Source organism: Aphelocoma coerulescens (assembly GCF_041296385.1).
Source record: "Aphelocoma coerulescens isolate FSJ_1873_10779 chromosome W unlocalized genomic scaffold, UR_Acoe_1.0 ChrW_unloc_scaf_2, whole genome shotgun sequence".
Lineage (NCBI taxonomy): Eukaryota > Metazoa > Chordata > Aves > Passeriformes > Corvidae > Aphelocoma > Aphelocoma coerulescens.
This window is the reverse complement of record NW_027184081.1, coordinates 8,925,599-9,069,777: the sequence shown is the minus strand read 5'-3', so window position 1 is coordinate 9,069,777 and position 144,179 is coordinate 8,925,599. Positions and strand designations below refer to the sequence as shown.

Sequence of the window (144,179 nt, the reverse complement as noted above, 5' to 3'; positions counted from 1 at the left end):
ACGATGTTTTGGTGTGTGCGCCCACGCAGCAGTACCTGGACTGGACTCCGGGGGAGGTAATCAGGGCTTTAGAGGCAGATGGATTTGAAATCCATCCCGAAAAGGTCCAGAAGACCTCACCTTTTAAATATCTAGGACTAAAAATAGAGGAGCAGACGGTGGTGCCCCAACCGTTAAAAATCAACGATAACCCCAAGACTCTGCAGGAACTCCATCAACTCTGTGGATCCATCAACTGGGTGAGGCAGCTCCTGGGACTGACGACTGAGGACCTTGCCCCTCTGTTCAACCTGCTTCATGGGAACAAGGATCTCAAATCCCCGAGGCAGTTGACAGAAGAGGCAAGAAACTCCCTCATCAAGGTCCAAGAGGCGCTGTCATCTCGCCAAGCCCATCGTTATGCCCCAGGTCTGCCCTTTCAGTTTATAGTGTTGGGGAAAGTGCCATACCTCCATGGGCTGGTTTTCCAGTGGGACAAGGTGCAGAGGGATCCCCTTCTGATTACTGACTGGGTTTTTCTCTTGCACCAGCCATCCAAAAGTATTACCACGCCACAGGAGCTCATGGCTCAGTTGGTAATAAAGGCTAGGTCTCGCCTCCGTACCCTTGCAGGGTGTTATTTCACATGTGTTTACCTGCCACTAACCACCAATGCACTGGACCATCTCCTTCAAAACAACAATCATCTCCAGTTTGCCTTTGATAGTTATTCGGGACAAATATCGGCTCACAACCTGAAACACAAATTGTTCAATTCAGCCTTTAAATTAATTCCAAAAGAAATTCAGAGTCGTGAACCCCTCAATGCCCTGACGATCTTTATGGATGGTTCTGGAGCATCCAACAAGTCTGTCATCGCTTGGAGGGATCCTTGCACTCAGAAGTGGCAGTCTGATGTGCAGGTGGTCAAAGGATCACCTCGGGTTGCAGAGCTTGCCGCAGTGGTCAGAGCATTTGAGCGGTTCAACGAACCTTTTAATTTGGCAACAGATTCCGCATATGTAGCAGGAGTGGTGTCCAGAGCAGAAAGAGCATAGCTCAGAGAGGTGGCAAATCCAAAAATCTATAACTTGCTTTCGAAGCTAATCCAAATTGTCTCCCACCGAAAGCAACCCTTTTACATAATGCATGTGAGGTCACACACTGACCTGCCAGGATTTATTGCCGAAGGGAACAGGAGAGCAGATGCCCTAGCTATGCCCATCAAGTTAGTGAATATGCCTAACAGATTCCAGCAAGCCCAGCTGAGCCATGCAATGTTCCATCAAAATGCTCCAGCTCTCATCCGAATGTTCCACCTCACTAGAGACCAGGCGAAAGCCATTGTGGCGACATGCCCCAACTGCCAGAAAAAACCAGCTCCCATCATTAGGTCAAGGGGTTAACCCCCGAGGCCTAGGCAGTTGTGAGGTATGGCAAACAGATGTCACCTACTTCCCCCAATTTGGCCGCCAGAAATATATTCATGTTTCTGTGGATACCTTTCCTGGTGCGACCTTTGCCTCAGCCCACTGTGGAGAGAGGGCCAAAGATGTCATCAACCACCTGGTACAGGCCTTTGCTGAGTTGGGGACACCAAAGAAAATAAAAACTGACAATGGCCCAGCATACACCTCTGCAGAGTTAAAAACATTCATGAGTGAGTGGGGTGTGGATCACATCACTGGCATCCCTCACTCGCCCACAGGCCAAGCCATCATGGAGAGGAAACATCAAACACTAAAAAGACTGTTAGAACAACAAAAGGTGGCAATGAGATCGCTGCCCCCATCATAAGACTTTCCAAAGCATTGTTCACTTTGAACTTTTTAAACTGTTCCTATGAGGAACCTGATCCTCCCATCCTGAGACACTTCACAAACTCTGCCAAACATAAACTGACTGAGAGACCTGATCTCCTAATAAAAGGCCCTGATACTTTACAAATACGTGGCCCGTACCCCCTAGTCACCTTGGGTAGAGGCTACAGGTGTGTTTCCACCCCAGAGGGTCCAAGATGGATCCCTGGGAAGTGGATCAAACCCTTTTTGAGACCACCTGCGGATGCCAGGCAAAGGAAAGAAGCTGCCACAGCCTGTAAAAGAAGACAAACCAAGCCACCTGGAAAAAAGACTCCTCCTCCAGGCCTGAAAAACAAACCTTCCACCTCTCAGTCTCCTTAAAATGTGTCTCCCTTCCCAAAATGACTCCTCAGTTTTGTTTTGAAAGAGGGGGAGTCCAAGGCAGCCATTGTTATTTAAGTTAATTGTATTTGTATTAATTTTATTTATGTTACACTGTCCCTAAAGTTATCTCCCATGACTGCGTGATGACATCCTACATGCTGCTGTCCCACCTGCTGCTGCAGCTCCTCCTGTACACTGGGAGCTCCAGCGGCCAGATTCCTTCCATTATCAAGGACATTGTATGGGGTTTCTTTATGGAGTTAATTTTATTAGCCCTTCCCATTGTTAAGTGTTTGGTTTTGAAATCCCTTAAGCCTTTCCCCTCATTTCAATGTAATAAAAAAAGGATGTTGGGGTGGCTCAGCCTGCTCTCGGGCTGAAACCATCGTATGTCAGTGTCATAGGTTAGCAAGCATAGTCCCGGAAGGGATATCCTTGCTGAGGGGTGCTTACAGCTTCCTCTGGGACCTGATAGAACCTATCAGCTGGCCAGTTTGAATATGGACAATTCTTTAGGCCACTTAAAGTTGTGACCGCCTCTGTGATACACACTTAAGAATAGACAAATTCCCCCCCCCCCCCCCAAGCTCTCTCTCGTTTCCGGTGCTGGGACAGGTGGCTGCAGGCCCCGTGCGGGAGCCAGCAGGCCCGGCCAGGCCCTGCTTGGGCCAGGCCGGGCCGGGCCACGGCCACCCTGGAGCCATGGGCCTGTTCCAGCCATGGAACCCCCCCCTCACTGCCTTGCCTTGGGCAGCCGGAGCAGCTTGGCTTCCCCCCGCTCTCCACTGCGGCCAACATTTCAGCAAAGCGGCACCTCTGTTCGGCAGAGGTCAGGTGACCAACAGCGATAAGCCACACAGCTGCAAGGCCGAGGTGAGATTAACCCTTTTATTGCTGTGAAGAGCTGAAAACCTGAGGGAAGAGAGAGAGGAGATGCTTAAAGCTGAAAGTCTGTTGTGAAGCTATGATATATCAGAGTATCCCGTTGTAATTTCATGAAGATATGGGGGGTGGAGTGTTCAACTTGTAAGCAATAGGCAGATGCTGCCGCAGCTGTAATTTCATGAGAAGTTTGGACAGAGAGAGAGATGAACCAGATGAACCAGATGAGGACTTTTGCTCCAAATGGGAAAGGAGAAAAACCTCAATTCCTAGAGATGCGCCCAGAGATAGTTCTAACGATGAAGATGAGGAAGACCCTTTGCTCCCAGGGAAGGAGAAGGGCCTCTGGTTTTTTGTTTCTAAACGGCTCAACCTTAAAATTGTACCCCAAAAAACTTCAAGAGTGGACCCTCGAAAGCAGTTGCGGGAAAAGCTGCAAGTCGGGGGAAGGGACTCACATTGCGAGCAGAGAGACTCCTCTTCCTAAATGGACTGAACAATATTTGGAAGTGGGTGGCTGTCTCATTGTGATACTGTTTTCATAGCACGAGCAAAAAGAGACTTCTCTTTCTAAATGGACTGAACAAGGTTATTACGGAAGTGGTAAACAGACTGAACATCTTAAGGGTTGTCTTTTTACATTGTCAGTGGGAGAAGGGAGGAAGGTGGTGGGAGGAGGAGAGTTCTGAAGGTGGTATAATTTTTTTTTTTTCCTTTTCTTCTTTTAGGTCTGTTAATAAACTTCTTTATATTCTTTCAAGTTGGTGCCTGCTTTGCGTTTCTCCTAATTCTTATCTCACAGAAGATAAACAGTAATGAGTATTTTAGACCAAACCGAAACACTAAATTGGTGTTTCCGCCCGGTTACAAACCCAACCCGCGACAGTCAGTCAAACCAGGGCCAGCCACTGGGTGGATTTCCCCACCCAGGACAGTGGATCGGAAGGCGGACCAGAAGAATTCACTGAGATCTAGGTTAGAGATCTAGGTGTGAGATCTAGGGGAGGCCCCCTGGGTGGCTCCCAATCAAATTACCTCCCCCTGTTCCAGAAAGTTCTCTCTTTCTTATTTATTAATTGGTTCCCTGTTTGTGACTCCTGCCTCCCTGTTTTCCCCATTTGTTCTGAAATATTGTATTCTCCCCTCTGCTTGTACCCCACTGGTTGTTTTCCCTTTCCCCGCCTTGCTCCACCCCACCATAAAAGGGTGTGCCCGCTTCTTCTCAGGGCTTTTTCTGGTTCCTGGACCCTCCTGCAAATAAACCTGTTGGAACCCATACTAGAGGCTCCTCCCGCCTTCTTTGCTTTCCGGACTAATGAGGGCCTAATCCATCGGCCACCCGACATGCTTCCTCTGAGGAGGAGCCAGCGCATGCATCTATCTCACGCCTATTCCACTGAGCCGTCCAGCGAGGACGTTGTGGAGGCTAACGCTGCATCGCCTCTGCCTGAGGGCACGCCGAGGCTTGTGATTACAAGCCCCCGGTTGCGTTAGATGGACATGTTTTGAAAGTGGCCATTTGTCTAGTGGTAAACCAACCAAACATGTTGAAAATGGTTTCATTGGCCTTGAATGAGTTAGACAGATGGTGTCTAGGCCTGATGCATTGGCCAGAGTCTCCCAGACATTTTCTTTTGGTTGTTTTACTGGGAAAGCTGCATTGCTTAAGGCAATCAGTGAGATGATAAGGCACAAGTGATTGAGCTTCATGCTCAACAGCTTTATCTTACACTGGAATATGTGATCTGCAACACAACTTGTACCACACTCTTACATACAGAATTTACACCATTAACTTTCCCACACTTTTGCATAAGACTCAGTCCACTGTTCTTGCACAGAAAGATAACTGATGTCTGTGGCATCGACAGCAGTGTTGACGCTGATTCACGTCTGTGTGTTTGCCTCCTTGTTCCCGCAGTCGATTCCTGCTTGTTTCTGGACTTGATAAGGTTTCACATTTTTTGCTGGAATCCACCTCGTTCCTGCACCTGTTGAGACACAAGCATACCCTTTGCCCCAAGTTATTAGTTGAAATGGACCCTCGATCTTTCCGGTCTCTAAATCTTTGATCAGGACTAAAGGATTTTCACTCAATTTTGCCTGAGTACTATTTGAAAAATGCCTGATAATTGGTGGAATAGGTTCTGCAAAGGAGCTATTTGAGAAATTTAAAACATACAAAGCTTTGTTCAAGCACATCTGAGGTGTATTCTCTGCTTCCCCCCTTTTTTGTTTATCCAAAAGGGATTTTGCATTTTGGTGTGTTCTTTCTATGATGGCTTGGCCCATAGAAGAATTAGGAATGCTAAATTTGTGACGAACACCCCAATTTTTCAAAAATGTGTCAAGGGTTCATCCTCTGTAAGCTGGACCATTTTCTGTTTTAATTTCTTGAGGAATGCCTAATGATGCAAATGCTTGCAGAAAGTGCTGACATGCATGTTTCGTTGTTTCGCCTATATGCAAGGAAGCAAAGACTGCACCTGAAAAGGTGTCCACAGAAACATGAACATTTTTAAATCTCCCAAAAGGGTGGGTACTTTGTGATATCTGTCTGCCATAATTGCAGGCTTTGCAATCCTCTCTGATTGACTGCTCCTGTGGATACAGGGGGTTGCACAAGCTGACAGTCTGGACAAGCACTTATGATGGCCTTCACTTGATCTTTAGAAATGTGAAATGTCCTCTTCAGTGCTTGTGCTTTCTGATGAAAAAATGCATGACAGTTTTGCTTGTTCAAAAATGTTCGGCGAAGTGTTTGAAATGACCATGGTCAATTTATCTGATTGTGCATTTCCTTCTGCCAAAAATCCCAGAAGAGAAGAGTGTGCTCTGATGTGGGAAACAAAATATTTGTGTCCTCTCTGATCTAATAGTATTTTCATACACAAAAGATAATAATACTGATTCTCGTTATCAACTTCTTTCAAAAGTGATCCCTCTATTCCTCTGACTATATTTGCTACGTAAGCTGAATCTTCACTTCTCTGGAGTTACTTTGTTGTAGATCTTAACGAAGTGCTGCTAGAGTTTTTGAAAATCTTTCATCTTGCGCTTGAAGAATTTTTCCGATTTCTTGTCCCAAAATGCTTGCTTGGATTGTTGCAATATGCTGAGGTGTGCCCACCTTACTGCATGCCTCTATCATTTCAGCTATGGTCGGGTGACCAGTCATGGCACTGATTATACATTTGCACTCTGCATTAGCATTTGCAAAAGCAAGACCTCGTAGCAGATGTGGTTTTGCTGCTTCATCACTGACTTGTCTGTCCACAGCTTGCTTTAGACGATGGACGCATGAGGTAAAGGTTTCAGCAAGAGCTTGCTTTATTTCTGTGTAAATGCCTTCTGGGGTTCCAGTTGGTGGAATTTGTAAAATTGCCTTTTGTGCTGCTTCTTTGATGTCCACAAGCACATTTCAAGGCAAAAGTACTGACTGATCTTCTGGCCTATCGTGAGGTTCATCACCAGCTAATTGCTCTAATGTGAGAATCACATGCGGTCCTCTGGCATATTTTTGTCTCAGCGCACGAAGTGCTCTTCTCCATCTTGCATCCCATAGCAGGAGCTGGGCATCTGTAAAAATTGTTGAGGCGACGCTTCTACAGTCAAAAGGTACCATGTCATAATTGTTGAATGTGCCTCTCAAAAGCTGTTTGAAGTATGGACTTCCTAATCCATGAGTTTTCACTGCTTCCATTACATCTTTGATGACTTGATGATCCATAGGTCGCCATGCAGGAGGGTTTTGATTTTGTCTGGAATATGTACCTGGCATTACAATGCTATCTGTTTCTGCCATATTAAAGTTTCTCTCTTTGAGTCCTTTTTTCCTAATGCTTGACCAGTCTGTTGTAGCGGACGTATCTTTTGAAACGTATTTGTCAGATGAAACCAAGTCCATACCAGCATTCTGTGGACTTGTAGTTTTCCAGGATGCAGGTCCTTCTTGACCGAAGAATCCATGCATTCCATCTCCCCCTCCCCCTCCTGTTTGAGGAATAGGGAAGGGTATCCATGGCTGTGCCCTTTGAGGTAATAAGGGAGGAATGGCTGAGGCTGCCATCGCAGGTGGCAATGATATAGACACAGAAGGAATATTTACAGTGGATGTGGGTGGGATCCTGCCACCATGTGGGATGGGTGAAGGCTGGGGACTCAGTGCTCCAACCTGTTGAGGTAGATAGTCCCTTGCACATTCCCTAAGTCAGAAAAAAAGATGACGTACTAAGTCATCTGGAAGCTGAAAACGAAGTTGATGTGACGAGTGACCAGAGGGTTGCTGTTGCTGTAAGTGAATCTCTGAAGCAGGCATTCGAAAAGCTGGAGTTATACTGCTCGTGGTAGAAAAACAAGATGAAGCTTGAGAAGATATAGGAATGCCTTCTGAAGCTGTGATGGTCACCATATTCTCGCCACTGAGATTTTGAGCAGGCACTTGAGGTTGCAAAAGTCCCTTAATATCAGCTAAATGTCCCTGAGAAGTTTGAGGAGAATGTGCTTGAAAAGATATGTCTCGCTCTGAGACTTCCCTTTTAATAGGGATGATATGCGTTTGATCTTGTTGTGCTGGAAGAGGAGTTAAAATACATTTTAAAAAGTCTTTCGTTTCTTGTGGAGATAGGATAGATTTTGTTCTGCTGGTGCTGTATATGAGATATTGCTTAACGTCATGCAGTTGTTGTGCTGATCCACTGAGTGATGCTGTCAGTGGGATGGTGGAGGCTAGACGTGAGGCTGATACAGTGGCTGCTGAAATGTCCTGACCATATGCCGTCGCTTGTGGCCGTGATGTAGGCATAGACAGAGCCGATGCAGGGCTGGTGGCTGCCGCAGCAGCTGAGGGCATGCTCGGTGGAGCAGCAGTGGCCGATGGAATTGTAATGCTGGCTGGGGATGCCGCGCCGATCGGCAAAGCAGGCACAGCAGCTGAGGCTTCCGCCTCTAGCAGCCGGGCAGGGGGAGCAGCTGGGGCCAGGGCTGGGGCTAGAAATGATGGGGCCGGGGACCGGGGGTGCGGCTTGGCCGGAGCCAGGGATGTGGCCGGCGTCCTGGCTAGGGCTGGAGCCAGGGCTGGGGGGTGGCTTGCTCTGTGCCACGCGCCGTGGAATACACGAAAGACCCGGTAGTCGCAAGCGCCGAAAAGCGGCTACGGTCAGAGCCGACCGCCGTTGCCGGGGTAACCGCGGCATCTGATGATGGGGAGGGTTATGCCGCGCCCCGCAGGCGTGGAAGCGAGGTGTTCCAAACGCGGAAGAAGAGCGGGATCAGCGGTGGAGGGGGCGATGACGTCAGAAGCAGGCGCTGCTGCCGCCTCCTGCTGCGCCGGGCCGCGCGATTCAAACGCAGAAGTGAACGCGATTCCCAGCCGCCTAGGGGTAGCAGGAGGGATGGATAATGGCTCCGGGACCACCCCTGGCGGCAAGCACGGTTTGTCTGATGGGAGGACCCAGATTCGGGAGGTACGGGTTGCCTCTCAGCTTGGATAGTAACTGGTGGTTCGGGCGCGATCGAAACCACGCCCTCGGGGGCAAATTCTGCTCCTCGGGAGGTGGCAGAGGCTTCCCCTTCCCCCCTTTGTACATGCGCGGGTGGGAAAAACTAAAAAAACCCGCTTTGTCATCTTCCTGCCTCGGACAAATCAAAAGCTTTAACTTTGGGTCCGGCAAAAAACATTTTTCTGGATTCCCGATGGCTGCGCCCTCCCCCCCCCCCCCTCCCGCCGCTTAAGATGCTGGCAGGGACGAATAATGGCCTTTGCTAGGAATCTCGGAAGGTTTTGAGCGAATATCAGATCTTGTGCCCGTCCCTGGGGCTGCCACGGCTGCGAGCACGGTTTTAAAACCCTCCGTCGTCGGCACGGGTTTCTGTGCACTCTCAGCGGCAGTTTTAGAGCTCCCAGATCCTAATGTTACAAAAAGGAAAGGATATTGGATTTTAGAAGTAGTAAGGCTAAGGCTCTGCTAGGCTGTAAGGCCTCAGGTGTAGAAATAGTTCTCTTGGGAAACAGGAATGGAATGTGCTGGGTGGGGAAGTTAGGAGTAGTGAATTAGCTGGGCATGGAGAACATGTCTAAAAGTAAATAGTCCTGGGTCGATATATGTTGCATGCAAGGGGGATTTCAGTGGTGGGAGTTCGTTGAGCATTATCTAAGACTAGACAACCATGAAGATATATGGCTTAGAGTATGATTATCAATTGTTAATCCTTGTGATGTATGTTTTACTTTGAAAATTAAATTTTGTATGTGTGCCAATGTTTGAAACTGTATAAAGAGCTGAGTGAAACGATAGGCCTTCGGGAAGCCTGATTTGGGACACCAGTCCCCAGGTCCCTGGGCCCTGAATAAAGCACCGCATAAACTGACTCTCTGTTGGTTTGTGTTTGTGGTCGGTGGGCAACAGTTTTCTGGCGACCCAGGTGGGACTCCGGGGGTCGTAGGGGCGGTTCGTGGGGTGATCTGCTCTGTGCCAGCACCAGGTGATTTCTGGGGAGACATCAGCCCGTGCCCGACCTCGCGTCCGACGGACAACCGTGAGGTAAGCCCACAAGGTGCTTTATTCCTTTTAAACCGGTGGTGGTAGCCTGCCCGGTAAGACGAGTCTCTACTCGCAGGGTTGGGGCATTGATTTGGGATTATAAAGCCTAGGCGCTGGCCGTCAGACAGAGCGAAAGCTTTGCAGAGACAGCCCTTGCTTCTCGCGGCGACGAGATAAGCAAGGAGGGAATTGGATATTGTGGTAATTGGTATTGGTATTAGTCTGTGTGTTAATTAGTTGTGTGCGTTATTGTGTGGTTGCATACCTCTGGAATGATGCCGTTGCGGGTGTTTCGGGCTTTGTCAAGTTCAGATAAGGATATTCCGGAGGATTCTCCCCTCGGGTGTTTGCTAAGTCATTGGAAGGAGGGTAAATTGGGACGGGAGCTGCGGAAAAGAGAATTGATTGATTATTGTAATAAGGTATGGCCTGAATATGAAACTGGGGGGATGCAGTGGCCGTGGAATGGCACTATTAATTCTGAAATTATAACCCCCATGATGCGGTATTTACGGGAAAATGAGAAGTGGGATGAGATACCCTATTTGGATTTGTTTTATCAGCTAATAGGAAAAAAGGACTGGCAGAGGAAATGTGGAATGATGGTGTTAGAAACGGAACCAGAGGAATGCGCGGGTTGTAAAGAGTGAAGGGTACGGTTTTCTGAGCCTGAGGAGGATGTGTCTTTGTTGGTATCACCATCCGACCCAGTCAACCTCCCCCTCCCGGACTCAGATTCTTCGGAAGAGGAATCTGACTCCGAGGAAGGAGAGAGGGAACGATCCCGAACTCCCGAGCCCAGGGAGAGAGGGAGGGAACAATCCCGAACTCCGCTCTCCCAGCGTACTCGCAGAGGGCGTCTGGACAGGGGAAAAAGCGCTTCTCGAGCACATTTAATGGCCCCATTGCGAGAAGCAGTTGGACCAACAGGGGATCGGGTCAGAGTGAAAGTTCCGTTTTCCCCCAATGATTTAATAATTTGGAAGCAATCTGCAGGAGCTTATAGAGAAAATCCTGAAAAAGTGGCTCGGGTGGTGAAAATGGTAATAAAGACACAGAATCCGGACTGGAATGACCTACAGGTGTTGCTAGACTCGATAATGGATTCTACAGAAAAGGAGATGGTATTTAAAGCTATGTCTAATCGGGCAAGGGATATGATTCAGTTGCGAGCACCAGCACTACAAGGAATAGGAAATGTGAATGAAATAGTACCAAGGGAAGATCCAGAATGGAACCCTAATTCAGCAGAAGAGTATCATAGGTTGCAGGTTTATCAGGAGCTGTTGGTGGAAGGAATTCAGAGGGGAATTCCAAAGACTTTAAATTGGTCTAAGTTGTATGCGGTAAGACAGGATACGGTAGAGTCACCATCTGCGTTCTTGGAGAGGCTGAAAGAAATAGCGCGGAGGTATACAGACTTAGACGTGGAATCGGAGGCAGGAAAACTGCAAATGGCCTTGATATTTATGGGACAGTCACAGGAGGATATTAGGAGGAAGCTACAAAAGCTAGAAGGGAATGATACTCGGGACTTGGAGAAAATGCTTGAAGTAGCGTGGAAAGTGTACAATAATAGAGAGAAAGAGGCAGTGAAGAAGCAACAAGCAAGCATGTTGGCAGTGTTACAACAGGCAAGTCAGATGAATGTGAGAGGCTGGGGGAGGGGACAAGGCAGAGGAAACGGGGGAGGCAGAGGAAACGGGGGCATGGGAAGAGGTGGTTTCGGAGGTTTTGTGAATCAGAATGTAGGGAACCAGATGATGGGTAGGGGTAGAGGTAAATTGGGGCCCAATCAATGCGCCCGATGCTTCGCCGAAGGTCATTGGAAGAATGAGTGCCCCCTCAATTTGGGGATGGGGACACCGATGAGTAACTTTCCAGGAGGGAATCCCATGAATCAGGGAATGAATGCGAATGATGGGTTAAACCCTTTCGCGCCAGGACCACAAGGTGTCGCTCAAGCCTTTATGATGGGGAGCTATCAAAATCAGAGCTGACTAGATAAAGATCTAAAAGTGGTCCTGGAAGTTGACGGGGGGCCCAGGGAATTTAGGGTAGATACAGGAGCCACTTTCTCTGCAATCAATGAACAAATAGGACCGTTAAGTGATTCAGTTGTGAAAGTAGTAGGGGTGTCGGGGGAGGTGGTGGAGAGGTCATTCTTGCGGCCACTGGAAATCAAATTTGGAAACAAAGAATTGGATCACCAGTTTTTATATATGCCAAGCAGCCCGGAATGCTTGTTGGGGTGAGATTTATTATCGGCACTGGATGCAAAAATCATATTTGAGAAAGGGCGTGCTAAACTAGAAATCCCGGAGGGGAATCTGGCAAAACTTTTTGTGATTAAAGAGACAAAGACAGAGGAGATACCCCAGGAAATAGAACAGGCAGTAGTCCCGTGGGTATGGGAAACAGGGACCCCGGGCAGATCCAAGGTAGCCGTTCCTGTGAAAATTGAATTAAAGGAAGGGGCACACCCGGTAAGAGTTCGACAGTACCCTATCAGTTTGGAAGCCAGGAAAGGAATTGCCCCAATGATCACGCAATTTATAGCATTAGGGATTTTACAAGAATGCGAATCGGAATTTAATACTCCAATCTTTCCGGTAAGGAAACCAAATGGGAAATACAGGTTGGTGCAGGACCTGAGAGCAGTAAATGCAATTGCCAAAGATATACACCCGGTGGTGGCCAATCCATATACATTGTTAACATCGATTTCTGAGAATTTTCAGTGGTTCACAGTGATTGATCTAAAAGACGCCTTCTTCTGCATCCCACTGGCCCCCGAGAGTCGACACATTTTCGCCTTTGAATGGGAAAGCCCAGACACTCGCCGCAAGCGACAGTTAACATGGACCAGGTTGCCACAAGGATTTAAGTGTTCACCCACCATTTTTGGAAACCAGCTAGCAAAGGAGTTAGAGGAATGGAAAACTACCAAGGTAAAAGATTCTCCTTTTTCTTATGTTGTTTTACAATATGTGGATGACATACTCCTGGGAACAGAGAAGCGGGGACTGTGCTCAAAGTTAACAATTGAACTATTAAACATGTTGGGTCAGGCAGGATACCGAGTATCCAAGGAAAAAGCGCAGCTGGTGCAACGGAAGGTGATTTATCTGGGATGTGAAATATCACAAGGAGTCAGGAGAATAGGGGTGAACCGCATTCAAGCCATCTGTGCAATCCCTGTACCACGAAATAATCAGGAACTAAGATCTTTTCTAGGAATGGTCGGCTGGTGTCGCCTGTGGATTCCGAACTTCGGACTTATGGCCAAACCACTATATGAAACAATCAAGGAACCCGAATTCAAGTGGGGTAAGACACAGCACAAGGCCTTTCAGGAATTGAAGCAAGCACTCAAAGAGGCCCCCGCTCTGGGTCTGCCTGACCTGACAAAAGACTTTCAATTGTATGTGCATGAAAGGCAGAGATTAGCTTTAGGAGTACTCACACAGCGATTGGGGTCATGGAAGAGGCCCGTGGGGTACTTCTCGAAACAGCTGGACATGGTGAACGGAGGGTGGCCAGGGTGTTTGCGAGCAGTGGCTGCTACGGTAATCCTAATTCAGGAGGCACGGAAACTGACACTGGGAAAACACATCACGGTATATGTACCTCACATGGTCATAGCCGTCTTGGAACAAAAAGGGGGGCATTGGCTCTCCTCCAGCAGAATGATGCAGTACCAGGCTCAGTTGCGGGAACAAGATGATGTTGAATTGAAAATAACCAACCATCTCAATCCAGCAGAATTCCTTAGGTCCACCCAAGAGGAAGGAGAACTGGAGCATGACTGCGTGGAGGTGATCGAACAAGTGTATGCCAGCCATGAAGATCTGAAAGATGTCCCGATGGCAGATCCCGATGTGGAGCTGTTTACGGACGGATCCAGTTTCATGGAGCATGGAACCAGGTATGCAGGGTATGCTGTGGTGACACTCCAGGAAATAGTGGAAGCTAAAGCACTGCCTCCGGAAACTTCAGCGCAAAAAGCAGAAGTATGGGCGTTGGTAAGGGCATTGGTCCTTAGTAGAGACAGGAAAGTGAACATTTGGACTGATTCAAAGTATGCATTTGGTGTAGTTCACATCCATGGGGCTCTGTGGAAAGAAAGAGGACTTTTGACCTCCCAAGGCTCACAGATCAAACATAAGGAAGTAATAATTCAGTTGTTGGAAGCTGTACACTTACCTAAAGCAGTAGCGATCATGCATGTCCGAGGTCATCAAGCAGACTGCGGGAAGGAATTTCAGGGGAATCGGATGGCAGATGAAGCTGCGAAAAAGGCAGCCAGATTGGTCTGGACTCAAATGGCTCTGATACCGACAAGAGAAAATCCCGCTGCACCTTATTTGGAAGAGAAACTGTGCTACTCTCCGGAGGATGAACGGTTGGCACAATTCACTGGAGCAAGAAGGAATGTTGTAGGATGGTAACACCGGTCGGACAAGTTATACTGCCAGTGGGATTAATGAAAGTAGTCATGGAAACTGAGCATAACAAACTCCACTGTGGTGCAGAAGCATTGGTAGAACATCTAAAGAAAATAGTACTCTCTAATTCGATGATAACAATGGCCAAAAGAATAAATGCCACCTGCCCGATTTGCATTAAAAATAACCCGTTGGTTAGAAGACAGGTCCAAATGGGGAAAATACGTGTAGGGCCACAACCAGGGGATTACTGGCAAATAGATTTTTCCGAGTTACCAAAATCTCAGGCATACAAGTACTTACTAGTTTATGTGTGCACCTTTTCAGGATGGCCCGAAGCTTTCCCTTGCAGAACGAACCAGGCCAAGGAGGTAGTGAAAACCCTTCTCAAGGAAATTATTCCGAGGTTTGGGGTTCCTTTAGGAATATCATCAGATAGAGGACCACATTTTACTGCAGGAATCATGCAGGAAGTTTCTACTATTCTGGGAATTCAGTGGCACTTACACACTCCCTGGAGACCTCAATCTAGTGGTCAGGCGGAACGAATGAATCAAACTCTGAAAAATCAAATTAAAAAGATTTGTCAAGAAGCTAAAATACAGTGGCCCCAAGCATTGCCTCTAGCCCTTCTGAGGATTAGGATTAAACCACGAGAAAGGATAGGGGTAAGTCCGTATGAAATTTTGTACGGCAAACCATATCATGCTGTAACCTATCAAGGGGACCCACATGTAATTGGGGATCAGATGATTGTAAATTATGTTTTGTCTTTAAATAAGACCCTTGCAGCACTGAGATCCACGCTGGAGTGGAATCGACCGTTACCTCTGGACACTCCTGCTCACGACATTCACCCAGGAGACCAAGTTTATGTGAAGAACTGGTCGGTGGAGCCTCTGAAGGAAACATGGGACGGCCCCCATCAAGTGATAATGACAACTTACACCGCCGTCAAGGTCGACGGGATCAACAGCTGGATCCATTACACACGGGTCAAAAAGGTCCCCTCCCGATGGTCGGTGGAACCCCTATCTCCCACAAGAATGGTGTTCAAAGCCAAAAATTAATGCTGTTGTTGTTACTCTTGAGTAAAATAATAATTGTTGAAACCTTTGTTAAAATCACAATACCTGAATCAAGGGTGTGGGTACCGGAGAATTCAAATGTAAATCTCACATGTTTGTTTGTCGATGACCAGGGAGCTGGATGGGACAGAGTCAGGGCACGATGGAAATGGATCACCAAGGATCAAATTCAAGATAAAGGAGTAGAAACGGTCTGGGATGAGAAGCAGCAAAAAGGTAGGACTACCCTGCAGATATCCAATGTAACAAAGGCCAGAACAGGAAAATATGCTTGTATAGTTTGGATAAAAGTGAGTTATGATTATGGATTCGTAAATCTTGACATTTTAAATATCTCCCAAACAGAACCGGAAAATAAGGTCCAGGTGACTCTCCCAAATGGGAAAGTAGATATGTGGGACAGACCTCCCCTCAGAATAAAATGTACTCATAAATTTGAGACAGGGTGTCAGAAACAGATTGGAATGAAATGGTGGAAATGGAACACGACACAGGAAATGTGGAATCCACAGGTACAAGGGACAAGTTGGTGGACGCAGGGAAATGAAAGCAGAGGATGGTTGAATATAGCGAACTCAGAGATTGGTAGATCGGAGGGTAAATACCTTTGTGTTCTCGTTTGTGGTAATAGGGGAGGTTATGGGGTCAGGAAGGTAGAAGTGGTATTACAACAGGATCGAGGAATCGAGCCTGAACAGGAAATATATAACGCAAAGGAAGGGCAGGATTTGGTTTTAAGATGTAGGATACCAACTGAAAGCTACACTGAGTATGAATGGTGGTTTGGAGGACAGAACTTGGTGGCTCAAGGGAAATATCAAATTAGAAGAAAACCCCAAGAAATAGTGTTAGTAATTAAAGAGGTCCTGGAACAGCAAGATAATGGACAATACTGGTGTTGGGTTGCTCGAGATGACTGGTGGGCAACCGGGATGATTAGTGTTTATGTTGAAAGAACAAGGGTGACTCGGCAGGTACCAGAGGATGAAATTCGAACCAAACCAGAGAATCTGATTGTGGGTTTAATTAGGGATTTTGGGCAAACACAAAATGTATCAGCAATCACTGCATGTCTGCCTTTGCCCCATGCGGCAGGAGATCCTATACCATGGGGAATTATACCAGCTCCAGACATGCCTGCATCTAATCGAACAGTTACCTTAAGTTGTACCCAGGAGACTAGGATCCGAACTAAATTGGTTAATCGGACAAATGTGATAAGGAAACACTGGAAAACCCCGGGGAACCGAGCAGATTGTTACAAGCTTCCGAATGCTGTATTTACCAAAATCGGAAGATTCCATGGAGTAGGATGGTGTGAATACGATGAGAGGCAAACGCTAGAAGTCCCGGCAACTGAACAATATTTTGAAATAATATGCCAGAATGTTACAAACACAACTACCATGGAGCAATGGCAGACAATCTGGGGACCTAGTTTGTTAGAAACCTATAGTTACATAGGAACAGTTCAATGGTGTATTTATTGGAAGGGACGGAAAAATCAAACTTACTCAAAGACCTATCAAGGACAGGGTAGTTGGAGAAAAGATGCACCTGGAATGACCGATTGGAATTGCACTAAGGTCTTCACTTGTGACAGCCCAAGTGAGTCTGTGAGTCTACTGCCTGTAAAGGTACTTTTGAGATTTGGCTGTGAATGTAGGGGATATAACCACACGATAAAAGACAAAAATACAGAAGGAGAGTTAAACTGTAAAACTACATCAATCCGAGCTCCAGGAAATTTAGTTTGGGTAATGGGTCACGGACATTGGACCACTCATATGCCGGTAGATGGTCCAACTACACAAATTACTTTAGGAGTTCCAACTCTTTGTCCTTTTTGGAAATCGACAAAATTGACGGCCTCAGAAATACAAATGAGACATAAGCGAGATATAAGTCAGGAAATTGGGGACATAGGGTTAGAAGAAGGGGAAGATTGGCATGAACCTTCTTCAGGAGTTAAATTTGGGTGGGTATTAGAATCTCTCTTTGCACCAATATCATCATATCGAAACAGGGAAATGTTGTACAAATTGTTGGGGCAAACAGAAAGGTTGGCGGCTGTGACCAAGAAGGGATTCAAGGACTTAAATCTGCAGTTACAAGCTACGTCTAGGATGACAATTCAAAATCGGATGGCTTTAGATATGATATTGTTGAAGGAGCATGGCATATGTGGATATCTGCACGGTAGAGATGATCATTGCTGCATTCACATCCCGAATGTTACACAGGAAGTAGAAAAGGATATAAGTCAATGAGAACAGATTGAAGGAAAGGTGAATGATATTCAGAAAGAGGCAGAACATAATTGGGTTGGAGAACTGTTCAGCTCCCTGGGAATTCGGATGTCCGGGTGGATATCCTCAATTGTACAGTATGGAATCATGATTGTTATAATCATTTTAGTTGCCTTAATAGTATATAAGTGTCTTTTAGGAATGATTGTCAAGGAAGGTCAACACTCTCGGCGAATAATGAAGGCGATAATGCGAAGAGAAGTTCTGGCAGAACCAGCCACTCCACCTCCTGCTTATCGCGAAACGGCGACATGAATTGTTGAGCATCCTTGCGAACCCAGAAGAAGCTCGAAGGATGCTCAAAAGGGGGGACTTGTTACAAAAAGGATAGGATATTGGATTTTAGAAGTAGTAAGGCTAAGGCTCTGCTAGGCTGTAAGGCCTCAGGTGTAGAAATAGTTCTCTTGGGAAACAGGAATGGAATGTGCTGGGTGGGGAAGTTAGGAGTAGTGAATTAGCTGGGCATGGAGAACATGTCTAAAAGTAAATAGTTCTGGGTTGATATATGTTGCATGCAAGGGGGATTTCAGTGGTGGGAGTTCGTTGAGCATTATCTAAGACTAGACAACCATGCAGATATATGGCTTAGAGTATGATTATCAATTGTTAATCCTTGTGATGTATGTTTTACTTTGAAAATTAAATTTTGTATGTGTGCCAATGTTTGAAACTGTATAAAGAGCTGAGTGAAACGATAGGCCTTCGGGAAGCCTGATTTGGGACACCAGTCCCCAGGTCCCTGGGCCCTGAATAAAGCACCGCATAAACTGACTCTCTGTTGGTTTGTGTTTGTGGTCGGTGGGCAACACACTTGTGCCCATAAGGTCCCAAACCCGAAGCAACCAGCTTGTATAAGCCTCATGCCCCTGCCGCACAATGTCTTTTCGCATACCACAGAGACTGTCTTACAACAGGGACTCAGTGATGATTTCTTGCTCTGGCTCTCCTGCTGGTTGTGAGGGCCCTGGTTCCCCATCATCATTAACTGGTCGTACTGATTTGGTCTTATACTTCCTCCTTTGCACAGGGGTGACCGCTGCTGGCTGTGGTTGTCCTTGTGGTTCAGCTGAAACCTGGATGGTTGTAACATCCGTGGGTTCCACTGCTGCACCATCGGACTCACCCTCTTTGGGGCAGGGAGAGGTTTTTTCACTAGCTGAGGAGGTGTATTGCCTTAGCACTTGGCATATCCCCTGGCGCACCTGGCCCATCTCCTGGCATATCTCCTGGCGCATCTCCTGCATCCCCTTCACCAGTACCCCCACCCAGTTCAGGTAGCCCATTTCTGAGGTGGGCTGTTGGGCGGTATCAGGCTGTGGGGTAGGGTCAGGCTGTGGGGCAGGATCTCTAGTGTCTGGGGCCATGTCAGGTTCTGGGGCAGGATCAGGCTCTGGGGCCGGATCTCTAGTCTCTGGGGCCAGTGTCTGGGTAGTTATCCAAGCCAATCTCAACTTATCCCTGAGTGCTAAATAGAGTAGGCCTACCAGCACCAGTTGGTTAGTACTCAGAGGGAATCTAAACCCTTCGAAATTTGGTGGGGTGGGCCCAAGGAACTGGTTGAGGGGCTGGGAGAAAACTTCCCCTGGTGTCATTTCCTCACAGAAGGTACCATTTTTAACATAACCCCAAAAACATGCCCTTAGTGTGTGATAGCTCTTTATCCATGTGCCCACATTCCGGAGGAAGTTAAAAACCCATGAATTCCTCACCTTCTCGACCCATAGCGCAAGCTGGATAACAGCAATGGCAGCCTTAGTCAGGGGACCCATGTTTAGGTAAGGAGCTGCAAAGGGGAAGAATATAGCCACGACCACGTGCCACCCAAACCAGGGTAAAGTAGACCACATAGTGCTGCCTAGCAAGGTTCCTATATCCAGCAAACAAAATTAAGTTATCCAGGAACTGTTATTCCTTTTTCACCTCTCTCTCTTAATGCCCTCAGGTGCCACTGTTGGGCGCCAAGATCTGTCTTGGTTTGAAAGACAGGTGTCTGCTAAGGAAGGCAGGAGCCCCCCTTGGAATGGCAGATGCAACCCCCTTCCCTCCGAGGTATTATAATTTTGAAATCAAGGGGCTTTCAAGCAAAGATGTGGGAAATAGGAATAACAGTTCTTTGCTATATATATCTATATGTGTATAACCAGTCAAACAAACAACAATAACTATGGCAGTAACAGCAATCACAAACCCAGTGCCAGCCTTCTCGGCTGTCAGGCCCTTTCCCCTTGGGTGCAGTTCTGCTCGCAGCCGGCAGGGGCGCTAGCGGCTCCCGATGAGCAGGGCAGGTACGATGGCTCCCCCGTGGCTGCAGGGGGTGTTCCGGAGAGAGCACTGGTGCCCTGGGATCCCAGGAAGGGATGGGACAAAGAAGCTTCACAAACCGCTGGGCAGCCAATCCTGGTGTCCGGCCGGACCCTCAGGAACAGAAGGCTGGAATGGCAGGGACAAGCACAAATCCTGGATGGCAGACGAGGTGTATCCAAATGGAGAACCCCCCCCCCCCGGAGGTCTGGGCAGGCAGGGCGAGCAGGGCTACAACGTAGCAAAGGCTCGAAGAAATGGCGGGGCAGGGCAGCCACAGCCCGGCTCCAAGCGGGACAGGGAAGGCGGGCGTGGGATCCCGGGGCTTCTCCAGCAGAAGGAAAAGCGGCCGAAGAAAGCAGCCTCCCTCTCTGAACCCAGAGACCGACTGCCCGCACACCCAGGTGAAACAAAAAGAGAAGCCAGGTCTTTTGTTTTTCTTAAGTACCCAGCCATTTGTTCCCCTAGCAAGATGTATGGGGGGAAAATTCCTTTAACAGAAAAAAAAAAACAAACCCACCAGGAGAGCTCCTAAAACCCCAACATCCAGGATCATTGAAACAAAATAAAGACAAGATAAGAGATGTTACTCCAAATTACAAGATATATAGAAATGCAACATCTTGGTGCAATTCAACAGTAAAGATGAGCACATCGTTCAACCAGGATCCATTACAATTGCCACAAGGGATGTTTCTCATTTGTGGGGACAGAATTTGGCCTGCAATCCCCTCAAATGTCAAAGGCGGTCCATGTAGCTTTGGAAAGCTTTCTTTGCCTAACACAAAAATGATAAGAGAACATAAGGGTAGGGAGAAAAGATTTGTTGAGCAATATACACCTGATTGTAATGACAAATTTGCAGCTTGGAATTTTGGACAAAGGTTTACTGCAGCTCTCCTTTTACCTGGTGCTGCTGCAGGAGCAGCTTTAAGACAATTGGATCAATTAGGCTGTTGGCTAAGTAAGAACTCTCATGCTGTCTCTCTTGCACTGAGTGATATGTTAACTGATATTCAGAGTGTGAGACAAGCGAGTCTGCAAAACAGAGCAGCAATTGATTATCTTCTATTAGTGCATGGACATGGATGTGAAGAATTTGAAGGTATGTGTTTGTATGAATTTGTGAGATCATTCGAAATCCATCCATGAAAGTATACGGCAATTAGAGGATGGAATAGCTAAACTTGGAGAAGAAAGTGGATCTTTGTTGAACAATGTGTTCAATTGGTTTGACCTTACACCCTTATGGAGAAAAAATTTGAAGATAGGTTTGTATGTCTTAATTGTTGTTGTTATTCTTTTAGTATGTGTGCCATGTATACTTCACTGTGCTAGACGAGCCACGGACAAAGCTGTCAAGGAAGTGGTTTTGGTTCAAACAGGAGGGGGAGATGTAGGAACCCAGAGTGCAGAGAATATTTCTCTGCCTGTTTTGAAGGGTTTTACCCCCCTGAACAACACTGTTTTTGGCCTTCGTCCTTGGAAAAAACTGCCTACTCTTAGAGAAGAATCAGAAACTACACTGGTGTAAATTAGGTGATAGACTACTATGTAAGATTATCACAGGGTGAAAAATTCAGAGGTTTTGGGTTTGTTAATGTAGTAAATAGATAAAAGCAAAAACCATCAAAATGGAGGATTGTCGTTGTTCTCCAGACTTTCTTCTTCTTCTACTACTCCATATTCTGCAGTAGAAGTAGTTTGGGATGATTGGACAAAGAATTCTGCAGTTCCTGGCTGGGTTAATAATAATTGGTAGAAAAGTAAAAATAATGTATGTTTTTAGTGACTATTGGTTAATTTACCTTTTAAAAGGCCGTGTAATCTTGATAATTTGGCTTTCTCCTGCATTCTCTTCTTTGTGCTGTGTCTGGGTCACGCTAGTGACTCTGTTTCTCTGATAAGACTTAATAAACAACTATCTAGAAGCAGCGAAGGCTGAGAGCCCCGTTTGTCTCTCGAACTCCTGGCAAGGACTTTAAAAGATCTCTCCCATCAGGAGAGGCATAATTACGGCACAGTTAGTGTCACCTTAGTGTTGCCCACCGACCACAAACACAAACCAACAGAGAGTCAGTTTATGCGGTGCTTTATTCAGGGCCCAGGGACCTGGGGACTGGTGTCCCAAATCAGGCTTCCCAAAGGCCTATCGTTTCACTCAGCTCTTTATACAGTTTCAAACATTGGCACACATACAAAATTTAATTTTCAAAGTAAAACATACATCACAAGGATTAACAATTGATAATCATACCCTAAGCCATATATCTGCATGGTTGTCTAGTCTTAGATAATGCTCAACGAACTCCCACCACTGAAATCCCCCTTGCATGCAACATATATCAACCCAGAACTATTTACTTTTAGACATGTTCTCCATGCCCAGCTAATTCACTACTCCTAACTTCCCCACCCAGCACATTCCATTCCTGTTTCCCAAGAGAACTATTTCTACACCTGAGGCCTTACAGCCTAGCAGAGCCTTAGCCTTACTACTTCTAAAATCCAATATCCTATCCTTTTTGTAACAAGTGTGCAACTGGATAGTGGTGAAGCAAGGTATCTGGGATCGTTGACCCAGCACCCAGGTGTGGACCAGATATTTGTGAGGAAGCCAGGGCCCCTTTCTCTCTGGGAGAGGCTCTTAATGAGTGTGAGAGAAAGGTTCATTCGCAAAGAGAGAATGCAGGAGTACCATCACAGAATGCAGTGGAAGACACTCGAGGTGATGCCTTTTCCTGATCTTAAAATCAAGAGTCGTACACGGTTAGAAGGGGAAAAGGGATTTTACCTTGGTATTTATTTTAAGGATCCTTAGGTGCGCACGTCCAGGTCATATGCATCGAGATGCACCCCACCGAGTCTGTCTGTCTCCCCCCAGTATCGGGTATAACATTATAAGTTTTACTAATTAGCATATCTATCAAAGATTCCCCAATGAGAGGCTCAAGTGAGCCCCCCTCCCCAAGGAACCTTCCCCTGGATGGTTCTATCTTGGTTTACAGAATGTGTTCTGGAGAGGACCTTGGGGTCTGGGGCACACTGATCTCTAGCTATGAAGCTTCTAAAATGTTTAGTCTCTTTGCTTGACAAACAAGTCCAAGAACGTAGGCAAAAAGCACTAGGAATACAGAAGTTGTAAAAAGGTATAACAGGGGTATAAAAGAAAAGGCAAAATATCTTCATGGCATCATTTCCCCCCTTTTAGAGACTAACAAAACTCTATCTTGTCTACTCTCTACTCTATTCTTTACCCGCAGAACCGGTTTACACAACCGGATGCTCCACAGGAAATTACACAGATAATAACTACAATTACAGCTATGATGAATATTTCTTTTACCGAGGCCCAGTTTGGTAACCATGAGGTGAGGGTATCAAAAATATGATCAAATTTCAAGGTGTTATTTCTAGAAGCTACTTCAGGTAGAATTTGAGTTCTTTTCTGAATTTCATCTAAATCTTTCTTAATTCTTCCATTAAAATGCTAATCAATGGCCAGTGACCCTTCCCACCTCAGGGCGGTAACTGAGTACAGATCCAGCAATTGTTCTTATTAAGAATTTTGGACACATTTTGGACCACAATCTTATGCAAATCATGGGGTGAACCCTGAATCATGGTTACCAGTTGGGCAAACAGCAAACATGTAAAAAACAGTTTAAACTGCATCTTTGAGATTTGTATCAGTCTCCGTCTTCTTGGTGATTTTGGGAGCAGAAGACTTCTTCATCCTGGAGTAGTGAATCCATGGTCCCTTGCCAGCAAACTTGAACGCAGTAAAAGTGGTCAGCAAAACTTGGAATGGTCCCTTCCACTTGGCTTGCAAGGGGTCGCTGTCCCACCACTTGATGTAGACCCTGTCTTCAGGCTGGAACAGATGAGCAGGTGTGTCCAATCTTATTGGTTTGGATAACACGACGAATCTCAGAAGCTTCTGCAAAGTGGAACTCAGAGCCATTAAATATTTCTGCAAATCATTTTTACCTCTCATATGAATTTCCCCCGGGATGTGTGGAACCTGGTATGGCCTGCCATATAATATTTCATAGGGACTGATGTTGTCCCTTTGCCTTGGCTGTATGCGGACTCTCAGCAAGGTGTACTAGTTTGAAAACAAACCAGTGGGAGGCACCAAGTCAGAATAACAATTTAATGGAAATTAAAGAAAGGGAAAAGAAAGTAAAAGAAAACACTGACAGAGTCAAGATACAACCTGAGTCCCTATTAGGCAGGGTAGTGGTAGCAGTCTGGTGGAATGGTGGCTGCAATCCTCTGAAGTGGTGATCCTGTAGTAGAAGGGATCTGCTCTTCCTCAGAAAGTCCAGCGGTGGCTGTGTAGCTCCTGTCCTCTGGAAATCCAGTGGAGCCAGTGTCTTTGGTGCTCAGAGTCCCAGATTATATCCACGATGGGATGCTTGGTTCCTCCCTCTGGGTGGAGCATCTCACAATGGGGTAATGAGTCATGAGGCCAAGTGTTGATTAGGCTCGTTAACAGAAGATAGTCCGGAGGGAGTTCTCTCTGAGTCATGCAGCAGGACAATGATGGGCCGTTAAGAGAAAGATAGTCTGGGGGGAGGAGGCAAGGAAACACTGCCCCACCTGATTTCAACAGCTCATGAAGATGGTAATAGAATACACCTCAACCCAGGACATTATCCACCCCTTATTCTATTACCATCTACATCATCCCAAATCAATACCTTCTTAAACTCTAAACACACATACATATATATATATATATATATACAATGAAACCCTACACACCGTTCTCACCTAAGATTAGGTCTCCCTGTGGTACACAACGGGTTTCCCCATCTTTTTGCATTACCCACCAAGTGCAACCAGGTCCTTGAGCAAAGACAATCCCACGGATGGGTTTGCCTTTGCCTGAGGTAGGATTAATCCAAACAGTCTTTCCTAAAATACCTCTCAGGTGTACCACAGGGACTCCATCTCCATCCACTGTGTGCAAGGGTTCAGACTTGGCAGGACCAGCTCGATTGATGGACCCTCGGGTATTGACCATCCAGGTGGCCTTCGCTAAGTTCACTTCCCAATTTTTGAAGGTCCCCCCACCAAGTGCCTTTAGGGTGGTTTTAAGTAGTCCATTGCAGCGTTCAACTTTTCCGGCAGCTGGTGCATGATAAGGAATGTGATATATCCATTTGATACCGTGTTCTCTGGCCCAGGTGTTGATGAGGCTGTTCTTAAAATGAGTCCCGTTGTCTGACTTGATCCTGTCGGGGGTGCCATGTCTCCACAGGACTTGCTTTTCCAGGCCCAAGATGGTGTTCCGGGCTGTAGCATGAGGCACAGGGTAGGTCTCCAGCCATCCAGTGGTTGCTTCAACCATGGTCAACACGTAGCGCTTGCCTTGGCGGGTTTGGGGAAGGGTGATGTAATCAACTTGCCAGGCTTCCCCATACCTGTACTTTGACCATCGTCCACCGTACCACAGAGGCTTCACCCGCTTGGCCTGTTTGATTGCAGCACAGGTCTCACAACTCTGGATGACCTGTGAAATGCTGTCCATGGTAAGGTCCACCCCTCGGTCACGGGCCCATCGGTATGTTGCATCTCTCCCCTGATGACCAGAGGCATCATGGGCCCAACGAGCTAGGAATAGTTCTCCCTTGTGCTGCCAGTCCAGATCCACCTGTGATACTTTCACCTTGGCAGCTCGGTCCACCTGCTCGTTGTTGCGATGTTCTTCATTAGCCTGACTCTTGGGTACGTGCGCATCCACGTGTCGAACCTTCAGAGTCAGCTTCTCTACTCGGGCGGCGATGTCCTGCCAAATCTCAGCGGCCCAGATGGGTTTCCCTCTGCGCTGCCAGTTGGCTTTTCTCCAGCAAACCAGCCATCCCCACAGAGCATTAGCTACCATCCACGAGTCGGTGTAGAGATAGAGCCTCGGCCACTTCTCTCGTTCAGCAATATCCAAAGCCAGCTGGACGGCTTTAAGCTCTGCAACCTGACTCGATCCACCTTGTCCCTCGGTAGCTTGTGCAACTTGCCGTGTGGGGCTCCATACTGCAGCTTTCCACTTCCTGTTAGTGCCTACAATTCGGCAGGAACCATCAGTGAAGAGGGCATAACGTCTTTCAGTCTCCGGTAGCTCATTATATGCTGGGGCTTCCTCAGCACGAGTCACTTGCTCTTCCTCTTCTTCAGAAGATAATCCAAAAGTCTCACCTTCAGACCAGTTTGTTATAATTTCCGGAATCCCAGGGCGATTCGGGTTTCCAATACGGGCACGCTGTGTGATGAGAGCAATCCATTTGCTCCATGTGGTGTCGGTGGCGTGATGCGTGGAAGGAACCTTTCCCTTGAACATCCACCCCAGCACTGGTAGTCGGGGTGCCAGGAGGAGTTGTGCCTCTGTGCCGATTACTTCTGAGGCAGCTTGGACTCCTTCATAGGCGGCCAAGATTTCCTTCTCTGTGGGAGTGTAGTTAGCTTCAGATCCTCTGTAGCTTCGGCTCCAGAATCCCAGTGGTCGGCCACGAGTCTCACCAGGCACCTTCTGCCAGAGGCTCGAGGACAGACCATGGCTCCCGGCTGCAGAGTAGAGCACGTTCTTCACTTTGGGTCCTGTCCTGACTGGGCCAAGGGCTACCGCATGAGCGATTTCCTGTTTGATCTGGGCGAAGGCTTGCTGCTGTTCAGGGCCCCAGTGGAAATCGTTCTTCTTTCGGGTAACCAGGTAGAGAGGGCTCACAATCTAGCTGTACTCAGGAATGTGCATTCTCCAAAAACCTATGGCGCATAGGAAAGCTTGTGTTTCCTTCTTGCTGGTCGGTGGAGACATCGCAGTGATCTTGTTGCCCACCTCGGTGGGAATCTGACGTCGTCCATCTTGCCACTTTACTCCCAGGAACTGGATCTCTTGGGCCGGTCCCTTGACTTTGCTCCTTTTGATGGCAAAGCCAGCTTCCAGGAGAATCTGGATGATTTTCTCTCCTTTCTCAAATACTTCCTTTGCTGTGTTTCCCCACACGATGATGTCGTCGATGTATTGCAGATGTTCTGGGGCCTCACCCTTTTCCAGTGCAGTCTGGATCAGTCCATGGCAAATGGTGGGACTGTGCTTCCACCCCTGGGGCAGTCGGTTCCAGGTGTATTGCACACCCTTCCAAGTGAAAGCAAACTGGGGCCTGCATTCTGCTGCCAAAGGAATGGAGAAGAAGGCATTGGCAATGTCAATAGTGGAGTACCACTTCGCTGCTTTGGATTCCAGCTCGTACTGAAGTTCCAACATGTCCGGCACAGCAGCACTCAATAGTGGTGTGACTTCATTCAGGCCACGGTAATCCACCGTCCGTCTCCATTCTCCGTTGGACTTACGCACTGGCCATATAGGGCTGTTGAAAGGTGAACGGGCCTTGCTGACCACCCCTTGGCTCTCCAGTTTACGAATCATCTCATGGACGGGAACCACAGAGTCTCTGTCTGTGCGGTATAGCCGACGGTGTACTGTTGCTGTGGCGATTGGTACCTGTTGTTCTTCAACTCTTAGCAGTCCCACGGCAGACGGGTCATCTGAGAGGCCAGGCAATGTACTCAGTTGTCTGATATCGTCTGTCTCCACAGCAGCTATCCCAAAAGCCCAACGATGTCCTTTTGGGTCCTTGAAATATCCATTTCTGAGATAGTCTATGCCGAGAATGCACGGGGCCTCCGGGCCAGTCACGATGGGGTGTTTCTGCCACTCGTTCCCAGTTAAACTCACTTCAGCTTCCAGTACAGTCAGCTGCTGGGATCCTCCTGTCACCCCATAAATGGAAATGGGTTCTGCTCCCACATACCTTGATGGCATCAGAGTACATTGAGCGCCTGTGTCAACCAAAGCCGTGTATTTTTGTGGGTCAGCTGTGCCAGGCCATCGGACCCACACAGTCCAAAAGACCCGATTATCCCTTTCCTCTACCTGGCTAGAGGCAGGGCCCCTCTATTCCTGGTTCTGGTGCATGTTGCTCCCTTCCGGTGAATATGTTCCTGAGGTCCCTTCAAGAGGATCAGTCATACTATCATTCTGGTATCGTCTGGAGTTCTGTGTGCGAGAGACCGGAGCAATGTTGACTCTAGATGCGCTTCTTGTGGTAGTTGTCCCTCTTTTTAGTTCCCGTACCCTGGCTGCTAAGGAGGAGGTGGGTTTTCCATGCCACTTACTCATGTCTTCTCCATGTTCCTGAAGGAAAAACCAGAGATTACCTCGTGGGGTGTATCCTCTCTCCCTGGTTGGGGGACGCCGGCTCCTAATGGCAGAGACTCTTGTTGGTTCTGGCGAGATCTGGTAAATCTCTTCCTTAAGTTCCTTTTTCAATTTCTGATGGCCTTCTTCAATCAAGCTCCGGACTTGCTCAGCTGAAAGACTTGTTTCCACGGATGAGACATGGGTGCGAAACGGGGCTGTGACGGTGTCCTCGTAAATCCTCAGTTTGTTTACCAAGACGCCCACCCTGTCCTCACCTTCCCTCCATTGCAGCGTTGCCAGGTAACGGGAGTATATCTCTGGTCCAAGGCGTGCGAACCTCAACCACATCTGTGACGTGCACTGGACACCATCTGGGCTCTTAGGAAATCTCTCGTCTTCTGAGAAAATGATCTCCAGCACAGCCAATTCCCTCAGGCACTGGATACCTTGTTCCATTGTGCTCCATTTCCCTTGGTGCACCTGGAGGTCTTCTTTACAAAGGTACCTGTCCCTGGCACTTGTAAGCAGTCGCTGCCAGAGGCTGAGAGTTTCTTGGGTTCTCCCGATCCCCTGGTCAATGACCACATCCCGGGACAGAGATCCCAGCTGCCTGGCCTCACTTCCATCCAGAATGGTGTAATTGGCTGCAGGGTCCCAAATGCGGAGCAGCCAGGTCAGGATGGACTCGTTCGTCTGGCGCGTGAATTCCCTCCGCAGGTCACGCAGCTCACCCAGGGATAGTGACCGAGTGATGATCTCTGGCTCTGCCTCTTCTGCTGGATGTGAAGGTCCTGCTGCATCCTCATCAGTCACTATGCGGACTGACTTGCTTTTTGATTTCTTCTTCTGCACGGGGGCAACTGCAATCGGTTTGGGCTGTTCTGGTTCAGTGGTGGTTTGCATGGGGACACTGACAGTGCTTTTGGTTCCTTTCTTCTCTGAGTCAGTCTGCATAGTCATGGACGCTGTCGTTTTGTATTTGGTTCCTTTCTCCTCTGTGATAGTCTGTGTAGAGATGGATGCTGTTGCTTTGCATTTGGTTTCTTTCTCCTCTGTGTCAGTCTGTGTAGAGATGGATGCGGTTGCTTTGCATTTGGTTTCTTTCTCCTCTGTGTCAGTCTGCGTAGAGATGGATGCGGTTGCTTTGCATTTGGATTCTTTCTCCTCTGTGTCAGTCTGCGTAGAGATGGATGCGGTTGCTTTGCTTTTGCTTCCTTTCTCCTTTGTGACAGTCTGCGTAGAGATAGGTGCGGTTGCTTTGCTTTTGGTTCCTTTCTGTGTGGCAGTCTGTGTAGACATGGTATTTGCTGCTTTGCTCCTTTTTACCTCCTCCTCAAGCAGACGTTGCACCACACTAAGTAGCGTTCTGTTTCTAAGCATGGTGTACACAATGCAGGCCATAGAGAAAAAAGAGAATAGAGCGGACAAGAAGATTATACCATCCTTAACATCCAGAGGGAACTCAATATTTTCAAAAACTGCTGTGCCTGGCCTGAAAGGCTGGAAGAAACCACTCTCTACTCCTCCCACCAGGGGCTGGGTGCGATTGTTGAAGAGATCCCAGACAGAGGAGCCCAGACTAGGACAGCCAAACAAAATTGAGTATATATTCCGAATGGTATTCATCGCCTCGCAGGTTATTATGCTATAGACATAATAAACCAATAAAGCAATTCTCATACCAGTCCCTGGTTTTAACAGGAGTAACACAACAGGCAGGTAGTTCCCCATGTGAGGAAAAATATAGAGAGCAAGATACAGAACCCATGCAGATAAGCTGAGCACCATGGTGAATCGGTTTCTGTTAATACAAGATTGTAATTCTGACTTTCTCTCAGGGCAGGCCCCACACTGGGCGCCAAATTATGTACTAGTTTGAAAACAAACCAGTGAGAGGCACCAAGTCAGAATAACAATTTAATGGAAATTAAAGAAAGGGAAAAGAAAGTAAAAGAAAACACTGACAGAGTCAAGATACAACCTGAGTCCCTATTAGGCAGGGTAGTGGTAGCAGTCTGGTGGAATGGTGGCTGCAATCCTCTGAAGTGGTGATCCTGTAGTAGAAGGGGTCTGCTCTTCCTCAGAAAGTCCAGCGGTGGCTGTGTAGCTCCTGTCCTCTGGAAATCCAGTGGAGCCAGTGTCTTTGGTGCTCAGAGTCCCAGATTATATCCACGATGGGATGCTTGGTTCCTCCCTCTGGGTGGAGCATCTCACAATGGGGTAATGAGTCATGAGGCCAAGTGTTGATTAGGCTCGTTAACAGAAGATAGTCCGGAGGGAGTTCTCTCTGAGTCATGCAGCAGGACAATGATGGGCCGTTAAGAGAAAGATAGTCTGGGGGGAGGAGGCAAGGAAACACTGCCCCACCTGATTTCAACAGCTCATGAGGATGGTAATAGAATACACCTCAACCCAGGACAAAAGGCTATGGGCAGGGCTTGAACCCATGTCATGGATGTCCCTTGACAAATCTTGCAAATCTGGGTTTTGAGGGTCCCATTCATGCGTTCAACTTTGCGGCTTGCCTGGGGCCTGTATGGTGTGTGCAGGTCCCAGGTAAGTCCTAAAATCCTGCTAACTTCCCCAACCACCATTGCAACAAAATATGGGGTCCCCTATCTGATGACATTCCCAAAGAAACCCCAAATCTTGGTATTATATGATTGAGCAAAGCTTTCACTACTTCTTTTGCTGTGTTGGTGCGACAGGGGAAAGCCTCAGGCCATCCACGGAAGGTGTCAACCAGTACCAGTATATACCTGCATCCCTCTTTGCGTGGCATCTCAGCAAAATCTATTTGCCAATAATCTCCCAGGACATCTCCTGTCTTTATCACTCCTAACACAAATCTCTTACTTGCGTCAGGGCTGTTTTTACAGCAGGTTTCACACTTGCTAGTTACAGATTGTACAATATCAGTCATTCCTCTCCCTATCACTACTTTCCTCAGATATTTTAAAAGATTTTCTGTTCCCCAAGGGGCACTTTCAGGCTCTCGTTGGGGTATTTCCCAAAAGATCAGGGATGGAACTACGACTTGTCCTACCGGGGTGACAGCCCACCCACCTTCTTTGATTTCAGCCTTAAGGAACTTAATTAATTTGTGATCCCTCTGATCGTATTTTGGGGTAAATGATGACAAATCTATCTCTTTCTGTGGTACCACTGCAAAAATGCCTTTTTCTGCAATCCCCCTGGCTGTTTCGTCAGCAAAACGATTTCCCAGTTCGGGGGCTGTTTTCCCTTTTTGATGACCCTTGCAGTGCATGATAGCCACTTCTGTAGGCTTCCAAATGCTCTGTAAAAGTGCAAGAATTTGTTTAGCATGCTTAACCTCATTACCTTGAGCAGTCAGCAGGCCACGTTCCTTCCAAATAGCTCCGTGGGCATGAACAACACTGAAGGCATATTTGGAATCAGTCCATATGTTCACCACCTTCTTCTCACTCAGTTCTAGAGCTCTCATTAGTGCAATGAGTTCAGCTTTCTGTGATGATACATCTGGAGGCAAGGCTTTTTCCTCGGTGATTTTATCTGAGGTGGTTACAGCATAACCGGTCATCCTCCTACCGTTTCTCATGAAGCTGCTCCCATCAGTGTACAATTCCCAGTCTGGATCTTTCTAAGGAACATCTTTCAGGTCTGGTCTGCTGGAATAAGTTTCTTCTATTGTCTGCAAACAATCATACTCAGGCACGCTGTTAAGTAACGTGGATGATAAAAACATCACAGGGTTTATCACAGAAGTTGTCTTTAGAGTAACATCATCCTGTTCTAATAACACAGATTGGTATTTGAGCATCCTGCTAGGGGAGAGCCAGTGTCTCCCCTTTTGTTCCAGCACATTTATCACTGCATGGGGTACATACACGACAATGTGTTGCCCAAGGATGAATTTACGGGCCTCCTGTATCAGAAGGACTGTTGCTGCCACAGCTTTCAAGCATCCATGCCAACCCTGGGCTACACTGTCTAGTTGTTTTGAAAAATAGGCCATAGCTCTTCGCTGGTCTCCAAGGTGCTGTGCCAGTAACCCCAGAGCAACATTCTGTCGCTCATGTGTAAAGAGTTCAAAAGGTTTAGTCAAGTCCGGCAGCCCCAGAGCTGGGGCTGACATCAAGGAATGTTTCAGCTGTTTAAATGCAGCCCTGGCATTCTCTGTCCACATAATTGTCCCTTTTTCAGCTGCTTTAAGGACCTCATATAAAGGTCTCACCAATATACCGTAGTTTGATATCCAAAGGTGACACCAACCTACCATTCCCAGGAAGGCCTGCATCTCCCTTACGGTATGGGGCTCTGGAAGTTGACAGATGGCTTCCTTCCTTTCTCAGCTGAGTTGTCGATGTCTACGGAAAATTTCCAGGCCCAGGTATACTACTGTTTCCCTGGCAACCTGTGCCTTCTCTTTCGAGACCCGATACCCACTTTGGCCCAAAAAGTTCAACAGGCTTACCGTGAGCTCGATGCAGTCATCTCGTGTCTTGGCTGCTATCAAGATGACATCAACATACTGAAGAACTGCTCTTCCTGGTTCTTGCTTCTTCCAGTCCTCAAGCTCCTTTGCCAGCTGGTTTCTGAATATGGTCCGGCTGTTTTTGAATCCCTGTGGTAAAACTGTCCAGGTGAGCTGGGTCTTCCTCCCTGTTTCTGGATTCTCCCACTCAAAAGCAAAAGCAAAGAGTTCTTGTCTATTCTTATGCACAGGAATGCAGAAAAAGGCATCCTTGAGATCTAAAGCAGTGAACCACCCTAATTCATTTGTTAGCATTGTCAAAAGTGTGTAAGGATTCGCTACCACTGGGTGTATGTCCTCTGTTATCTTGTTAATTTTCCTCAAATCCTGTACCAACCTGTAGCTTTTGCCATCAGCTTTCTTTACTGGCAAGATTGGTGTGTTGTACCTGGATTCACACTCCACTAACAACCCCAATTTGAGAAACTTTTCAATCACAGGTACTAATCCCTTGAGAGCTTCTAATTTCAGATGATATTGTCTTTGCCTTACTGGTGTAGCCCCTGCTTTGAGTGTGATACTCACAGGTTCAGCTTTTTTGGATCTCCCAGGAGAATCATTGGCCCACACTATTTGAATGACCGCTTCTTCAACTTCTTTGGGAATTTTTCCATGGCATTCCTGTACAAGTATAGCAGCTGCTTCAATAATTTTAGATTCTGGGATTATAACTTTCACTCCCCCTTCCTTGGAAAACTTAATTTCTGCTTCCAATTTTTCCAATAAATCTCTGCTTAACAATGGCATTGGGGAATTTGGCATATACAGGAACTGGTGAGTGACCCAGTGTTTTCCCAATTTAAATTTTAAAGGTTGGAGAAAAGGCCTTGTTTCACTTACCCCTGTAGCTCCAATCACATCCACAGTGTCTTGACTCAGTTTACCTTTTAAAGTATTTAACACAGAATATGTTATTAACCCAACAACCACCTATTTCTGGTATCGCTTCAGCTTTTCCATCTGTTCTGGGACATTGGGATCCCAGCCAGGGTTTGCTAGGGCATAGATGTCATTAACTGACTCTTGGAGACTGCCAGTTGCAATTTGAGTTTCTATAGCAGATATAGCGGCTCTGTTGACCATTTCTCTCTCTGTTTTATCCAATAATTCATCTAGCCTAACATTTAGATCACCCCAATCTGGGTTTTGGGATTTTATGGCCATTTCTACATGCATAGCTACTCTCTCTGGGTTGTCCCTGTACTTCCCAATTGAGTTTTTCCACTGCTGTAATTCTCCGCGGGAAAATGGTGTCTTTATATAAATGACTCCTTCATTTCCCACAGCCTGTCTCAGAGGTGCTTCTAATGCAAGTTCTTCCTTCCTCCCTTTTACCTGCTTTGGACCTTGTGTGTTTAGCGACGGGACTGACTGCTTTCATAGCTTCTCGGGCTATCCTGCCCCTTCTTCTGCCACCCTCCCCGTGTGAACCATCTGTATCAAAATCATCCCATTCGCTTTTAATTGAAATTGGTTCACTGGTTTTAAAAATTGTTCCAGGCGAATCTTGATCAGGAACTGCCTCACTCTTTGAGACAGTGGAGGGGTAGGGAGGCAGGGGCTGCAAGCAGCTTCTGCCGTCCCTAGCTCTGCAAGAGCCGCCTGGGTCTAGGCCATCCCATCTGCCCTCAGCTTTAACATTGGCCGTGCCGCAGGGTGGGGAGAGCGAGCAGCTCCTCCTGTCTCTGGCTCGGAAACTTGCGGTTCTCTGTATTGGGGAATGCCGCCGCAATTGCCCGTGTCCATTTCTGCCTTCAGTTCCGTGTTCAGGGTACTCGGGGAAAGGTGGTCAGCCTGCCCCTTCTCCTCCCCCTTCCCTGTCTCTGCCTCTGGAAAAGTCGGGGGCAGTGGCATACCTGCCCCTTCTCCGCCTCTGGGGCGGTCAGGGTGGTGGCATACCTGCATCTCTCCCACCTCCGTGCCCGCCCTCCGCCCCTGACGAGGTTGGGGGCGGGGAGGCCCCGTGCCGCTCATCTGGCTTGGAGCTGACCGCTCGCCCCCTCCCCTGCCCCCGCTCGTACAGCAGCGGCGGCAGGGGTGGCAGAGACGCCCCCACCCCCACCTGTGCGGGCTGCCCCGGAGGCAGAGGCGGAGGCGACGGCGGCGGAGCCACCGCTCCCCCATCCCCCGCCCCCACCTGTGCGGGCTGCCCCGGCGGCTGAACGGGGTGGGGAGACCCCCCTCCATTGCGCAAAGCTGGTGCTACCATATCTGTATGTCATATTGATTTCTCTGTCCGTATTAGTATGCGAGTCAGCTTGCTTTGGATTTTACTTTCCTTTTCTCCTCCTCAAAGTCATTTCCATATTACTTTTGTCTATCACATATGCTTCTTCCCTATTCAGATACATAGTAAAAAGTTCTGCATATCTTAATTCATCAAACCTACGTAATGATCTCAATTCTACCATCAGGTCAGTAATGATGTTACTTTCCAAACTCCCATAGCGAGGCCAATTTCCTTGACTTAATTTTAAAGTCGGCCAAACCCGTGTGGACAGTCTGATAAATTCTCGGGTGTCCAAAGTAGTTTTTCGCCCTGTCAGCCATCTCCAGTGTTTTATTATCAGCTCTAATGGGCTGTTAGGAGGGATTTTTTCATTCACACCACCCATGTTTTCTCACAGACAGGAAAACTCTGCCAGAGGGAAGCTCTTAACTCCGGAATTCAGCCTGCAATCTGGCCTTGAAATTTCGATTTCCCAGGCAGTTTATCTAGGTTACTACACAAACACTTCAAAACAGTACTTTAAAATACTAAAAAGTGTCGCGGCCCTCGCCGGGTCACCCCCCGTCCGTTTCTCGCGCTTCACGTGTCGGAGGAAAATAACTTTTCAGGGATGGGACTGTGCAACTACACGAATTTATTGTTTAAAATAACAAACGCATCAGTCGAGGCGTGAGCTTTTACAACACCTCCGAGTAATGGCGACTAGTCACAAGATTTAGGGTTACATCGTAATTTATAACTTCCTAATCCAATAGATACTTAAAACGACACTTTGTTTTAGATTAATGACCTATCACCTGTGGCACTTCTCACTGCAATGCAGCTTATGTTTTGACCAATAACTTCTCATGTCACGTACACACAGATGTCTCTCTTATACCATCTAAATTCTTAACTTAAACTATATAAAATCACACTATTATATTTTAAAACCCTTCACCAAAACACCCAGTGTACAATTTTACTTATAATGATAGGAACACAAGTTTGTAATCCTTTTGCTTAAAGTCCACAAATCTTTGTCAATTAAGCCAGACCTAGTCTCTTCCAAGGTTGTAAATCAAAGCCTCCTTTAATTGCAGGAGTTTCTACTCCTCTGTCTCCCACATCTCCCCCTCCTTTCTGCACCAAAAAAATTCCTTTGATGGATTTATCAATCATTCGCTGTACACATTGAAACAGACACGGCACCATTATGAGAACTATTACTATAACTGCCAAAATATATAGGCCTGTTGTAAGACACTTTTTTACCCACGATGCTAAACCCCATCCACTAAACAAATTATCCAGCCACGTTCCATCATCGATTCTTATTTTCGACACACCCTCTTTAAGTTGTTGTATGCTCTTGTAAATAGACTCTGAGTGGTCAGACAGATTCATACAGCACATCCCCTCAAAGTCTTTGCATCCATGTCCATGGGCTAGTAAAAGAAAATCAATGGCTGCTCTATTTTGCAAAGTGGCATGCCTCACATTTTTGACATCTGCTAAAAGGCCACTTAATGCAAGGGATGTAGCGTTAGATTGTTTGCTCAGCCAACATCCCAACCGATCCAACTGCTTTAACGCAACTACTGAGGCAACTGGTGGCATAAGAAGAGATGTTACAAGCCTTTTTCCATAGCCCCATGGGGTAAAATCATCTTTGCACTCTGGTCCATATTGATGCGGAGTAGATCTTTTTTGTCTGTGTCTCACATTGGCAATTGTCTTCATATTAGGAGTAAATAACGTAAGCTCTCCCAAAGTACACGGACCACCCTTAATGTTTGAAGGGATAGCTGGCCATGCTCTGTCTCCACATACAAAAAACATTCCTCTTGGTAATTGCAGAGGAATAGAGCTAGGTGCAGATGAAACTACAAAAGTATTATTACACCAAAAGGAGTGGTTCTTATACACAGGGTGATATGGAGAAACATCTCTCATCAGTGATTGATTCATGTTTGTAGAATAGAACTCAACACAGAATTTCACTTTTACAGAACCAAGGATTTCCAATTCTTCAGGTTCATCAGAGATTTTAGGAAGATAGGGAGTCCACCATTCCCATGTATTTACTGGAGTATAGTGTTCCCAAACTTCTGATCCTGCAAAGATACCTCGTAAGGCCCTGTCAATTTTCTCTGGGATTGGCCAATTCTCTATTGGAACATTGACTAGACAAGTTGAAAATGGATTTTCTGGAGTTGTGGTAGACAGACATAGAGTATCCAATCCTGAAGCATTAGCTAAAGTCACCCAAACATTGGTCTTAGGTTGATCGACCGGCAAAGCTACTCCACCGAAAGTAAACAAGACAAACAAAGCAAAAAACAAACTTAACATTTGATTAGATTTCATGTTTCTTGAAAGTTCTCTTGGCAAAAGACTCCTTCTCAAATCTCAATCTCTAAACTAATTTGTAAGAATATTTTTGTATTTCCCAATTTAATTTCACTTCATTTAATGATGAGGATTATTTGCCAAAAGATCTTTGCAACACATTTGCTTATACACGCTTACATCAATCTAAAACCTAAAATTTACAGCTTTAACAATAAAACAAAAGATTGCAGGTATGGGCTGTAGTCTCTGCGAAGTTCACGTCTGCGTACTCTCTTCTGTACTCGTAGAGTTGTCAGCTTCTTTCTGCGTGTGATATGGTTTCACATTCTTCGCAGGAAGCCACCTAGGTCCCGTACCTGTAGAAACACAAGCAAACCCTTTGCCCCAGGTTATTAATGGGAACGGACCTTCTATTTGTCCTGTTTCTGGATTTCTAATCAGAACCAAAGGATTTTCTCTTAACTTTGCATGTGTGCTATTAGAGAAATGCCTAAATATTGGAGGATCAGGCTCTATAGAAGAACTATTCAAAAAGTTATAAACATACAAAGCTTTACTTAATCGCATCTGTGGTGTTGCTTGTGCTAGATCTCCCTTTTGCTGATCTAAAATACGTTTCAAGGAATGATGTGTCCTTTCTACAATTGCCTGACTCGTGGGCGAATAAGGAATGCCGAAAGTATGGCGAACACCCCAATTCATCAAAAATGTGGCTACTTTCTGAGCTGTATAAGCAGGACCATTATCTGTTTTTATTTCTTGAGGCACCCCCAAGGAAGCGAAAGCTTGCAAAAAATGCTGACACACATGATTTGCTGTCTCTCCTGTGTGTACAGAAGCAAAAACTGCATTGGAAAATGTATCCACTGATAGATGGATATTTTTATATTTTCCAAAGGACGGATATTTAGTGATATCCGTTTGCCACAATTGCAAACTCTGTAGCCCTAGAGGGTTTACTGCTCCCATGGAGACAGGAGGCTGCACCAGTTGGCAATCTGGGCAGGTATTTACAATTGCTCTAGCCTGGTCTCTGGAAAGATGAAACATTCTCATAAGAGCTTGTGCATTCTGATGAAAAAAGGCATGACTCAACTTTGCTTGTTCAAGAGTATTTGGCAAGGTGTTCACTATAGCAACTGTTAACTTATCAGCCCTGGAGTTGCCCTCCGCCAGGAATCCTGGGAGTGAAGAATGAGCTCTAATATGGGAGACAAAATATTGATTAGTTCTATTTTGCACAAGGGTATAAAGACAGTTAAGATGACGATACAGAGCATCATTGCTAACATCCTTCAGAACTGATCCTTCTATTCTCTTAACTATATTAGCAACATAAGCGGAATCTGTAATCAAATTAAAAGGCTCTGGGAAAAGCTGAAATGCCCTAACTACTGCGGCAAGTTCTACTACCTGGGTTGAACCTTCTACTATTTGAATATTCTGTTTCCATGTTTTAGTTTCTGAGTCTTGCCACGTAACGACCGAGCGATGGGTCTTCCCTGACCCATCACTAAAAATTGTCACAGCATCCAAAGGCACTTCACTTAACAGTGGTCTTTCTCTAAAGCTTAATTTTGCCTGAAATAGTTTATGACTAGGGAAATGAATAGAACAAGTACCTGGATAATTCAATAATGCAATCTGAAGTTCTTCTGAGTTTAGTAATGCCCAATCAAAATATTGCTTCTTCAGAGGCAAATAAATTATCGCAAACTCCTTGCCTGCCATAGTTAACAACCTTGACCTGCCTCTGATTATAATCTCAGCTAACATTTCCATTGTTGTGAAGATTGTTTTTGGAGATCTATAAGGCAAAAAAACCCATTCTATTATCAATAAGGGATTTTTGGCAGAAGCATCCCATTGAAATATAAGACCATACAATTGCATTTTTTCCCCCAGTACTGCAAGGAAAAATGGTTGTGAATCTACACAACGATGTGCTTGTCTTTTCTGTAAAGCCTCTGTTACTCTGTCAAGTGCCTTTAGAGCTTCAGGTGTGAGGGTTCTTGGGGAAGTAATGTCACAATCTCCCTTTAACAAATCAAAAACTGGAGCAAGTTCATCATTAGTAATCCCTAAAGTAACTCTAATCCAATTTATCTCTCCCAAAAGCTGCTGCAAATCTTGTAAAGTATGAACTTTAATTCGAAGCTGTAATTTCTGTGGCCTAATTGACTGTTCTGTCATTTTCCATCCCAAATATTTCCACGGTGGAGTTTCTTGTATTTTTGACGTAGAAATCTCAAGTCCAGCCCTTTTAATCTCTGTTACAACGCTGTCACGAGCTTCCTCCATCTCCTTCTGTGTGGGTGCTGAAATTAACAGATCATCCATGTAATGTAGAATCTTCGCTTTAGGGTGTTTTCGCCTAGCTGGAGACAAGGCTTTTGCCACAAACCATTGACATATAGTAGGTGAATTTTTCATCCCTTGGGGAAGCACAACCCAGTGGTACCTCATCAATGGTTCTTGTCGATTAATACTTGGAACGGAGAATGCGAAACGCGGGGCATCTTCTGGATGAAGTGGAATATTGAAAAAACAGTCCTTTAAATCAATGATAACTAAAGGCCAGTCTCGGGGAATCATAGAGAGCGAAGGAAGTCCAGGTTGGAGGGGTCCCATATCTTCTATTACTTCGTTGATCCTTCTAAGGTCTTGAAGCAGTCTCCAGGTATTAGAGGTCTTCTTGTGTATAACAAACACTGGTGAATTCCAAGGACTAGTTGTTTCTATGATATGTCCTTCTTGCAATTGTTCCTGCACTAATTTCTTAAGGGCACTCAATCTTTCCTCTTCTAGGGGCCATTGATTAACCCAGATGGCTTCATCGGTTCTCCATGAAAGCTTAGGGGTGATGAGTGCCTGCATGGCCCCTACTAAAAATCCACTTCCAACTTGACTCCCCACTGAGATAACAAATCTCTTCCCCAGACTGTAATAGGCTTTTTCACAATAAAAGGACGAACAATTGCTGTTTTTCCTTCAGGTCCTCTGACTGTAATCGCAGATTCACTTTGTAAGCATAAAGTGGCGCCCCCTATTCCTGTGAGGGTATCCAGGGGAGTTACCAACTTCCAGTCTTTTGGCCAAAACAAGTGAGAAATAATAGTAACATCTGCTCCTGTATCTAGTAGGCCTTGAACCATGATTGTTTTATTGTTATGCATTAAACTGCAAGTCAGTAAAGGCCTGTCACGTCCAATATGCTCTGTCCAGAAAATCTCTGGTCCTAAGTTTGAATTTTCTGTTATAGGTGGCCGCCCTTCCATCTCTATCGCTCTGCGTACAGCTGTAGTAGGCACTGCAACAGCAGTGGCTAATTGCGTTCCTGCAGGAACAACTAAAGGAGGTTGTAATGCTTGAGCCAAAATTGTAAGCTCTTCATGATAATTTGCTGAAACAATTGTTGGATAAACCACGAGACCTATAATACGACACGCATCTTTTCCCATAATTAAAAAGTCCTGCTTTTCTTCAGATGTCCCAGTAACTCCTGTGGGTATCAGGTAGTGGGAACTATTCATAAAACATATCAATTTGGAGGCTGCCAAGGTACAGAATGCTCCAGGGGGCAAGAGGTTTGAGTCGCTCGGGAGATGTTTGACCATTCTGCTAACTGTGTGCGACTTTGGTTTCCATAGGATTGAAGCTCTGGGTAATGAACTGCTGCTATTTGTTTCGTCACGCGGCGAGGCATCGCGCTCAAAAATTCGTTTCCCGGCAAGAGATTCCCATCTACATCATATCTAGAGTGACATCTGTTAGCATAATGTCTTCCCTTTCTACATCTCGGACAACGTAATGGTTTTGTTGAAATCTCTCCAAGCCCTGGACAATTTTTCATTAAATGTCCAGGCTCACCACATCGAAAGCACACTCTTTCATCTATATTAGCTCGTGGCATTGCTCGAGAATTGCTTACAGCAAGAGCATTAAGTGCTGTTACAAGTCTTTTATCCAACATCTCAGCTTGAGCAGAAAGCCTCTTATCCATCATCTCAGCTTGACTGGTAATAGCTCTTTCCAGTTTTTCTCCTAATGAATCAGTTTGAATAACAGCCGTATGCTGTGCATTACCAACTTTACTACATGCTTCAAGCATATCTGAAATACTTGGTTGTACCCCTGGTAAAGCTCTAATAGTTCGCTGACACTCTTCATTAGCATTAACATAAGCAAGATTTCGTAATAAAATCGGACGAGCAACATCATCCTCACACTGTCTCTCCAAAGCCTGGGTCAGCCGATCAATGAAGGAGGAAAAGGTCTCGGTCGGACCCTGCTTAATTTGTGTATAGGCACCTTGTGGAGAACCCACAGGCTCAATTTGCAAAAGTGCCCTTTTAGCTGCTTCTTTGAGGTCAGCAAGGACTGCCCTTGCCAGATCTGCTTGATCTTCTGGCCTGTCATGAGGTGGATCTCCTGCCAGTTGTGCAAGTGTCAAAGCTGCATTAGGACCTCCTGCATAATTCTCTATCAGTTTTCCAAGAAGTCTACGCCACTTTAAATCCCACAACAAATACTGCGAGTCAGTCAAAAGCATGGAGGCAATGTTCTTACAGTCAAAAGGTGTTAAGTCCACATGATCTAAAGTTGCTTTTAATAGCTGCTTAAAGTAGGGAGATCCCAAACCACTCTCCTTTATAGCTCTCCTTAAATCCTTAATGTCATCATGTGCCAGGGCTTCCCATCTCGGGTTTGCTCCTCCTCTCCCATACCTCACCGGCAATGCTAACAGTGATTTACGAGCTGGGACAAGATCATCCTCTTTAGATACCTCCCGATGTATAACATCCCAATTTGTTAAAACAGGCTTTTCCCTTAGATTTATTTCTCTCTGCTTATCGGCAGAGGAGAGCCTATTCATATCTTGAAGGCTTAAATTAGATTCATTCACCGATGGTAAACACTCATCCTGAGTTTGCACATCTGCTGTGCTACCGGCAACCCTCCGAGTTGTCATGGGGGCATCCATCTTTGCTTTCATCACTTCCGAAGATGTCATTTCCGGAGATGTAATTTCCGGGGCCTCCCGCCCTCCGGCACCATACATCACTTCCGAGGGCTCCCCCCTCTTCTCTCCACCACCCCCCCCTTCGGGTGCAATTTTAGAAGCGGCCGGAGGGGGCGACTGCGAGGGAGCCCGTGGCGCAGTTAAAATTTCGGAGCCGCCATTAATCACCGAGCTGTTCAACAATTCTATCACCACCCGGCAAGCAGGGATTAACATAGCTGCCGCCTTATCGCGTTTCGAAGCGAGATCGTAAAGTCTAGTCGCAATATCATCCCAAACTGATTTAGTAAGAAGAAGTTCAAAGTCAACATCAGGGCAATTACGGAAAACCCAAAGCAATAAATCTTTCACTTCTTTGCTGGGAAGAGGCTCAGAATGCAACTTCAGCAAGGCATCTAACTTATTATAAACATCCCTCTGTTCTTTTGAAATATTTTCACCCATCTCTCTACCTACACGGCCCCTGCCTTCACTCAATCGTTGAAGACAGATTTCCTACCGGCGTGCTGGGGAGAAATCGACCTGCGACTCTCCGTCAAGCTTCCTTTCAGCTTAAGCTCTCGCCGGATCACCCTTCCTTTCAGGGTACGGATAACTCACGTTGACCGAGGGAATCCTCTTCATCCTACTCCGACCTCTGCGCCGTAAATCCGCCACACACCGGGCACCACTTGTCTAGGCCCTCGCCGGGTCACCCCCCGTCCGTTTCTCGCGCTTCACGTGTCGGAGGAAAATAACTTTTCAGGGATGGGACTGTGCAACTACACGAATTTATTGTTTAAAATAACAAACGCATCAGTCGAGGCGTGAGCTTTTACAACACCTCCGAGTAATGGCGACTAGTCACAAGATTTAGGGTTACATCGTAATTTATAACTTCCTAATCCAATAGATACTTAAAACGACACTTTGTTTTAGATTAATGACCTATCACCTGTGGCACTTCTCACTGCAATGCAGCTTATGTTTTGACCAATAACTTCTCATGTCACGTACACACAGATGTCTCTCTTATACCATCTAAATTCTTAACTTAAACTATATAAAATCACACTATTATATTTTAAAACCCTTCACCAAAACACCCAGTGTACAATTTTACTTATAATGATAGGAACACAAGTTTGTAATCCTTTTGCTTAAAGTCCACAAATCTTTGTCAATTAAGCCAGACCTAGTCTCTTCCAAGGTTGTAAATCAAAGCCTCCTTTAATTGCAGGAGTTTCTACTCCTCTGTCTCCCACAAAAAAAGCAACTAAAGGGCAAAGCAAGATGTGTTCCAACCCAAGACTGCGAGTTTAAGGTCTTTAGGGTCCCTTCATGGTCTCCAGCAACTGATGCCTTTTCCTGGTCTTAAAATCAAGAGTCGTACACGGTTAGAAGGGGAAAAGGGATTTTACCTTGATATTTATTTTAAGGATCCTTAGGTGCACATGTCCAGGTCATATGCATCGAGATGCACCCCGCCAAATGCCTCCCCCAAAAGATCGGGTATAACATTATAGGTCTTACTAATTAGCATATCTATAAAGATTCCCCAATGAGAGGCTCAAGTGAGCCCCCCTCCCCAAGGAACCTTCCCATGGATGGTTCTATCGTGGTTTACAGAATGTGTTCTGGAGAGGACCTTGGGGTCTGGGGCACACTGATCCCTAGCTACGAAGCTTCTAAAATGTTTAGTCTCTTAGCTTGACAGACAAGTCCAAGAACGTAGGCAAAAAGCACTAGGAATACAGAAGTTGTAAAAAGGTATAACAGGGGTATAAAAGAAAAGGCAAAAATCTTCATGGCATCAGAAGAAGGGATCCAGCAGCTACGAGAGGTGGCAGTATTTGAGGTACTCTTTGGGAGGGATGGACAGCATGATAATGACCCCGATAAGGTCAGGTGCACAGGACAGATGATGTGGAACCTGGCAAAGCTAGGGCCACACCAATACACCACCTTCATTGCAACGATTGATGCTGACAATAACCGAGAAACAGTGGGCTCTGTCACCAACAAGCTCAGAAATTATGACAGTATGGTCAATGGCCCGCTGAAAGCTCATGTCTCTGCTGTGATTAAGGACCTCAAAGAGGAGATGAGGGAGATGAGGGAGGAGATGAGGAAGATCAGTGTGGCACCAGTGCGAATCACAGGCTCCCAAGTCAGAGCCCGTCGTCCCCCACCTAGAGAGAGAGGGTACACCCCACGAGCTGAGCTATGGTTTTTCCTGTGTGAGCATGGGGAAGACATGAGAAGGTGGGATGGGAAATCCACTTCTGTCCTGGCAGCACGGGTGCATGAACTCAAGGAGGGAGGCACTAACCGAGGGGGTTCCGCTAAGGTGAAAGTAGCCTCAGCCTCCAGTGACCGAGCTGCCAGGTATTACAGAAGGGAGGATGATATGTCAGATCCCCTTGAAGGGACCTCTAGCATGTATGCCCAGGGAAAGAATGATAACCAGGGCTAGAGGGGCCCTGCCTCTAGCCAGGAAGAGGCACGGTGTAGGAGCTTGGGTGGGTTGGACGGTCGGGACGGACGGAGATGAGAGATCTCTGAAGTCAGATCTTGGAACACGCGGTTTATTGCAAAGGGCGTGGGTACAGGGGCACTGCTTAGAGCTGCCAGCCGCAGCTCGGAGCAGGCCCAAGAGAGCAAGAATGTAAAAGTAAGAGCAAGTAGGTAAGAGCAGAGTAAGAGTGAGCGAAGAGGAAGTAAGTAAGGGAGGGGGCGAGAGCCCGAAGTCCTCGTTACAATACAATAAATCATCTTCTGTATTGAATATTCTAATTCTCACTAGCCAATCTAGTACAAGATACAAATCCTATAGCATTTACATACAGCCTATAAGAGTTATTACATTACCATAGAGTGTTACATTTTAACTCCTAAAAACTACTCTTTGGACCCCTTCTGCTGAGCTAGTAGGGTCTGCTCGGACCCTTGGACCGGTCTGCAAGCAGAGGGTATTGTTCAATCAAGAGGGGATTACCTTCAGTCGGCCATACCATTGTTTTCCAGTTGTTCAGTAACTAAGACTTGGTATCTCAAAGGTGGCCTTCATTTCGATGTCGCTTATAGTTTTCATGTTCTCAAAATCTTTTGTCAGGCAATCATATTTATAAGGCTTTCCTGTTTCATCTTCCCCAACATCTCCCCCATTCTGATGAACAACTAAGATATTAGACACAGTCCTACTCGCTATTTTTTGCACACACTGAAGTATACAAGGTACTGCTACTAAAACTATAATTATTGCTACTAGGATAATCAAGCCTATTTTACAGAGTTCCTTTAGCCAAGGTGCAAAGCTCCAACCATCAAACAAACGGTCTAGCCAAGACGGGTCATCTGTTGTAATCTGGTTAGCTAGGTCCTTTAGGTTTTGTAGCTGTTTGTGAATGGAAACAGAATGATCGGATAAGTTCATACAGCATAATCCTTCAAAATCTTCACAGCCATGCCCGTGTGCTAATAAAAGATAATCAATGGCAGCTCTATTTTATAAAGTGGCATGTCTGACTGCCTCTTCATCGGTTAACAAATCACTGATCATAGTAGAGGTGGCATTTACCTCCTTGCTGAGCCAACATCCCAACTTGTTTAACTGTTTTAATGAAATTGAGGGACTCAACTGAGGTAGAAAAATGCTTGCAACAATTGATTTTTCAGAGTTCCAAGGGTGAAAGTCACTATCACAGTCACTCTCATACTGATGTCCCCAGGAAGATCTAATCCTTCTGCTTTTCTCTTTGATTACCTCTTTGACACTGGGAGCAATAATTGTAAGTTGTCCCAGAGCACAAGGGCCACCATCTATTTTTGAAGGTATACCTTGCCAGGCCCTGTCTCCACAGATGAGCCAAATTCCCCTAGGGAATCGAATAGGAAGTTTGTTAAAGCAATCTGCATGAGGTTCGTCATATATAAGAAGCTTAGCTTGATTACACCAAGAAGTTACATTGCTATAATCTGGGTGATATGGGGTAACGTTTAAATGAGGACCGTTTTCTCCTAGAAAGTGAAAGAAATAGCAGGTATCTATAGTTAACGAGCCTAGGATTTCTAGCTCTTGAAGGTCAGATTTATCAATTTTAGAATTATCAATATAAGTTTGGTGTCTATGGCTGGGAGTTGGAGATACATGATGATCGTCATATGGCCAATACTTATCAAGAGTAACATTATCAAAACCTTCTGGAAAAGGTATTCCAACTAAACCGGTTGAAAAAGTTTTGTCAGGGCTTGTGTCAGATAGACAGATGGTATTGGAGCCTGCAGATTTGGCTAAAGCAACCCAGACATTTGTCTTTGGATGATTTACAGGTAAAGCTTCACTACAAAGACTAAAACAAAAGAATAAAAGCAACATGCATGCGTGCAAATGAGAAAACTCCATTCTTTTCTTGAGCTGATTTTGGCAGATCACTTTCTTCTGGTGATTCTGCCCAGTTCAGGTCTGGGTGCTTGCTTCCTGGCTTCCACTTGCAGGGTCACTGGCTGGTGTGGAGGCGTTGGCAGGCTTTGATGCGTGGTATGGCTTCACGTTTTTTGCTGGAATCCACTTCATTTCTTCACCTGTGGAAACACACGCAAACCCCTTCCCCCACATTATAAGATTGTATGGTCCTTCTATTTTTCCTGATTCTAGATTTTTAATCAAAACTGGGGGGTGCTCTTTCAGTTTTGCTTTTTTGTTGTTTAAGAAATGTCTATAGATGGGGGGGTGAGGCTCTTCTGCAGAGCTATTCAAAAAATTGTAAACATACAAAGCCTTGTTCAACCTCCTTTGAGGTGTGTCCTGGGCTTCTCCCCCTTTCTGTTGATCTAAAATGCGTTTTAGGGTTTGATGTGTTCCTTTTAGGGTACTTTTTAGCAGTTGTTTAAGATACGGTGAGCAAATACCACTATCTCTTACAGCCCTTCTTAGTTCTTTAATTTCGTGAGTGGGGATGGGAACCCATGTTTTAGGACATCTAGGCTGTTGGCTAGCGATCACAGGCTTAGCTAATAGACTAAGACTTTCATCTTTACAGATTTGACGTCTGACTTCATGCCAGTCTGTTAACTGAGAAATATTAAAACATTTTTGGGAGTTTTCTACTTTTGGGATTAATGCGGGCGAATTTTCAGGGTTTAGTGTCTCATTTTGGGTTGAGAAATCTGTCCCAAACACTGGGGGGATTCCGGAGCTGTTTGGGAACAGACTTAGTTCTTTTTCGGAATTGTTTTGTGTTGGGATTAAGGGGTTGGCATTTGCAGGGGCAAAATAGTTCTCAGTCTGTCCTGTATTTATTAAAGCAGGCGTCATATTCCACCCTCCCCCTCCTCGTTGCACGGTTTGTGTGCCTGGCTCTGGCTGTGCGGACGATTGGTGATACAAAGTAGTCCCATCCGGTGCCAGGAGCGCGGAGGGCGATAGCGCGGCTGGGTGTTCGAGGGGATGCAGGTGTGATTCGGTGCTGCTTGGGTTGGCTCCGGGATGCGGCGGCGGAGGCAGGGAGGCAGGCGGCGGAGGGACAGGGCAAGGCGATGCGGGATACGGCTGCGGTGGTGCTGTGTATAAATTCGGCGGCGGCGGAGGCAGCGGAGGGAGTGCGGGTGGCTGTATTAAAGGCGAGGTGAAAGCCGTAGGGGGTGGCGGCGGGGCTGCGGGAAGATAACTGCTGTGTGCGGCTGGTCCCGGGAGTAGTGCTGTGGTTGGAGGAGTGTGAGCGAAGTGATATCGCTGGTCCGGGGGTTGCAGCAATTGCGCATGCGTGGGTGGCGTCATCAGGTCAACGTGGCGGGCTGTGATGGTGGCTGTCTGTGTGGCGGGCGGTTCGGGGAGAGCGGGAGGTGGCAGGGCTGCGGAACCAGGGGCTGGGGCTGGGGCCGCGGTCGAGGAAGGGGGCAACGGGACGGTCATGGATGCCGGTGGCGGTGGGACCGCGCTATTCAGCAGCTGAAAAGCAGGAGACTGCGGTGGAGACGGCACGGCCCGGCCTGGGGCCACGGAGGCAGGCGGCGGCGGCAGGGCTGCCCCGTCAGCAGGGGATGATCCCGGGGCGGCAGGAGGCAGGAGGGCCGGCGTGGAGGCGGCGGGAGTATGTTGCGGTGGGGCCATGGTCAGCAGCTGGACCGCGGCGTGCTGCCGCTGGGAGCTTGTAGGCTGGGCTGGGGTGGCTGCTGGTGCGGCGGGCAGGAACAGCACTGCCTGAGCGGCGGTGCCGGGAGACGGGGCTGGAGCAGCGGCAGGCACGGAAGAGGCTGCAGCCATCCGTGCAGATGCTGCGGCGCCGGCACCAGGTGGCTCCCGGGGCTGGGGCGCTCCGTGTCCCAGCGCGAGCGATGGTGTGCCGGGATTGGAGAATTGCGCAGGAACGCCAGCAGGGAAGGGAGTAGACATAGGCATCTGTGCTGCAGCGGGGCCGGGGAATAGCTCGGAGCGTGCTGTGTGCTCTTGAACGGTAGGGCAAGGGGGCAGGGTTCCCGCGGCAACATGCACAGGAGGAGCTGGAGAAGCCAGCGTGGCCGTGACAGGCGCTGTCGGCACCAGTGGTTTGGGAGTGGCAGGAGAATGCGAAGACACAGCAGCAACGGACGAAACGTTGGCCACCACGGGCGCCGTGTCGGTGGCGGCGAGGGGGACCTGGGGGGCTGGAAGAAGGGTCGCCGCCTGGCTTTGCGGGGGGCCGGCTATAGTGGCAGCCACGGCCATAACAGGCGCGGCTGGGGGAGCGATAGCACCCGTAGGTAGCAGGGGGGTAGCTGCCGGCCCCGCAGGGGTATTGGCGGGGGGCGGGGCCACCATGATGCCAGTAGCGGGGGGTGAGGTAACAATGACGGCAGCAGTGGGGGGTGGAGCCGCGATGACGGAAACAGTGGGGGGGGACACGTCAGGGCAAGGGGCGGGGCCGCGATGACGCTGGCGGACGGGGTGGTAGAAGCGAAGACGCTGGAACCAAGGGTGGGGACCGTGGGAGCCGGAGCAGCAGGGATGAACGGGATGGGGACGATGGCGGGAGCGGTGGGAGGGGCCGTAGGGTCCGGTGGGGTGGCCGGTGCCGGGGTAACGGGTGCCGGGACCACAAGGGCGGGGGGCGGGGCGGCACGAGTCTGCCGGACCGCGGTTACCGGAGCCGCGAGGTCTGGCGGAGAGGCGGGGGCCGTGCCCCATTGCAGGCTCGCGGCGGCAAGGGGTAGGCTCGCAGCACGAGCGGGGCTCAGCGGGGTGACTGCTGCGGGTGGTGCCTTTGCAGCAAACAGCTCTACCAGAGCTCTGCAAGCCGGGACCAGCTCTGTGGCAGCCATATCCCGGCGTGTTGGAGAATAGAATTATTGGGATCAATAAAAGAACTGTGTAAGCTATTGAGCTGGAGGTTTTTGGGCCTGTGTGTATGTGAGACACTTTCCGTGGGAAAGTCTCTGTGAAAAGCAAAACAGTTTCAGCCTGAGAAATTTCAGGGAGTAACGTACTTGCAGGTGTGATATCTAGGAGTATAGGGGAGGCAAGGGCAAGATTCTTTTGAACATAACAAGACTGTGGAAGACTGCCAATGTAGTCTGATTGTGTAGAAATAGAAATATGTCCTGATAAGTAAGCCACTTAGAAGCTAACAAGCTGGTATACTATTTAAGTGCCTCGAGACTGCTAATAAATCGGAGTTTAGTTTTCAACCATATTGGCTGGTGTCTGTTCGTCTCCCCCCGCCGGGGATCCGAGCTCCTCGTCCCGCCGCGGCTTCCGACATCTGGCGCCCGAACAGGGACACACCGAACTTGGAACATCGAACTTGGAACACCAACTTCGGAACCTGGAACGCGGAGTACGGGACCTGAACGCGGAACTCGGACTTTGTACTGGGACTGGTATTTTATTCCCTTTGACCTGGCGGGAGCCTAATGCGGTGCCGGAGCAGCGCCAGCGAGGGCGGAGGGGTGGCCAACCTCTAGCCTGGGCCACCTTAACATCGGTGGTTCGCCGCTTGGCTGCTAAAGGCTTGCCTGGACGCTGCAGTACCCTGATACTTGGGGCGCACAGAGGCGCGGGTGGTATCAGAGTAGTCCGCGGGTTTTCCGGTTTTTAGTTCGCGGTTTGCGGTTCGCGGTTTGTCCGCGGTTTTTTTTCCGTGCTGATCGTGGGTACGGCTCGCGCTGGACGCGGGTTCGCGGTTTTATCCGCGGGTATAGTTTATGCAGTTTGTGTTTTCGCGCTGAGTCGCGGGTTTGTGGTTGACGCGGTCATGGAAACTCAGGCAGCCTTTAATGTGTTTTTACGCTTTTTAGAAAAGCAGGGAATTAAGGAGATAAACCTTTATAAGGAACTAGTTAATCCAAGATTGTTTAAAATGAAAGCTACAGAAACAAGAGCTCCCAAATTGACCTGGAGAGCAGTAATCAGTACATTTGCAGAAGTAAGAGCAGAAAAGACAGTTGCCGCGGTTGCCATAGAGACTGTAGAGAGCGGCAGCGCAGGCTGTAGCAGCTCTGCGAAAGTATCAGACGCGGGACTTACAGAGCAGCGGCCAGAGACCGCGGCGGAGTTCGGGGTAGCGCGGTCCTTCGGGCTGGCCGCGAGAAAAATCATTAAAAATACAGCAGCGCGCGTTAGCTCATTGCAAGAGTTACTAAACTCGGCAGAGCCGGATGTTAACTCTCCGACGACCAGAAGAGAAATGGCCGCGAAAGCGGAAGCACAGACACCAGATCCAGGGGGCGGGGCGCGGGCGGGCCAGAGAGACACCGGCAGCCCTGGTGCCCGGCCGAAAGCAGCAGCCCGGCCAAAAGCGGCGGAGGGTGACCCCCCCCCCACGCCGGACTGCGGGACAGCCGGCAGCAGCGCGGCTTTTACAGTTTCGTCGCCTGCAATGCCAAAGCCGGCCGGGGGGACCCAAAAACAGCCCCAAATGAAAGAGAAGTACCAACAAGTAATGCAAAAAGTCATCAAAAAGCTTACTAGCTTATCTACACTAAGCATTTTGCAGGTTGTCTTTACAGCAGATGTCCTGTGTTCAAAAGCATTACATCAGTATCCTACAGTTGTCAACCCCTTCACAGTTCCTGCTCTGGGAATGAACGTGGACTGCAACACTGCAGAATGTCCTGCAACAACAGGGACAAGTCATCGCTACATCACTGACCAGAGAGGTGCCCAGCAAAGTGGTGCCATGCTACAGGACCCCAAAACAAGACGGCACAGTCAGCATCAGCTCCTGAGGAAGGTGATGCCACTACCATAACAGGTGGGACTGTGAGACCTGTCCTGAGGACCCTTGAGAGAGGCTGAGACGTGGCTGAGTGAAGGAGCTGAGGACTTGCCAGATCCACCACTCTCCATAGCGGGAGAAATAATGAGACTCTGGGGCGAAAATAACAGCTGCCCTGGGTGGTTGCTAGTGACTGGTGGTGGGTGTCGGGGAACTCTTTCCAAAGACAAAACTAAGAAAAATAATTGCGTGAAATTTTTGGGTATATTGCAAAAGGTTTTTGAGTATAACACCAAACTCAGAAGTAAAGTAAAAAATTGTTTTCTTGAATGTCTTGAAATAAGAGTACATTTAAGTTCTGTTAAGTTTACGTGATATTAAGGTTAATTTCTGCTAAGGTTAAGTTCCTTAAGTTTAAAGTTCTGTAGAATTTAAGTGATAAGGTTAAGTTGCATAACGTTTAGGTAGTGTTAAGGTTAATTCGTGTCAAGTTTAAGCAAAGTTAAGTAAAGTTAATTTTAAGTTCTGCTAAGTTAAGTTGTGTAGAGTTTAAGTGATGTCAAAGCTACGTAGCCATTGAGTTTAATATAGCCTTGCACGTGCTTAATAAGTTAAGTGTGTATTATTAATGTTAGACATGTAATAATATAAAGTTAAGTAGCTATTGATCTTCTGCTATTAGCCCACAGCCACGGCTGTGAAAGGTTTTAAAAGTTTATGCTGTTTAAGTCTTTCTAATCATTTTTCTCCTTTCACTAATAGATAAGTGAGTTACATCAATTAACCACATAATTCTAGAAGAAGACGGTCTCAACTTAGAGGGATAGTTAAAGTTGTTAAATTTAAAATTATAACTAGTTTTATTTGTGTAGCATTTGATTACTGTAGAACTGGCAGTTTGTTCACCTTGCCTCCCGATGCTTGCAGTAGATAATATGCAAAGTCACTACATCTGTGACCCCTCCAGCATTGCTTGCACAAAGAAAAACGGGGAATTTGTTGGAGAATGGATTTATTGGGAACAATAAAAGAGCTGTGCAAGCTATTGAGCTGAAGGTTTTTGGGCCTGTGTGTATGAGATACTTTCCATGGGAAAGTCTCTGTGAAAAGCAAAACAGTTTCAGCCTGAGAAATTTCAGGGAGTAACGTACTTGCAGGTGTGATATCTAGGAGTATAGGGGAGGCAAGGGCAAGATTCTTTTGAACATAACAAGACTGTGGAAGACTGCCAATGTAGTCTGACTGTGTAGAAATAGAAATATGTCCTGATAAGTAAGCCACTTAGAAGCTAACAAGCTGGTATACTATTTAAGTGCCTCGAGACTGCTAATAAATCGGAGTTTAGTTTTCAACCATATTGGCTGGTGTCTGTTCGTCTCCCCCTGCCGGGGATCCGAGCTCCCCGTCCCGCTGCGGCTTCCGACACCGGCGGGAGATATTATTAAAGAGCTTAACCCCAACTGTATCCCAGAAGTCTCTTGTAAAGATGGCCTGAATGGTCAGCATTTGGGAAATTAATCAGAGTCCATTCTAAGAGGTTTTTTAGCTCCTGTTTAGGTAATTGACTTGGACCGGAGCTTAGTAAATACTTAAGTTGCTTATAGAGATCTCTGTCATGGGCAGAGTGAGTTTGTCCCATTATTAGACCAGTATGATACTCACCTAGATGTCACAGGGGCAGGGTCCTTAGTCAGAGGTCCGTCGTGGGGGGCTGGCCAGGCACTCAACTCGGCGCTCAGGACGCTGCTTTTGGGTCCCTCCTTAGAGCTCCGGTTTTAGGTGTTGCTTGGCAACGGCTTTCCGTGCTCAGGACCTCGCAGGTGGGTCTGCACTCAGAGCTCCAGTGCGGGTGGTGCTGAGCAGTACCCGCCTGTGCTCGGGGCGCGCGGCAGGGTCCCTCCTTAGAGCTCCAGTCGACACTGCTTAGAAGCGTGTCCGTGCTCGAGGGGTGCCACGGCAAACTTCCTCAAAGAGCTCCAGGTAGCCACTGCACAGCAGTGGCCGCCTGTGCTCGAGGACTGACAGGCAATTTCCTCCCTCCGAGAGCTCCAGGTAATCGCTACGTAGTAACGGCTCCCCGTGTTCGAGGGCTGCCTCGGCAGAATTATAGAGCTCTGGCTTTTACGCTGTGCAGCAACGGTATGCCATGTTCGTGACACATTCCAGGTGGCTATAACTAGTCTTTTAGTTACCGTCCATGGAGAAGTCTCCCACAGGTGGAAAAAGCTGAACCGGGCCTTCAAGCACGTTGGGCACCAGACTGTAGGTACTTGGGTGGGTTGGACGGTCGGGACAGATGGAGACGAGAGATCTCTGAAGTCAGATCTTAGAACATGCGGTTTATTGCAAAGGGCGTGGGTACAGGGGCACTGCTTGGAGCTGCCAGCCGCAGCTCAGAGCAGGCCTAAGGTGAGATCAGAGTAAGTAAGTAAAAGAGAAAGAGAGAGAGTAAAAAGAGCAAGAGGAAGAGAAAGAGCAAGAGAAAGAGCAAAAGCAAGAGAAAGAGCAAGAGAGAGTAAAAAGAGACCGAAGTCCCCGTTACAATACAATAAATCATCTTCTGTACTGAATATTCTAATTCTCACTAGCCAATCTAGTATACGATACAAATCCTATAGCATTTACATACAGCCTATAAGAGTTATTACATTACCATAGAGTGTTACATTTTAACTCCTAAAAACTACTCTTTGGACCCCTTCTGCTGAGCTAGTAGGGTCTGCTCTGACCCTTGGACCTGTCTGCAAGCAGAGGGTATTGTCCAATCAAGAGGGGATTACCTTCAGTCAGCCATACCATTGTTTTCCAGTTGTTCAATAACTAAGACTTGGTATCTCAAAGGTGGCCTTCATTTCGATGTCGCTTATAGTTTTCATGTTCCCAAAATCTTTTGTCAGGCAATCATATTTATAAGGCTTTCCTGTTTCATCTTCCCCAACAGCACGGGAGAACCGGCTTTTCTGGACAGTGTGGATTTGATTGCATGGCACATCAGAGCCACAAAAATATGATGCATTGGTTGATACTGGGGCACAGTGTACTTTAATGCCATCAGGACGTGTGGGGGCAGAACCTGTATCCATCGCTGGGGTGACCGGGGGATCACAGGAGTTGACCCTGTTGGAAGCTGAGGTGAGCCTGACTGGGAAGGAGTGGCAAAAGCATCCGATTGTGACCAGCCCAGAGGCCCTGTGTATTCTGGGCATAGACTTGCTCCGGAATGGCTATTACAAAGACCCAAAAGGACTCAGGTGGGCATTTGGGATTGCTGCTGTGGAGGCAGAGGGCATTAGGCAATTGAACACCTGAACACCCTGCCTGGACTATCAGAGAATCCTTCTGCAGTTGGGCTCCTGAAAGTAGAAGAGCAACGAGTGCCAATTGCCACCTCGACAGTGCACTGCCGGCAGTATCGGACAAATTGAGATGCTGTGATCCCTATCCACAAGATGATCCGTGAGCTGGAGAGCCAAGGGGTGGTCAGCAAGACCCACTCACCCTTCAACAGCCCCATCTGGCCTGTGCGCAACTCTGATGGGGAATGGAGATTGACTGTGGACTATCATGCCTTGAATGAAGTGACTCCACCATTGAGCACTGCTGTGCCGGACATGTTGGAGCTCCAGTACGAGCTGGAGTCCAAAGTAGCAAAGTGGTACGCCACTATTGACCTTGCCAATGCATTTTTCTCCATTCCTCTGGCAGCAGAGTGCAGGCCTCAGTTTGCTTTCACCTGGAGGGGTGTGCAGTACACCTGGAACCGACTGCCCCAGGGGTGGAAGCACAGTCCCACCATCTGCCATGGACTGATCCAGGCTGCATTGGAAGAGGGTGAGGCCCCAGAACATCTGCAGTACATTGATGACATCATTGTGTGGGGAAACACCTCAGCAGAGGTGTTTGAGAAAGGAGAGAGAATCATCCAAATTCTCCTGGAAGCTGGATTCGCCATCAAGAAGAGCAAAGTCAAGGGACCTGCCCGAGAGATCCAGTTCCTGGGAGTAAAGTGGCAAGATGGACGACGTCAGATTCCCACTGAGGTCATCAATAAGATCACAGGAATGTCTCCACCGACCAACAAGAAGGAAACACAAGCTTTCCTAGGTGCCATAGGTTTCTGGAGAATGCACATTCGCAAGTACAGCCAGATCGTGAGCCCTCTCTACCTGGTTACCCGAAAGAAGAACGATTTTCACTGGGGCCCTGAACAGCAGCAAGCCTTTGCCCAGATCAAGCAAGAAATTGCTCACGCCATAGCCCTTGGCCCAGTCAGGACAGGACCAGAGGTGAAGAACGTGCTCTACTCTGCAGCCGGGAACAATGCTCTGTCCTGGAGCCTCTGGCAGAAGGTGCCTGGTGCGACTCGGGGCCGACCACTGGGATTCTGGAGCCGAAGCTACAGAGGGTCTGAAGCCAACTGCACTCCCACAGAGAAAGAAATCTTGGCAGCTTATGAAGGAGTCCAAGCTGCCTCAGAAGTAATCGGCACAGAGGCACAACTCCTCCTGGCACCCCGACTACTGGTGCTGGGGTGGATGTTCAAAGGAAAGGTTCCCTCCACGCATCACGCCACCGATGCTACTTGGAGCAAATGGATCGCCCTCATCACGCAGCGCGCCCGAATTGGAAACCAAAGCCTCCCTGGGATCTTGGAAATAATTACGAACTGGCCGGAAGGTGAGACTTTTGGGTTTTCTTCTGAAGAAGAAAAGGAGCAGGTGACACGTGCGAAGAAGCCCCACCATATAATGAGCTATCAGAGAGTGAAAGACAATATGCCCTCTTCACTGATGGTTCCTGCCGAATTATAGGCGTTAGCCGGAAATGGAAAGCTGCTGTATGGAGCCCCACATGACAAGTTGCACAGGCTACTGAAGGAGAAGCTGGATCGAGCCAATTTGCTGAACTCAAAGCCATCCAATTAGCCCTGGACATAGCTGAAAGAGAGAAGTGGCCAAAGCTCTACCTCTACACTGATTCATGGATGGTAGCCAATGCTCTGTGGGGTTGGCTGGAATGGTGGAAGAAGACAAACTGGCAGCACAGAGCAAAACCAATCTGGGCTGCTGAGGAGTGGAAAGGCATTGCCACTCGGGGAGAGAAGCTGTCCGTGAAAGTCCGTCATGTAGATGCTCACGTTCCCAAGAGCCGGGCTGATGAAGAACATCGTAACAACGAACAAGTAGATCAGGCTGCGAAAATGGAGGTGTCCCAGATAGACTTGGATTGGCAACATAAAGGAGAGTTGTTCCTAGCTCGATGGGCCCATGATGCCTCAGGCCACCAGGGCAGAGATGCCACCTATAGGTGGGCACGAGATCAAGGGGTGGATCTAACCATGGACAGTATCTCCCAGGTGATCCATGATTGTGAGACATGCACTGCAATCAAGCAGGCCAAGCGGTGAAGCCCCTGTGGTATGGTGGGCGGTGGTCCAAATACAAGTATGGGGAGGCCTGGCGGATTGATTACATCACACTGCCTCAAACATGCCAAGGCAAGCTCTATGTGCTCACAATGGTAGAAGCCACCACAGGATGGCTGGAGACCTACCCTGTGCCTCACGCTACAGCCCGTAACACCATCCTGGGCCTCGAAAAGCAAGTCCTTTGGAGGCATGGTACCCCTGAGAGAATCGAGTCTGATAATGGGACTCATTTCAAGGACAGCCTTATAAACACCTGGGCTAGAGAACATGGCATTGAGTGGGTGTACCACATCCCTTACCATGCACCAGCAGCTGGGAAGGTTGAGCGGTGTAATGGACTGCTTAAAACCACCTTGAAGGCACTGGGTGGGGGGAGTTTCAAAAACTGGGAGGTGCATTTAGCAAAAGCCACCTGGTTAGTTAACACACGAGGCTCCACCAGCCGAGCAGGCCCTGCCCAATCCGAATCCCTACAAACAACAGACAGGGATAAGGTTCCAGTGGTGCACATGAGAGGTATGCTTAGAAAAACTGTCTGGGTTAATTCTGCCTCGAGCAAAGACAGACCCATCCATGGGGTTGTCTTCGCTCAGGGACCAGGTTGCACCTGGTGGGTGATGCAAAAGGATGGAGAGACCCAATGCATACCTCAGGGGGACCTTGTTTCAGGGAGAACTACCCATGGCTCTGTACTTGTATCAGTATCAGCATGCATATATGTATATAATTCGGGTGATGCATGTATTTATATGGTTAAAAGGATTAAGTTTCATGTAACATGTTAGTATGGGAAAAATTTGGGTTGGATAATGTTGGGGTTTTAGGAGCTCTCCTGTTTTTGTGGTTTTTTGTTTTTTTGTTTTTTGTTTTTTTTATTGTTGTTGTCTTTTTTTTGTTGTTTTTTCTGTTTGTACCAGTTTGGCCAAATTTAGAAATATATACTCTGAGAGAAGGCACAACCACCCCTCCCCCACCAGGTTTGGGAAAAAAAATAAATTTTCCTCGAAGGAAAGTGAAGAAGATAAAACTATTTATTTACCAAACACACGGGAAAGGAAAATGAGGTTAAATGGTAAAATCTTTCCCTGTGGAGGAAAAACCTGGGAAAGCGTTCGAGTCCTCCCTTTGGTCTCCTCGGAGCTGGGGCTTGGCCCAGGGCCAGGCCCTCTGTGCTCGATGAAAAGTCCTCCGGATGTGCTCTGAGGTTGAAAGCAGTCCAGTAGCAAAGGGAGAAAAATCCAGAATTCTAGAGAAGGAAAAGCAAAGTCCAACTCTCCGTCTCTCTCCGGAGAACCAGAAACTGAAAACAACTGGCCAAAATCTGACTGGAACACAGCAAGCCGGGTGCTTCCTCGCTCCCCTGCCGCGGCTGGGGAAAAAAACCCTCCTATCTTTATGTGACCTTGAACAAGCTGCAAACTGCTTTGAGAAAGTTTTGCTCAGTTTTTTCTTCTCCCTCTCAGGCTCAGTTTAGAGGCATAGAAAGGCACAAAAATTAATTTCTGGGCATAGGCAGCGATATGGGATACACATCATAACGTCACCCCAAGACACTGTTAAAGGAATTTTCCCCCCATACATGTTGCTAGAGGAACAAATGGCTGGGTATTTAAGAAAAACAATGGAGCTGGCTGCTCTCTTTGTTTCACCTGGGTGTGTGGGCAATCGGTCTCCGCGTTCGGACAGAGAGGGAGGCTGCTTTCTTCGGCTGCTTTTCCTTCTGCTGGAGAAGCCCCGGGATCCCAAGCCTGCCTTCCCTGTCCCTCTGGGAGTCGGGCTGTTGGCGCCCTGCCCTGCCATTGCTTCGAGCCTTCACTACATTGTAGCTCTGCTCGCCCTGCCTGCCCAGACCTCCCGGGGGAGGTTCTCCGTTTGGATACACCTCGTCTGCCATCCAGGATTAGTGCTCGTCCCTGCCGTTCCAGCCTTCTGTTCCTGAGGGCCCGGCCGGACACTGGGATCGGCTGCCCAGTGGTTTGTGAAGCTTCTTTGTCCCATCCCTTCCTGGGATCCCAGGGCACCAGTGCCGCGTGCTCCCCGGAGCACCCCCTGCAGCCGCGGGGGAACCATCACACTTGCCCTGCTCACCGGGAGCCGCTAGCACCCCTGCCGGCTGCGAGCAGAACTGCACCCAAGGGGAAAGGGCCTGACAGCTGAGAAGGCTGGGACTGGGTTTGTGATTGTTTGCTGTTACTGCCATAGTTATTGTTGTTTGTTTGACTGGTTATATGCATATAGATATATAATAGTAAAGAACTGTTATTCCTATTTCCCACATCTTTGCCTAAAAGCCCCTTGATTTCAAAATTATAATAACTCGGAGGGAAGGGGGTTGCATGTGCCATTCCAAGGGAGACTTCTGCCTTCCTTAGCAGACACCTATCTTTCAAACCAAGACACTGGAGAACTGAATACTACACAAAACTCCATCTTTATTGAACCAAGAATTTCCAATTCCTGATGTTCATAAGGAGCCTTCAGAAGGGATTTGGTCCAAGCATCCCAACTTTCCACTGGATTCAAACCAAATCGTGAAAGTTTTAGATTAGCATGTTTGGAAGGTGGCCATTTGTCTGCTGGTAGACCAACCAAACATGTTGAGAATGGTTTCTTTGGCCTTGAATGAGTTAGACAGATGGTATCTAGGCCTTATCCATTGGCCAGAGTCTCCCAGACATTTTCTTTTGGTTGTTTTACTGGGAAAGCTGCATTGCTTAAGGCAATCAGTGAGATGATAAGGCACAAGTGTAGTACCTGATTGAGCTTCATGCTCAACAGCTTTATCCCACATAGGAATCTCTGATCTGTAACGCAACTTATACTGCACTCTTACATACAAAATTTACACCATTAACTTTCCCACACTTTTGCATAAGACTCAGTCCACAATTCCTGCACAGAAAGACAACTGATATCTGGCATCAGCAGTAGTATTGGCACTGATTCACATCTGTGTGCTTGCCTCCTTGTTCCCGGAGTCGGTTCCTGTTGGGGTCTCCTCCCCCACCATGTAGCCCTGAGGGAGGCACGGGGTTTCCCTGCCCCTGCTCAGCCTCGTTCCCCATTGGTTGGTTTGTGTTCCCCTGCGCGGGCAAAGCAGCTCGGGTGCTGACTGCAGCAGAGCCCGGCCATGCGGCTGGGGAAATAAACATCTCTGAAACATCTAGCAAGAATCCGTCCGTATATATTTCTTTTCCACGGGACTCCTGGTTGGATAAAGGTGTTGCAGTATCCCCACTGCAACATAATGGTGGAGATTTGAGGGCAGAACGATCCCCGATCCCTAAGCGACTGATTTGTGTGAGTAAACCCTGGAAACTTTGGATTCCTCTTCTTGGTTTTGTTTTGCTATTCCATATCTAAACTATGGAGGAACCGTGGGAAGACTCTTGGCTTTCAGAGCCGCATATGGACATTTATCTTAAACTTAAAATGATTCTTGAACAACGGTTTGTAAATTTTAGCTTGATTCAAGCTCAGAAAGAACTGAAACACTTCCTGGCATGGTTGTTTAAGGACTTTTTCTATGTTTCTTGGGATTTAATTCTTACCAAGAGCTTTTGGAAGACCGTTTGGACCCAGTTAATATTTGAGTCAAAATATATGCCGATGGAAGAATATTTTCGTGAATATTATTTAATAACCGAGACTGTTGAGCAATGTCAGCTGTGTCCTGGTGAAGGGAAGCCTGGCTCAGGGACCGTGCGACCCAGGCCACGTGCACCGAGCGCTCTGCGAGCAGCAGCGAGACGGTTCCCGTGCGCGGGCGGAGCCACGCGGGCCGCAGTGTCGGTGGCGGAGCGAGGCGCGGCAGGAGTGGCGAGACCCGGCAGTGCCCGCCCGGCCCCGCGCAGCGCGTGGTGGAGCGAGCCCCGAGAGCGCCCGAACGAGAGGGGCGTGCCCAGCCGAAACGCGTGCTGGAGCAGGGCACGGGGGGGTCATCGCTTGGGGGCCTGGCCGAGATGCAGCGCCTGGCAGTGGCAACGCAGCTGCGACCAGAGGAGGCGACGCACGGAGAACGGAGTGGCGCGGCCCGGCCCGGCCCGCGCGGCCCCGAACGCGACCCTGGGAAAAGCGCGCCGAAACCAGCAGCGCCGATAATTCCAACATGGGAGCGACCGAAAGAGAGAGCAAAGACACAGCGAGACAGAAAACAGCAGCCACTCAGAAAAAGGAAAAGACCATAGTAGCTAAGATCTTAGGGACAGTGAAATGGTATAATGTTAAACAAAATTATGGTTTTATAACAAGATGTGATGACCAGCAAGACATATTCGTGCATAGAACTGCTATTAAAAAGAATAACCCTGAAAAATGCATCCCGAGCTTGGGAGATGCAGAGGTGGTGGAATTCAAAATCATACAAGGTAGAAAAGGGTTACAAGCATCGCAGGTCACTGGGCCTGATGGTGTTTCTGTAAAAGGCAGTATATATGCAAAAAATCGTAGTCATGTTAGACAATATCTCCATTGTAAACCCCCCCTACAGTCTCCCTTTCCTAATCCCACCTTTCCCTTTTACCCTATGTCCTATTACCCCCAGTGTATTCCCAATCTGTTTTTTCAAATCCATGGTTTCCCTCACAAACCCCTGCCTTTGCCAATTGTTTCCCAAAAAATCCTTTTCCGATGCCGAGTGGGGGATGAAAAGGGGGAGGGAAGAGATTGAACCCTCTCCTGCCTCAGTTTCCCCACAAGCATGTCCAGAGAGTTCTGTCTCCCTTCTGTCAGCCCTAAGATGTTCCACAGAATCTGTTTGGACATTTAAAGACTCAGGAGGGTGGCTTGTTTTGTTTTGAAACTGTTCTTGTTATGGTTATCCAGTTGTCTTCATTCTCCTTTTATTAAAATAAAACGGGTGAGATGTTGGGGTCTCCTCCCCCGCCATGTAGCCCTGAGGGAGGCACGGGGTTTCCCTGCCCCTGGTCAGCCTCGTTCCCCATTGGTTGGTTTGTGTTCCCCTGCGCGGGCAAAGCAGCTTGGGTGCTGACTGCAGCAGTCCCTCGGCAGAGCCCGGCCATGCGGCTGGGGAAATAAACATCTCTGAAACATCTAGCAAGAATCCGTCCGTATATATTTCTTTTCCACGGGACTCCTGGTTGGATATAGGCGTGTTGCAGTATCCCCACTGCAACAGGTTCCTGCTTGTTTCTGGACTTGATAAGGTTTCACGTTTTTTGCTGGAATCCAGTTTGGTCCTGCACCTGTTGAAACACAAGCATACCCTTTGCCCCAAGTTATTAGTTGAAACGGACTTTCAATTTTCCCTGTCTCTGGATTTCTGATCTAAACCAAAGGGTTTGCCTTTAACTTTGCCTATATGGTGTTGGAAAAATGTCTAATTATAAGCGAATTTGGTTTTGCAAAAGATCTGTTTAAAACATTTAAAACGTACAGCACTTTATTCAAGTGCATTTGACGCGTAGCCTCTGCCTCCCCCCTTTTTTTGTTTATCCAAAGGGGGATTTTGCAGTTTGGTGTGTTCTTTTAATAATTGCCTTCCCTGTAGGAGAATGAGGAATACTGAAGGAGTGACGTGCACCCTGACTCATTAAGAATTAATGTAGCTTTTTTGCTATATAAGCTAGACTATTTTCTGTTTTTATCTTTTAAAGTACACCTAATGATGCAAATGCTTGCAGAAAATGCTGACATGCATGTTCTAATGTCTCTCCCGTATGCAGGGAAACAAACACCGCATTTGAAAATGTATTTACTGGCAGATGAGTATTTGGCATTTGCCACTCTGTCAAGAGCCTTTTGAGTCTCAGGAGTAAGAGTCCTGGGAGACATGATGTCACAGTCTCCTCTTAGCAAGTCAAAAACTGGAACAAGTCCATCATTGGTGTTCTCCAAAATTGTCCTGTTTCAATTCATTTTTCCTAAGAGCTGTTGTAGATCCTGCAGATTGCTGAAGCAGGTTCTAAGCGCTGTATCTTGTGCAGTTATTCGATACTCCTGTACCCTCTGCAGACTCAGGGCAAAATCTTTTGATGTATCCAAATTTTCTAAACCTGAAGCATGGCCTTCTTGAGAGTTCTGCTGCCATTACTTCTGTGGAGTTACTTCATTGTAGATCTGAACAAAGTGCTGCTACTTGCTCTTTAAGAAGTTTTCCAAGTTCTTGTCCAAAAGCATTTGCTTGAACTGCTGCAACATGCTGAGGTGTACCCACCTTACTGCATGCCTCTATCATTTCAGCTATGGTTGGTTGACCAGTCATAGCACTGATTATACGTTTGCACTCTGGATTAGCTTTTGCAAAAGCAAGACCTTGTAGCAGATGTGGTTTCACCCCTTCATCAATCAAGCTGTCCAAAGCTTGCATGAGACGATCACCAAATGAGGTAAAAGTTTCAGCAGGACCTTGCTTTACTTCTGTGTAGATGCCTTCTGGGGTTCCAGTCAGTGGAATTTGTAAGATTGCCTTTTGCGCTGCTTCTTTAATATCTATAAGCACATTTTGAGGCAAAACCACTGCCTGATCTTCTGGTCTATCATGAGGTTCGTCACCAGCTAATTGCTCTAATGTGAGAGCTGCATGTGGTCCTCCTGCATACCCCATCTTGCATCCCATAGCAGGAGCTGCACATCTGTAAAAATTGTCGAGGCAATACTTCTACAGTCAAAAGGTACCATATCATAGTTGTTGAATGTGCCTCTCAAAAGCTGTTTGAAGTATGGATGTGCTAGTTTGAAAACAAACCAGTGGGAGGCACCAAGTCAGAATAACAATTTAATGGAAATTAAAGGAAAGGAAAAGAAAGTAAAAGAAAACACTGACAGAGTCAAGATACAACCTGAGTCCCTGTTAGGCAGGGTGGTGGTAGCAGTCTGGTAGAAGGGGTCTGCTCTTCCTCAGAAAGTCCAGTGGTGGCTGTGTAGCTCCTGTCCTCTGGAAATCCAGTGGAAAGAGTGTCTCTGGTGTTCAGAGTCCCAGATTATATCCACGATGGGATGCTTGGTTCCTCCCTCTGGGTGGAGCATCTCACAATGGGGTAATGAGTCATGAGGCCAAGTGTTGATTAGGCTCGTTAACAGAAGATAGTCCGGAGGGAGTTCTCTCTGAGTCATGCAGCAGGACAATGATGGGCCATTAACAGCAAGATAGTCTGGGGGGAGGAGGCAAGGAAACACTGCCCCACCTGATTTCCACAGCTCATGAGGATGGTAATAGAATACACTGCAACCCAGGACAATGGATTTCCTAATCCACGATTTTTCACTGCTTCCATTAGATCTTTGATGACTTGATGATCCATAGGTAGCCATGTAGGAGGGTTTTGATTTTGTCTGGAATATGTACCTGGCATTACAATGCTATCTGTTTCTGCCATATTAAAGTCCCTCTCTTTGAGTCCCTTTTTCCTAATACTTCACCAGTCTGTTGTAACAGACGCATCTTTTGAGACATATTTGTCAGGTGAAACCAAGTCCATACCGGCATTCTGTGGACTTGCAGCTTGGCAGGATGCAGGTTCTTCTTCACCGAAGAATCCATGCATTCTATCTTCTCCTCCCCCTCCTGGATGAGGAATAGGGAAGGGTATCCATGGTTGTGCACTGTGAGGTAATAAAGGAGGAATGGCTGAACCTGCCATCGCAGATGGCAATGATGTAGACACAGAAGGAGTATGTACAGTGGATCTGGGTGGGGTCCTTCCACCATGCGGGATGGATAAGGGCTGGGGACCCAGTGCTCCAACCTGTTGAGGTAGATAGTCCCTTGCACATTCTCTGAGTCGGAAGTAAAGATGACGAACAAAGTCATCTGGAAGCTGAAAGCGACGTTGGAACGCTGAGGGATCAGGTGCCTGCTGTTGTGGAACTCGAAGCCTTGAAAAAGGCATGCGAAGAGCTGGAGTTGTACTGCGCGTCGTAAAAAAATAAGATGAAGCTTGAGAAGATATAGGAATGCCTTCTGAAGCTGTGATGGTCACCATATCCTCACCACTGAGGTCCTGAACAGGCACTTGAGGTTGAAAAAGTCCCATAATATCAGCTAAATGTCCCTGAGAAGTTTGAGGAGAATGTGCTTGAATTGATATCTCGTTCCGAGACTTCCCTTTTAATAGGGATAATATGTGTTCCATCTTGTTGAACTAGAAGAGGAGTTAAGATATATTTGAAAAAGTCCTCCTTTTCTTGTGGAGATAGCATAGGCCTTGTCTCGCTGAAGCTGTGTGGGAGATATGGCTTAACATCATGCAATTGTGATAATTCTCTGAGTGGCGTTGTCAGAGGGATGGTGGAGGCTAGACGTGAGGCTGATAGAGTGGCTGCTGAAATGCCGTGGCCGTACGCCATTGTTTGTGGCTGCGATGTAGATATGGGCAGAGCCGATGAAGGGCCGGTCGCTGCCGCATCAGCTGAGGGTATGCCCGATAGAGCTGCAGTGGCCGATGGAATTGCAGTGATGGCTGGAGGTGCTGTGCTTACTGGCGATGCCGGCATAGCAGCTGAGGCGCCCGTGTCTGGCAGCCGCGCAAGAGTAGCAGCTGGGACTGGGGGTGGGGCCGGGCTGGTCCTAGAAAGGCTGGGGGCAGGGCTAGGAATGGCTTGAGCAGTTCCGCATGCCGTAGAATACATGATAGATCCGACAGCGGAAAAAGCTGAAAGTCGGCTGTGATTCAAGGAGATTGCTGTTGCTGGGGTAACCGCGGCATCTGAGGACGTGGGGCGGGGGGGGGGGGGGGTGATGCTGCCTCGCGCAGGCGTGGAAGTGAGCTGTTCCGAACGCGGAAGTAAAGCAGGATCGGCAGCGGCGGGGGTGATGACGTCAGAAACAGGCACCGCTGCCGCCGCCACGCCGGGCAATTCAAACGCGGAAGTGGTCGTGGACCCGGGCTGCGTGAGGGTGGCAGAAGGGATGGATGCAAGCTCCAGCACCGCCCCTGGCCGCGGGCATGGTTCATCTGATGGGAGGACCCTGGATTCGGGAGGTACGTGTTGGGGTGGGCTCAGCCTGCTCTCGGGCTGAAACCATCAAATGTCAGTCACCAGAAGAGATCACTGAGATCTAGGTTACCTCCCCCTGGGTGGCTCCCAATCCTAAATTACCCCCCCGTTCCAGAAAGTTGTCCCTTTTTAGTTATTAATTGGTTCCCTGTTATGACTCCTGCCTCCATGTTTTCCCCATTTGTTCTGAAAAATTGTATCCTCCCCTCTGCTTGTACCCCACTGGTTGTTTTCTCTCTCCCTGACTTGCTCCACCCCCCCATAAAGGGGCTAGCCCGCGTCTCCTCGAGGCTTTGCTGGTCCCTGGACCCTCCTGCAAATAAACCTGTTGGAACTGACACCAGAAGCCCTTCTCGCCTTCTTTGCCTCCGGGCTAACGCGAGCCTAATCCACCGGCCACCCGACGTGTTTCCTCTGAGGAGGAGCCAGCGCACGCACCCATCTCACGCCGATTCCACTGAGCCGTCCAGCGAGGACATTGTGGAGGCTAACGCTGCGTCCCCTCTGCCCGAGGGCACACCGGGGCTTGCGGTTACAAGCCCCCAGTTGCATTAGGTACGGATCGGCCCTTGGCTTGCATTGTAACGGGTGGTTCGGATGTGATAGAAACCACGCCCTCCGAGGCAGGCTCCGTTTCTAGGGAGGTGGCCGGGGCCCCCCTTACCCCCCCCCCCCCGGGCATGTGTGGGTGGGAAAAGCTCTAGAATTGCTGTATCATGTTCCTCGCTCGGACTAAATAAAAATTTTAACTTCGGGTCAGGCAAAAAACCTTTTCCACCCCCGGGATGGCCGCACCTCCCCTCCCCGCCACCTGCGGTGCCTGCAGGGATGGATAATCGCCTTTGCTAGGAACCTCGGGGACTTTTACATGAATATCGGGTTTTCCACCCATCTCTGGGGCTGGCGAGGCTGCGAGCAGGGTTTTTGTCACGGGTTGGGTTTGTAACCGGGCGGAAACACCAATTTAGTGTAGTGGTTTGGTCTAAAATACTCATTACTGTTTATCTTCTGTAAGATAAGAATTAGGAGAAATGCAAAGCAGGCACCAACTTGAATGAATATAAAGAACTTTATTAACAAACGTAAAAGAAGAAAAGAAAAAAAAAATTATACCACCTTCAGAACTCTCCTCCTCCCCCCACCTTCCTCCCTTCTCCCACTGACAATGTAAAGACAACCCTTAAGATGTTCAGTCTGTTTACCACTTCCTTAATAACCTTGTTCAGTCCATTTAGAAAGAGAAGTCTCTTTTTGCTCGTGCTATGAAAACATCATCACACCGAGACAGCCGCCCACTTCCAAATATTGTTCAGTCCATTTAGGAAGAGGAGTCTCTCTGCTCGCATGTGAGTCCCTTCCCCCGACTTGCAGCTTTTCCCGCAACTGCTTTCGAGGGTCCACTCTTGAAAGCTTTCTGGGGTACAATTTTAAGGTTGAGCTGTTCAGAAACAAAGAAACAGAGGCCCTTCTCCTTCCCTGGGAGCAAAGGGTCTTCCTCATCTTCATCATTAGAACTATCTCTGGGAGCATCTCTAGGAATTGAGGTTTATCTCCTTTCCTCTTTGGAGCAAAAGTCCTCATCTGGTTCATCTGGTTCATCTCTCTCTCTGTCCAAACTTCTCATGAAATTACAGCTGCGGCAGCATCTGCCTATTGCTTACGAGTTGAACACTCCACCCCCCATATCTTCATGAAATTACCACAGGATACTCTGATATATCATAGCTTCACAACAGACTTTCAGCTTTAAGCATCTCCTCTCTCTCTTCCCTCAGGTTTTCAGCTCTTCACAACAATAAAAGGGTTAATCTCACCTCGGCCTTGCAGCTGGAATGTGGCTTATCGCTGTTGGTCACCTGACCTCTGCCGGACAGCGGTGCCGCTTTGCTGAAATCTTGGCCGCAGTGGAGAGGGGGGGTTCCGAGCCTCTCTGGCCGCCCATGGCAAGGCAGTGGGGGGGAGTTCCATGGCTGGAACAGGCCCATGGCTCCAGGCTGGCCATGGCCCGGCCCGGCCTGGCCCAAGCAGGGCCTGGCCGGGCCCGCTGGCCCCTGCATGGGGCCTGCAGCCACCTGTCCCAGCACCGGAAACGAGAGAGAGCTTGGGGGGGAGTTTGTCTGTTCTTAAGTGTGTATCACAGAGGCGGTCACAACTTTAAGTGGCTTAAAGAATTGTCCATATTCAAACTAGCCAGCTGATAGGTTCTATCAGGTCCCAGAGGAAACTGTAAGCACCCCTTAGCAAGGAGATCCCTTCCGGGACTATGCTTGCTAACCTATGACAGCAAGAAAAAGCCGAATTATCAAGATAGCACAGCCTTTTTAAAGGTAAATTAACCAACAAAAGCTTAAAATGAAAGATATTTTCACATTTCTTCCAATGTCTAGCAAATTGTCTGGTCACGTAGACAGGAACTGTGGAATTCTTTATCCAATCATCCCAGACTACTTCTATGACACTGAACCATGCCATAAATCAAATCCCTCCTGATGGGAGAGAATTTTTTAAAAGTCCTTGCAAGGAGTTTCAAAAGATAACCGAGACTTTTCCTGGAGTTTCAATGCTGCTGGATAGTTGTTTATTAAGTCTTATCAGGGAAACAGAGCGACCAGCATGACTCAGGCATAACATAGAGTACAGAAATCAGGAGAGAAGTCTCTAATTATCAAGATTTACATGGCCTTTTAAAGATAATTTAACCAATAGTTACTAAAAACGTATATTATTTTCACTTTCCTACCAATTATTCAGTAACACAGCCAGGAACTGTGGAATTCCTCATCCAATCATTCCACACTACTTTTACTGCAGAATATGGAGTAGTAGAAGAAGAAGGTGGTTTAGAGAACAACAATCCTCCATTTTGATATTTTTTACTCTTATCTATTTACTACAAAGAGAAGCCCAAAAGCCTCTAAATTTTTCACCCTGTGACAATCTTACATAGTAGTTTATCACCTAATTCACACCACTGTATTTTCTAGTTCTTGTCTGATCGTTGATAATTTTTTCCAAGTTTGGAGGTTAAAACAGTGTTGTTCAGGGGGGTAAAAACCCTTCAAAACAGGCAGAGAAATATTCTCGGCACTCTGGGTTCCTACACTTCTACTGCAGAATATGGAGTAGATGAAAAAGAAGAAGAAGGTCTGGAGAACAACAACAATCCTCCATTTTGATGGTTTTTGCTTTTATCTACTTACTATATAAATAAACCCAAAACCTCTAAATTTTTCACCCAGTGATAATCTTACATAGTATTCTATCACCTAGTTCACACCAGTGTAGATTCTAATTCTTCCCAGAGGGTAGGCAATTTTCTCCATGGACGAAAGTCAAAACCAGCGTTGTCCAGGGGGGTAGAACCCTTCAAAACAGGCAGAGAAATATTCTCTGCATTCTGGGTTCCCACAGTGTGCTACTGATTGCATGTATTACTTTGCTTATTTTTGCTCAGTGTGGGTTTACTGTCTCATTATATGTATTTTCTTGCTTTTCTGTTGCCTTCACATTCATAGTAAGAGATGCGGTTGTTATCACAAGAACAAAAAAGGAGGAATATGGCTCCTCAGGAACATTTAGATAATGCAATATTTTCACTAAAGTTTTTGCAGGCAGATCATCAATTTTGATCCCCAGCAGAGCGATACTGGTTTGAAGATTTGCATGTGTGAGACCAATTTCTAAAAGGTTTTACCTAAGGATCCACCATTGGGTGTGCAATGGCAAGGCCTAGCTGATCTTCTAACCTAGGAGAGAAAGTACGCATGTGTTTTATTGCTAACAGGTCTAAAGTGGTTACCTGCTCAACTGGACAAACATTGATCGCCTCCGAGAAAATGAGGCCCAGTGAGAGAAAAATGACCCAATCACCATCCAGCCCTCGTAGCCAAGGCAAGAGCAGGAGTAGGACTGCCAGGAACATGGCTGTGACCTGAAGGCTTGCGGAGGCAGCCTGCCAACAGAGACCTTGTGTCCCACTGTACCTACCATCATGTTATTGTGTTCCTGCTGACCTTCTTCAGCTATTCCCTGTTCCATGCTTCCAGAAAGACATTCGGTAATGTCAAAGTCAGCACTTCCAGCTAATGGACCCTCTCCTGCCTAAACAGCACAGCCCCTGAGCTCCAGCCATATGAGCTTTGGAACAGTAGCCATTTACTTCCAAGTGCAGAAGAAGCAGCCCTCTCTCTATCTCTGGGGACATTGGACACTATCTTTTTGTTTTCCTATGCTGTGGGTCTCTTTGTCAGTAGCATGGTTGTACTTGATGGGTTCTTACTGATTGTGATCTGTATTCCATGTATCTTATCTTGTGTGCAAGAGACTGAGATGATGCCCTTGATTTTTGGAATTTAGAAAAATGTGTTTTAATTTCCCTTTTTGCCCCAAGAGTAGTGGCTGGAAAAGCGTTAAGATTGTTAAATAAGTTAGGCTGCTGGCTTGCTAAACAGACTAATGCCACTTCACTTGCTCTATCAGGATTATTAACTGATGTCGATTCTGTTAGACACGCTACTTTGCAAAATCGAGTAGCCATTGACTTTTTGCTGTTGGCACATGGACATCATTGTGAAGAATTTGATGGCATGTGCTGCATGAATCTTTCTGACCACTCTAAATTGGTGTTTGCTAATATCAAAGAACTACAAATAAGTGTTTCAAAGTTAAGAGAAGAGAGTGAGTCCAATTGGTTCAATGCTCTGGTGGTTGGCAACTTGCTAAATGGGTCAAAGACCTGAAAATGGGATGTTTGATTATGATTGTCATCTTCGTCATTTTACTCGTGCCATTTTTGTTGTCCTTTCTGCAAAGGGCCATGCAGAGGACCATAAACGCTGCATTTCTGGTTGAAAAACAGAAAGGGGGAACAGTGGGAATTAACAGCAGGTCAGCAAGCCTGTCCATCCATTTGTACCTGTGAGAAACTTAGTGTCAACAGAAGCAAGAAACCTGAACAACAGAAAGAGAAAACAGCAACAAGGCTGCACCTGGTGTTTTTCTGAATGCTTAGAATGCTTATGCTATAGGTAACCAATAATAGTATGTTGTAGTTAAATAATAGCCAATAAATCTATTGTAGTAGTTAAGCAACCAATGGATAAGTAACATGAATGATAAATATACAAAAGTGTATAAATGACACTGGCTTTTTAGAATAAACAGCTTTTTGCCTGGAGTTGTTGGTGGGGGTTCATGTGTGTCGTGTCCATCTCAACGACAGGACTGTGATCACGTCTGTAAACTGTAACCAAAAAAGCTCTTAGAAGTAAGGATATATATACTGATGCTTCTGAATAAACCTTAGATTCACCTGCATCTCTGCTGTTGGTGGGTCTCGTTCCTTCATGTATCACAAATGGTGCTCAATTACATGGGCTAAGAACTGCTACAGCGATGCGGTCCTGTGATACACTCCAGCTGAACCACTGTGTTGGGTCTGCAAGATCACCAAGGAGCTCCTCTCGTCATGGCTATAGAACCAGGTTAGCAAAGCGAGCAGCTGGGCAGCACTTTTCTTTAATTATGGGGCAAGGCACAACCAAATGTCAAAGACTCCATAAAGACTCTTTGTTGCGCATTACCAGGGAGCAAGGATTTAAAGTAATACCACAGAAACTTATATCCTTACTCATTTGGATTCGACAAAACTGCCCCTGGTACCCCTCTGATGGTTCTTATGAACTTAGTCATTGGCAAAAAGTTGGAGAATGCTTACAAACTCGTCAGGTTACTCACCATGACATTCACCCCGATGATATTGTGACTTGGTGTGTCATCTATTCTGCCTTGCAACAATTTAAGGAAGTGGACCATGTCCCTTCGGACAAACCACTATCCTCTCCTCTTGAGGAGGATGATCCAGAATGCCAAAATCTGTTTGATCCAGGGCCGGTCGATCCTGACCAAGAACCAGATTTATACCCTCCTCTGACCCCAATACGTGTTATGGCAGCCACTGCTCCAAGTGCAGAAGAAATATTACAGACAGCATGCCAAAAGGCAGCTGCAACCCTTTCTTCCATTCGTCCTCCTCCCTATGCCACGTCACACCTTTTTAATGATGATGAGGACATGTTACCCACTGAACCTGAGCCAGAAAGGTTCATACAGAGCTGCTGCAGGAGAGCTCTACAGGAGGGAGATATTGAATTTTTACAAGCTATGACTATAATGTATCGCAATCAGAATCCACATCATGAACAGTTGTCCTATGAAATGGTTAAAGAACTAAGGAAATTGGTGAAGGAAAACAGCTTGCATTCCTTCTTGACGGTGAATTTAATAGATGCTATAGTTGAATTGCATACCATGCTACCAGTGGACTGGAAATCTCTTTTTAAAACAGTTTTAACGGGGGGGGGGGGGGGGGGGGGGGGCAATATTCTGTGTGGTGGATGGAACTTGTACATCTGGCTCAAACCCAGGCATTGAATAATGGCAATCAAATTCCGCCACTTAATATCACAGCACCCCAGCTCTCAGGGACTGGCATGTATGCCACTGCCTGTGCCCAGCTGCAATTACAACCCCAGGCCTAGGACCAAACAACAACTATAGCTTTGCGTGCTCTAAGGAAAGTACCTGATACAAAAAACTGAGAGCCAGGATTTGCTGCCATTTGTCAAGGTGCTCAAGAATCATATATCACCTTCATTGACTGACTGCAATCAGCGCTCAGACTGCAAATTGAAATGCAAGCAGCAGCCGATGCTGTTCTAAAATCCCTTGCTTATGAGAACTTGGAAATACTTGGGTTTTAAACTGCTTGAAACAACAGTCACTCCACAGCCAGTAACTTTGAAAACTAACATACGCACATTGAATGACTTGCAAAAGTTACTGGGCACAATTAATTGGATTCGCCCTCTGTTGGGAATTACAACAGAAGAATTATCTCCTTTATTTCAGTTGCTAAAAGGGGACCCAGACCTCTCTTCCCCTAGGCAATTGACAAAAACTGCCCAAAAGGCTTTAGAGACTGTAAGTGATAAAATTAACAAGTCCTTTGCCACATGTCGAAATCCAGATTTGCCTTTGCAGCTGTTCCTGATTTTGCAATCTTTCCAACCCCATGCTCTTATTGGCCAATATGATGTGCAAGAACGTAATCTCTGGTTACTAGAATGGATTTTCTTGCCACACACCTTTTCAAAAACTATAACAACTCAACTTGAAATGATTATTCGACTGCTTTCGATGGGACGACTCCGATGCCAGAATCTGACAGGATATGATCCGGCAATGATACATCTCCCTATTACCGCAGCAGAATTAGAAAATCTTTTCAGGAACTCACTGTCATTTCAAATTGCCCTTGCAGACTATAATGGACAGTTTATTCACACAATGCCTCAACATGCACTGTTGCAATCTTCCAAAGAACTTCCCTTCCAACCAAGACGTCTACAATCAAAAACACCTATTCCTGATGCAAAAACTGTTTTCACTGATGGATCAGGAAAAACACACAAAGCTGTAACCCTGTGGAAAAATGAAACAGGATAATGGGAACACTCAATAACTTTCCAACCTGGATCTACCCAGCTAGTCAAACTGGCAGCTGTGGTAGAAGCATTTTGTCTTTTTTCACAGGAACCTATTAATATTGTTTGTGATTCTCTCTATGTTACAGGAATCGTTGAGAGAATAGAACATTCATTCCTGAAGGAAGTCTCTAACAAAAATCTTTTTGTGTTATTAACCACTTTATATAACCTTTTACTTCACAGGTCTCACGAATACTACATCCACACACCATTCTGCCCGGACCTATAGTGGAAGGTAATGCAAGAGCAGATGCTCTTGCCATGACAGTCACTATACTACAGAAATTAGGGCAGGCAAAACTTTCTTATGATTTCTATCATCAAAATGCCCGAGCACTGGCAAAACAATTTAGCTTAACCTTGCCACAAGCTTGAAATATAGTGAATATTTGTTCACAATGCCAGCAAACTTTTTCCTTACCACAAACATTGGGTACAAACCCACGAGGGTTAAAACCTAATGATATTTGGCAAACAGATGATACTCACGTATTGAGTTTTGGGATTTTTAAATATGTGCGTGTTTTGATTGATACTTTTTCAGGTTTCATAGTAGCAACAGCTCACAAAGGTGGAAAATCAAGAGATGCCACTCGACATTGGCTGCCTGCCTTTGCTACTATGGGCATTCCTCAACAGATAAAAACAGATAATGGACCTGCATATACATCTTGAAAAACACAAGATTTTCTCCACACTTGGGGGATCAAACATGTTACATGTATTGCCCATTCTCCAACAGGCCAAGCCATAGTGGAGAGGGCACATTACACACTGAAAAACATGCTACAGAAACAAAAAAGGGGGAATCCCATAGGCATGCTCCCTCAGGAGCAGCTTGATAAAGCACCCTATGTTTTAAATTTTTTGAATCTTTCCACTAGGGATGACCTCACAGCACATCAAAGATGCCTAGGTCAAACAACTGATGGAGGAGTTTACCCAGAAGTCACATACAAGGATATACACAGTGGTCAGTGGAAAGGTCCAGTTCCACTGTTAGCTTGAGGGAGAGGTTATGGATGTGTTTCTTTGCCCACAGGACCATATTGGCTTCCAGCGAGATACATCAAACCCAGCCAAGGACAACAACGAGTCCTGTTGTCTTTCTTCTGCTATACTGCCATCAAATGGTGGAAGGAAGAATCTACTGGGTACACATTTTTGACCCACTGCTGTTTCGGCCTCTGACCTGGTGGGATCCAGAGCCTCCCCTCAGCAACAACGGAACGGAATGGGTAGGAGGAACTTGGCTTCCTCCCCTAGATCAGGATGTTGTAAATATACACATTACTAATGCTTCTTATGTTACTGATTTACCGCCTATTTGCTTAATGTGGAATCAAACGAGTACCTTTTTACTTTTACCTCGTGCCAATTTTTCTATGCAATTGCACTTGATATATGAATCCTACGGAAAAAAATTTGACTGCTATTACATTGCCGACCATTCTATCTCCAACAATACTGTGGATGCCACCCCACCTCATTATCCCAAATGTCACTTTACGTCCATTTCCAATTTGCGACATTTGGAATGGACATCATGTTTAGGACAACAACCACAACAACAATTCTTACAATACAGAAAAATAATTGACTGGAGACCATATAGTATCCTTAGAGAAAAGGGGACAAATAAAACCATTCTTCCCTTCCAAAAGGTAAACCACAGCATTGTTTGGCATGATAGTGGAATGGCCAGACCATTGATTCAATATTACCTAGATAATAATCAATCACGTGTTCATAAGCATCTGTGGAAAATGCTGTTACCTGCCTTTGGTAATACAATATACCAGGTGAATTTGAACAAGAATGCTACCATCGCAAATTTAACATTGCTAAAGAAGCAATCACTAACGACTTGTACTTCACACCCATATGTTTTTGCTTTAGCTAATGATTTTTCAATTGATTATAGGAATGGCTTCTATTTTCTGTCTGCTAATTCTTTTGTCTTTAAATCATGTGTAACCAATGAAGATATGAATAACTTTTCTGTTCTTCTTCCATTTACGAGAAGACCAGAAATTTGGGTACCTGTAAATCTGACTAGGACTTGGGAAGGACAAGACAGACTCTCACAATTGGCTTGATTATTCCAGGTGAAAATCCAAAAGAGTAAGAAATGAGTTCGCAAATTTCTCGGCTGGCTGATCTTTGCCATAATTTCTGCTGTAATAGTTTTAACCACAGCCTCTGCAGCTGTTGCAGCTTTAACTAATTCCATTCAAACTGCCCACACCGTGGGACAAGCTCTAACCAATATTACAAAAGGATTACAAACACAGGAGCAAATTGACAAGGAAATAATGACCAGATTAGATGCCTTGGAAAGTGCTCTTTTATGAATTGGCGAAAGAGTTGAGGCTTAAAAAACCCGCATATCTTTATATTGCGATTGGGAACACATACTGTAGTGGTTTGGTTCAAAATATCCATTACTTACTTATTTTCCTTCTGTGAGATAAGAATTAGGAGAAAGCAAAGCAGGCACAAAACTTAAAAGAATATAGAGAAGTTCATTAACAGACCTAAAAGAAAGGAAAAAAAAGTCAGACTAAACTTTCAGAACATTTTTCCTCCCCCCACCTTTCTCCCTTCTCCCACTGACAATGTAAAAAGACAACCCTTGAGATTTTCAGTCAGTTTACCACCTCTATAATAATCTCTTTTTTCAGTTCACTTAGGAAGAGGAGTCTCTCTTGCTCATGCTATGGAGACATCTCCACAAGAAACAGTTCTCTCATGGCTTCAGTGTCACAGCGAGACAGCCGCCCGGGATGGTTCTCTGCTCACGTGAAAGTCTCTTCCCTCATCTTACAGCTTTCCCCACAACTATTTTCAAGGGTCCAATCTTGAGCTAATGGGGTACCATTTTAAGGATGAGCTGTTCAGAAGCAAAGGTTCTCTTCACCTATCTCTGGGAGCATCTTCATCTCTGGGAACAGAGGTCTTCTTCCCTGGGAGCAAGGGTCTTCATCACTTTATCTCTCTCTGTTCAAGCTTCTCATCAAATCACAGCTACTTCAACATTTGCTTGTTTCAGCACAGATACTTTTGCTCACAATTGCAGTTTGAACGCTCCACCCCCTATGCTTTATGAAATTACAAGGGGTACTCTGAAGTATCATAGTCCATCACCATAGCTTTACAACAATTTCAGCTTCTAGGTTTGAAGCATCTTCTCTTTCTCCTCTCTCAGGGTTTCAGCTCTTCCTTCTTCACTGACTTTGGTGTCTTTATGGTGTTTTCTTCATGTGCCTTCACCTTTCCTCTTCCTTTGACTTGGGAGAGGATTGATGTCTGCCGGCTTCATCTGTTCTGGAGGAATCTTACAACACTAAAAGGGTTAATTTCACCCGGGCCCTGTAGCTGGAATTCGCTTCTCGCTGTTGGTCATATGATCTTTGCCAGGCAGCGGCCTCAGATGAATTTTGGCCACACTAGGTGAGGGCTGGCCTGGCGGAGCCGCGCCACCAGGCTGCCTGCACGGAGCAGGGCTGCGGGGGCTGGCCCACACAGAGAAGGGACAAAGATGGAACAGGGCCGCGTGGGTCCGGGGTGGCTGTGTCCCAGCTGGCCTGGCCTGCACTGACAGAGTGGCGCTGGGTGTCCAGCGAACAGAAGTGGCTGAGATCTCAGCCTGACACTGATCGTGCCGTAATTATGCCTCTCCTGATGGGAGAGATCTTTTAAAGTCCTTGCCAGGAGTTTGAGAGACAAACGGGGCTCTCAGCCTTCACTGCTTCTTGATAGTTGTTTATTAAGTCTTATCAGAGAAACAGAGTCACTAGTGTGATCCAGACATAGCACAGAGCAGGAAATGCAGGAGAAAGCCGAATTATCAAGATTACACCGCCTTTTTTAAAGGTATGATTTACCAAAATATGAATATCGATCTAATATCGATATCCAACTGAGACGGACAAAAACTCTCTAACAGTTTAAAGTTAGAAAGTGCATGTTTTATTTGGCATCAGGCACTGCATGGGATAGCTCCCTAAGACTCAGGGCCCGATACAAGCAAACATGATACCTTTTATTTCCAAATATTATGAATATACAAAATGCATATTCATAGTGTTGACACCTCCCATTCTCCGCTTCATATGGAAATGAGCTTACATGTCATTAAGCATGCGTAGTGTGTGTCCCGAGTTGGGTCGGTGGTCTTGAATTGGGTCAGTGGTCCCAAAAAAGATGAAGTAACTCATCTTCCTCATTTTGACCTTTTTGCCTTTCTGAGTTTTAACAATCCCAATTACTTTGGTGACCTCTAAGTTTCTTCTTGCATGACTTTTGGATGGGCTCCCACAAAGGGAGGAAATTGATAACTGTCTTTATTCTATACACCAACTTAATGTTTCTGCTCATTATTCTAAGCACAGCTAAACAAACATGCAAATGACAGATCATCAGTTATTTGGTAATCAGTTACTAACATCTAAAACTCTATTTCAGGTCCAGCTCTCCTAACTATTTTGATTAACCCTTACTGGGCCCAAGCCTACAACTGAAATCCCAAGCCTATGACTAAAATCTTTATGTTTCCTCTAAATCTATGTTTCACGTAAATTAACCAATGGTTACTAAAAACATACATTATTTTTACTTTTCTACCAATTATCTAGTAACACAGCCAGGAACTGCAGAATTCTTTGTCCAATCATCCCAAACTACTTTTATTGCAGAATATGGAGTAGTAGTAGTAGAAGAAGAAGACTTGGAGAACAACAATCCTCCATTTTGATATTTCTTGCTTTTATCTATTTACTACATTAACAAAACCAAAACCACTAAATTTTTCACCCTGTGACAATCTTACATAATAGTCTATCACCTAATTTACACTAGTGTAGTTTCTAGTTCTTCTCTAAGAGTAGGCAGTTTTTTCCAAGGACAGAGGTCAAAGAAAGTGTTGTTCAGGGGGGTAAAATCCCTCAAAACAGGCAGAGAAACACTCTCTGCGCTCTGGGCTCCGACATCAGCCAAGCCGCTGCAGCCGACCCGGCTGAGCTGCCCTGAAAAGGGCCCGGCCCGGCCCTGCTGGGCAGCACCGCAGGCCCCCCCAGTTACCTATCCAAAAGCCGGAAGCAAGAGAGCTTTCCCAGGCTTTGTTTGTTCTTAAATGTGGATCACAGAGGCGTGTTAAGCTTCTTAAGTTGCTTAAAAAAGGTGCCAATATTCAAACTAGCCAGTTGATTGGTTCTATTGGGTCTAGAGAAATCTATAAGCACGTCTTTCCAAAGAATTACTTCCGTGGCTGATGGAGCCCTCTTTAACGAAAAATCCAAACTATGCTAAACCATAACAACTGATAAGACCTTTGTATGAGGGCCTTAAAGCAGCTTAAAAAGGGATAATTATGTGGACAGAGAATGCCAGGGCTGCATTTAAACAGCTGAAACATTCCTTGATGTCAGCCCCAGCTCTGGGGCTGCCGGACTTGACTAAACCTTTTGAACTCTTTAGACATGAGAGACAGAATGTTGCTCTGGGGGTACTGGCACAGAACCTTGGAGACCAGCGAAGAGCTATGGCCTATTTTTCAAAACAACTAGACAGTGTAGCCCAGGGTTGGCATGGATGCTTGAAAGCTGTGGCAGCAATGGTCCTTCAGATACAGGAGGCCCGTAAATTCATCCTTGGGCAACACATTGTCGTGTATGTACCCCATGCAATGATAAATATGCTGGAGCAAAAGGGGAGACACTGGCTCTCCACTAGCAGGATGCTCAAATACCAATCTGTGTTGTTAGAACAAGATGATGGTACTCTAAAGACAACTTCTGTGGTAAACCCTGTGATGCTTTTATCATCCACGTTACTTAACAGTGTGCCTGAGTATGATTGCTTGCAGACAATAGAAGGAACTTATTCCAGCAGACCAGACCTGAAAGATGTTGTTAGAAAGATCCAGACTGGGAATTGTACACTGATGGGAGCAGCTTCATGAGAAACGGTAGGAGGATGACCGGTTACGCTGTAACCACCTCAGATAAAATCATTGAGGCAAAAGCATTGCCTCCAGATGTATCATCACAGAAAGCTGAACTCATTGCACTAACGAGAGCTCTAGAACTGAGTGAGGGGAGGTCGGCGAACATATGGACTGATTCTAAATATGCCTTCAGTGTTGTTCATGCCCACGGAGCTATTTCGAAGGAACGTGGCCTGTTGACTGCTCAAGGTAATGAGGTTAAGCATGCTAAACAAATTCTTGCACTTTTACAGAGCATTTGGAAGACTACGGAAGTGGCTATCATGCATTGCAAGGGTCATCAAAAAGAGAAAACAGCCCCTGAACTGGGAAATTGTCTTGCTGATGAAACAGCAAGGGGGATTGCAGAAAAAGGCATTTTTGCAGTGGTTCCACAGAAAGAGATAGATTTGTCATCATTTACCCCAAAATACGATCAGAGGGATCACAAATTAATTAAGTTCCTTAAGGCTGAAATCAAAGAAGGTGGGTGGGCTGTCACCCCAGTAGGACAAGTCGTAGTTCCATCCCTGATCTTTCCGGGAAATACCCCAACGAGAGCCAGAAAGTACCCCTTGGGGAACAGAAAATCTTTTAAAATATCTGAGGAAAGTAGTGATAGGGAGAGGAATGACTGATATTGTACAATCTGTAACTAGCAAGTGTGAAACCTGCTGTAAAAACAACCCTGACACAAGCAAGAGAGTTGTGTTAGGAGTGACAAAAACAGGAGATGTCCTGGGAGATTATTGGCAAATAGATTTTGCTGAGATGCCACGCAAAGAAGGATGCAGGTATATACTGGTACTGGTTGACACCTTCAGTGGATGGCCTGAGGCTTTCCCCTGTCGCACCAACACAGCAAAAGAAGTAGTGAAAGCTTTGCTCAATCATATAATACCAAGATTTGGGGTTCCTTTGGGAATGTCATCAGATAGGGGACCCCATATTTTGTTGCAATGGTGGTTGGGGAAGTTATCAGGATTTTGGGACTTACCTGGGACCTGCACACACCATACAGGCCCCAGGCAAGCCGCAAAGTTGAACGCATGAATGGGACCCTCAAAACCCAGATTTGCAAGATTTGTCAAGCCACATCCATAACATGGGTTCAAGCCCTGCCCATAGCCTTGCTGAGAGTCCACATACAGCCAAGGCAAAGGGACAACATCAGTCCCTATGAAATATTATATGGCAGGCCATACCAGGTTCCGCACATCCCGGGAGAAATTCATATGAGAGGTAAAAATGATTTGCAAAAGTATTTAATGGCTCTGAGTTCCACTTTGCAGAAGCTGCAGAGATTTGTTGTGTTATCCAAACCAATAGGATTGGACACACCTGCTCATCCATTCCAGCCTGGAGATTTGGTCTACATCAAGTGGTGGGACAGTGCCCCCTTGCAAGCCAAGTGGAGGGGACCATTCCAAGTTTTGCTGACCACTTTTTCTGCAGTCAATGTTGCTGGCAAGGGACCATAGATTCACTACTCCAGGATGAAGAAAGCTTCTGCTCCCGAAACTACCAAGAAGACAGAGACTGATACAAATCAGAATGATGCAGTTTAAACTGTTTTTTTTCATGTTTGCTGTTTGCCCAACTGGTAACCATGGTTCAGGGTTGTAGCGGGTTGGGTTTGTAACCGGGCAGAAACACCAATTTGGTGCAGTGGTTTTGTCCAAAATAGTCATTACTGTTTATCTTCTGTGAGATAAGAATTAGGAGAAACGCAAAGCAGGCACCAAACTTGAAAGAATATAAAGAAGTTTATTAACAGACCTAGAAGAAGAAAGAAAAACAAAAAACATACCGCACCTTCAGAACTCTTCTCCTCCCCCCACCTTTCTCCCTTCTCCCACTGACAATGGAAAAAGACAACCCCTGAGATGTTCAGTCTGTTTATCACTTCCATAACAACCTTGTTCAGTCCATTTAGGAAGAGGAGTCTCTCTTGCCCATGTTATGAACACATTATCACAACGCGACAGCTGCCCACTTCCATAATAACTTTGTTCAGTCCATTTAGGAAGAAGAGTCTCTCTGCTCGCATGCGAGTCCCTTCCCCTGACTTGCAGCTTTTCCCGCAACTGCTTTCAAGGGTCCACTCTCGAAGTTTTTTGGGGTACAATTTTAAGGTTGAGCCGTTCAGAAACAAAAGTTCTCTTCACCCATCTCTGGGATCATTTCATCTCTAAGAACAGAGGCCCTTCTCCTTCCCTGGGAGCAAAGGGTCTTCCTCATCTTCATCTTTAGGACTATCTCTGGGAGCATCTCTAGGAACTGAGGTTTTCTCCTTTCCCATTTGGAGCAAAAGTCCTCATCACTTCCATCTCTCCCTGTCCAAACTACTCATGAAATTACAGCTGCGTCAGCATCTGCCTATCTCAGCGCAGGTGCTTTTGCTTACGAGTTGAACACTCCACCCCCCATATCTTCATGAAATTACAACGGGATACTCTGACATATCATAGATTCACAACAGAATTTCAGCTTTAAGCATCTCCTCTCTCTTCCCTCAGGTTTTCATCTCTTCACAGCACTAAAAGGGTTAATCTCACCGCGGCCTTGCAGCTGGAATGTGGCTTATCGCTGTGGGTCACATGACCTCTGCCGGACAGCAGGGCAGCTTTAGCTGAAATCTTTGCCTTGGCCGCAGTGGGGGGGGGGGGGGGGGGGAACCGAGCTGCTCCGGCTGCCCACAGCCCTGCTGGGGGGGGGGGGGGGTCCGCAGGTGGAACAGGGCCTATCAGCTCGTGGCACAGCCCGGCCTGGCCCGAGCAGGGCCTGGCCGGGCCCACTGGCCCCCGCACAGGGCCCGCAGCCAGCTGTCCCAGCACCGGAAACGAGACAGAGAGGCTCTGCCTCGGAGTTTCTATTCTTAAGTGTGCATCACAGAGGTGGTCACAGCTTTAAGTGGCTTAAAGAATTGTCCATATTCAAACTGGCCATCTGATAGGTTCTATTAGGTCACAGAGGAAGCTGTAAGCACCCCTTTGCAAGAACATCAGTTCCGGGGCTATGCTTGCTAACCCATGACAAGGGTTCACCCCATGATTTGCATAAGACTGTGGTCCAAAATGTTTCCAGGGTTCTTATGTGGCCCAAAATAAGAGAATTAAGAAAGATTTGGAAGAAATTCGGAAGGGAACTCAAATTCTACATGAAGTAGCTTCTAGAAATAACACTATAAATTTTGATCATAGTTTTGATACCCTCACCTCGTGGTTACCAAACTGGGCCTGGGTAAAAGAAATATTCATAATAGCTGTAATTGTAGTTATTATCCGTGTAAAAGCCTGTGGAGCAGCCGATTGTGTAAACAGGTTCTGAGGGTGTGGGGTATGCCCAGCCCCTGCCCTGGAGGGATCTCTGCTGAGATAAGAGATTTCGCAATGGCCCAGCAGGACTACCTGGAATTGGTCACGGCAAGAAAAGACAGACCCACAATCCTTTAGAAGACTCTATGCAGATCCTTCGTGATCCATTGGTCTTTACCCATCCCAGATCCTCTGGAACCCTGTCATAGGTTAGCAAGCATAGTCCCGGAAGGGATGTCCTTGCTAAGGGGTGCTTGCAGTTTCCTCTGGGACCTGATAGAACCTATCAGCTGGCCAGTTTGAATATGGACAATTCTTTAAGCCACTTAAAGTTGTGACCGCCTCTGTGATACACACTTAAGAATAGACAGACTCCCCCCCAAGCTCTGTCTCGTTTCCGGCGCTGGGACAGGTGGCTGCAGGCCCCTGCTCGGGCCAGGCCGGGCTGGGCCACGGCCATCCTGGAGTCGGTGGACCTGTTCCAGCCATGGAACCCCCCCCCCACTGCCTTGCTGTGGGCAGCCGGAGCAGCTCGGCTCTCCCCCCTCTCCACTGCGATAAGAAAAATTCAACATTCCAGCTGCAAAGCTGCAAGGCCGAGGTGAGATTAACCCTTTTATTGTTGTGAAGAGCTGAAAACCTGAGGGAAGAGAGAGAGGAGATGCTTAAAGCTGAAAGTCTGTTGTGAAGCTATGATATATCTGAGTATCCCGTTGTAATTTCATGAAGATATGGGGGGTGGAGCGTTCAACTCGTAAGCAAAAGCACCTGCGCTGAGATAGGCAGATGCTGACGCAGCTGTAATTTCATGAGAAGTTTGGACAGGGAGTGATGAACCAGATGAGGACTTTTGCTCCAAATGGGAAAGGAGAAAACCTCAGTTCCTAGAGATGCTTCCAGAGCTAGTCCTAACGATGAAGATGAGGAAGACCCTTTGCTCCCAGGGAAGGAGAAGGGCCTCTGTTTCTTTGTTTCTGAACGGCTCAACCTTAAAATTGTACCCCAAAAAGCTTTCAAGAGCAGACCCTCAAAAGCAGTTGTGGGAAAAGCTGCAAGTCGGGGGAAGGCACTTGCATCAGAGCAGGGAGACCTCTTCCTAAATGGACTGAACAAAGTTATTTGGAAGTGGGCGGCTGTCTCGTTGTGATACTGTTTTCATAGCACGAGCAAGAAGAGACTTCTCTTTCTAAATGGACTGAACAAGGTTATTATGGAAGTGGTAAACAGACTGAACATCTCAAGGGTTGTCTTTTTCCATTGTCAGTGGCAGAAGGGAGGAAGGTGGGGGGAGGAGGAGAGTTCTGAAGGGGCAGTATAATTTTTTTTTTTCCTTCTTTTAGGTCTGTTAATAAACTTCTTTATATTCTTTCAAGTTTGGTGCCTGCTTTGCATTTCTCCTAATTCTTATCTCACAGAAGATAAACAGTAATGAGTATTTTAGACCAAACCCCTACACTAAATTGGTGTTTCTGCCTGGTTACAAACCTAACCTGCTACAAACCCATTGGTCCTTTACCTATCCCCTGTATCCCTATAAAAGCAAGCCCTCTGGCCCCTGTGGGTCAGAGAGGGTTCTTGTCCCTGGCTTTCCCCTTCGCCAGAGGGGACCAACAGTAAAGCTACCTTCGTGCAGAACCTGCCACACGAGCCTTCTCGTCTCTCTCTCTGGTCTGGCTTGGCCTGGAGGCTGCCCTGCAGAGCTGAGCTGAAATCACGAGCTGATAATCACTAAAGAGCTGACAGTCTCTGCAAGGGCCCTCCTGCCAGCAGCTGAGGGAAGACACCGGGCCTCAGGAAGGCGATTCCTTTCGGGACCATCTCCCCGGACCGGTCACCTCTTCCTGGGTCAGAGCCGCTGACCCCCATCACCAGCTGTAATATGCGGGTAAAGAATAGAGTAGAGTAGAGACTAGACAAAGTAGAGTTTTTTTAGTCTCTAAAAGGGGGGAAATGATGCCATGGAGATTTTTTTGCCTTTTCTTTTATACCCCTGTTATGCCTTTTTACAACTTCTGTATTCTTAGCGCTTTTTGCCTACATTCTTGGACTTGTTTGTCAAGCTGAGAGACTAAACATTTTAGAAGCTTCGTAGCTAGGGATCAGTGTGCCCCAGACCCCAAGGTCCTCTCCAGAACACATTCTGTAAACTAAGATATAACCATCCAGGGGAAGACTCCTTGGGGAGGGGGGCTCACTTGAGCCTCTCATTGGGGAATCTTTGATAGATATGCTAATTAGTAAGACCTATAATGTTATACCTGATCTTTTGGGGGTGCATTTTGCGGTGTGCATTTCGGTGCATTTGACCTGGACGTGTGCACCTAAGGATCCTTAAAATAAATACCAAGGTAAAATCTCTTTCCCCCTTCTAACTGTGTATGACTCTTGATTTTAAGACCAGGGAAAGGCATTAGGATGGAAAAAAACCAAAAAAACTCCCAGATGCTTCTTGCCTAAATTGGCAAGAATTAATCCAGCAAAGGCAACAAAGTAGCAATCCGTGCAGCCACTGACCACGCTGAAGAGAGAGAGATTGAACCAAACAGTGTGGGAGCCTAAGGCTCCCTGCCCCACCCCCTTGGTCCATCTTAAAGCTACAGCAGACGTTTTCTGGGCATAAAGCAGACAGTTGGGAATAAAGTATCATCATAAAATTACCCCAAGATGATCATGCACACTGATTATGTATTCATTAGCTATCCCCACTTCCTTGGCTTTATTTGACATAGTCACACCCCTTATTGTAAGTCTTTATTTGGTTTTTTGGGGTCTGTCTTCAACGTCTGGTGTTGCTCGCGCCCCGCTTTTGAGAAAGCACAATATCGTTGTTTTGCATATCTTCTACTTTGTCAGCGTTGCAGAGCTGAGCTGGCATCCTGCTTGTGTTTTGCATGACTTCTGTTTGCCTAAGTTACATCCCTTATCTGTTTTACCAAGGTTATGCTGTTCTGTTCTACTGTCCTGTTATAAACATATATTGTAATATTGGCTTCTCACAAGTATTAAGGTAGATATTATATAATGTTAGAAATGCTTTTTGCTGTGTGGATGTAGTTTTCTTTCTTTTTAGCAAGGATGTTAGCAAGTGTGAGCAAGTAAGATAACCTCCAAGCGAACAGAGTATGAGGCCTGAGAAGCTGCTAATCAACACTTTGTCCAGAGAACAAAAGGGCCCAAAGGCTACTCTGCCCAGAGAACGGGGGAAGCCAGGAGAGCCCAGAGCCGCTATTACTGCTCTGCCCGGGAGGCCAAAGAGGCCAAAGCTGCAATCAGCCCTGACTGTCTGGAGAATTAAGAGATCCACCCTACCATCGACTCTCACCTAGCAAGCCCAACCCCAAGAATCAAAAGAAATAAAACCCCAAGGGAGAAGAATACGCATGCTCTAAAAAGGCGGAAACAAGGAGTGGCCATGCAGAACAGCTCCTGGAAAAGTTTGACTATGCATAGAGAACAGACGGTAAAAATGGTATAAAAAGGACTAACCTGGAGCATCAGGTGTACTCTTGGCAGAGCGCCAAGGCACCCGGCCGTTACCTCTTTGCTTTATTTTATGTGTCTCTTATTGTCTTTATATTAAACCCTTTAAATTCTCACAGGAGAGTGAACCGCGTTTTTCACAACTGGGGGCTCATCCCGGATCTACACCTCGCCTCTGAAAATCGTGAGAGGATTCAAAAAGCGAGGGTGAGGCGCCCCCACCCACGTTGGGAGGGTCCCTGCTTAGCATCCTCTGGCGCAGTTTGGTGGCAGCAGGGCGACACCCGGAGGACAAGAAAGACACAAAAATAAAGCAAATGAAAGAGAGCGCTCTCAAAAACTCCACAGACACTGGAAAAGAAACAGGACTGGTAAGTATTATCCAAAGAAAAAGGGGGTGGTTACAAGAGATGAGTGTGTGTGAATGAAAAGCGGACTGGTTACCCCCAGATCTGCGAAGCGAGTGCCGTAGTGTCTGAGTGCTGCGGTTCCGTCTTGTTTGCGAGAACAGCAGCCAGCGAGGAGATGAAGCGAGAGATAAAAAGAGTGAAAGAATCTCCCGGGGTGACTGGGACGGGGTCCCAGGGAAGGGGTTGCAAAGTGGGAGCTACCCCCCCCCATATGCTGGGTTGAGGAAAACTCCAAGAACACCCAGGGTCTAAAGGTACCCCAAGAGAATTTGGGGTTGGATGCTAGCAGTGCTGGGTTGAGGGAAATCCAAGAACACCCAGGATCCTAAGGATAATATAATACCCATGGGTGGATACTAACAAGTGACTTGAAAAAGGTACCTTATTATTCTGTTGTGAGTAAGAATGAGTGAGTGAACAAATATTAAAAAAAAAAAAGAGTGAATGTGTGAATGAAAAACTGTGTAATTAGAAGTTAACTTTGTTTTTGGGGAAGGTGGGCTATAATAAATTTTTTTGGTTTTTGTGCTGTGAAAGGGTGGGTAGTATTTTACAGCAGTGAAGTTGGGGTTTTAAAGGAAGGAGTTGGTATTTCAAAGGGAGGGGATAAATTGATATTTTGAAAAGAGTAAGTTGGAATAGAGAACCCCTGGAAAAATGGGACAACGACCTAGTAAATTAAGTTCAAATTATAAAAGGGTACCAGAGGATACACCCCAAGACAGTCCCCTCGGGGTCAAACTCGCGAACTGGGAAACTGATCCTTCGACAAAAGGAAAAGATAAAGTAAAAATGATTCAATTCTGCATGAAAGAGTGGGTAAAAAGGAAATCAGATCTGATCATGTGTACTGGCCAAAATATGGGTCTGATGAGGCATGGATTTGCCAGGCTCTAAATGTATTTGTAAATTCAAAAGAGCCATCTAACCCTGAGGAGGGAGAATATGCTTCTTGCTGGACAGGAATTACAGAACCTCTGGGAACCAAAGTCTTTAAAATATCAGAAACCCCAGAGGAGAAGCAAACAGAAGAGAAAAAAGGGTGGGACCCCTTAGAGGTATTGCCTCCGCCACCAGTGCCAGAGGCTGCCCTCCCCCCAGCTCCGGGGTTTCCTCCGCCAGCCATCCCTCTGCCCGCACTGGGGGCCTGTCCCCTGGCAGCCCTCCCGCCCCAATGGAGCTGGGGGGGAGCCCTGCCCCGGCCCATGCTGGGGATCCCACCCTTCTGTTACAGTGGGGATACTGTAACGCCTATATCAAACCAGGAGTCCCGTGGAAAAGAAATATATATGGACAGATTCTTGCTAGATGTTTCAGAGATGTTTATTTCTCCAGCCGCATGGCCGGGCTCTGCCAAGGAACTGCTACAGTCAGGACCCGAGGTCCTTTTGCGTGCGCAGGGGAACACAAACCAACCAATGGGGAACGAGGCTGACCAGGGGCAGGGAAACCCCGTGCCTCCCATCAGGGCTACATGGCAGGGGGAGGAGACCCCAGCATTTCACCCGTTTTATTTTAATAAAAGGAGAATGAAGACAACTGGATTAACATAACAAGAACAGTTTCAAAACAAAACAAGCCACCCTCCTGAGTCTTTAAATGTCCAAACAGATTCTGTGGAACATCTTAGGGCTGACAGAAGGGAGACAGAACTCTGTGGACATGTCTGTGGGGAAACTGAGGCAGGAGAGTGTTCAATCTCTTCCCTCCCCCTTTTCATCCCCCCATCGGCATCAGAAAGGGATTTTTGGGGAAACAATTGGCAAAGGTATGGTTTTGTGAGGGAAACCATGGATGAAAAAATGGATTGGGCATACACTGGGGGTAATAGGACATAGGGTAAAAGGGAAAGGTGGGATTAGGAAAGGGAGACTGTAGGGGGGGTTTACAATGGAGATATTGTCTAACATGACTACGATTTTTTGCATATATACTGCCTTTTACAGGAACACCATCAGGCCCAGTGACCTGCGATGCTTGTAACCCTTTTCTACCTTGTATGATTTTGAATTCCACCATCTCTCCATCTCCCAAGCTTGGGATGCATTTTTCAGGGTTATTCTTTTTAATAGCAGTTCTATGCACAAATATGTCTTGCTGGTCATCACATCTTGTTATAAAACCATAATTTTGTTTAACATTATACCATTTCACTATCCCTAAGATCTTAGCTACTAGGGTCTTTTCCTTTTTCCCAGTGGCTGCTGTTTTCTGTCTTACTGAGTCTTTGCTCTCTCTTTCGGTCACTCCCGTGTCGGAATTGTCGGGGCTGCTGGTGCCTGTGTGCTCTTCCCAGGGTCGCGTTCGGGGCGGGCCGGGTAGCGCCGCTCTGTCCGCCGTGCGTCGCCTCCTCTAGTTGCAGCTTCAGGCGCTGCATCTCGGCCGGGTCCCTGAGCGATGACCCCTCCTCACTCTGCTCCAGCACGCATTTCGGCTGGGCACGGCTCCGCTCCGCTGCTGCCAGCCGCCGCCCGCGCGCCGCCCCTCTCGTTCGGGCGCTCACGGGGCTCGCTCCACCACGCGCTGCGTGAGGCCGAGCGGGCACTGCCGGGCCGTGCCGCTCCTGCCGCGCCTCAGTCCGCCACCGACACTGCGGCTCACGTGGCTCCGCCCTCGCACGGGAATTGTTTCGCTGCTACTTGCAGAGCAATCAGTGCACGTGGCCGAGGCCGCACGGTCCCTGAACCAGGCTTCCCTTCACCAGGACACAGCTGACATTGCTAAACAGTCTCGGTTATTAAATGATATTCACGAAAATATTCCTCCGTCAGCATATATTTTGACTCAAATATTAACTGGGTCCAAACGGTCTTCCAAAAGCCCTTGGTAAGAATTAAATCCCAAGAAACATAGAAAAAGTTCTTAAACAACCATGCCAGGAAGTGTTTCAGTTCTTTCTGAGCTTGAATCAAGCTAAAATTTACAAACCGTTGTTCAAGAATCATTTTAAGTTTAAGATAAATGTCCATATGCGGCTCTGAAAGCCAAGAGTCTTCCCACGGTTCCTCCATAGTTTAGATATGGAATAGCAAAACAAAACCAAGAAGAGGAATCCAAAGTTTCCAGGGTTTACTCACACAAATCAGTCGCTTAGGGTCAGGGATCGTTCTGCTCACAATTCACCACCATTTTGTTACAGTGGGGATACTGTAACGCCTATATCAAACCAGGAGTCCCGTGGAAAAGAAATATATATGGACAGATTCTTGCTAGATGTTTCAGAGATGTTTATTTCTCCAGCCGCATGGCCGGGCTCTGCTGAGGAACTGCTACAGTCAAGACCCGAGGTCCTTTTGCACGCGCAGGGGAACACAAACCAACCAATGGGGAATGAGGCTGACCAGGGGCAGGGAAACCCCGTGCCTCCCATCAGGGCTACATGGCGGGGGGAGGAGACCCTGACACCGTTCCCATATCTCTCGGGAATCCCAGCACCCTCAAGGTTGAATCAAGGGAAACGTCGCACGTCCCGGCTTCAGCCCCCGACCTCTCTTGCCTTGAGAAACCCGGCTTCAGCGCCGGACCCCGCCTCCTGCGCTCCGGAATATTTGGCTTCACTGCCAGACCACACCCCCACCCTCTGCACTCCAGAAAACTTAGCTTCAGTGCCAGACTCTGAATCTGCCTCTCCTCCCCAGGGGAGTTCGGTGCTTTCTTCCCAAATAAACCCTCTTCTTAACGAAGAAGCACCATACCAGAATACAAGATGTGCCATTAAGGCTCAGAGGCAACCCAACAATCCCTCCATTGCTAAACAAACAGAGGGAAGCCGGGAAATTAATTTATTACCATTAAGAGAAGTGCCTATGGGAGGAGGGGGAACCGGCTTTGTGAATGCCTCTCTAACCTCTACAGAGGTTAGGAATTTCAAAAAGGAAATTAAAGGATTATTAAAAGACCCCATAGGTACAGCTGAACAGTTGGACCTGTTCCTAGGTCCCAACATTTTCACTTGGGAAGAAATGCAATCAATAATGAAAATAATATTCTCCCAAGAGGAAAGAGAAATTATTAGAATTGCTGGAATAAAAATTTGAGAAAGAGAAAATCAACAAGGCCCACCCGGGGATCAGAAAATGCCCATTACACCTCCTAACTGGAACCAAAATGATGAAGCTGGGAGGGAACATATGAATGATTATCGTAATTTGATAATCAAGGGAATAAAAGAGGGGGCACCCAGAGGACAAAATGTCAGAAAAGCCTTTGAGGGGCAGCAAGGGAAGGAGGAAACCCCGACTGAGTGGCTGGAGAGGCTCCGAAAGAATATGAAACAATACTCTGGGATAGACCCGGAGTCCCTAGCAGGGCAAGCCCTGCTAAGAGTTAACTTTGTCACTCATGCCTGGCCAGATATTAGGAAAAAATTGGAAAAAATAGAAGACTGGTATGAGAAACCATTACAAGACCTAGTAAGGGAAGCTCAGAAGATATATATGTCCGGAGGGATGAAGAAAAAGCCGAAGTGGAAGCAAAGATCATGATAGCCACTATGCGAGAGAGTTCCTTCCAAAAAAATCTAAATCAAAAGCCCTCAGATACCACTCCTAAACAGGGTTCAGAAATGGGGGAAGGGAGAAAAGTAAAACTTCAGCACGGTCAAGATTCCAAGAACAACCCAGCGATGCCTGTTTCTATTGCAAGGAAGAGGGGCATTACAAAAGAGAATGCCCCCACCTGAGGAGGGATCTGAAAATATTTCAAGAGACACACACAGAAGAAAAATAGGGAAGTCATGGGCTCTATTTTTGGGGGGATAAATACCATATGGAGCCTTTGATAACTTTAAAAGTAGGCCCCCAAGAGGAAGTATTAGAATTTATAGTTGACACTGGGGCAGAAAGGACTTGTGTGATGAATATTCCAAAAGGGTGTGATGTAAGTAATGATATGATAAAAGCAACGGGAGCAAAGGGGGAAGGATTTAAGGTCCCTGTCATTAAAGATGTGGTCATTGAAGGGGAAACAAAAATAGGGATAGGGGATGTTTTGTTAGTTCCTGGGGCTGGCAGCAATTTATTGGGAAGGGATTTACAAATCCAACTGGGGATTGGAGTCATACCAGAAGAAGGGAAAATGACGGCCAAAGTGTTAAAACTCAGCCAAGAAGATGAGGGAAAAATTAACAGAGAGGTTTGGGCTGGGGAAGGGAATAGGGGGGGACTAGATATTGACCCCATAAGGGTCACAATTGAAAAAGAAGTATGTCCCATTCGTGTACGTCAGTACCCTATATCTTTAGAAGGGAGAAAAGGCTTAAAACCAGTAATAGAAGAATTAATAAAGGATGGGACACTAGAACCTTGTAAATCCCCTCATAATACCCCTATTCTCCCAGTAAAGAAATCTGATGGAAATTATAGATTAGTGCAAGATTTAAGAGAAGTAAACAAAAGAACACGGGCCTGCTACCCTATGGTTCCTAATTCCTACACTCTTTTAAGCAAAATTCCACCTCAACATCAGTGGTTTAGTGTGGTGGATCTTAAAGGTGCCTTTTGGGCCTGCCCACTGGCAGAGGAAAGCTGGAATATTTTTGCCTTTGAATGGGAAGATCCAAACACGGGGAAAAAGAACCAATTGAGGTGGACTAAACTGCCACAGGGCTATTGTGAGGCCCCAAATTTATTTGGGCAAGCCTTGGGAGAAATATTACAAACCTTCCCCACTCCCCCAGGAATACAAATTATCCAATATGTAGATGATCTTCTAATATCAGGAGAAGTTGAAATTGAAGTTAAAAAGTTACTATAAAGCTTCTAAATTTTCTTGGGGAAAAGGGACTAAGGGCATCAAAAGGGAAATTACAGTTTGTGGAATCAGAAGTAAAATATCTCGGCCACCTGATAAGCAAAGGTAGCCGAAAACTAAGTCCTGAAAGAGTTACAGGGATTTTATCCCTCCCTCCTCCCTCTTCAAAGAAGGAGGTTAGGCGACTGCTGGGGCTGCTGGGATATTGCAGACTATGGATTGAAGGATATACACAAGCAGTAAAATTTTTATATGAAAAATTAACAAGAGGAGACAATATACAATGGACCAAAAATAATGATGATAAATTAGAAAAACTGAAGTTGAAACTAGCCTCGGTACCAGCCCTAAGCTTACCCTCACTAGAAAAGCCCTTTCATTTATATGTGAATGCAGAAAATGGAGTAGCTCATGGTGTATTAGTCCAGGAATGGGGAGGGGTGAGAAGACCAATAGCTTACTTATCTAAATTATTGGACCCAGTAAGCTGTGGCTGGCCAGTATGCATTCAAGCCATAGCAGCTACCGCTATTTTAGTGGAGGAGAGCCGTAAGCTCACCTTTGGAAGTAAACTGATTGTATACACACCCCATGTGGTCCAAAATGTGCTAAATCAAAAAGCTGAAAAATGGTTAACAGACTCCAGGGTATTAAAATATGAAGCAATTCTGATTGACAGAAATGATCTAACTATAGAAACGAGCAAAAGCCTCAATCCGGCCCAATTCCTGTATGGGGAACCAAAAGATGACCTGGCACATGATTGCTTGGAAATTATTCAATACCAAACAAAAGTTCAGGAAGATCTAGCAGAACAAGCCCTCTTAGAAGGGGAAAGAATATATGTGGATGGTTCATCCAGATGCTTGCAAGGAAAAAGAATGTCAGGATATGCCTTAGTCGATGGGATAAATATGCAGACCATCAAAAAAGGAAAACTACCTTCAAATTGGTCGGCGCAATCTTGTGAATTATACGCTCTAAAGAGAGCACTGGAGCATTTAGCACACAAAAAGGGGACCATCTATACTGATTCAAAGTATGCCTTTGGGGTAATACATACCTTTGGAAAGATCTGGGAAGAAAGGAGTTTACTAAATTCAAAGGGGAAGGAACTGGCACATGAAGGCCTGATTTCAGAAGTTTTGGAGGCATTAAAACTGCCTGAAGAAAGAGCCGTAGTGCATATCAAAGGACACCAAAAAGGGATGACCCCAGAAATAAGAGGGAATAATCTGGCAGATCAAGAAGCCAAAGATGCAGCAGAAAATGGGACTAAATGAATTATGTTAATCTTGACCTCAGAGAGGTGAGAATTGGAAATCCCTAAATTTAGTGAAGAAGAAGAAAAGGAATTATCTAAGATCAAGATCAATCTGGAAAATGGCAACTCCCTGATGGGAGACAGTTACTTAATAAGCCACTCACTAGGAGAATATTAGAGGATATGCATCAAAAAAACTCATTGGGGTACTCAAGCTTTGTGTGACCATTTTTTAAGAAATTATGGGTGTATTGGAATCATTGGGGTAGCAAAGCAAATAACTGGGAACTGTATAACTTGCCAAAGAGTGAATAGGAAAATAATGAGAAAAACAACATTAGGAGGCCGTGAGTTAGCTCTGCGACCATTCTAAGGTATCCAAGCAGATTTCACTGAACTTCCCCAAGTACAGAGATGGAAGTTCCTGTTGAAGAATGGTTAGAGGATCAGGGACATGGATCATTGATAGAGCTGTAGGGTACAGATCAATAAAAGAGTTGTACAAGCAAATGCCTGCATGAGAAAATGCCTGCATGAGAAAATGCCTGCATGAGAAACAAGCCTGTGAACCAAAAGGGAGTTTTAAGGAGGTACAGTGCTGTGCTGATAAGATGTACTGACCATGAGAAGGGAGGAAGAACTTTGATTTCTCAAGTTAAAACATAAATAGTAGAAGCTTGCCAATGTAGTCTTTTATCTAACCCAATTATGTAGAAACAAGAATGTGCTTTCATAAGTTTAAACCATTCAAGAACTGACAAGCATATATACTCATACTATATAAGTGCCTTTGTATTACCAATAAACAAAGCTTGCTTTATCAATCACAGATTGTCTGCATGTCTTCCCTCACCGAAGTCAGCAAGATGGTGCCTGAGCAGGGACTGGCGCTTCGTTTTCTTGACTAGGCAGGAGACCGAAGAGGCACCGGTAGCAGCGACCGGAGGGCGGAAGATCGGCAGCTGCAGGCAAGCGCCTGATCTGTGCCTGGACTGACCTAACACAGGGGTCCGCCGTTCGGCTGACAAGGGCTAAACTGAAAAGGCTGCACAACTCCTGTCGACAGGGACATCGGTAGGACGCGGACAGCGGTAGGACGCAGGTATGGAAACAGAGGTGGCCCTTGATTTATTTTTACGCTTTTTAGAAAAGCGGGGAGTTAAGGAGATAAACCTTAATAAGGAATTGTCAGGGTTAGTGGAGTTGGGAAAAGCAAAAGGGTATTTTAAAGTTTCAGGGTCTCTGTTTCATGAACAGCAATGGAGAGAGTATGGTGAGTGCTTATGGAATTTAGTTATAGACGAGAATAAGGAAGCTAAGAAGTTAATGAAACCATGGAGAGCAGTTACTAATTGCCTAAAACAATATCATGTTGAAAAACAGGTAGCAGCAGTTGCTACGGCTCATTTAGAAGGCAAAGACCCTCCACCTGGCATAATGACACTCTGGAGCGATTATGTTCCCACACCACTGATAGGGTGCCCCGTAGCTATTAAACCCCTTACAGATCAGACGCCGTCTGTTGTACCTACTGCACCCCTGGCAGAAAAGAAAGATGAGTTACCAGAAAGTGACAAAAAAGAGTTAGAACAAGAAGCCGCTAGATGTCGCCAAGAGTTTGCTGAAAAGGAAAATCGCAAAGCATGTAACAGTCCTAAGTCACGAATTAACCGAGTTGACTGGGGAAACATAGTAAGAACAAGAGAATATTCTCTTTATTGAGAATAAAGACTATGAACTCGCAGAAGCGATCGGAGATCCGTTTGCCTTCCCAGTAATATATCAAGCAGGCGGGGGGAGGGAATAGCAGGAGAATATAGACCTGTAGACTAGAAATTATTAACTCAGTTACGGAGCACGGTTAATGAGTCAGGACTGCACAGTGAACCAGCTAAGCAAATGTTAACCTATGTGTGGGGGAGTGGAATTCTTTGCCCAGAAGATATTAAAACCATCGTTAGAATGATTATGACCCCATCACAAATTATGCTGTGGCAGACGCATTGGAATAGGCTCTGTGACACCTCTGCTAACATACCCCGTAACCAAGGGGATCCCTTGCATGGGGTCACCGTAGAACAGCTTACAGGATCCGGTCAGTTTGCCAGAGTGGAAATGCAAGTGCAAATGGGACCAGAGGTATTATTAGAAGCTATGCGGCTTGTGCAGCAAGCCATCAATTATATTAAAACAACACCCCCTCAGCCCTGCTACCTGTCGATCAAGCAAGGAAGGGATGAGCCCTTTTCGAGTTTTGTCGACAGAGTTACTAATGCTATACACAATTCAGATGTACAAGACTTTATGAGAGGACCATTATTAAGACAGTGTGTAATGGAGAATTGCAATTTTGCCACCTGATCCATATTAGTTACATTGCCAGCAGATGCACCGGTAGAGCTGATGCTAGATAGAATGAGCCGAGTGCCAGTAGGGCCACAGGCAATGCTAGTGGAAGCTGTTAAAGAGTTAGGGAAAGATCTAGTGCAAGCCCAAAATCAAGCTTTTGCAGCCCTCGCTCCCTTGAAAGGGGCAGAAGCACCAAGAGGCGAGTACTATAATAAGCCTAAAGAAGTCAAGTGCTTCCGATGTGGTCGCAAAGGACACATGAAACGGCAGTGTCAGGTCCGACAAGTATGGTGCCGTAATTGCAATATCAATACTCACTCCACGGAAGCCTGCCGGAAAAAGCCGGAAAACGGGAGACTGAGCACGAAGGGTCACGGCGCGCCGACACCAACAGCGGCCCCAGCAGTAGCGATGCCAGTCTCCGCAGCTCCCTACAATCTGCCGAGTGCCTTCGGCCGGCAACCTGAGGAAGCCTTGGTTTGGACCTGGCAACAGCAATAGATGTGACTTTGATTGACGACCGACCCCAGAAGATTCCAACAGGCATCAAAGGGCCCCTAGTCATCAATGGGCAGTGCCATGGAGCTCTGCTGTTAGGTCGCTCTTCTAGTAGAATGAAAGGGCTTTTTATATTGCCCGGCCTAATTGACAAAGACTATAAAGGAGAGATTTGCATCATGGCTCAAACTCACTTTCCACCTGTGCACATCCCAGCACATAGCAAAATTGCTCAGTTAATACCTTTGCCTCACCTGACTGCGGCTATAGCCATAGAAGCGCTGGAGCGGGGAACGAGAAATTTTGGTTCAACTGGGAGTCTCGCTCTTCTTACCCTCCCGCTAGCTCGGCGGCCAGTTGCTACTGCCGTGTTCACTCATGGCAGCGATTCCATAATGTTATCTGCTCTCTTAGACTCTGGAGCAGACTTAACAATAGTGGCCAATTCATGCTGGCCTCAGCATTGGCCCCTTCAATATGCAGCAGGAGGAATCAAAGGTGTTGCAGGCACTGCGTCAGTACAATGCAGCCGGGATCGAATTCAAATGATACTAGATGGACGCACTGCATCTGTTATAGTCACAGTGATGCCTCTGCCTGAGAAAGTTAACGCTTTAATAGGAAGAGACGTGCTCAAACAGCTGGGTTTTGTGTTAACCACTGAGAAGCCTTTTTGATAGCGGCCGCTGCATTGACTTTCCCGATAGCCTTGCACTGGCTTACTAATGACTCAGTGTGGATCGAGCAGTGGTCGCTCAAGGAGGAAAGTCTGCAGCAAGCTCATGCACTAGTGCATGAACAGTTAAACCAAGGACACTTGCAACCATCTATGAGTCCATGGAATACTCCCATCTTTGTAATCAAGAAGAAATCAGGAAAATATCGGCTGTTGCATGATTTGCGTGCCATTAATGCTCAAATGCAAGCCATGGGGACCATGCAACCTGGTCTTCCCAATCCTGCAGTTGTACCTGAGAACTGGCATTTACTAATAGTAGACCTAAAAGACTGGTTTTTTACTATACCATTGCATCCTAATGACATGCATCGTTTTGCCTTCACCCTCCCTGCTATAAACAGGGAAGGACCTGCCTCTCGATATGAGTGGACGGTGCTTCCGCAAGGAATGAAAAACAGCCCCACCTTGTGTCAGATGTATGTTGATGCTGCACTGAAGCCAGTTCGAATACAGTGGCCAAAAACCATCATTTATCATTACATGGATGACATCCTTGTCGCTCAGCCAAACCCGATCACCCTCCAACAAGAACTCTTGCTCACCAATCAGCTAAAACAGTATGGCTTGATTGTCGCGCCAGAAAAGGTTCAACGTACCCCTGTTTGGAAGTACCTAGGGTGGAACATCACCGAAGCACAAATCAAGCCACAGAAGGTGACAATTCAAACCAATCTCAAGACCCTGCAAGATGCACAAAAGCTCATGGGTGACTTGCAGTGGCTGCGACCAGTCGTAGGCATCAGTAATGAAGACCTAGAGGTACTGAGACCCTTGCTGAGAGGGACTGATCCCTCTTCGCCAGTTCGGCCCACACCACAGCAAATTAATACTATCCAGCGTATCAGTACTGTTATTGCAGATAGAGCAGTTGATCGAATGGACACTGATCTTCCAGTCGACTTTACTGTCCTCCACGGAGAAAGTCAACTTATCGGTGCACTGACTCAGTGCAAAAAGAAAAAGGGGGAGCAAGTTAGGGTGCTAGAGTGGATGTTCACAAGCCTACAGCCCAAAACAACATTGCAACAAAAAATCGATAATGTGGCAGAATTGATACAGAATGGCCTCAACCGTATAATACAAGTCACTGGGCAAGAGCCAGGAACGATCTACTTGCCAATGAAAAGAAATGAGCTTGAGTGGTATCTGCAACATTCTCAAGCCTTGCAAATTAGCTTGTTAAGCAATGCCCAGCAAACTGAAGTACAACCACTTAAGGCCCCAATACTGAAATGGATGACACAGCATACATGGATTCAGATTCCCAAAAGGAGCAAACAACCACTACAAGAAGCAGTAACAGTGTTCACCGATGCTGGAAAGAAGTCCCGACAAGCAGCTGCGACGTGGCAAGTTCAAGGACAATGGTGTCACCAGATACTAGAGGCTGAACCTGGAGACTCTTTGCAGACCCTTGAATTAGCCGCAGTGGTCTGGGCATTCAAGCGATGGCTGACCGTTAAGCTTAATGTAGTGACAGACTCATTATATGTTGCTGGCATCGTAGAACAAATAGAGGATGCTAGGATAAAAGACATAAGCAACAGACGCCTGTTTGAACTACTGTGCCAGCTCCAAGCAGCCATTGGTCAGAGAACGTGTGCCTATGCTATAATACACATTAGGAGTCATCAATGGACAGAGGGCCTGGGCGAAGGGAATGCCTATGCAGATCAGTTAGTTTCTGTGACAGTGCCATTAAGTGAATTTGCAAAAGCACGGGAAGCCCATGACACATTCCACCAGAATGTCAGAGGTCTTCATAGACAATTTGACATCACCATGGAAGAAGCCAAAGGAATAGTATGGGCATGTCCTACATGTAGTCATCATGGTCCGGGTCTCGGTGTTGGGGTTAATCCCCGAGGCTTAGGCCCGAATGAAATATGGCAAATGGATGTGACCCATGTTCCTGAGTTTGGCAGACTGAAGTACGTGCATGTCACCATAGACACTTGCAGCAAATTTATATGGGCATCAGCGCAGACAGGAGAAAAGTCCCTTCATGTGATACGACACCTGACCAGCTGCTTCGCCGTGATGGGCGTACCAGAACAGATTAAGACAGATAATGGTCCCGCTTATACTAGCGAGTGGCTCCGCAAGTTCTGCCAGCAATGGAGTGTGGGGCACGTCACTGGAATCCCTCACGTAGCCACAGGGCAAGCTATTATAGAGCGAGCTAATCAAACGCTGAAATTATATCTAGCCAAATTCAATGACATTCCAGATGTGCAGGAAAAATTAACAAAAGCTTTGTGTGTATTAAATTACTTGTGTTTGTTTGGAGATAGTGACGCTCTACCTGCTTATCTTCACAGTGGTATTGCAGAAGCAAGGAGGAAAGTAACAAAGCCTTTTTATGTGATGTATAGGCACCCAGCTACAGGGATCTGGCAAGGGCCCGCTGAGGTTCAGTATTCAGGTAGAGGTTACATGTGTGTGCTTACCCCAGCAGGACCTCTGTGGGTACCCAGCCGCTGGACTCGTGCTGCGACAGAGCCTGCAGTGAACAGCGCCGACCCTGGATCCCGAAGCGCATCAACGTGAGGTGGAAAGGCTGAAAAGGGCTGTTGTGCCCTATGTATATAGACTGCAAACCTTACTTGGGATAAGGGCTCACTTTATATCACCAGAAAGATTAGCAGAGTTGCTTTCATATGATCCATTTGAGCCATGTATAAATCCTGATCCCCAGTTTAGTCAAAAACAAAGAGATTGTTTTAGCTGTAGTCGTGTGAACTGTAGGGCTTGGGTTAAAATACTTTGTGGTCATTGTAATAGAAGAATTTGGGTACACCAAAGAACCTTAGTGCCTTGCTGCACCAGCTGCTGGCACAACCGAGAGAATTGGTTCCAAGCCTTGGAAAATTACACGGGCTGCTTGGTCGAACAATCTTTGCCTCTAATTGAAAGCATAGCTACACGACAACGCTTGTTGATTGTGTGGCAGTGTCAGCAAGGTATAAGGAGGTTAGAAGAGTTTAAAAGGACCTGCATATTAGACCTACAGTGTGGAAAGGAAGTTAGCATTCCTGTCTCACATGAAGTGTTAGAAAATGAGTGGGATGCACAAAACTGCAGGTGGAAAAATATTAAGTTGTTTCAGTCTAATACTCATCGTGGCTAATGCTTGCCTGATACCCAGCTCCCAAGCATGGGTCCCAGTGCAGCCCAAGACGAATATTTGGGTTACTCTGGCTAACCAAACCAAACAGAGTGCTATTTGCCTATCTCTTTCTTCTCCCGGGAATCCGTTTTCCACTTGTTTAGTAGGGTTGCCAACAGATGCTTGGCCATGTCCAACCCATACCCCGACCTGTAATGTGACTAATTCATTTGTCACAGTCAACAATTGGGATTGGTGGGTACCCTACTTACATCAATTAACCACACAATTACAGAAAGAAGACAGTCTCGGCTTAGAAGGATGGTTAAAGTCACTAGGTTTAGGACCATGGCTAGTTTCACTCGTGCAGCACTCGAATACTGTAGGACTAGTAATATTATTAATAATAGTGTGCTTACCTTGCCTGGGCCAATGCTTGCAAAAGATGATATACAAAGTTACTACATCTGTAGCCAATCAAGTATTGCTTTTTACAAAAAGAAAAAGGGGGAATTGTTGAAGAATGGTGTCATAGGTCAGCAAGCATTGTCCTGGAAGGGATGTCCTTGCTAAGGGGTGCTTGCAGTTTCCTCTGGGACCTGATAGAACCTATCAGCTGGCCAGTTTGAATATGGACAATTCTTTAAGCCACTTAAAGTTGTGACCGCCTCTGTGATACACACTTAAGAATAGACAAACTCCCCCCCAAGCTCTCTCTTGTTTCCGGTGCTGGGACAGGTGGCTGCAGGCCCCGTGTGGGGGCCAGCAGGCCTGGCCAGGCCCTGCCGGGCCACGGCCATCCTGGAGTTGATGGACCTGTTCCAGCCGTGGAACCTCCCCCCCAGTGCCTTGCCATGGGCATCCGGAGAAGCTTGGCTCTCCTCCATCTCCACTGCGATAAGAAACATTCAACATTCCAGCTGCAAAGCTGCAAGGCCGAGGTGAGATTTACCCTTTTATTGCTGTGAAGAGCTGAAAATCTGAGGGAAGAGAGAGAGTAGATGCTTAAAGCTGAAAATCTGTTGTGAAGCTATGATATATCAGAGTATCCCGTTGTAATTTCATGAAGATATGGGGGGTGGAGTGTTCAACTTGTAAGCAAAAGCACCTGCGCTGAGATAGGCAGATGCTGACGCAGCTGTAATTTCATGAGAAGTTTGGACAGAGAGAGATGAACCAGATGAGGACTTTTACTCCAAATGGGAAAGGAGAAAACCTCAGTTCCTAGAGATGCTCCCAGATATAGTCCTAACGATGAAGATGAGGAAGACCCTTTGCTCTCAGGGAAGGAGAAGGGCCTCTGTTTTTTGTCTTTGAACGGGACAACCTTAAACAAACCCAACCCACTACAAATGGTTAGAGGATCAGGGACATAGATCATTGATAGAGCTGTAGGGTACAGATCAATAAAAGAGCTGTACAAGCAAATGCCTGCATGAGAAAATGCCTGCATGAGAAAATGCCTGCATGAGAAACAAGCCTGTGAACCAAAAGGGAGTTTTAAGGAGGTACAGTGCTGTGCTGATAAGATGTACTGACCATGAGAAGGGAGGAAGAACTTTGATTTCTCAAGTTAAAACATAAATAGTAGAAGCTAGCCAATGTAGTCTTTTATCTAACCCAATTATGTAGAAACAAGAATGTGCTTTCATAAGTTTAAACCATTCAAGAACTGACAAGCATATATACTCATACTATATAAGTGCCTTTGTATTACCAATAAACAAAGCTTGCTTTATCAATCACACTGACTGTCTGCATGTCTTCCACCGCCGAAGTCAGCAAGAAGTTCCTATTAGTAATACTAGACCACCTAACTCATTGGGTAGAAGCAGTTCCTGCCACTAGAGCTACAGCTAATGTAGTATGCAAAACCCTTCTGGAACAAATTATTCCCAGATATGGAATGGTTAATAAAATAAACTCAGATAGAGGAACACATTTTACATCCAAAGTCTTACAACAAAAAACTCAAGCCTTGGGAATAAAATGGGAAGTACATACCCCCTGGCACCCACAAAGTTCAGGCCAAGTAGAAAGAATGAACCAGACTTTAAAAAGAACTTTGACAAAATTATTGATTGAAACTCAAATGTCGTGGGTAAAGTGCTTACCTTTGGCTCTGCTGAGAGTCCGAACACAGCCCAGGTCAGACCTGGGAGTATCACCTTATGAGATGATGTTCGGATTACCCTTCCTTACCACTCAACATGAAACAGCCACTTATGAAATAGGAGAAGTAAGTGTCAGAAAATATGTCACCACAATTGCCAGAACACTTGAAAATTTGTGGCTGAAAGGAATGATCCCTCAAACCACAACTTTGGAGTTCAAAATTCATAATATCCATCCAGGGGAATGGGTACTAGTAAAAACATGGAAAGAACAATCTTTGACTCCACAATGGGAGGGTCCTTTTCAGGTACTGCTGACGACTGAGGCCGCAATCCGGACCAAGGAACGAGGGTGGATCCATGCCAGCAGAATCAAAGGACCTGTAAAAGAACCTAAAGAATGGACTGTAATATCCAAACCAGGTGATACCAAATTGATTCTTAAACAGAGGCCAGGTGGCAATGAACTGGAACAATCTAAATAATCCAAGGGATATGCAAAGAATCACACCGAACTGAGAAGTAAAAGCCAAATTTATATCAGTGGTTTCAAGTGCCCCCTGGACAAATTCTGGGACACCTTGGGGAAGAATATTTCCACTTCAAACGGGAAGGGTTGGGACTGTATCAAACAGGGAACTCTCATGTTCTGATTCTAGCCTGTGACTTGTATTAAGAAGGGGGGAGAATCACAACTTCCAACAGTGCCACATCATATACCCTGTTTGAATCATTCTAACATGGGGCATGCCAGCCAGGTCAAATATAAGTATTTAATCTGTGGGAGAATCGGCATTTCACACCATCGACGCCCTAGTTGTAAGGAGTGTCAAGCACAAAATCGACCCTCTATCCAGACAGAATCACAAGCAACAAAAGTAATAACTTTGCTCTGCAGATGAGAATTACTAGTGCCTGTTGAATGGGAAATACCTGGGATACAATAAGATACTACAGTTAAAAAAAAAAAAAGGTGCCAGAAGAAATTTGCCTAAAAGCTACAAAGGAAGTGACAAGGAAATAGAAGGCAAGACTGGGTTGGCCACTGTACTCGCCACCAAGAAGATCCAATACACCTGCTATGGGTTGCAACCTCATAGGCAAGGGAGGTGGGAGTATAGGCCATGCCAGACCTCTGTTATTCCTTCTTTTGTCACTTATCCTGGTCCCTTTCAGGACACCGGCAAGACCATGTTACAAATGCTATTGAAAGCTTTACATGGAAAGACACCGGGGTTTCTTTCTTATTACTCATACCCATATCAACAGTCAATGTTATGACTCGTCCAAATTAGGTATTTGCATGCATAAAGGGGGAAATTATTGGATTACAGAAAATTTAGGAACAAGTGGAAACAGACTAAGAAGTAATTGTCCAAAAGGAGAAAAATGGATTTGCTTCACAGCTGCCACCAGGGGAACAGTCCAAGATTTGGTAAAAGAACAAGTGGTAAGTAAAAATACAAAGCCAGCACAGCCACCTCGCCCTATATTCACCTCACGTCAGGACCTGTATGCAAAGCTTAAGCAACAGTTAAAAGAGGAAAAACCCCCAAGGTTGGGAAAAAACCTGTTTGTGGAATTGGGGGAGAGGATAAGCAAAGAACTTAACATAACCAACTGTTGGGTCTGTGGAGGAGCTTCAATGACAGAAGAATGGCCATGGAAAGGTAGCAGCATAGGCCCGGTAGAACTCCTTAAATGGAACCGGACAAATATAAGGGGGGGGGAACCGACCTGAAGGGTGGATTTTAAGTTCAACAGTGATAGGGGAAGAATGCCTCTGGCAAACTGGGAAAAACTTTCTTAATGAAGTAGGAAACACTCCCTGTAAAAAGTATAAAGTAAGTAACCAAACTTCAACGTGGTGGGTCCCAGAAAAACCAACTTGGTATTGGGCTCAGAAAAAAAGAAAGGACTGTGTATATGATAATGAAATTGGACTCTTTCAGTGTAATGACACAGGGAAAAATCCTTATTTCGGAATCCCAGAAATATCCAAATTTTCGGAAAATATAAATCAACAAGAAGGTGATTATTGGAAAGCACCAGATGGCTTATTTTGGATATGTGGGAAAAGGGCATACCCGAGACTCCCTTCACATTGGAAAGGGAGTTGTACACTAGGAATCATTCAACCAGGGTTTTTCCTTTTACCAGAACCAGAGGGAGATCAATTAGGAATACCTGTCTATGAAGACTTCAAAAGAAATAAAAGAGATTTGATTGGAGGATTCCAATAATGGAAAGATGAGGAATGGCCCCCTGAACGAATATTAGAAGCATATGGGCCAGCTACCTCAGCACAAGATGGAAGTTGGGGATACCAAACCCCAATTTACTTGCTGAATCGTATCATCAGACTCCAAGCTCTTGTAGAAATCATAACCAATGAAACAGCCGGGGCTGTGGAATTAATAGTCAGCCAGCAGCGCCAAACCAGAGCTGCAATATATCAAAATAGGCTGGCTTTAGACTATTTACTGGCTGAAGAAGGGGGTGTATGCGGGAAGTTTAATACATCGGATTGTTGTTTAAAAATCAATGACAATGGGGATGCCGTTCTAGATATCGCCAACAATATTAGAAAAATAGCCCATGTACCGGTCCAAAAATGGGAATCAATAATGACTGCTAACTGGTGGGATGGCATATTAGGAAAAGAATGGTGGAAGAAGCTAGGTTTCTTCCTCTTATGTGCTACAGCTGGTCTAATATTTCTCCCTTGCTTGATCCCCTGTTTTATTTGGCTAATCACCAGCGTATTTCAAGGCATGCAAGTTGTGGCAATGCCTACAGACCCAAAGTTGGCTATGTCTGGAACAGCACAAAAAATTATGGTATTAAAAAGACAAAGTGATATAAAAGACCCTCTCAAAGAAGCCAAATTGATCTGTGAAAAGAACGGACATTAGAAGCCAAGAAGAAAAGAATTACTGCTCAAGCCAAATGATTTATAAAATAGAAAAAGGGGGTTGATTGTATAAACCTATATTGTAATATTGGCTTCTCGCAAGTATTAAGGTAGATATTATATAATGTTAGAAATGCTTTTTGCTGTGTGGATGTAGTTTTCTTTCTTTTTAGCAAGGATGTTAGCAAGTGTGAGCAAGTAAGATAACCTCCAAGCAAACAGAAGATGAGGCCCGAGAAGCTGCTAATCAACACTTTGTCCAGAGAACAAAAGGGCCCAAAGGCTACTCTGCCCGGAGAACGGGCGGCCAGGAGAGTCTGAGAGCTGTTATCACCGCTCTGCCCGGAGAGACAAAGAGGCCAAAGCTGCAATCAGCCCTGACTGTCTGGAGAATTAAGAGATCCACCCTACCATCGACTCTTGCCTAGCGGGCCCAACCCCAAGAATCAAAAGAAATAAAACCGCAAGGCAGAAGACTACGCATGCTCTAAAAAGGCGGAACCAAGGAGTGGCCATGCAGAACAGCTCCTGGAAATGTTTGACTATGCATAGAGAACAGACGGTAAAAATGGTATAAAAAGGACTAACCTGGAGCATCAGGTGTACTCTTGGCAGAGCGCCAAGGCACCCGGCCGTTACCTCTTTGCTTTATTTTATGTGTCTCTTATTGTCTTTATATTAAACCCTTTAAATTCTCACAGGAGAGTGAACCTCATTTTTCACAAAAGTTATATAGAAATGACTTTAAGGAAGAGAAAGGGAAAAAAAAGTCGCAGCAAGCTGACTCGCATACTAATACAGACAGAGAAATTGATATGACAGATGCAGATATGGTAGCACCAGCTTTGCGCAATGGGGGGGTTCTCCCCCCCCGTTCAACCGCCGGGGCAGCCCGCACAAGGGGGGTGTCATACATGAAATCCCTAATTAGCTTGGTCTTTGCATGTTAAGTGCTTTAATTAGTTAATTTTGAGTTAAACAATTTTTTTTAATTGAGTGTTAAAGTTAACCTATCAGCCCAGGTACACAAATCAAGTTTTATTATTATGGTTTTCACTTGTTTAAAGCAGTTTATTTGCACCAGTCCCAGTTAAAATTCCCCAGTTAAAAGTTCCCCAGTTAAAATCCCTTTTCGAACTTTAAACCACTTGTACACTGTAAGAGTTGTTTCTCCTATGTTCATTGTCTACTTTTATAAGTGTTTTAAGAGTTATTAGATGTATTTTAATATTTTTTAAGGTTCTACTTTGCACTTTAGCCTCAGGACCAACTTAAAAACCCCAGTGTCTAACAGCCAGCAGCTATTTTTAGCCCCATAGCCGTTATTCTGCAGGCAAGCTCCATGGCAACCTGAATCTTAATGAGGACATGTTACCACCCTTACTTCAGCTGTTACTACCCCCCTGACAACGACGAGCTATTGGTAGACAGAGATGATCTGTCAAAAGGAAAGCACCAATCAATTTGGACCAAAGGGGCGGGCTGTGGGCGGACTGTGGGCAGGCTGTGGGCAGACTGGGGTGGAGCAAAGGCACTATAAAACAACGAGGCCAAGCCTGGGAGCAGCGCAGACCACTGCAGATCAGCTGTAGTGGATGCTAGTGCTGGGTACTTAAGCCTTACTCCTATTAAGGAGCCTTTAATAATTTTTACCTTTGACTTTTGGATTAGCTAAAAGTCAGCCCAGCACTGCAAGTTCTTCCACCAGAGGTCCAGTGCTGTCTAAGCCTGAAGATCTCTAATTCCTGCGCTCCTGGGGCATACCTCCTGAGCCACTAGGATCCCAAATTTTTATATTTTGCTAATTTTTGTAATTTTTCAATTTTTCCGTTTTTAATAAATTATTTTAATTTTTACTTAAGAGTTGTCTCATTCCTCACAGGGGGGGTGGGGGAGCGGTGGCTCCGCCGCCGGTGGGGCAGCCCGCACAAGTGGGGGCGGGGGATGGGGGAGCAGTGGCTCGCCCACCACCGCTGCCACTGCCGCCGCCGCCGCCGCCACCGACTCCACCGCCGGGGCAGTCCGCACAGAGGGGGAATGGGGGAGCAGTGGCTCCCCCACCACCGCCGCCACCGACTCCACCGCCGGGGCAGTCCGCACAGGTGGGGGCGGGGGGAGCTGTCCGAGCGGGGGCAGGGGAGGAAGAAGGCGGCCGGCTCCAAGCTGGAGGAGAGGCGCGGCCCCCCCCCCCCCCCCATCCCCAGACTCGTCGTCAGGGGCGGAGGGCGAGCGCAGAGGTAGGAGAGATGCAGACCGGCCACCGCCCCCTGACCGGTCCCAGAGGCAGAGAAGAGGCAGGTATGCCACCGCCCCCTGACTTTTCCAGAGGCAGAGACGGGGAAGGGGGAGGAGAAGGGGCAGGCTGGCCGCCTTTCCCCGAGTACCCTGAACACGGAACTGAAGGCAGAAATGGACACGGGCAATTGCGGCGGCATTCCCCAATACAGAGAACCGCAAGTTTCCGAGCCAGAGACAGGAAGAGCTGCTCGCTCTCCCCACCCTGCGGCACAGGCAGTGTTAAAGCTGAGGGCAGATGGGATGGCCCCGACCCAGGCGGCTCTTGCAGAGCTAGGGACGGCAGAAGCTGCTTGCAGCCCCTGCCTCCCTACCCCTCCACTGCCGCAAAAAGCTAGACAGTTCCTGATGAACATTTGCCTGGAACAATTTTTAAAACCAATGAACCAATTTCAATTAAAAGCGAATGGGATGATTTTGATACAGATGGTTCTCACGGGGAGGGTGGTAGAAGAAGGGGCAGGATAGCCCGAGAAGCTATGAAAGCAGTCAGTCCCGTCGCTAAACACACAAGGTCCAAAGCAAGTAAAAGGGAGGAAGGAAGAACTTGTATTAGAAGCACCTCTGAGACAGGCTGTGGGAAATGAAGGAGTTATTTATATAAAAGCACCATTTTCTCTCGGAGAATTACAGCAGTGGAAAAATTAAATTGGGAAGTACAGGGACAACCCAGAGAGAGTAGCTATGCATGTAGAAATGGCCATAAAATCAAAAAACCCAGATTGGGGTGATCTAAATGTTATGCTAGATGAATTATTGGATAAAACATAGAGAGAAATGGTCAACAAAGCTGTTATATCTGCTATAGAAACTCAAATTGCAACTGGGAGTCTCCAAGAGTCAGTTAATGATATCTATGCCCTAGCAAACCCTGGCTGGGATCCTAATGACCCAGAACCGATGGAAAAGCTGAAGTGATACCAGAAATGTATGGTTGCTGAGAAAATAACATATTCTGTGTTAAATACTTTAAAAGGTAAACTGAGTCAAGACACTGTGGATGTGATTGGAGCTACAGGGGTAAGTGAAACAAGGCCTTTTTTCCAACCTTTAAAATTTAAATTGGGAAAACACTGGGTCACTCACCAGTTCCTGTATATGCCAAATTCCCCAATGCCATTGTTAAGCAGAGATTTATTGGAAAAATTGGAAGCAGAAATTAAGTTTTCCAAGGAAGGGGGAGTGAAAGTTATAATCCCAGAATCTAAAATTATTGAAGCAGCTGTTATACTTGTACAGGAATGCCATGGAAAAATTCCCAAAGAAGTTGAAGAGGCTGGCATTCAAATAGTGTGGGCCAATGATTCTCCTGGGAGATCCAAAAAAGCTGAACCTGTGAGTATCACACTCAAAGCAGGGGCTACACCAGTAAGGCAAAGACAATATCATCTGAAATTAGAAGCTCTCAAGGGATTAGTACCTGTGATTGAAAAGTTTCTCAAATTGGGGTTGTTAGTGGAGTGTGAATCCAGGTACAACACACCAATCTTGCCAGTAAAGAAAGCTGATGGTAAAAGCTACAGGTTGGTACAGGACTTGAGGAAAATTAACAAGATAACAGAGGACATACACCCAGTGGTAGCGAATCCTTACACACTTTTGACAACACTAACAAATGAATTAGGGTGGTTCTCCGTTTTAGATCTCAAGGATGCCTTTTTCTGCATTCCTGTGCATAAGAATAGCCAAGAACTCTTTGCTTTTGCTTTTGAGTGGGAGAATCCAGAAACAGGGAGGAAGAACCAGCTCACCTGGACAGTTTTACCACAAGGATTCAAAAACAGCCCGACCATATTCGGAAACCAGCTGGCAAAGGAGCTTGAAGACTGGAGGAAACAAGAACCAAGAGGAGCAGTTCTCCAGTATGTTGATGACATCTTGATAGCAGCCAAGACACGAGATGACTGCATCGAGCTCACTGTAAGTCTGTTGAACTTTTTGGGCCAAAGTGGGTATCGGGTCTCGAAAGAGAAGGCACAGGTTGCCAGGGAAACAGTAGTATACCTGGGCCTGGAAATTTTCCGTGGACATCGAAAACTCAGCAGAGAAAGGAATTCCTTGATGTCAGCCCCAGCTTTGGGGCTGCCGGACTTGACTAAACCTTTTGAACTCTTTACACATGAGCGACTGAATGTTGCTCTGGGGGTACTGGCACAGCACCTTGGAGACCAGTGAAGAGCTGTGGCCTATTTCTCAAAACAACTAGACAATATAGCCCAGGGTTGGCCAGGATGCTTGAAATCTGTGGCAGCAACAGTCCTTCTGATACAGGCGGCCTGTAAATTCATCCTTGGGCAGCACATTGTCATGTATGTACCCCATGCAGTGATAAATGTGCTGGAGCAAAAGGGGGGACACTGGCTCTCCCCTAGCAGAATGCTCAAATACCAATCTGTGTTGTTAGAACAGGACGATGTTACTCTAAAGACAACTTCTGTGGTAAACCCTGAGATGTTTTTATCATCCACGTTACTTAACAGTGTGCCTGAGCATGATTGTTTGCAGACAATAGAGGAAACTTATTCCAGCAGACCAGACCTGAAAGATGTTCCTTAGAAAGATCCAGACTGGGAATTGTACACTGATGGGAGCAGCTTCATGGAAAACCGTAGGAGGATGACCAGTTACGCTGTAACCACCTCAGATAAAATCATTGAGGCAAAAGCCTTGCCTCCAGATGTATCATCACAGAAAGCTGAACTCATTGCACTAACAAGAGCTCTAGAACTGATTGAGGGGAGAAGGTGAACATATGTACTGATTCCAAATATGCCTTCAGTGTTGTGCATGCCCACGGAGCTATTTGGAAGGAACGTGGCCTGCTGACTGCTCAAGGTAATGCGGTTAAGCATGCTAAACAAATTCTTGCACTTTTACAGAGCATTTGGAAGACTACGGAAGTGGCTATCATGCATTGCAAGGGTCATCAAAAAGGGAAAACAGCCCCCGAACTGGGAAATCGTTTTGCTGACGAAACTGCCAGGGGGATTGCAGAAAAAGGCATTTTTGCAGTGGTACCACAGAAAGAGATAGATTTGTCATCATTTACCTCAAAATACAATCAGAGGGATCACAAATTAATTAAGTTCCTTAAAGCTGAAATTAAAGAAGGTGGGTGGGCTGTTACCCTGGTAGGACAAGTCGTAGTTCCACCCCTGATCCTTCGGGAAATACCCCAACGACAGCATGAAAGTACCCACTGGGGAACAGAAAATCTTTTAAAACATTTGAGGAAAGTAGTGATAGGGAGAGGAATAACTGATATTGTACAATCTGTAACAAGCAAGTGTGAAACCTGCTGTAAAAACAACCCTGACACAAGCAAGAGAGTTGTGTTAGGAGTGACAAAGACAGGAGATATCCCAGGAGATTATTGGCAAATAGATTTTGCTGAGATGCCACGCAAAGAAGGATGCAGGTATATACTGGTACTGGTTGACACCTTCAGTGGATGGCCTGAGGCTTTCCCCTGTCGCACCAACACAGCAAAAGAAGTAGTGAAAGCTTTGCTCAATCATATAGTACCAAGATTTGGGGTTCCTTTGGGAATGTCATCAGATAGGGGACCACATTTTGTTGCAATGGTGGTTGGGGAAGTTATCAGGATTTTGGGACTTACCTGGGACCTGCACACACCATACAGGCCCCAGGCAAGTGGCAAAGTTGAACTCATGAACGGGACCCTCAAAACCCAGATTTGCAAGATTTGTCAAGAGACATCCATGACGTGAGTTCAAGCCCTGCCTATAACCTTGCTGAGGGTCCGCATACAGCCAAGGCAAAGGGACAAAATCAGTCCCTATGAAATATTATATGGCAGGCCATACCAGGTTCCATATATCCCAGGGGAAATTCATATGAGAGGTACAAATGATTTGCAGAAATATTTAATGGCTCTGAGTTCCACTTTGCAGAAGCTCCAGAGATTCGTCGTGTTATCCAAACCAATAGGATTGGACACACCTGCTCATCCATTCCAGCCTGGAGACTGGGTCTACATCAAGTGGTGGGACAGCGACCCCTTGCAAGCCAAGTGGAAGGGACCATTCCAAGTTTTGCTGACCACTTTTACTGCGGTCAAGGTTGCAGGCAAGGGACCGTGGATCCACTACTCCAGGGTGAAGAAAGCTTCTGCTCTCGAAATCACCAAGAAGACAGAGACTGATACAAATCAGAAAGATGCAGTCTAAACTGTTTTTTACATGTTTTCTGTTTGCCCAACTGGTAACCATGGTTCAGGGTTCACCCCATGATTTGCATAAGATTGTGGTCCAAAATGTGTCGAAAATTCTTAATAAGAGCGATTGCTGGATCTGTACTCAGTTACCACCTCTAGATGGGAAGGGTCAGTGGCCATTAATTAGCATTTTAATAGAGGAATTAAGAAAGATTTGCATGAAATGTGGACGGGAACTCTAATTCTACATGAAGTAGCTTCTAGAAATAACACCTTAAAATTTGATCATATTTTTGATACCCTCACCTCATGGTTACCAAACTGGGCCTGGGTAAAAGAAATATTCATAATAGTTGTAATTGTAGTTATTATCTATGTAATTTCCTGTGGAGCAGCCGGTTGTGTAAACCGTTTCTGCGGGTAAAAATAGAGTAAAGTAGAGTAGAGACTAGACAAGATAGAGTTTTGTTAGTCTCTAAAAGGGGAGAAATGATGCCATGAAGATTTTTGCCTTTTCTTTTATACCCTTGTTATACCTTTTTACAACTTCTGTATTCCTAGTGCTTTTTCCCTACATTCTTGGACTTGTTTGTTAAGCTAAGAGACTAAACATTTTAGAAGCTTCGTAGCTAGGGATCAGTGTGCCCCAGACCCCAAGGTCCTCTCCAGAACACATTCTGTAAACTAAGATAGAACCATCCAGGGGAAGGCTCCTTGGGGAGGGGGGCTCACTTGAGCCTCTCATTGGGGAATCTTTGATAGATATGCTAATTAGTAAAACCTATAATGTTATACCCAATGTTGGGGGGGGGGGACAGAGAGAGAGAGACATAGATAGACTCGGCGGGGTGCATCTCGATGCATATGATCTGGACATGTACACCTAAGGATCCTTAAAATAAATACCAAGGTAAAATCCCTTTTCCCCTTCTAACCGTGTATGACTCTTGATTTTAAGACAGGAAAAGGCATCACCTTGAGTACTGTGTCCAGTCCTGGATCCCTGAATTTAGGAAGGATGCTGAAATGCTTAAACGTGTGCAGAGAAGGGCAGCAAGGCTGGTGAAGGGTCTGGAACACAAGTCCTATGAAGAGTAGCTGAAAGAGCTGGGGCTGTTTAGCCTGGAGAAAAGGAAGCTCAGGGGAGACCTTATCACTCTCTACAGCTATCTGAAAGGTGGTTGTAGCCAGGTGAGGGTTGGTCTCTTCTCCCAGGCAGCTAGCAACAGAACAAGCGGACACAGTTTTAGATGCACATGGGGAGGTTTAGGTTGGACAGTAGGAAGTTATTAACAGAAAGGGTGATTGGGCATTGGAATCGGCTGCCCTGGGAGGTGGTGGAGTCACTGTCCCTGGAGATGTTTAAGAAGAGACAGGATGTGGCACTTAGTACCACGGTCTAGTTGAAAACATGATGTTAGATCATAGGTTGGACTTGATGATCTCAAAGGTCTTTTCCAACCTAGTTGTCATGGGTTAGCTAGCATAGTCTCAGAAGTGATGTTCTCGAAAAGGAGTGCTTACAGCTTCCCCCCATGACCTGACAGAACCTATCAGCTGGCCAGTTTGAATATGGACAATTCTTTAAGCCACTTAAAGTTGTGACCGCCTGTTACAATCCGGTTTAGACCCAGAAAAGCAAAGCAAGCTAAGTCTCTGTGCATAAACCGAAAAGAACTTAGAAGGTTCAAAATATTCCCAGAAATGAGATTAAAACCAAACAAGGCTAGATGTTGATGCTAAAAAATGGATGTATTTTATTTAATAGTAAAAGAGGCAAAGAGAAGGGAAGAGAAAAGAGAGAAAGAAAAAGAAGTGTGCGTGGGGGGTGGGGGAACAGGGAGAGGTGACAGGGGTTAGGTGGAAGCATAACACTCATCTGAGGGTCCCAACGACATCTCGTTGCTCCCCTCCATCTGGTCTGCTGGTGGTGAGGGTCCCCCGTCGCCGCTGTGGCCATGCCACTACATCCTGCCACATGCCACATGCCGCCATACCCCGCCACATGCCAAAGAGTGAAGAATTCTGTGAATTAATATACACTGTGGGCCAGGTGGGAATGCCCACGTGCCTCTCTTGCAGCTTGACACACTGCCCCTTGCAACACTGAGGGTCTGTTGCATCATCTCTGGTGCTCTGGTGCAGGGTCTGTGGACCCCTTTGAAGGGGGCCCCTGTGATGGGCCGTGTCACCCTCTTCTGCTGTGGATAAGCTTCCCCCCCGGTGAGGACCCCTCAGCTGGGCTCTGCACAGTTGGAGAGATGGGCAGTCACTGCACTTCTGACCACAGGCTTTTCCAAGATACCCAGAGCCTCTCCTCCCTCCACCCCTTGGTGTGAGGGTCTGTTCGAGCCAGGCAGCTGATAGCCCTGGGGCTGTGGTACTCATCTTGGAGGTGTTAAGCCGATGCTCAGTGAATGGCCCCAGCCCTGAGTTGTTACTTTATCTTATCTTCATCAGCGAGCAGTGTCAGGCCTCAGGGCCCCATTCAGGGTGTGGGAGTCTTATCTTCAGCTTTTGTAATACAGTTTTAAAAGTCCCTTAAGAAAATGTTTGTCATAAAATATAATATTTCAGTCTCTGACACTGCCTCTGTGATACACACTTAAGAATAGACAACCCCCCCCCACAGCTGTCTCTCTCGTTTCCAGCGCTGGGACAGGTGGCTGGGGACCCTGTGCGGGGGCCAGTGGGTGCGGCCCAGGCCCTGCTCGGGCCAGGCCGGGCCGGGCCACAGCCATCCTGGAGCCGATGGACCTGTTCCACCCGCGGAACCCCCCCCCAGCAGGGCTGCGGGCAGCCGGAGTGGCTCGGCTCCCCCCCCCTCTCCACTGCGATAAGCCACATTCCAGCCGCAAGGCCGAGGTGAGATTAACCCTTTTATTGCTGTGAAGAGCTGAAAATCTGATGGAAGAGAAAGAGGAGATGCTTAAAGCTGAAATTCTGTTGTGAAGCTAAGATATATCCCGTTGTAATTTCATGAAGGCCTGGGGGGTGGAGTGTTCAACTCGTAAGCAAAAGCACCTGCGCTGAGATAGGCAAATGCTGATGCAGCTGTAATTTCATGAGAAGTTTGGACAGGGAGAGATGGAAGCGATGAGGACTTTTGCTCCAAATGGGAAAGGAGAAGACCTCAGTTCCTAGAGATGGTCCCAGAGATAGTCCTTGTCCTGGGTTGCAGTGTATTCTATTACCATCCTCATGAGCCGTTGAAATCACCTCATGACTCATTGCCCCATTGTGAGATGCTCCACCCAGAGGGAGGAACCAAGCATTCCATCCTGGATATAATCTGAGACTGAACACCAGAGACAACCCTTCTCCACTGGATTTCCAGAGGACAGGATCTACACAGCCACCACTGGACCTTCTGAGGAAGAGCAGACCTTTTTTTTCTACAGGATCACCGCTTCAGAGGACTGCAACCACCATTCTACCAGACTGCTACCACCACCCGGCCTAACAGGGACTCAGGTTGTATCTTGACTCTGTCAGTTTGAACCAGTGTTTTCTTTTAGTCTTTCTTTTTTCCCTTTTCTTTAATTTTCCCAATTAAATTTTTATTCTGACTTGGTGCCTCCCACTGGTTTGTTTTCAAACTAGCACAGTCCTAAAGATGAAGATGAGGAAGACCCTTTGCTCCCAGGGAAGGAGAAGGGCCTCTGTTCTTAGAGATGAAATGCTCCCAGAGATGGGTCAAGAGAACTTTTGTTTCTGAACGGTTCAACCTTAAAATTGTACCCCAAAAAGCTTTCAAGAGCAGACCCTCAAAAGCAGTTGTGGGAAAAGCTGCAAGTCGGGGGAAGGCACTTGCATCAGAGCAGGGAGACCTCTTCCTAAATGGACTGAACAAAGTTATTTGGAAGTGGGCGGCTGTCTCGTTGTGATACTGTTTTCATAGCACGAGCAAGAAGAGACTTCTCTTTCTAAATGGACTGAACAAGGTTATTATGGAAGTGGTAAACAGACTGAACATCTTAAGGGTTGTCTTTTTACATTGTCAGTGGGAGAAGGGAGGAGAAGACTTCTGAAGGTGTGGTATAATTTTTTTCCCTTCTTTTAGGTCTGTTAATAAACTTCTTTATATTCTTTCAAAGTTGGTGCCTGCTTTGCATTTCTCCTAATTCTTATCTCACAGAAGATAAACAGTAATGAGTATTTAGGACCAAACCACTACACTAAATTGGTGTTTCCGCCCGGTTACAAACCCAACGCGCTACCCTAGTTGATTCTGTGATTTTATAATCCAATCGTATTATAGAGCTCAATTTCTGTGAGTATTTTCCGCTGCAGCTTATGGTTAGGTATAACTTTTATACCTTCAGTAATGCCTTAATAAATTAAAGGGGAACTTACCTTGAACTCATGGTAGCCAGGAGATCAGAAGACCTCCCCAAGAAACCTTTGGCGTGCATGCTGAGTCTTCTCCTGACCTCACAAATCTGTGGAGCATCAAAAGTGTTGTCCCTTCATGGTCACCAAGAATTGTCACTAAAATCATTGGGATAAATAAAACCCCTTACCACTGTCTTTTTAATGTTAGCAAGTAAGACATTGCTTTATTCTTTGTAGGAACCCAGAGTGACGAGAATATTTCTCTGCCTGTTTTGAAGGGTTCTTACCCCCCTGAACAACACTGTTTTAACCTCCAACCTTGGAAAAAATTACCAACGATCAGACAAGAACTAGAAAATACAGTGGTGTGAATTAGGTGATAGACTATTATGTAAGATTGTCACAGGGTGAAAATTTTAGAGCTTTTGGGCTTCTCTTTGTAGTAAATAGATAAGAGTAAAAAGTATCAAAATGGATGATTGCTGTTGTTCTCTAAACCTTCTTCTCCTTCTTCTACTACTCCATGTTCTGCAGTAAAAGTAGTTTGGATTGATTGGATAGAGAATTCCACAGTTCCTGCCTGTGTTGCTGAATAATTGGTAGGAAAGTGAAAATAATATATGTTTTTAGGAACTATTGGTTAAATTATCTTTAAAAGGCCATGTAAATCTTGATAATTAGAGACTTCACTCCTGCTTTCTGTGCTCTATGCTGTACCTGGGTCACACTAGTGGCTCTGTTCCTCTGATAAGACTTAATAAACAACTATCCTGCAGTATTGAAACTCCAGGAAAAGTCTTGGTTTATCTTTGAAACTCCTTGCAAGGACTTTTAGAAAATTCTCTCCCATCAGAAGAGACTTGATTTATGGCATGGTTCAGTGTCAATTCTTGGACAACTTATTTATACGTTTTTAGCAAACAAAGAAATTAATGTTCATTGTTTCTAAGTTACATAATTCTTGTCATTAATTAGTATTCTATCCTCTATTAGTTATTGATTTCTCCCTCTTCATGCTAATCTGGTCCACATTCTTTAGTCCTTTTGCTACCTTTTTCTCAGGCAGGGAATCTCCAACTTTCTAGGCCTTAATCTCCTCTGTGTCTTCTGGTTACTTGAAGTGCCATATATTTAAGATCCCAGATGCTCAGTCATCAAATCCCTTTGGCTTTGTTTATTGAAGCTTGTCTGGGTTAGTTTTAAAGAACTTAAGGTTACAGTGATTTAATGATCAAAGTAACAATAAGAGTCTGAAGAAACTTAACTATTGCTGGCTAAAAGTGGGTGCTGCTTACAATTAATTAAAACAACTAATTAAAATTAGTTAGGAAACTTCTATCATTTCCAACAACAGGACAAGAGGAAATTGCCTCAAGCTATGCCAGGGGAGGTTTAGATTGGACATTAGGGAAAATTTCTTAATTGAAAGGGTTGTCAAGCATTGGAACAGGCTGCCCAGGGCAGTGGTAGAGTCACCATTCCTCGAGGGATTTAAAAGACATGTAGATGTGGCACTTAGGGACATGGTTTAATGGTGGACTTCTCAGTGATGGGTTAAGGGTTGGACTCAGAGGTCTTTTCCAACCTTAATGATTCCATGTTTATAAACAGATTAAAATACCCAAGGCTTCATCTCCTGCAATGGCATAATAGCTTCAGGCAAGGATGGGCCCTTTGGAGCTGCTTTGATCCTGACAGTTCCCAAGATGTGACGCTGAGATAAGGCAGCCCTGAAACCTTTGTGGCCAACCTCTGCCTGCTGCTGCCTGGGCCTGCCTCAGGGCTACCCCCCTCACCCCTGAGCAGAGGAGGGGAAAACAAAACTAGGGCTTCATAAGTTGAGATAAGGATTAGGATAAAAAAAATACCCTAAGGGCAAAACAGGTTCAAAACCTAAACAGTATAAAGAAAATTTATTTTTAACAGAATTAAAAGTGGGCAATGAGAACTAAAATAAACCTTTAGAACACTTTTTTCTTCCCAGCCCCTCCGTCTTTCCCACCGACAATGTGGGGAGACAAAAACATAAGGTTTTGGTCAGTGTTTTACTTTCTAAAAATCTTTCCTCAGTTCATTCAGGGAAAGAAGGGTCTTTCTTCTGTTGTGCTGTGGGGTCCTTCCCACGGGAGATAATTATCTGTGAATTTTTCTAGTGTGGTCCTAATTTTCACAAATAGCAGTCCCACCCGATCTGCTGTAATGTGAGTCCCTCCCACAAGCAAAACAGTCTTCCTAAAACTGCATAGTGTGGGTCATTTAGTTCATCGTGTGTAGTTTTTTAAGGATAAGCTGTTCTAGTTTGGAAACAAGGGTTCTCTTTCTCTATCTCTGGAAGCAAGGGTCTTCTCTCTCTGAGTTTCTCACTAGGTTACAGCTTTTCAGCATCCACTCGCTCTGGCATGAGCACCTTTTCTCAGAGGCTGAGAGTGGATTTCTGCATTCCCCCCATACACTTCATGGATTATAGGGAAACAATTTGTTGTATTATAGTCCTCACTACAGCTTGCAGAGAGATCTCGATCCCAATGCTTGGAACACCTCTTCTCCCTCTTTCTTTACTGACCTCAGTGCCACCATGTTGGTTCTCCTCACATGTCCTCACTTTTCCTTTTCTCTGACTTGGAAGAAAATTGTTGTCCATAGGTATTATTATTCTCAAGTTCTATCAATTGAAAAGTTCTTACAGAGTTTCGCAGTGCTGAAAAGGTTGATCTTGTCTGTGCTTCGCACAGAGGAGTCACTTGCCATGTTTCCGCTACTGGCCACACGGCTCCTCCGGCACCTCGTGGGCAGTGCCGGCTGCTGTAGCCATCCGGCCCTGCCACCGCTCCTGGTTTTTCTGCCTGCAGTGCGGCTGGCTAGGAGCAGTTAGGCAGACACAATTTGCTGCGGGCTGCACTGGGCATGGTGGCGGCCATGGTGCTGCATCCCCGCGGCCGCACCTGGCATGGCCGCGGGGATGCGCATAGCTGCAGCCGCTCTGAGATGGTCCCTGCTGGCCACGGCGGCGCATGGCCGCGTGGCTGCTCCCGGCGCCGGGAGGGCCCTGGCCCTGGCGCCTCCCCACTCCTCAGAAGAAAAAGAGAATCTGCGCGTGTTTTTTCCCTTCTTAAATATGTCATCACAGAGGCGTTACAAACTCCTCTAATTGGGCCAGTAACATGTCCATTGTCAGAGCCTTCAGGGGATTGGCTGTGCTGGACATAGTAGAAGCTTCAAGCAGCCTTCCTTTTAGAAGCTGCCTCTGTGGCTTTCCCTGCCCACCAAAAAAACCCCAGAATGTTTTAAACTGACTCATAAGTAAATGCCCAGGCTCACCACAAGTAAATTAGAGCCTGTTTCCTGAAACTGCATGGCCAAGGACCTGCTGGCATGTGAAATTCATCACTGCTTTGCCTGCAGAGGTCCTTGCAGTGATGTCCAGCAGGTCCCCCAAAGCATGAGTGGAAAGACAGAAGATGGGAGTTTAATGGGGTTCCTTTGGGTGAAAAAGGTCTGTTCCTGCTTTGCTGTAAGTCTGTTGGCAATACTCTGTCTTTCTGCTTCCACTTTTTGATACTTTTCCTTATCCCCCTTCCATATATCTCAACTGCAGCCACTTCTTTTACACCTGAGGCCACACATCACCAACATAACAGTTGACTTTCCAGAGACATGCTCCTCTTTCAGACTCACTTTCTGCACTCAGTGATGTAGGTGTTATGATTCAGTGTCTTGGGCACATATCCCATCTCAACAGGCTTAGTATTCCCAGAAGCCAAGTGAGACACCTCTCTCATCATTCTGACATCATTCTGAAAGAATGATAGATGTGGACTCACAGAAATTTCCTTCTTGCCTCATCTGTGCTTGGATTTTCCCAGCTTGAAGCAGACATGTAGCTTAATAACTTTTTAGTTGTATCAGAATGAGATTCAAGCCAGTCATAAAATAAACACAAAAGTAAAATGGAGAAGACCCCTGCTGCAGACAATGCAGAGCTGCTAACAGATTACCATCATGTTTTTGAAAGATAAGGAGGTGTTCCAGGAATGTTGCACCTGAAAACAGATACAGAGTAATCAGCCAGCACAGCATTTGCTTTGTGGAGGTTTCACAGTATTCAGAAAGAATTTTTTCTATTAACAGCAAATTAATTAAGCTCAGTCTTCATATGGGTTTGTCTCAGACATTCCCTTCATCTCTCCACTGCAATACATTTATGGGTCCCTCTCATATTTCAGAGGTTGACTTCAACACAAGCAAAAACCTCCCTGTCATGGTTTGACGCTGGCCCAATGGCAAGTACCCATGAAAGCCATTCACTCACCCTTCCCTGCCACAGCAGGGCAGAGGAGAGAAAAAAAAATGAGTTGAGATAAGGACCAGGAGAAAACACTTCAAGGGAAAACAGGCTTAACTTAAAGTTGCAAAGTGAATTTATTACTAACAGAATCAGAGGAGGATAATGAGAAGCAAAAGAAGCCTCTAAAACACCTTTTCCCCCCCAGCCCCTCCCCCTTCCCACTGACAGCGCAGGGAGACAGGCCATGGGGGTTTTTGTGTCAGTTCATCACAGAGATTTTCTTCCGCTGCTCCAGGAGAGGAGTCCTTCCCCTGCGAGACCGTGGGGTCCCTCCCACAGGAGACAGTTCTCCATGAACCTCACCAGTGTGGGTCCACTCATGCAAGCAGCAGTCGTACCGCACTAACGCAGTTCTTGTGCTCGAGGCACGAGCTCTGGCGAGCCCCCGGTCATAGAGAGTCCAGCTGCGTTACTTCTGTGCGTCGCAGAAGCGACTTCGGCATCAGGAAAGGTGCTGTTGGCTGAGCTAGCTTGCTGGCTTCTGTGCAGAGGGAACACGGCAGAAGCCGATGGTATCGGCTTGCGTTAGCTCGGAGACAAAGGAAGAGAGAGGCTGTTCTGGTCTGACTCCTAACAGGTTTATTGTTAGAAGTTTCGCAACCCGAACAAGCGCAGAAAGGATGGAATGCGATAGGATCCTCCCCCCGAGGCTTGTCCTCAGTTTTATAGGGAATTTGAAAACCACGGTGAAAGGGGAAAACAACCAATGACTTACAAGACAGGGGGAGGATACAATTTAACAAGAACCATTGGGGGAAACCGAGAGGCAGGAGTTATAACAAAGAACCAATGAACAACCGAGTAACCAAGAATTTTCCCGAACCAGGGGAGGCAGCTTCTACCTGCGCACCGCCCGGGGGGGTACGGCTTAGGCTTCTGAGCCGCCCCTTGACCCACCCTCTGCGTCTGCCTCTTCGGGAAACTCGATCCAGGGGATGGGCTGGGATTGATTGGCATCATGCTGCCCCAGCCCCACAGTGGGCTGGGTCACAGCAACACCGCACCCCCTTTTTTATTACCATGAAATGAGGGGGAAGGCTTAAGGGATTTCAAAACCAAACACTTAAAAATGGGAAGGGCTAATAAAATTAACAACACTATAAACAAAACCCAAACAATGTCCTTGATAATGGAAGGAATACGGCTGCTGAAGCTCCCGATGGACGAAGAGAGACTGGAGGAGGAAAAGATGTTTTTAAACCAGTCGCTGCCCTCTGCGCACAGGTTGTCAATTTGTGCACAAATTTCCTTAATTTTGGCATGAATGGACTTGATCTTTGACAAAAAGTCTATACAGCAGAGTCCTTCAAACTTATCGCAGCCGTGGCCGTGGTTGAGGAGAAGGAAATCAATGGCAGCTCGATTTTGTAATGTAGCCTGCTTTGTTTTTTCTTCCTCAGCTAAAAGCTGGCAGATGACAGATGACATGGTTTGGGTGCTTTTCCCTAACCAGCAAGAAATCTGCTCAAGTTCTCCAAGGCCCTTAGCTGCCGCTACCCACGGCATGAAAATTGACATGATAACTCTTTTAGAATGAGGCCAATTAGTGACCGAATTATCACAATCATCAGGGATTTTGTAAATTGATCTAGCCTGATTAGCCGAATTTTGCCACTTGAGAAGTTGAGCCCTGTCTGGGGTGAGAGTGGTCAAATGCCCCAGAATGCAGGGGCCTCCTGTGAGAAATTGTGGGATTCCGTTCCATGCCCGGTCCCCACAGATTAAGAATAAACCCTCTGGCAGCACCTTGCTGTGACTGATGGAGTTGGAAACCGACAGAGCCATATTGTGACACCAACTCTGCGTTTTATAGATTCCGTTAAAAGGGCTGACTGGGAATTGGTGTTCTGGCTTGCTATAGTGTGAGTTAAAACAAAAGGCTGCCCCAGCAGACCCCTGAAGATGTAATTCTTGGGGCTCCTGTATGGCTACTGGAAGTTTCCGCATCCACGGGTCCCAGTGGTGGCGCTGGAGGATGTGGGTGTCATGGGTGTAGGCAACAAACTCCTCAGCGTGCAAGGGAATACCAACAAGGCAGGAAGACATTGGGTCCTGCACCCCACCCGTGCCCAAGCATATCCCTGTCTGGTTGAGGGCTTGGGCCAGCAATACCCACACGTTGTTTTGTGGCTGCGGTATGTTCCATGCCTCGCCTTGTTGGTGGTGGCACAGGAGGAGCTGCAGAAGCAGGTGGGACCGCAGCAGGTAGGAGGTCATCATGCAGTCAAGGGTGGTAACTTTAGGAAAAGTATAACACAAATATGATTATCACAAGTACAATAACTTAAATAACAATGGCTCCCTAGGACTCCCCCTCTTTCAAAACACAATGAGGGGTCATTTTGGGAAGGGAGACACATTTTAAGGAGACTGGGAAGGGGAGGGTTTGTTTTTCAGGCCTGCAGGAGGAGTCTTTTTTCCAGGTGGCTTGGTTTTTCTTCTTTTCCAGGCTGTGGCAGCTTCTTTCCTTTGCTTGGCATCCACAGGTGGTCTCAAAAAGGGTTTGATCCTCTTCCCAGGGATCCATCTTGGACCCTCTGGGGTGGAAACACACCTGTATTCTCTACCCCAGGTGACTAGGGGGTACGGGCCATGTATTTGTAAAGTATCAGGGTTTTTTATTAGGACCTCAGGTGTCTCAGTCAGTTTATGTTTGGCAGAGTTTGTGATGTGTCTCATTATGGGAGGATCAGGTTCCTTATAGGAACAGTTTAAAAAGTTCAAAGTGAACAATGCTTTGGAAAGTCTTATGATGGGGGCAGCGATCTCATTGCCACCTTTTTGTTGTTCTAGCAGTCATTTTAGTGTCTGATGTTTCCTCTCCACGATGGCTTGGCCTGTGGGCGAGTGAGGGATGCCAGTGATGTGATCCACACCCCACTCACTCATGAATGTTTTTAACTCTGCAGAGGTGTACGCTGGGCCATTGTCAGTTTTTATTTTATTTGGTGTCCCCAACACAGCAAAGGCCTGTACTAGGTGGTTGATGACATCTTTGGCCCTCTCCCCACAGTGGGTTGAGGCAAAGGTTGCACCAGAAAAGGTACCCAAAGAAACATGAATATATTTCTGGCAGACAAATTGGGGGAAGTGGGTGACATCTGTTTGCCATACCTCACAACTGCCTAGGCCTTGGGGGTTAACCCCCTGACCTAATGATGGAAGCTGGTTTTTTTGGCAGTTGAGGCATGTTGCCACAATGGCTTTCGCCTGGTCTCTAGTGAGGTGGAACATTCGAATGAGAGCTGGAGCATTTTGATGGAACATTGCATGGCTCAGCTGGGCTTGCTGGAATCTGTTAGGCAGATTCGCTAACTTGATGGGCATAGCTAGGGCATCTGCTCTCCTGTTCCCTTCTGCAATAAATCCTGGCAGGTCAGTGTATACTCTCACATGCATGACATAGAATGGTTGCTTTTGGTGGGAGATCAGTTGAATCAGTTTCGAAAGGAAGTTATGAATTTTTGGGTTTGCAACCTCCTTTAGTAAGGCTCTGTCTGCCCTGGAAACTACACCTGCAACATAGGCTGAATCAGTTATCAAATTGATTGGTTCACTGAACCACTCAAATACTCTGACCACGGCTGCAAGTTCTGCCACTTGTGGGGATCCTTCGACTACCTGCACATCAGACTCCCACTTCTGAGTGCGAGGACCCCTCCAAGTGATGACAGACTTCCGGGAACTTCCGGAGCCATCTGAAAAGGTTGTCAAGGCATTTAATGGTTTTCTGCTTTGAATTTCTTTTGGAATCAGTTTGAAGACTGAAGTAAACAGTCTGTGTTTTGAATGGTGTATAGAAATTTGGCCTGGGTAGCTGTCTAGGGCGTATTGGAGGTGCTCATTGTTTTGAAGGTGGTTATCAAGTTAATCGGTTGTCAGTGGTAAGTAGATGCATGTAAAGTCACACCCTGCAAGGGTGTGGAGGCAGGATCTAGCTTTCATCACCAGCTGAACCATGAGCTCCTGTGGCATTTTGATACTTTTGAATGGCTGGTGCGAGAGGAAAACCCACTCGATGATTAACAGGGGATCACTCTGCACCTTGTCCTATTGAAATAGCAGCCTGTGAAGGTATGGCATCTCCCCTAATACAATAAATTGAAAAGGCAGACCTGGGGTGCAGCGGTGTGCCTGCCGGGACAACAGCGCTTCCTGTACCTTTCAGATGGACTGTCTCACCTTCTCTGTTAGATGCCTAGGTGATGTGAGGTCATCTTTCCCTTGCAGAAGGTTGAACAGAGGAGCGAGATCTTCTGTCGTCAGCCCTAGGAGCGGCCTCACCCAATTTATGGACCTGCAGAGCTGATGGAGTTCCTGCAAGGTCTTGGGATTATCATTAATTTTGACTTGTTGGGGAACCACAGTCTGTTCATGGATTTTCAGTCCAAGGTATTTAAATGGAGAGGTTTTCTGGACCTTTTCGGCCTGGATCGCAAATCCATTTGCCTCTAAGGCCTTGATTACCTTCCCTAATGTCCAGTCTAAATAGGATTGGTTAGGAGCTCACACCAAAACATTGTCCATATAGTGGAGCACTATTGCCTTTGCTGCTAACTTTCTGATGGGGGACAGAATGCGAGCTACATACCACTGGCAGATGGTGGGTGAGTTTTTCATGCCTTGTGGCAGAACTCGCCACTGGTAGCGCTGCATGGGAGCCTTTCGGTTGATGCGAGGTACCGAGAAGGCAAACCAGGATGCATCGTCTGGGTGTAGTGGGATCTGGAAGAAGCAGTCCTTAATATCGATGACTGCTACCTTCCACTGCCTAGGGAGCACGAAGGGTGAAGGCATTCCGGGCTGCAGGGATCCCATGTCCTCAATGACTGCATTTATTTTCCGCAAGTCGTGTAGAAGGCGCCACTTGTCTCTCCCTGGCTTTTTGATTACAAATACTGGGGAATTCCAAGCACTATTAGATGGTTCGATATTTCCTTTTTTTCAATTGCTCCTCCACGAGTGCGGTGAGCACCTTTAACTTGTCTTTTTTCAAAGGCCACTGATCCATCCAGATATGTTTGTCAGAGATCCAATTTAATTTCCGATAGGGGCGCTCCACAGTGACCTTTATTTAAAATTCTGGGGTTGAGATGGAATTTAGAGTCAAGCCCCTCACTGGGACATGAGATCCCTGCCCCACAATGTAGATCCAGAGTCAATTACAAAAGGACGGACTGATGCTATCTGCCCCTCCGGGCCCTCAATTTGGACAACTGCCTTGCTTCTCTGGGCAGATATAGATGGCCCCACACCTTTCATGATACCTTCTGGCAGCTGCAGCTCCCAGTGTGACGGCCAATTGAGGGAAGAAATGACTGTCACGTCTGCTCCCATGTCCATCATTCCTGCCAGGCTGATGTCTGAGCCTTGGCAAGACAGTTTGCAGTTAAGCATGGGTTTGTTGTTCCCAACTACCTCAGCCCAGAAGACAGAGGGGTTGTAGTCCTGTGGCGGACTACTGGGCATGAGACTAGCCTGGGCAACAACTTGGTTAGCAGCTAGAAAATAGGGAGGATTAACACACTGGATGTTGACAGTAAAGAACCCTTGTGGCCCCACTTGAACAATTTCTGGGGTAACACAAATGTCAGCTGGTGAATGTTCAACATCTTTTAACACAAACAATATACAGTCTCTCAGATTCTCGCAACTCACGACGATTCTCTGGGGTGACACCGAGTCCATTTGAGTTGCAGTGGTCGTGGTAACCATTTTTCTGGTGGCAGTTTCATGATTCATTCCCCTGCATGGCCCTGCCAATCCACCCGGTCTGGTCAGTTTTTTGGCTGCATCCCATCGGCGGCAGGCGATGGCATTTGCCCTGGGGAGACAGCTCGGAAACCCTGATTAATTGGAGCTGGAGCTCTGCAGTTTCAGGCCAAGTGCCCTGGTTTGCCACACCTGTGACATACCCGATTAGCATTTCTATCACCCTGAGATGCTGTTGCATCAGCAGCGGCTGCCGTTCCTATTAAATTTCCCCCCGTTTTTAAAATTTGGCTGATTAATAAGCACAAATCATTTGACTTAGGGTCGGTGGAGGTTCGAATGGAAGACCCAAAATCACTCTTTTACAAGCATCATTGGCATTAGTCTTTGCAATTTGTGTTATAATATGCTCTCTTGTTTTTTGATCTTCCACTTGTCTTTCCATTACAAGCCTCAGTTCATCCATAAAATCAATAAATGGCTCATTTTGCAGTTGCCAAATCTCTGTGTAATTCAATTGAGGTGCTAATTTAGGGGGCATCATTAAAAACCCTTGCTCTGCCGCTTACTTCACAGCATTCAGGACCAGCTCTGGTGTATTTTGAGCCTGGTTCCGGGGCTTGGCTAATGACCCCTCACCAGTGAGGTGATCCATAGAAACCCCCGCATTGTTTGGATCCTGCAGTAAAATCGGGAGGACCTCTCTCAGTTGCTTTCTCCAGCCTTCTTCCCACATTTGAAACTCGGATGGGGAAAGCAAGCAGGAGAAAATGCTTTTGAGGTCATGTGGCACAATCACTGTACTGGTGAGAGTTATCTGCAGAAGGTTCTTAAAGTACTGACTCTCCCTCCCAAATTCTTTCTGGGCTTTGTAAAGCTCTTTCAGCCCTGCAGGATCAAAAGGTTTCCATATGGGATTATTGCCAGTTCGATCATATGTTACAGGAGGAGCAAAGGGATAGGAGGGGGCTGAGGGGACTCTCAGACCCGATTTCAAGATGGCGTCAGTTCTGGTTTCTACCCCATGGGAATCGGAAGCAGGGGGCGTGGAAACCAGGAAGTCCTCCACAGGGGGCAGGGTTGGAGGACCAGGAGGAGTGGTCACAGGATGGGCGGGGATTCCTGACACAGGGGGCGGTACACAACGATGTAATTTCTGGGGGCGGGGATAGGGAAGGGTTGGAGGCAGGAGGGCGAAAGGGACTGTGGGAAGAAGAAGGGGGAGAGGGGTGGACTGTGCCACGCAGTCTGTGCCATTATGCAAACACATGGCGTGGGGGGGGGACAATGGCAAACGGCATTTAGAACAGTTTTCTGGGCTTAGAACTGAGGATGAGGGCGAGGGATACGGGGTTTGGGAAGAGGTTGAGGCAGCCTGGCCAAGGCCTACCCTGACAGGGTGGCTGAAAAGACCGAGAGGGGTCAGAGAGAAGGTAGCAACTCTGTGCCTCTGGGCATATTACTCCATTCGGTTTTTCCAATGAAGGGGAAGTGGGATGAGGAGCAGGAGGGGAGGAAGGAGGGATACGGGAATAATTACGGGGGGATTTGTGCTTTTCTTTTCTTTCTGATCCATTTTATGCAAGTCCCAAAGGACTAGAACTAGAGGAAAGATTTTTTTCTCAAGAGGAGTCCCCTTTTCTCTTTAAATCAGTAATCTTATCCCCCACAGCCTGCCAGAAGGCAGGAGATTTTAAATTTGTGGGAGACACTTGAGGAAGGTAAAAGAAAAGCCAGCGAACAAACTGTTTTAACAGACCATTTGAAAATTTAAACCCATTAACTTCAAGGAATTTCGCAACTTTGAGAAAAACCTCTCTTTGGGGCTGAGACAGTTTTGATCCCATCTCTCTCTCAGCCCTTCTTCCACCTGCCACCCGCAAAACGAAAAAAGAAACAAAATATCAGGGACTGGGGATACTCACAAAAAGTTTCAGAAATCAGTTAAAAGGCGTCCGGTCCCAAACTAAAAAGCACAGGTGGGGTTCTTCTCTGAGGCACAGCTGCTCTCCAAAGTCAGTTCAGTGCAAAATCAGTGGGAGTTAGCAGCCTTCTCTCAGGGCACCGCTACTAAAACAGAGCGGACTGCACCGAGAGGTGTTGGCAAGTCCAAAGTCGCTTCTTCTCGCTGTCCACTGACAGCCACGACGTGGCAGGGATCCACTCGCATGAGCCCCACGCTTGGTGCACCAACCTAACGCAGTTCTTGTGCTCGAGGCATGAGCTCTGGCGAGCCCCCGGTCATAGAGAGTCCAGCTGCGTTACTTCTGTGCGTCGCAGAAGCGACTTCGGCATCAGGAAAGGTGCTGTTGGCTGAGCTAGCTTGCTGGCTTCTGTGCAGAGGGAACACGGCAGAAGCCGATGGTATCGGCTTGCGTTAGCTCGGAGACAAAGGAAGAGAGAGGCTGTTCTGGTCTGACTCCTAACAGGTTTATTGTTAGAAGTTTCGCAACCCGAACAAGCGCAGAAAGGATGGAATGCGATAGGATCCTCCCCCCGAGGCTTGTCCTCAGTTTTATAGGGAATTTGAAAACCACGGTGAAAGGGGAAAACAACCAATGACTTACAAGACAGGGGGAGGATACAATTTAACAAGAACCATTGGGGGAAACCGAGAGGCAGGAGTTATAACAAAGAACCAATGAACAACCGAGTAACCAAGAATTTTCCCGAACCAGGGGAGGCAGCTTCTACCTGCGCACCGCCCGGGGGGGTACGGCTTAGGCTTCTGAGCCGCCCCTTGACCCACCCTCTGCGTCTGCCTCTTCGGGAAACTCGATCCAGGGGATGGGCTGGGATTGATTGGCATCATGCTGCCCCAGCCCCACAGTGGGCTGGGTCACAGCAACATCGCACCTGCTGCAACGTGAATTCCCCCCACGGGCAAACAGTCCTCCCAAAACTGCTGTGACTTGGGTCTCTTTCCACAGGGTACAGTCCTTCAAGGACAGGCTGCTCCAGCCTGGAAGCAAGGCCCCTCTCTCTCCACCGGGTCTTCCACTGGACCACAGCCTCCTCCAGGCATCCACCTACTCCAGCATGGGCACCTCCCCCATGGGCTGCGGGTGGATCTCTGCGTCCCCTGTGGATCACCATGGCCTGCAGGGGGACAACCTGATTCACCATGGTCATCACCATGGCCTGCAGAGGAATCTTGGCTGCAGCGCCTGGAGCACCTCTTCCCCCTCCTTCTTCACTGACCTTGGTGTCACCATGTTCTTTTCCTTCACATGTTCTCACCTCCTCCTCTTCTCTGAGTAGAAGAAAACTGTGTGCCCTTTTTTTTGATTTTCTTCTTAAATATGTTTTCACAGAGGTGTTACCAACCTTTCTCTCATTGGCCCAGTTTTGGCCAGCAGCATGTCCATCTTTCAGAGCCATCAGGGATTGGCTCTGCTGGACATGGTGGAAGCTTCCAGCAGCTTCTCACAGAAGCCACCTCTGTGGCCCCCCGCTACCTGAGACCAGGCCATGCAAAACCAATACACTCCCCCATGTTGGTACCAGCATGAAAAAACTCTTGATAAGGACTGTGAAAAACGAGGTTCACTCTCCTGTGAGAATTTAAAGGGTTTAATATAAAGACAATAAGAGACACATAAAATAAAGCAAAGAGGTAACGGCCGGGTGCCTTGGCGCTCTGCCAAGAGTACACCTGATGCTCCAGGTTAGTCCTTTTTATACCATTTTTACCGTCTGTTCTCTATGCATAGTCAAACTTTTCCAGGAGCTGTTCTGCATGGCCACTCCTTGGTTCTGCCTTTTTAGAGCATGCGTAGTCTTCAGCCTTGTGGTTTTATTTCTTTTGATTCTTGGGGTTGGGCCCGCTAGGCAAGAGTCGATGGTAGGGTGGATCTCTTAATTCTCCAGACAGTCAGGGCTGATTGCAGCTTTGGCCTCTTTGGCCTCCCGGGCAGAGTGGTGATAACGACTCCTGGGCTCTCCTGCCCGCCCCCCCCCCCCCTTCTCCGGGCAGAATAGACTTTGGGCCCTTTTGTTCTCTGAACAGTGTTGATTAGCAGCTTCTCGGGCCTCATCTTCTGTTTGCTTGGAGGTTATCTTACTTGCTCACACTTGCTAACATCCTTGCTAAAAAGAAAGAAAACTACATCCACACAGCAAAAAGCATTTCTAACATTATATAATATCTACCTTAATACTTGCGAGAAGCCAATATTACAATATAGGTTTATACAATCAACCCCCTTTTTCTATTTTATAAATCATTTGGCTTGAGCAGTAATTCTTTTCTTCTTGGCTTCTAATGTCCGTTCTTTTCACAGATCAATTTGGCTTCTTTGAGAGGGTCTTTTATATCACTTTGTCTTTTTAATACCATAATTTTTTGTGCTGTTCCAGACATAGCCAACTTTGGGTCTGTAGGCATTGCCACAACTTGCATGCCTTGAAATACGCTGGTGATTAGCCAAATAAAACAGGGGATCAAGCAAGGGAGAAATATTAGACCAGCTGTAGCACATAAGAGGAAGAAACCTAGCTTCTTCCACCATTCTTTTCCTAATATGCCATCCCACCAGTTAGCAGTCATTATTGATTCCCATTTTTGGACCGGTACATGGGCTATTTTTCTAATATTGTTGGCGATATCTAGAACGGCATCCCCATTGTCATTGATTTTTAAACAACAATCCGATGTATTAAACTTCCCGCATACACCCCCTTCTTCAGCCAGTAAATAGTCTAAAGCCAGCCTATTTTGATATATTGCAGCTCTGGTTTGGCGCTGCTGGCTGACTATTAATTCCACAGCCCCGGCTGTTTCATTGGTTATGATTTCTACAAGAGCTTGGAGTCTGATGATACGATTCAGCAAGTAAATTGGGGTTTGGTATCCCCAACTTCCATCTTGTGCTGAGGTAGCTGGCCCATATGTTTCTAATATTCGTTCAGGGGGCCATTCCTCATCTTTCCATTATTGGAATCCTCCAATCAAATCTCTTTTATTTCTTTTGAAGTCTTCATAGACAGGTATTCCTAATTGATCTCCCTCTGGTTCTGGTAAAAGGAAAAACCCTGGTTGAATGATTCCTAGTGTACAACTCCCTTTCCAATGTGAAGGGAGTCTCGGGTATGCCCTTTTCCCACATATCCAAAATAAGCCATCTGGTGCTTTCCAATAATCACCTTCTTGTTGATTTATATTCTCCGAAAATTTGGATATTTCTGGGATTCCAAAATAAGGATTTTTCCCTGTGTCATTACACTGAAAGAGTCCAATTTCATTATCATATACACAGTCCTTTCTTTTTTTCTGAGCCCAATACCAAGTTGGTTTTTCTGGGACCCACCACGTTGAAGTTTTGTTACTTACTTTATACTTTTTACAGGGAGTGTTTCCTACTTCATTAAGAAAGTTTATCCCAGTTCGCCAGAGGCATTCTTCCCCTATCACTGTTGAACTTAAAATCCACCCTTCAGGTCGGTTCCCCCCCCCTTATATTTGTCCGGTTCCATTTAAGGAGTTCTACCGGGCCTATGCTGCTACCTTTCCATGGCCATTCTTCTGTCATTGAAGCTCCTCCACAGACCCAACAGTTGGTTATGTTAAGTTCTTTGCTTATCCTCTCCCCCAATTCCACAAACAGGTTTTTTCCCAACCTTGGGGGTTTTTCCTCTTTTAACTGTTGCTTAAGCTTTGCATACAGGTCCTGACGTGAGGTGAATATAGGGCGAGGTGGCTGTGCTGGCTTTGTATTTTTACTTACCACTTGTTCTTTTACCAAATCTTGGACTGTTCCCCTGGTGGCAGCTGTGAAGCAAATCCATTTTTCTCCTTTTGGACAATTACTTCTTAGTCTGTTTCCACTTGTTCCTAAATTTTCTGTAATCCAATAATTTCCCCCTTTATGCATGCAAATACCTAATTTGGACGAGTCATAACATTGACTGTTGATATGGGTATGAGTAATAAGAAAGAAACCCCGGTGTCTTTCCATGTAAAGCTTTCAATAGCATTTGTAACATGGTCTTGCCGGTGTCCTGAAAGGGACCAGGATAAGTGACAAAAGAAGGAATAACAGAGGTCTGGCATGGCCTATACTCCCACCTCCCTTGCCTATGAGGTTGCAACCCATAGCAGGTGTATTGGATCTTCTTGGTGGCGAGTACAGTGGCCAACCCAGTCTTGCCTTCTATTTCCTTGTCACTTCCTTTGTAGCTTTTAGGCAAATTTCTTCTGGCACCTTTTTTTTTTTTTAACTGTAGTATCTTATTGTATCCCAGGTATTTCCCATTCAACAGGCACTAGTAATTCTCATCTGCAGAGCAAAGTTATTACTTTTGTTGCTTGTGATTCTGTCTGGATAGAGGGTCGATTTTGTGCTTGACACTCCTTACAACTAGGGCGTCGATGGTGTGAAATGCCGATTCTCCCACAGATTAAATACTTATATTTGACCTGGCTGGCATGCCCCATGTTAGAATGATTCAAACAGGGTATATGATGTGGCACTGTTGGAAGTTGTGATTCTCCCCCCTTCTTAATACAAGTCACAGGCTAGAATCAGAACATGAGAGTTCCCTGTTTGATACAGTCCCAACCCTTCCCGTTTGAAGTGGAAATATTCTTCCCCAAGGTGTCCCAGAATTTGTCCAGGGGGCACTTGAAACCACTGATATAAATTTGGCTTTTACTTCTCAGTTCGGTGTGATTCTTTGCATATCCCTTGGATTATTTAGATTGTTCCAGTTCATTGCCACCTGGCCTCTGTTTAAGAATCAATTTGGTATCACCTGGTTTGGATATTACAGTCCATTCTTCAGGTTCTTTTACAGGTCCTTTGATTCTGCTGGCATGGATCCACCCTCGTTCCTGGGTCCGGATTGCGGCCTCAGTCGTCAGCAGTACCTGAAAAGGACCCTCCCATTGTGGAGTCAAAGATTGTTCTTTCCATGTTTTTACTAGTACCCATTCCCCTGGATGGATATTATGAATTTTGAACTCCAAAGTTGTGGTTTGAGGGATCATTCCTTTCAGCCACAAATTTTCAAGTGTTCTGGCAATTGGGGTGACATATGTTCTGACACTTACTTTTCTTACTTCATAAGTGGCTGTTTCATGTTGAGTGGTAAGGAAGGGTAATCCGAACATCATCTCATAAGGTGATACTCCCAGGTCTGACCTGGGCTATATTCGGACTCTCAGCAGAGCCAAAGGTAAGCACTTTACCCACGACATTTGAGTTTCAATCATTAATTTTGTCAAAGTTCTTTTTAAAGTCTGGTTCATTCTTTCTACTTGGCCTGAACTTTGTGGGTGCCAGGGGGTATGTACTTCCCATTTTATTCCCAAGGCTTGAGTTTTTTGTTGTAAGACTTTGGATGTAAAATGTGTTCCTCTATCTGAGTTTATTTTATTAACCATTCCATATCTGGGAATAATTTGTTCCAGAAGGGTTTTGCATACTACGTTAGCTGCAGCTCTAGTGGCAGGAACTGCTTCTACCCAATGAGTTTGATGATCTACTATTACTAATAGGAACTTCCATCTCTGTACTTGAAGAAGTTCAGTGAAATCTACTTGGATACTTTGGAATGGTCGCAGAGCTAACTCATGGCCTCCTAATGTTGTTTTTCTCATTATTTTCCTATTCACTCTTTGGCAAGTCATACAGTTCCCAGTTATTTGTTTTGCTTCCCCAAAGATTCCAATACAACCATATTTTCTTAAAAAATGATCGCACAAAGCTTGAGTACCCCAATGAGTTTTTTGATGCATATCTTCTAATATTCTCCTAGCGAGTGGCTTATTAAGTAACTGTCTCCCATCAGGGAGTTGCCATTTTCCAGATTGATCTTGTTCTCCCCCTATCTTAGTGTCATAGGTTAGCAAGCATAGTCCCGGAAGGGATGTCTGTCTCGGTTTGAAAGACAGGTGTCTGCTAAGGAAGGCAGAAGCCTCCCTTGGAGTGGCAGATGTAACCCCTTTCCCTCTGAGTTATGATTTTGGAATCAAGGGTCTTTAGGCAAAGATGTGGGAAATAGGAATAACAGTTCTTTACTATAGATAGATAGATAGATAGATAGATAGATAGATAGATAGGTAGATATATAACCAGTCGAACAAAACAACAACAACTATGACAGTAACAGCAAACACAAACCCAGTCCCAGCCCTCTCGGCTGTCAGGCTATTTCCCCTCGGGTGCAGTTCCGCTCGCAGCCGACAGGGATCGCTGGCGGCTCCCGGTGAGCAGGGCAGGTGCGATGGTTCTCCCGCGGCTGCAGGGGGCGCTCCGGAGCGAGCTCGGGGAGCACGCGGCTGCTTTGGTGCCCTGGGATCCCGGGGAAGGATGGAACAACGGAGCTCCACAAACCGGTGGGCAGCTGGTCCCGGGTTCCCGGAAACAGCAGGCTGGACTGGTAGGCTGGAGCGGCAGGCACAAACACAAATCCCGGGTGGCAGACGAGATGTATCCAAAAGGGGAACCCCCCGGGGCTCCAGGCAGGCAGGGTAAGCACGGCTACAATGCAGCGAAGGCTCGAAGCAGCAGCGGGGCAGGGCGGCCGCAGCCCAGGCTCCAGCAGGGCAGGGAAAGCAGCTTTGGGATCCCCGGTGTTGTTTCCAGCAGAAAGGAAAGACGCCGAAAACGGGAACCAGCAGCTCCTTTCTCTGCACCTTCTCCCTCTAGACGCTGAGAACGAACTGAACTGCCCGCCAGGTGAGAACAAAAGCCTGGACGGGCCCTTTTGTCTTTCTTAAGTATGGCTATCTCCTCTCAAGTATGGCCATTTATCTCCTAGCAACATGCTATGGGAAAAAATTCCTTTAACAGAAAAAAACTAGGACTAAACTAAAACCCCAACAATGTCCTTGCTAAGGGGTGCTTACAGTTTCCTCTGGGACCTTATAGAACCTATCAGCTGGCCAGTTTGAATATGGACAATTCTTTAAGCTACCTAAAGTTGTGACCGCCTCTGTGATACACACTTAAGAATAGACAAACTCCCCCCGCCAAGCTCTCTCTTGTTTCTGGTGCTGGGACAGGTGCCTGCGGGCCCCGTGTGGGGGCCAGCAGGCCCGGCCAGGCCCTGCTTGGGCCAGGCCGGGCCGGGCCACGACCATCCTGGAGTCGGTGGATCTGTTCCAGCCGCGGAACCCCCCCCACTGCCTTGCTGTGGGCAGCCAGAGCAGCTCGGCTCTCCCCCCTCTCCACTGCGATAAGAAACATTCAACATTCCAGCTGCAAAGCTGCAAGGCCGAGGTGAGATTTACCCTTTTATTGCTGTGAAGAGCTGAAAACCTGAGGGAAGAGAGAGAGGAGATGCTTAAAGCTGAAATTCTGTTGTGAAGCTATGATATATCAGAGTATCCCGTTGTAATTTCATGAAGATATGGGGGGTGGAGTGTTCAACTTGTAAGCAAAAGCACCTGCACTGAGATAGGCAGATGCTGATGCAGCTGTAATTTCATGAGTAGTTTGGACAGGGAGAGATGGACCAGATGAGGACTTTTGCTCCAAACGGGAAAGAAGAAAAACCTCAGTTCCTAGAGATGCTCCCAGAGATAGTCCTAACAATGAAGATGAGGAAAACCCTTTGCTCCCAGGGAAGTAGAAAGGCCTCTGTTTTTTGTTTCTGAACGGCTCAACTTTAAAATTGTACCCCAAAAAACTTCAAGAGCGGACCCTTGAAAGCAGTTGCGGGAAAAGCTGCAAGTCGGGGGAAGGGACTCACATGCAGGCAATGAGACTCCTCTTCCTAAATGGACTGAACAATATTTGGAAGTGGGCGGCTGTCTCGTTGTGATACTGTTTTCATAGCACGAGCAAGAAGAGACTTCTCTTTCTAAATGGACTGAACAAGGTTATTATGGAAGTGGTAAACAGACTGAACATCTTAAGGGTTGTCTTTTTACATTGTCAGTGGGAGAAGGGAGGAAGGTGGGGGGAGGAGGAGAGTTCTGAAGGTGGTATAATTTTTTTTCCTTCTTTTAGGTCTGTTAATAAACTTCTTTATATTCTTTCAAGTTTGGTGCCTGCTTTGCATTTCTCCTAATTCTTATCTCACAGAAGATAAACAGCAATGAGTATTTAGGACCAAACCCCTACACTAAATTGGTGTTTCTGCGCGGTTACAAACCCAACCTGCTATACTTAGATAATTCCTTTTCTTCTTCTTTACTAAATTTGGGGATTTCCAATTCTCCCCTTTCTGGGGTCAAGATTAACATAATTCGTTTAGTCCCATTTTCTGCTGCATCTTTGGCTTCCTGATCTGCCAGATTATTCCCTCTTATTTCTGGGGTCATCCCTTTTTGGTGTCCTTTGATATGCACTACGGCTCTTTCTTCAGGCAGTTTTAATGCCTCCAAAACTTCTGAAATCAGGCCTTCATGTGCCAGTTCCTTCCCCTTTGAATTTAGTAAACTCCTTTCTTCCCAGATCTTTCCAAAGGTATGTATTACCCCAAAGGCATACTTTGAATCAGTATAGATGGTCCCCTTTTTGTGTGCTAAATGCTCCAGTGCTCTCTTTAGAGCGTATAATTCACAAGATTGCGCCGACCAATTTGAAGGTAGTTTTCCTTTTTTGATGGTCTGCATATTTATCCCATCGACTAAGGCATATCCTGACATTCTTTTTCCTTGCAAGCATCTGGATGAACCATCCACATATATTCTTTCCCCTTCTAAGAGGGCTTGTTCTGCTAGATCTTCCTGAACTTTTGTTTGGTATTGAATAATTTCCAAGCAATCATGTGCCAGGTCATCTTTTGGTTCCCCATACAGGAATTGGGCCGGATTGAGGCTTTTGCTCGTTTCTATAGTTAGATCATTTCTGTCAATCAGAATTGCTTCATATTTTAATACCCTGGAGTCTGTTAACCATTTTTCAGCTTTTTGATTTAGCACATTTTGGACCGCATGGGGTGTGTATACAATCAGTTTACTTCCAAAGGTGAGCTTACGGCTCTCCTCCACTAAAATAGCGGTAGCTGCTATGGCTTGAATGCATACTGGCCAGCCACAGCTTACTGGGTCCAATAATTTAGATAAGTAAGCTATTGGTCTTCTCACCCCTCCCCATTCCTGGACTAATACACCATGAGCTACTCCATTTTCTGCATTCACATATAAATGAAAGGGCTTTTCTAGTGAGGGTAAGCTTAGGGCTGGTACCGAGGCTAGTTTCAACTTCAGTTTTTCTAATTTATCATCATTATTTTTGGTCCATTGTATATTGTCTCCTCTTGTTAATTTTTCATATAAAAATTTTACTGCTTGTGTATATCCTTCAATCCATAGTCTGCAATATCCCAGCAGCCCCAGCAGTCGCCTAACCTCCTTCTTTGAAGAGGGAGGAGGGAGGGATAAAATCCCTGTAACTCTTTCAGGACTTAGTTTTCGGCTACCTTTGCTTATCAGGTGGCCGAGATATTTTACTTCTGATTCCACAAACTGTAATTTCCCTTTTGATGCCCTTAGTCCCTTTTCCCCAAGAAAATTTAGAAGCTTTATAGTAACTTTTTAACTTCAATTTCAACTTCTCCTGATATTAGAAGATCATCTACATATTGGATAATTTGTATTCCTGGGGGAGTGGGGAAGGTTTGTAATATTTCTCCCAAGGCTTGCCCAAATAAATTTGGGGCCTCACAATAGCCCTGTGGCAGTTTAGTCCACCTCAATTGGTTCTTTTTCCCCGTGTTTGGATCTTCCCATTCAAAGGCAAAAATATTCCAGCTTTCCTCTGCCAGTGGGCAGGCCCAAAAGGCACCTTTAAGATCCACCACACTAAACCACTGATGTTGAGGTGGAATTTTGCTTAAAAGAGTGTAGGAATTAGGAACCATAGGGTAGCAGGCCCGTGTTCTTTTGTTTACTTCTCTTAAATCTTGCACTAATCTATAATTTCCATCAGATTTCTTTACTGGGAGAATAGGGGTATTATGAGGGGATTTACAAGGTTCTAGTGCCCCATCCTTTATTAATTCTTCTATTACTGGTTTTAAGCCTTTTCTCCCTTCTAAAGATATAGGGTACTGACGTACACGAATGGGACATACTTCTTTTTCAATTGTGACCCTTATGGGGTCAATATCTAGTCCCCCCCTATTCCCTTCCCCAGCCCAAACCTCTCTGTTAATTTTTCCCTCATCTTCTTGGCTGAGTTTTAACACTTTGGCCGTCATTTTCCCTTCTTCTGGTATGACTCCAATCCCCAGTTGGATTTGTAAATCCCTTCCCAATAAATTGCTGCCAGCCCCAGGAACTAACAAAACATCCCCTATCCCTATTTTTGTTTCCCCTTCAATGACCACATCTTTAATGACAGGGACCTTAAATCCTTCCCCCTTTGCTCCCGTTGCTTTTATCATATCATTACTTACATCACACCCTTTTGGAATATTCATCACACAAGTCCTTTCTGCCCCAGTGTCAACTATAAATTCTAATACTTCCTCTTGGGGGCCTACTTTTAAAGTTATCAAAGGCTCCATATGGTATTTATCCCCCCAAAAATAGAGCCCATGACTTCCCTATTTTTCTTCTGTGTGTGTCTCTTGAAATATTTTCAGATCCCTCCTCAGGTGGGGGCATTCTCTTTTGTAATGCCCCTCTTCCTTGCAATAGAAACAGGCATCGCTGGGTTGTTCTTGGAATCTTGACCGTGCTGAAGTTTTACTTTTCTCCCTTCCCCCATTTCTGAACCCTGTTTAGGAGTGGTATCTGAGGGCTTTTGATTTAGATTTTTTTGGAAGGAACTCTCTCGCATAGTGGCTATCATGATCTTTGCTTCCACTTCGGCTTTTTCTTCATCCCTCCGGACATATATATCTTCTGAGCTTCCCTTACTAGGTCTTGTAATGGTTTCTCATACCAGTCTTCTATTTTTTCCAATTTTTTCCTAATATCTGGCCAGGCATGAGTGACAAAGTTAACTCTTAGCAGGGCTTGCCCTGCTAGGGACTCCGGGTCTATCCCAGAGTATTGTTTCATATTCTTTCGGAGCCTCTCCAGCCACTCAGTCGGGGTTTCCTCCTTCCCTTGCTGCCCCTCAAAGGCTTTTCTGACATTTTGTCCTCTGGGTGCCCCCTCTTTTATTCCCTTGATTATCAAATTACGATAATCATTCATATGTTCCCTCCCAGCTTCATCATTTTGGTTCCAGTTAGGAGGTGTAATGGGCATTTTCTGATCCCCGGGTGGGCCTTGTTGATTTTCTCTTTCTCAAATTTTTATTCCAGCAATTCTAATAATTTCTCTTTCCTCTTGGGAGAATATTATTTTCATTATTGATTGCATTTCTTCCCAAGTGAAAATGTTGGGACCTAGGAACAGGTCCAACTGTTCAGCTGTACCTATGGGGTCTTTTAATAATCCTTTAATTTCCTTTTTGAAATTCCTAACCTCTGTAGAGGTTAGAGAGGCATTCACAAAGCCGGTTCCCCCTCCTCCCATAGGCACTTCTCTTAATGGTAATAAATTAATTTCCCGGCTTCCCTCTGTTTGTTTAGCAATGGAGGGATTGTTGGGTTGCCTCTGAGCCTTAATGGCACATCTTGTATTCTGGTATGGTGCTTCTTCGTTAAGAAGAGGGTTTATTTGGGAAGAAAGCACCGAACTCCCCTGGGGAGGAGAGGCAGATTCAGAGTCTGGCACTGAAGCTAAGTTTTCTGGAGTGCAGAGGGTGGGGGTGTGGTCTGGCAGTGAAGCCAAATATTCCGGAGCGCAGGAGGCGGGGTCCGGCGCTGAAGCCGGGTTTCTCAAGGCAAGAGAGGTCGGGGGCTGAAGCCGGGACGTGCGACGTTTCCCTTGATTCAACCTTGAGGGTGCTGGGATTCCCGAGAGATATGGGAAGGGTGTCAGGGTCTCCTCCCCCTGCCATGTAGCCCTGATGGGAGGCACGGGGTTTCCCTGCCCCTGGTCAGCCTCGTTCCCCATTGGTTGGTTTGTGTTCCCCTGCGCACGCAAAAGGACCTCGGGTCCTGACTGTAGCAGTTCCTTGGCAGAGCCCGGCCATGCGGCTGGAGAAATAAACATCTCTGAAACATCTAGCAAGAATCTGTCCATATATATTTCTTTTCCACGGGACTCCTGGTTTGATATAGGCGTTACAGTATCCCCACTGTAACAGAAGGGTGGGATCCCCAGCATGGGCCGGGGCAGGGCTCCCCCCCAGCTCCATTGGGGCGGGAGGGCTGCCAGGGGACAGGCCCCCAGTGCGGGCAGAGGGATGGCTGGCGGAGGAAACCCCGGAGCTGGGGGGAGGGCAGCCTCTGGCACTGGTGGCGGAGGCAATACCTCTAAGGGGTCCCACCCTTTTTTCTCTTCTGTTTGCTTCTCCTCTGGGGTTTCTGATATTTTAAAGACTTTGGTTCCCAGAGGTTCTGTAATTCCTGTCCAGCAAGAAGCATATTCTCCCTCCTCAGGGTTAGATGGCTCTTTTGAATTTACAAATACATTTAGAGCCTGGCAAATCCATGCCTCATCAGACCCATATTTTGGCCAGTACACATGATCAGATCTGATTTCCTTTTTACCCACTCTTTCATGCAGAATTGAATCATTTTTACTTTATCTTTTCCTTTTGTCGAAGGATCAGTTTCCCAGTTCGCGAGTTTGACCCCGAGGGGACTGTCTTGGGGTGTATCCTCTGGTACCCTTTTATAATTTGAACTTAATTTACTAGGTCGTTGTCCCATTTTTCCAGGGGTTCTCTATTCCAACTTACTCTTTTCAAAATATCAATTTATCCCCTCCCTTTGAAATACCAACTCCTTCCTTTAAAACCCCAACTTCACTGCTGTAAAATACTACCCACCCTTTCACAGCACAAAAACCAAAAAAATTTATTATAGCCCACCTTCCCCAAAAACAAAGTTAACTTCTAATTACACAGTTTTTCATTCACACATTCACTCTTTTTTTTTTTTAATATTTGTTCACTCACTCATTCTTACTCACAACAGAATAATAAGGTACCTTTTTCAAGTCACTTGTTAGTATCCACCCATGGGTATTATATTATCCTTAGGATCCTGGGTGTTCTTGGATTTCCCTCAACCCAGCACTGCTAGCATCCAACCCCAAATTCTCTTGGGGTACCTTTAGACCCTGGGTGTTCTTGGAGTTTTCCTCAACCCAGCATATGGGGGGGGGTAGCTCCCACTTTGCAACCCCTTCCCTGGGACCCCGTCCCAGTCACCCCGGGAGATTCTTTCACTCTTTTTATCTCTCGCTTCATCTCCTCGCTGGCTGCTGTTCTCGCAAACAAGACGGAACCGCAGCACTCAGACACTACGGCACTCGCTTCGCAGATCTGGGGGTAACCAGTCCGCTTTTCATTCACACACACTCATCTCTTGTAACCACCCCCTTTTTCTTTGGATAATACTTACCAGTCCTGTTTCTTTTCCAGTGTCTGTGGAGTTTTTGAGAGCGCTCTCTTTCATTTGCTTTATTTTTGTGTCTTTCTTGTCCTCCGGGTGTCGCCCTGCTGCCACCAAACTGCGCCAGAGGATGCTAAGCAGGGACCCTCCCAACGTGGGTGGGGGCGCCTCACCCTCGCTTTTTGAATCCTCTCACGATTTTCAGAGGCGAGGTGTAGATCCGGGATGAGCCCCCAGTTGTGAAAAACGCGGTTCACTCTCCTGTGAGAATTTAAAGGGTTTAATATAAAGACAATAAGAGACACATAAAATAAAGCAAAGAGGTAACGGCCGGGTGCCTTGGCGCTCTGCCAAGAGTACACCTGATGCTCCAGGTTAGTCCTTTTTATACCATTTTTACCGTCTGTTCTCTATGCATAGTCAAACTTTTCCAGGAGCTGTTCTGCATGGCCACTCCTTGTTTCCGCCTTTTTAGAGCATGCGTATTCTTCTCCCTTGGGGTTTTATTTCTTTTGATTCTTGGGGTTGGGCTTGCTAGGTGAGAGTCGATGGTAGGGTGGATCTCTTAATTCTCCAGACAGTCAGGGCTGATTGCAGCTTTGGCCTCTTTGGCCTCCCGGGCAGAGCAGTAATAGCGGCTCTGGGCTCTCCTGGCTTCCCCCGTTCTCTGGGCAGAGTAGCCTTTGGGCCCTTTTGTTCTCTGGACAAAGTGTTGATTAGCAGCTTCTCAGGCCTCATACTCTGTTCGCTTGGAGGTTATCTTACTTGCTCACACTTGCTAACATCCTTGCTAAAAAGAAAGAAAACTACATCCACACAGCAAAAAGCATTTCTAACATTATATAATATCTACCTTAATACTTGTGAGAAGCCAATATTACAATATATGTTTATAACAGGACAGTAGAACAGAACAGCATAACCTTGGTAAAACAGATAAGGGATGTAACTTAGGCAAACAGAAGTCATGCAAAACACAAGCAGGATGCCAGCTCAGCTCTGCAACGCTGACAAAGTAGAAGATATGCAAAACAACGATATTGTGCTTTCTCAAAAGCGGGGCGCGAGCAACACCAGACGTTGAAGACAGACCCCAAAAAACCAAATAAAGACTTACAATAAGGGGTGTGACTATGTCAAATAAAGCCAAGGAAGTGGGGATAGCTAATGAATACATAATCAGTGTGCATGATCATCTTGGGGTAATTTTATGATGATACTTTATTCCCAACTGTCTGCTTTATGCCCAGAAAACGTCTGCTGTAGCTTTAAGATGGACCAAGGGGGTGGGGCAGGGAGCCTTAGGCTCCCACACTGTTTGGTTCAATCTCTCTCTCTTCAGCGTGGTCAGTGGCTGCACGGATTGCTACTTTGTTGCCTTTGCTGGATTAATTCTTGCCAATTTAGGCAAGAAGCATCTGGGAGTTTTTTTGGTTTTTTTCCATCCTAATGCCTTTCCCTGGTCTTAAAATCAAGAGTCATACACAGTTAGAAGGGGGAAAGAGATTTTACCTTGGTATTTATTTTAAGGATCCTTAGGTGCACACGTCCAGGTCAAATGCACCGAAATGCACACCGCAAAATGCACCCCCAAAAGATCAGGTATAACATTATAGGTCTTACTAATTAGCATATCTATCAAAGATTCCCCAATGAGAGGCTCAAGTGAGCCCCCCTCCCCAAGGAGTCTTCCCCTGGATGGTTATATCTTAGTTTACAGAATGTGTTCTGGAGAGGACCTTGGGGTCTGGGGCACACTGATCCCTAGCTACGAAGCTTCTAAAATGTTTAGTCTCTCAGCTTGACAAACAAGTCCAAGAATGTAGGCAAAAAGCGCTAAGAATACAGAAGTTGTAAAAAGGCATAACAGGGGTATAAAAGAAAAGGCAAAAAAATCTCCATGGCATCATTTCCCCCCTTTTAGAGACTAAAAAAACTCTACTTTGTCTAGTCTCTACTCTACTCTATTCTTTACCCGCATATTACAGCTGGTGATGGGGGTCAGCGGCTCTGACCCAGGAAGAGGTGACCGGTCCGGGGAGATGGTCCCGAAAGGAATCGCCTTCCTGAGGCCCGGTGTCTTCCCTCAGCTGCTGGCAGGAGGGCCCTTGCAGAGACTGTCAGCTCTTTAGTGATTATCAGCTCGTGATTTCAGCTCAGCTCTGCAGGGCAGCCTCCAGGCCAAGCCAGACCAGAGAGAGAGACGAGAAGGCTCGTGTGGCAGGTTCTGCACGAAGGTAGCTTTACTGTTGGTCCCCTCTGGCGAAGGGGAAAGCCAGGGACAAGAACCCTCTCTGACCCACAGGGGCCAGAGGGCTTGCTTTTATAGGGATACAGGGGATAGGTAAAGGACCAATGGGTTTGTAGCAGGTTAGGTTTGTAACCAGGCAGAAACACCAATTTAGTGTAGGGGTTTGGTCTAAAATACTCATTACTGTTTATCTTCTGTGAGATAAGAATTAGGAGAAATGCAAAGCAGGCACCAAACTTGAAAGAATATAAAGAAGTTTATTAACAGACCTAAAAGAAGGAAAAAAAAAAATTATACTGCCCCTTCAGAACTCTCCTCCTCCCCCCACCTTCCTCCCTTCTGCCACTGACAATGGAAAAAGACAACCCTTGAGATGTTCAGTCTGTTTACCACTTCCATAATAACCTTGTTCAGTCCATTTAGAAAGAGAAGTCTCTTCTTGCTCGTGCTATGAAAACAGTATCACAACGAGACAGCCGCCCACTTCCAAATAACTTTGTTCAGTCCATTTAGGAAGAGGTCTCCCTGCTCTGATGCAAGTGCCTTCCCCCGACTTGCAGCTTTTCCCACAACTGCTTTTGAGGGTCTGCTCTTGAAAGCTTTTTGGGGTACAATTTTAAGGTTGAGCCGTT

At 46.4% G+C, this 144,179-nt stretch overlaps 2 long non-coding RNA genes across 2 annotated transcripts; both read right to left on the bottom strand.

Annotated features, from left to right (window-relative positions):
• Positions 1–35,295: 35,295 nt before the first annotated feature.
• Positions 35,296–42,712, bottom strand: LOC138102833 (uncharacterized). The gene is made up of 2 exons (XR_011147572.1): positions 42,642–42,712; positions 35,296–38,219 (listed from the first exon to the last, which is right to left on the bottom strand). It is a non-coding gene; the product is annotated as an uncharacterized lncRNA (long non-coding RNA).
• A 14,938-nt stretch (positions 42,713–57,650) lies between these two features.
• On the bottom strand, positions 57,651–141,455 carry LOC138102836 (uncharacterized). Its single transcript, XR_011147575.1, has 2 exons — positions 141,306–141,455; positions 57,651–58,011 (listed from the first exon to the last, which is right to left on the bottom strand). It is a non-coding gene; the product is annotated as an uncharacterized lncRNA (long non-coding RNA).
• Between the last annotated feature and the right edge of the window lie 2,724 nt (positions 141,456–144,179).